This window comes from Pelodiscus sinensis, chromosome 7 (assembly GCF_052426305.1).
Source record: "Pelodiscus sinensis isolate ZL-2025 chromosome 7, ASM5242630v1, whole genome shotgun sequence".
Classification (NCBI taxonomy): domain Eukaryota; kingdom Metazoa; phylum Chordata; order Testudines; family Trionychidae; genus Pelodiscus; species Pelodiscus sinensis.
Window position 1 is genome coordinate 2,315,542 of NC_143058.1, and position 103,880 is coordinate 2,419,421.

Below are 103,880 nucleotides of genomic sequence, written 5' to 3' on the forward strand. Positions count from 1 at the left end.
GTGCAGGAGCATATGACCTATGAGGAGAGTGTGACCTAGTGTGGGTACCTGGCTGGTTTCTAGGCTTGGGTTGTGAGTGACCTCCACTGGCGGCTGCCTGCAGCACAGCCCAGCAGGGCAGGGGATGAGTCATTATGCAAGGGGGCTCCGAACCTGTCTGACCAGTGATCTCCCAGGGAGCGGAACAATGGGAAGAAGGGGAGTGGAGCCCTGGCTGGGGGCAGGCCTGGAAGTGAGGGAGTTTGGTTTCTGTCTGGGAGCATGGAGGAGACAGCCTAGGGAAAGGGGCTGGAATTTAGGGTCCCAGTCTCCCCCATCTCAAGGGGGGTTGAGGCATCCTAGGCCTGCCCTGGAACCAGATTCCATCCGTGCTGTGCTGTATCCTGGAGAAGCAATAAACTCCCCTGTTCTACTGGCTGGTGGAGTCTGTTCGTGCCACTACGGGGGTGCAGGAGACGGGAAAACCCCAACGTGCGCTACAGAGAGGCTGAGGGATTTGTGCTTATTTAGTCTGCAGAAGCGAAGAGTGAGGGGAGATTTGAGAGCAGCCTTCAGCTTCCTGAACGGAGGTTCCAAAGAGGCTGGAGAGAGGCTGTTCTTGGGGGGGCAGAACAAGGAGCAATGGGCTCAAGTTATCGTGGGGGCAGGGTCTAAGTTGGAGATTAGGAAAAACTCTTTCCCTAGGCGGGTGGGGAAGCCCTGGGATGGGTTCCCTAGGGAGGGGTGGAGTCTCCATCCCTAGAGGTGTTTAAGTCCCAGCTGGACCAAGCCCTGGCCGGGTTGATTGAGTCGGGGTTGGCCCTGCCTTAGGCAGGGAGCTGGACTCCCTGACTCCTGAGGTCTCTGCCCACCCGGGGATTCTAGGATTCAGTTCAGTGCTAGAGCTGAAATGAACCACCACTGGGTGCCTGCAAGATTGGGCCCTATGGGCGGGGGGGGGGGTGCTCTCCCTGACTCCCCCCAGGGGTAACCTTGAGCAAGCTCTGTGCCTCATTCCCCTCCCCCCCAGGGCCATGGGGATGCTGACCCCTAGGCACTGCAGAGTTCAAGCAACCTGCTTGCAGAGGGCCCGGGGAGAGCGGGGTCCAGGAGAAGCCAATGACACAACACGGTAGAGGCAGGGGCTGTGGGTGCTGGCGCAGCCACAAAGACACTCAAACCCATCACACACAGCCCCATAGCCACACAGATACCCACACGCATCACACACAGCCCCATAGCCACACAGACACCCACACACAGCCCCATAGCCACACAGACACTCACACCCATCACACACAGCCCCATAGCCACACAGACACCCACACCCATCACACACAGCCCCATAGCCACACAGACACCCACACCCATCACACACAGCCCCATAGCCACACTCACACCCACACCCATCACACACAGCCCCATAGCCACACAGACACCCACACCCATCACACACAGCCCCATAGCCACACAGACACCCACACCCATCACACACAGCCCCATAGCCACACTCACACCCACACCCATCACACACAGCCCCATAGCCACACAGACACCCACACCCATCACACACAGCCCCAGAGCCACACAGACACCCACACCCATCACACACAGCCCCATAGCCACACTCACACCCACACCCATCACACACAGCCCCATAGCCACACAGACACCCACACCCATCACACACAGCCCCATAGCCACACAGACACCCACACCCATCACACACAGCCCCATAGCCACACAGACACCCACACCCATCACACACAGCCCCATAGCCACACAGACACCCGCACCCATCACACACAGCCCCATAGCCACACTCACACCCTCACCCATCACACACAGCCCCATAGCCACACAGACACCCGCACCCATCACACACAGCCCCATAGCCACACAGACACCCACACCCATCACACACAGCCCCATAGCCACACAGACACCCACACCCATCACACACAGCCCCAGAGCCACACAGACACCCACACCCATCACACACAGCCCCATAGCCACACTCACACCCACACCCATCACACACAGCCCCATAGCCACACAGACACCCACACCCATCACACACAGCCCCATAGCCACACAGACACCCACACCCATCACACACAGCCCCATAGCCACACAGACACCCACACCCATCACACACAGCCCCATAGCCACACAGACACCCGCACCCATCACACACAGCCCCATAGCCACACAGACACCCGCACCCATCACACACAGCCCCATAGCCACACAGACACCCACACCCATCACACACAGCCCCATAGCCACACAGATACCCACACCCATCACACACAGCCCCATAGCCACACAGACACCCGCACCCATCACACACAGCCCCATAGCCACACTCACACCCACACCCATCACCCACAGCCCCATAGCCACACAGACACCCACACCCATCACACACAGCCCCATAGCCACACTCACACCCACACCCATCACACACAGCCCCATAGCCACACAGACACCCACACCCATCACACACAGTCCCATAGCCACACAGACACCCACACCCATCACACACAGCCCCATAGCCACACAGACACCCACACCCATCACACACAGCCCCATAGCCACACTCACACCCACACCCATCACCCACAGCCCCATAGCCACACAGACACCCGCACCCATCACACACAGCCCCATAGCCACACTCACACCCACACCCATCACCCACAGCCCCATAGCCACACAGACACCCACACCCATCACACACAGCCCCATAGCCACACTCACACCCACACCCATCACACACAGCCCCATAGCCACACAGACACCCACACCCATCACACACAGCCCCATAGCCACACAGACACCCACACCCATCACACACAGTCCCATAGCCACACAGACACCCACACCCATCACACACAGCCCCATAGCCACACAGACACCCGCACCCATCACACACAGCCCCATAGCCACACAGATACCCACACCCATCACACACAGACCCATAGCCACACAGACACTCACACCCATCACACACAACCCCATAGCCACACAGACACCCACACCCATTACACACAGCCCCATAGCCACACAGACACCCACACCCATCACACACAGCCCCATAGCCACACAGACACCCACACCCATCACACACAGCCCCATAGCCACACAAACACTCACACCCATCACACACAGCCCCATGGCCACACACACCCATCACACACAGCTCCATGGCCACACAGATACCCACACCCATCACACACAGCCCCATAGCCACACAGACACCCACACCCTAGACACAGCCCTATAACCACACACAGACACCCACACCCATCACACACAGCACCATAGCCACACAGACACTCACACCCCACACACACAGTGCCATAGACACACAGACACCCACACCACACCCATCACACACATCCCCATAGCCACACACAGACACCCACACCCCAGACACAGCCCCATAGCCACACAGACACCCACACCCCACACACACAGTGCCATAGACACACAGACACCCACACCACACCCATCACACACAGCCCCATAGCCACACACAGACACCCACACCCCAGACACAGCCCCATAGCCACACAGACACCCACACCCCACACACACAGTGCCATAGACACACAGACACCCACACCACACCCATCACACACAGCCCCATAGCCACACACAGACACCCACACCCCAGACACAGCCCCATAGCCACACAGACACCCACACCCCACACACACAGTGCCATAGACACACAGACACCCACACCACACCCATCACACACAGCCCCATAGCCACACACAGACACCCACACCCCAGACACAGCCCCATAGCCACACAGACACCCACACCCCACACACACAGTGCCATAGACACACAGACACCCACACCACACCCATCACACACAGCCCCATAGCCTCACAGACACCCGCACCTCTGACACAGTCCCTCTCTCCCCCTCCCCCCACAACCCGCATGGAGATGAAGCAGACGCCGGCAGATTTTCAGGACCCTGCGGAGTGGTCCCCCTGGTGCCAGCACCCGGGGCTCCACCTCAGTTCGTGTCCCTTCCACCCGCAAGCTGCCCTCTAGAAGGGGAGCGCGTGAGCGGCCGCTGTGCTGAGCGACTGCTCATGACGGGAGGGGGTAGCCTCCCCCATTACATGTCCGTGAATCCCCGGCCTGGCCTGGCCCAGCCCGGCCCCATCCCGCTCCCCGGCAGCTGCACATTGTGTGGGCACAGCCAGGGCAGCTCGTGGCGTTAAAACAATGGGCTGAATTATGAGCCAGACTAGGTCATCTGCCAACCAGGAGGCTTTTAGGGTATTAACCAGTTAAGTTATTCCCATGTGCTACTTACCAGTCCCTCGCCATCGTATCTGGGCACCCTCAGTGTCTCTACTCCCAGTGTCCCTGGGAGCAGGACAAGGCCGCAACCGCCATTGTACAGAGGGGAAACTGAGGCACAGGGCGACTCATCCATGGTCGCACAGGGGGTCTGAGGCAGACTTGGACCAGAGCTCCCAAGTCCCAGGCCTGCTCAGATGGGTTCTCCGGGGCCTTTGGCAGTGCTTGCTCACAAGACACTGGATCTTAGTAGCTTCTTAGAGAGAAGCCCGCCAGGGTGGCAGGAAGCTGCAGAGCCCACCCTGCCGCCCTGGGAGGTGATGGTCTGGAGTCTGCACCTGGCTCCTTGTGTGCACATGGGCACAGCCTGTCCTGTCTCGTGCCTCAGTTTCCCCAACTGCATCGCTGGAGCTACGGACACAGAGCCCCAGTGGGAAGTGCTTTGGGAGCGTTCTTGGTCCCCAGCGGGCGGGGCAGGGGTCAGGGATGGGGCTGGCATGGCACAGAAAGGCCTGGGGCCATGTCCCATGGCAGGGGGTGGCCGTGGGCCCCGCCGTGAAGAACAGAGCTCAGGCGGGCGGGTGCACTCGCGGCTCACTCCGTCTCCCTGGGGCCCTGGCTGCACGTCACACGCCCCGGCTGCGTAGGAGGCATCGGCTAGGGACGGCAGCCAAGTCCGCCTGGGGCGGGGAGATACAATCAGGTTTGCTTTGGGCTGGCGGCAAACAGCCACGTAGAGCAGTGGCAGGGACAAGGGGGGAGGGGCTCTCTCCCTCCTCCCCCGGGTGTCTGGGACAGAAAGAAGAGAGGGGCCTGCCACCACCCCACCCAGGCCCAGCTCTTCCTGACCAAGGGGGGGCCAGGAGGAAGGTCTGGCTGGGAGCAGAGCTGGCAAGAGCAGGCCCTGGCTGGCAGCCTCTGGCTCCCCCAGGCCTCTTTGCAGCTGGCCCAAGTGACAGGGAAACTGAGCAGACTGGCAGCCTTTGCCGGCCTGGGACACCATCCTCCCCCCTATGCTGGGGCTCAGGCAGCACGGAGCAGGCAGCCACCCCATTCCAATGCAGGGGCTCCCAAGAGCCAGGCCAGAGTGAGGAGTAGGCCAGAACCAGGAGTCTGGTGGGATGGGGACGAAGGGAAACTGAGGCTGGCTGGGCGAGGACCCTGGGATGTGAACTGGGGGGCAGGCTGGGCCTGGCTGGGCAGCCAGACAGCTGGGGTGGAGAGGGAGCCAGGGAGGGAAATGGTGGGTCTGGGAGCCAGTTGGCAGGGGATGGGGGAACTGGTGGGGGGCGAGGAGGTGGGAGCCTGGAGCAGTGGATTCACAGATTCCTGGACCACTGTGATCCCCAGGTCTGGCTTTGTTCCTGTTTGAGCTAGAGCGGATCTTACTGGGCCTAGCAACCAGGTGGGGGTTGGGCGGGGGAGGGGGGCATCTGACAAGCTGGAGTGTATGGACAGAATGGGAACTGGCTGGGCAGAGATAGGGCAGGATGTGAGGTTGAGGGGTGGAGACAGGGTCTGGGACAAGGCCTGGCTGGGCGAGGAGAGTGGGACCCAGAGCCAGGAGAGACAGGACAGGGGCAGGGCAGGCTGCAGGGGACGGGGTAGAAAGGGTGAAGTTTGGAGGGTCTGTGTTCCCTACAGCACTTCCCCTCCAGAGCCTGGCCTGGAGCCAGGATGCCTGAGTCTCACCATTCGGGCAAAGCATGTGGTCTCCCCCCCTCCCTGTTCACCTAGGATAACAGCCTACTGCTGCTGTCTGTTCCGCCCTTAGTGCAGGTGGCAGAGGTGCAGGGAAGGCTGAGGCTTCCTACCCGGCTGATGACCCCAGGGGTCGTACGAGGCCACCTACAGGAATTTCCAGCTTTGTGTGCAGACCCTGCAGTTAATTGACAGCTCTCACCCTGATCCTTCCGAGGGGGCCTGCCTCTCGGACCTGCCTGGGAAATTCCAGCCCATGGCGTCGCAAGCTGGGATGGCCAGCTCCACACAGCTGCTGTTCACCCTTCTCCGAAGCCCTGGGCACTGGCAGGGCAGGGCAGGGCCGGGGAGACTGCACGGCGCATGGTGCAGGGTTTGCCGTCTGGCGCCAGAGCTCTGGGCTGGCCCGTATTTGAGCCCTCGCCGATTCCATCCCCTTCCTACCTCGCTAGGGGAGCTGCTTGTCCCCAGGCTGCTGTCGCTGGTCCATTTCCGCTGGGCCTAGCCCTGCTGCTGCCTCAGTCTCCCCTTTTCTGTTTCCAGCGGGGGGGAGGGGCAGGGCCCCCGGATTTCCACACAGTCTCTCCTGGGCTCCAGCCAGTGGCTCCCTAGAACCTGCTGGGGCCCGTTCAGTACAATTCACTCCCCTGCTTTGTTCATGATCCGAGGGGAACTTACCCAGCGCAGGCCCAGCGATCCAGGCTAAGGGGCGGGGCTCCAGATCGGAAGCCCCGCCCTCCGTCACCATGACACAGGGATCTCTGCCTGAGTCTGCACCTGCCTGGCCCAATAGCTCAGCCTGGAGCCAGCTGCACCAGGGCCGGGAGCTCCACAGCCTGTCAGTGCCCCCCTCGGTAGCTGCCCCGGGACCGCTCCTGTGTGTGGAGAAATCCAAAGCCCCCACCCCAGGTGCCCCCTCCACAGCGTCACCCCCACCTGCCGGGTCCAGCAGCGCAAAGGGTGCGGTGAAATGGAAACCTGGGGGCAGCGAAATAACCGGGACCGGGGGCCCTGGTCTGACCGTCCTATTGGGGCGCCCTCCTGCCTTAACCCCTTCCTGCCCATGCTCCCTGCACTCACTCCAGCCGACCCTCCATCCGCCTCTAGCTGCTGGACCCCGCTTGGCTGCTGAGTCTGTTATAGCCATTGGCCCCCTCAGGCCTGGGGCTTATGAGCTTGGACTCGCCGGTTCGATTCCCACAGGCTCTGTGTTGGAGGCTGCCGCCTCCGGGGATGGTTCTGGGGCCTTTGGCTGTGGAGGCTGCGCGTCTCCCTCAGGGGCTGGCAGGCTTCTTCCAGCCACTTGGGAGCTGCCCCAGCCCGGGATCTGCGCCTCCGGCAGGAAGCCAGCGGCTGTCGCAGCTTGGCACACACGCCGCCGCCCTGGGCCCCCGCGCAGCAAGTTCGCAACCCGACGCCACGGTGACGGGCACCTGAGCGAGACGAGCAAGGGAAGCGGCGACGTGGGTCAGGCTCCTCGGCGCCCTCTTGTGGCTGGATCACGCAGGTGCGTGTGCTCCGGCTCCAGCCTGCGCGGGGGCCGCCCTGCCCCGTGTCTCTGCTGCGCTCCCGGGAGACGTGGCCCGGGCCAGCTGAGTCACCAGCCCCCCTCTCCCGGCACAGACCCCCCACGCGGCCCGGCGAGCTCGCCTGGTTCCCAGCCACGCCCCACTGACTCATTCTGCATCTGCCCCTCCGGTCCACGCTGGCAGGCTCTGGGGGACAGCCGGGCAGCTCCCCGCTCCCCATCATAGGGCCTCCGGCCCGCAACCCGGGAACTGGGGGGGGGGCAGGGTTCGCAAACTCCTCGCCCCCGCCCCTCGGCTCCACGCGCGACCCCGAGCAGGCGCGCCAGTTGCGGGGAGCAGCCGCTAGAGGGAGCCGTGAGCCGGGGCTGTACTCGGCCAGTAGCGCCCGTCTCCCTGGTTCCAAGCGCAGGCGCCGCCCAGAACCTGGCGCCCCCGGGGCCTTTCCCAGACTTGCTGAATTCGGTGGCAAAGGCCCCTCAGCTCCCGCCTTGCCCCAGAGCAGGATGGACCCCTGCCGCCCTGCCCCCCCCCCCTTTGGCCAGCCTCGTGGGCGGGGGGAGGAGGCCGCACGCCCGTCCCCATGCTGCCCTCTGCCCTCTGAGCTAAACGAGCGCTGCTCCGCCCAAACGGCAATCCGGGGCAGGAGTGTCCGTCCGTCCGCTGACAGGGGCCCGGCCCGGCTCCCTCCTTCCAGCCCGTCGCCATTCCTAGTGCTCCACGCGGGACCCCGCTGCCTCAGGCCTGGTCCTGAGCTCCAGGGAGCAGTGCGAAGGAAGCAGAGCCCGGTTCCTGAATCCCCTTCCCTCTGCCCTGGCTGCATGCTATTGTTGTGAGTGAGGCAGCACAGTCTAGTGGTTGGAGCAGCGAGGTGTGGGAGGAAGCATTCCTGCGTTCTCGGCCAGCTCTGATAGACGCGTGGGATCTGAAGGGGGGGGTTGTGGGAGGGGGGTCAGGACTCCTAGGTCCCTGGCCTGGTTGTGGGAGGGCAGTGAGTCAGAAGCTGCGGGGTCTACTCCTGGTTCTGCTGCGTGGCCGTGGGCGAGGTGCCATGCCTCAGTTTCCCCATCTGTGGAGCGGGAGTTGACCCAGGTTTGAGCTGTGTGCAGAGCAGGGCTGCGGGACTCTGCCTCTGGCCTGAGGGGACAATCTGCGGTCCTGGGTCTCTTGCCTTGACTCCCACCCGCTAGCGGGACAGGTGCCCAGCCGCAGACCAGCCCTGGCTGGCATCCTGCGGAGGGGGTTGTTATCTGGACCCCTGGCGTCCCCGGCTGGGTCCCGCCCCTGCCCAAACCCAGCCCTGGGAGCGATTCTGCTCTGGCCCCAGGGCTGAGGGCTCCGCGCCGCTTCTGTCCTGGAGCCGGAGCAAGGGCACCATGTGCACGGGGGCGGGACCAGGCTCGCTCCGCCTTGGCCGGCCCCGCTGGGCCGGAGCGGAGGCTGCTCGGGTGGGTCCGGTCCAGCCGCACGCCAGCGGCGGTGTTATGGCGCCACCTGGTGGCCCAGCGCTGCCAGGCGAGCCGCGGGAGCAAACCCACCCGCCAGTTCTCCCACCTGCCTGGCACCCGTGCCAACGCCAGCGCCAAGTTTTATGAGACAAATGCAAAGTGCTCCGCTGAGGAAGGAACAATCCGTGTCACACACACAGAAGGGAAGTGACTGTCTAGGCAGGAGTCCTGCAGAAAGGGATCGAGGGGTCAGAGTGGCCCACAAGCTGAAGATGAGTCAGCAGGGTGGCACTCTTGCAAAAAAAGGCAACATGACTCTGGGCTGCATGAAGAGGAATGTGGAGAGCAAGACTCGAGGGCTGCGTCTAGCCTGGCATGATTTTCTGGAAATGCTTTTAACGGAAAAGTTTTCGGTTAAAAGCATTTTCGAAACAGAGCGTCGAGATTGGCACGGACACTTTTCCGCAAAAGCACTTTATGCAGAAAAGCGTCCGTGCCAATCTAGAGGCGCTTTTGCATAAAAAAGCTCCAATCGCCATTTTCGCCATCGGGGCTTTTTTGCGGAAAACAAATCTGAGCTGTCTACACTGGCCCTTTTGCGCAAAAGTTTTGCACAAAAGGGACTTTTGCCCGAACAGGAGCAGCATAGTATTTCTGCAAAAAGCACTGATTTCTTACAGTAGGAAGTCAGAGCTTTTGCGGAAATTCAAGCGGCCAGTGTAGACAGCTGGCAAGTTTTTCCGGAAAAGCGGCTGATTTTCCGGAAAAACTGGCCAGTCTAGACACAGCCGAGAAGTCGTTCTTCTGCTCTGCACTGATTAGGCCTCAGCTAGAACATTGTGTCCAGTTCTGGGCACCACAGTTCAAGACAGATGTTGACAAATTGGAGAGCGTTCAGAAAAGAGCAACAAAAATGATTACAGGTCTAGAAACCTCCTCTGAAGGAAGACTGAAAGCATTGGGCTTGTTTAGTTTGGAAAAGAGCAGACTGCACAGGGACATGAGAGCAGTTTTCAGGTATCTAAAAGGGTGTTACAAGGAGGAGGGAGAAAAATGGTTCCCCTTGGCCTCTGAGGATAGGACAAGCAGCAATGGGCTTAAACTGCAGCAGGGGAGGTTTAGGTTGGACATTAGGAAAAACTTCCTGCCTGTCAGGGGGTGAAACACAGGAATAAGTTGCCCAGGGGGGTTGTGGAATCCCCATCTCTGGAGATATTGAAGAGCAGGTTGGACACACACCTGTCAGGGGCGATCTAGACAGTGCTTGGTCCCTGGAGGGCAGGGGACTGGACTCGTCCTCTCAACGTCCCTGCCAGTTCTAGGATTCATTGTGTGACTGTAGCACCTAGCAGCCCCACTCACGGAGCAGAGTCCCCTCTCCCCCCCATAGGGGGTGAACAAACCCAGAACAAAGAGCTTCCAGGCTAAGTGTAGGACAAGAGGCCAGAGGGATAAAGGCAGAGGAGCTGGCCTAGGGCCACAGGTCCACTGCTCACTCTGGATCCCTTGTTGACCTTGGTCATTGTGACATGGGGGGGCTGTCTGCTCTGTAACCTGGGGTTCCCTCACATTCCCACGGACTCCCCCACATGTGGATTGGCCCAGCCACCCAGTCCCAGAGTGGGCAGATAACAAGGCTCTTCCCAGGGGGAGAGACAAAGGGAGGGAGGTGGAGACGGCACCTGGCTGGGGGGACAGTCTTGTCTGGAAAACACGGAGAGAAGAGACTAAGCTGAGGACTGGGGGTTGAGAGGCCGGTGGACCCCTCCCCCAAGGGTCTGAGGCATCCTGGCCCTGACTCCTGTAGCCACCTCACGTCTGTGCTGGGCTGTGTCCCGGAGAAGCAATAAACCCGCAGGCAACATCTAGACACAGCCTCTCTGTTCTTCTGGCTGCTGGAGTCACATATTGCTTCTATGGGGGTGCAGGATCGGGGGGTCCCTGACATGCCATCACAGTCATATTTAACCAGTCCCTTGTTGACTCTCTTTCTTCTGTCCAGGCAGGAGGTAACATACATTTGTGTCGCTTAGTCTGCCTAGAGAGCACCCCAAACCCTTGCCCCCTCCCATTGGGTAGCTGGTAGAGGGAAACTGAGGCACACAATGGCTTCAGAAAACCATCGCAGGAAAGTCTCACTTTGTCACAGGGTGCAGAAGGAAACAGAGACAGGCTGGGTTGGCAGGCCAGGCAATGGACTTGTGGTGGCGTGATGTGGACATAAGGAGTCAGGGGCTGGCAGCCCTAGACCCCTTGGGGTCCCTGAACTCTCAGTACTCAGCGTAGTCTCTTCTCTTCATGTTTTCCCAGCCAAAAAACTGCCCAGCTCCCAGTCCCTGCCCCCAGCCAGGTGCCGTCTTCACCTCCCTTCCTTTGTCTCTTCCCCTGGGAAGAGCCTTGTTATCTGCTCAGGCTGGGATGAGGTGTCTGGGCCAATCCACATGTGGGTGAGTCAGTGGGAATCACACAGCCCAGCATAAGCCCTGGGTTACAGAGCAGACAGCCCCCCACTACGGCACAGGGCTCAGCAGAGCAGCTCCAGGCTGGATGGACACCTGTCCCCCGGGGGGCTGGACACCACAGGGAATGCTTGGCAGAATCAGGTGTTGGGGTGTGCCTATCACTAACCCATCCAAAGAAAGTAAGGCCTGCAGAAGCCCAGAGGGAGCTTGTGTTGTCAGAGACTGATGTAGTCGGGGGAGGTGACACAGCAGGATAGACAAGACTTCCTCACACTAAAGGCAGGTAGCAATGAGGTTCCTCACAGCTCTGGGGACCCAGGGAAAGCATCACACAGTGAAATATATTAGAAGCTAGAAACTGTAGAAAATTGATAAGGGAAGCAAAAGAGCACAAGGACTCATCTCTGGCTATTGGCATTGACAATAAGGAAGGCATTTTTAAAATTACGTTAGGAACAGAAAGAATTCTAACAATTATATTCATAGACAGTGGGTGAGCCTAGGGCTGGGGGACACCAGCCTCAGCCCTGCCCCTTCTGTCCAAAGCCCCACCCCTGCTGCCCAAGACCTCTGTGGGAGCCAAGCTCTCCCCCACACTGTAGAGGCAGACTACACCCATCCCCCACTGTGAGGCACATTTCATGGGGAGGGAAGGCGGCTTTCCCAGCCCTTGAGTGCAGGAAGCTCCCAGCCCCAAACTTCCCAGCTCCAGGAGGGCTTGTGGCGTGGCCCCAGCTTTGGTGGGGCAGAAGCCCAGCAGCCCCTGGGGACAGAGGGAACCATGCTGAATCAGGGGCAGGACTGGGGACAGAGCGTGGACAGGGCCAGCCAGGCACTTTGCCTTCCCCTGCCTCTAATACCCGCCGCCCATGAGCTATAAGTCTCTGGCCCTCTGGAAACGACAGCGCTGCCAGGACGAGTACAGAAAAGGCTGGCGTGGTCCTGAAGACGGGAAAGGGCCAGGTGTTCACCTCACATGACGATGCTAAATTTGTCCTGTTCCAACAGTAACTAAGAAGGATGCTAAACAGCAGCTGCTAACGTTAGACATTAAGGCAAGGGCCCGTCTCTCCCTTGCCAGCCTCCACCTCTCCTCTGGCCAACTGGGCCTCAGGGAAAGCACCCCCCAGGCAGGCAGGCAGGCAATCTTCCTCTGAGCAGAGGGTTAGGCTTGTTGGCGTACCCAGCATAGGGACTCCAGCCTCTTCTCCTGGGGCTGCTCACTCCCCTGCTGTCTCTGACTTAGTAGCCAGATGCGGGGGGGGGGGGGGGGTGTCTCTCACCCCCCCCTTCTTCTCCCAACAGGGGAGGGTTTAAAAAGGTCTCAGGCAGCCCTGAAGTGGAATCAGCTGATCCTAGTTGGTGCCAGGTTTCCCTCGCTCAGCTGATCCCACTCCGCCTGAGACAAGCCCTTTTCAGCGGATCCTGATTGACCTGCAGTAACCCATTTCTAGTTAATAGGGGAGTGGGCCTTTCCCCCTCCATTGCCGCCCTCTGGCCCGACTTTATCGCAACACCTTTCAGTCAGGAGGTCCAGATGATGGGCATCCAAAGAGTTTCTAAAGAGCTGGCCAAGGAGCTTGCTGGACTGTTACCGCTGATTTTTAATAAGTCTTGGCGCACTGGAGCAATTACAGAGGACTGGCAGAAAACTAGTTGTGACGTAGTGTTGGGACCTTGCTGGGGCTGTGGGCGACCTCTGCTGTCTGTAGCACAACCCAGCAGGGCAGGGGGTGAGTCATTATGCAAAGGGGGCTCCAAACCTGTCTGACCAGTTACCCCCCAGGGAGAGAAACAAAGGAAGGTGGAATGCTGCCCTTGGCTAGGGGCAGGGCTGGAAGACAGTTGGTTAGTCTCTGTCTGGTATCATGGAGGAAGCAGCCTAGGCAACAGGCTGGGATTTAGGAGCCGAGACTCCTCCATCTCAAGGGGGGCTGAGGCATCCTAGGCCTGCCCTGGAACCAGATTCCATCTGTGCTGGGCTGTATCCTGGAGAAGCAATAAACTCCCCCTGTTCTACTGGCTGGTGGAGTCTGTTCCTGCCATTACGGGGGTGCAGGAGGTGGGGGAACCCCAATGCGCCGTCACACTAGTGTTGCACCAATATTTACCTTTGACAAGGCCCCTCACCAAAGGCTCTTAAGCAAAGTAAACTGCGGTGGGACAAGTGGTGAAAAGACAGGAAACGAAGGGCAGGTACAAACGGTCAGTTTTCCGAGAGGAGAGAGGTAACTAGTGGCGTCCCTCAAGGGTCCGTCCTGGGACCCACCCTATTCGTTTTACTTGTTAATGATCTAGGAAAAGGGGCAAACAGCGAGGTGGCAACATTTGCAGCTGTTGTAAAATGGCTCAGGATAGTTCAGTGCCAGGCAGACTGTGAAGAGCTTCCCAAGTGGGTGACCTGGCAACAACGTGGCAGATGTAATTGGATGTTGATAAATGCAAAGAAATGCCCATTGGAAATCATCATCCCAATTTGACCTACAGACCAACCAGCGGACTTACCCGGCACTGCCTGCATCCTTCAGGGCAGGGCCTTGGGGATGGGGTGGTGATGCAGGAGACTAGGGGCTGTGGGTGTGTTCCCTCCGCTAGCACCCCCCCACTCACCCACAGCCTGTTCTCTCCCTGCCTCCAGTGCTGCAGCCAAGGGCTGGGGGGGGGGAAGGGTCTGGAGTAGGGGGGCTAGTTACTGGTGTGCGGGAAGGCAAGATGGCAGAGTCCAGCCTTGCTGGCCGCTCCCTTGGTGGGGCGGCTGCCCCCAGTGGCCACTCTTATATCGCATCCCTCCAAACAGCAGCCCCTCCCTTTGCATGTTATGGAAAACAGTCCTTTTCCCGGGGCTTCCGGTTCTCCTGGCACAACCAAGCCCTGGCCTTGTTTTATGTTAGGAGAAGAAAAAAACTGTACACCAAATTTGGTAGTCCTAGCTCATACTGTTTAGAACGAGTTCTTGAACAAATGGACTCGCAGACAGACACACAGAGGCTACGTCTAGACTGGCATGATTTTCCGCAAATGCTTTTAATGGAAAAGTTTTTAACGGAAAAGAGCGTCTAGATTGGCACGGACGCTTTGCCACAAAAGCACTTTTTGCGGAAAAGCGTGCCTGCCAATCTAGACGCGGTTTTGTGCAAGAAAGCCCCAATCGCCATTTTCACCATCGTGGCTTTTTTGCACAAAACAGTTTTCAGCTGTCTACACTGGCCCTTTTGCGCAAAAGCATTTCCAGAAAAGGGCTTTTGCCCGAACAGGAGCAGCATAGTATTTGTGCAAGAAGCACTGATTTCAGACAGTAGGAAGTCAGTGCTTTTGTGCAAAATCAAGAGGCCAGTGTAGACAGCTGGCAAGTTTTTCCGCAAAAGCAAATGCTTTTGCAGAAAAACTTGCCTCTCTAGACACAGCCAGACAGACTAACAGGATAGATAGATAGATAGATAGATAGATAGATAGATAGATAGATAGATAGATAGATAGATAGATAGGCTACATGTAGACTAATTTGTTGAGCCCTGCATATTTGTATGCATAAGCTAATTTCATACAATAGGGGGGCTCCAATCACACCGCTGTCTTACAAGTCTCTGGAGTGCATCCTTTGTTAGGATGAGGCATGAGTCTTTCCAGGCTCAGGTCACAGCAAAGATGCTCCTGAAGCAGTGAGCTGGAGTGAAGACAAATGGAGGAACCTCCAGGGCCCTCTATCCCCTTGCCCACGTGGCAGGCATCCCATCGTTCTCCTGCGTGAAGGCACCTCCCCAGATGGAGTGTGTCACATGCGCAAGTCACTTGTCCATGCCTGGCTCAATCCTGTTTTAGGCAGCAGCCATGGCTCACATGCTGGTCTGAATGTTCACAGCAAAGTCCCACCGGTGCGGATTGGCCCCACTTAAGGTGCATCGTCAGTCAAGCGCTGCCATTCATTGGACTAGCTGCTCTTCCACAGCAGGTGAACAACATGCAGGGTTTTCATGTTTCTTGTGATTCTTTTTCCTTTTCAGCCAATAAAAAGATCCTAGTGGTTCCGTGTGCCCAGGGCCGCAAGCACAGGGGAAAGGGGGAGTCACCAGGCTGGGTTATTCTATTATCCCAGAGGCAGGGGTTCTGGAACAGAGAGAACGTGGCCCCCTCAATTTTTACTTGCCATAAGGGTGAGCAACAGAGGGAGGGAGCAGAGAGAGGTGAGCAGGGTGTGTAGTTTTGGGAGGACAGAGTGGTGTGGAAGCAGGGTCTGGAGGGGAAGGAGCAAGGCAGGGATTTGGGGAGAAGAGGCAATATGGGGGCAGGGCCTTGGTGGGGAAGGATGGCACAGGGCAGGGCTTTGGGGCGAAGGGACAGTGTGAGGGCGGAGCCTTGGAGAGAAGGGGCGTGGCCTCAGCAACAAGGGCAGTATGGTGTGTTCGGTCACAGAGATCCCCTTGCGACTGTCACTCAAGGGGCTGATCATAGCACTGAGCCCGCCTACCTGCCCTCTGGGGTGCCCCACCACCCTGTCCTGCTGAGCCAGAAGCCCTACTCTCCCCCAGCCCAGAGTTGGGGTCACAAGGCAGAGCCACACAGACACTGAGATCAGCTCAGCTCTAGGAAGGCTCAGGTCACAGGGACTTAACCCAGCACCCGGGTGCACAGCTCCAGTGGGACTGGAACCCCAGATAAATCCATCTCACCCTGCATGAAACGTATACAGAGTGAGCTCATAAGCTGCTGCCTTCCCCCCCGGTGCTACTTATTTACACTGGGTTTATGAATAAACAAACGTGATTGAATTCAGTATTTAAAAAGTCAGATTTAAATGCTTGCAAGTGATAGCAGACACATCAAAGCAAGTCACTAAGCAAAAGAAAAGAAAACACCTGCTGAGCCTGATCCACTAAGAGAAGTGATTACAAATCATAATTTTCCCCCCTCATTCTTATTGCAGGTAAAGGCCTTCTCAGGCCAGAGATGTCTTTGCTGCAGCTCTCCTCCTCCCCCATCATTAGAGATTTTTTGTTTCCAGGTATTTTCAGGCATGGAGCAGTCTGAAGCCAGCTGGAGATATTGTTTACTCCCCTTTCCTTGTACAGAATATCCCTAGGGTGGGAAACTGTTATCCAATGCCCCACACCCCTGTGGAAAAGTACAAAATTCAGGATGGATTCCAGCCCCAGGTGCCATGGTCACATGTCTTTGTAGGACCAACCAGAGTCCTGGCTTACAGGAAAAACAAGACTAGACTATTCTCAGATCATTGTCCCAAATAATCAGCCATTAAGTGCCACTAATTGGCCCTCACTTCGTAAGTCTAGGTCAGTAAACAGGTTTATGCTTCATATTTCTAGCTTCAAATGCAGGAAGGCTGCATGCACACAGAAAATATACACAGTCTGGGGATGACAAGCTCTCCAGTGTTAGGCTGCAGGAGATATTTTGCATAAAGCGTATTTGAGTTAAGCATATTTCCATAATGAATGAGGTTCAACATGACAGACAGCATGAGGGCGGGGCCTAGGGGAGAAGGGGCGGGGCCTAGATGAGAAAGGAGGTGCAGGGTTGGAGCCACAGTTTAGGCACCTGGCCCCCCCCACACACACACTTAAGGTGCTTTCACAGTGCGGCGTAGTGGGGGGCTGTCTGCTCTGTGACCCGGGTCCCCCTGCGCTGCGATGGGAGATTCTCACTGACTCTCCCAAATGTGGATTAACCCAGACACCCAGGCTCAGCCCCCCAGGGAGAGACAAAGGGAGGAAGGTGGAGACCAGCAACTGGCTGGGGGGCAGGGCTGGAGGAGAGTTTTAGTTTCTGTCTGGTATCATGGAGGAAGCAGCCTAAGCAAGGGGCTGGGATTTAGGGGCCCAGGCTCCCCCATCTCAAGGGGGGCTGAGGCATCCTAGGCCTGCCCTGGAACCAGATTCCATCTGTGCTGGGCTGTATCCTGGAGAAGCCATAAACTCCCTCTGTTCTACTGGCTGGCGGAGTCTGTTCGTGCCACTACGGGGGTGCAGGAGGCAGGGGAACCCCAATGCGCCGTCACACACAGCTCCTGCCCAGCTCCTGCCCAGATGGGCATCCAGGGTAAGAGACGGGGGTTCAGGCCAGCGTCTGACCCCATAGGCAGAGGGAGCCTGGCTGGAGGGTTACAGATAGACAGACAGGTGGCTGTTCAGGGGCCCGTCAGCTGTCAGTCGGATTTTATAGGGTCACCCTGGGATGTCCGAGGACCTGGGATGAAGCAAGGGCCAGTGGTGCAGAGCCTGGCCCTGTGCATTCCTGCTCTGGCCCTCCTTGGAGCTCATTTCGGAAGCTGATTTCTCAGTCCATGTGTGCTAGGCGGGCTGTGTGAAATCAGCGAGTCCAGGGCGAAATGGGGCAGCCTGTCTGTTTGCAAAAACCCAAGTCACTCCTGGCATCTAATATGGCAACATACCCATTGCATAGAGCTGGAAGGGACCTTGAGAGCCAGCGAGTCCAGTCTGCTGCTCTCAGGGCAGGACCACGCACCATCCCTGACAGATTTGCCCCACATCCCTCAGTGGCCCCCTCAAGGGCTAAACTCACAACCCTGGGTTTAGCAGGCCAATGCTCAAACCACTGAGCTATCTCTAGCCTTCCACGTGCATCAGGTGGCTCCCACAGGGCACTCGGTGCCAGGGATGCTCTGCCAGACGGGGACAAAGGTCCCTAACCTGAGCTGCCTGATAAGGGCAGTTAACGATCAACGCGCGTGTAAACAGGGCAGGGAGTTGCACTTGCAGAGAGGCGAGGCGAGGAGGGCCGGGCACGCTGGGAAGGCTGCCAGGGGAGACATGAGCTGCATGCCTGGGCTGGCTGGCAGTCGGGTAGGAGCTGCGGTCTGGCAGTGGCAGTCCCGCACCAGTGTGGGGGTGGGGGTGGGGGTGGGAAATCCCCCCCACGATATCACAGCTCCAACCCTGCAGCCCTGGGTGCTCCCACCCCTAAGCCAAGCCAATCCTCTCCAGGGCAGGCAGGCTCGTTAGTGGCATCTTGAGGACTAGCCCTTTTCTTTTCTCACAGCCAAGCTTTCGCCTTTCGCCAGCTGCCACCCACTCACTCGCTGCCACCCACTCACTCGGTCTGTCAGCTGCAGCAAGGGAAAGAAGCCAATGGTCGGGGTACAGAGATGGGAGTGTCACCTCCATGCCAGTTCCAGTTCCATTAGGGTGGATGTGGGGGAGAGGGCCAGCCAGCTCCTGTCTCCATCACCTCCCCCCCCCCCCCCCCAGACTAGTGGAGGATTCTGCACCCTTCACCAGGCCCCACCTGCTCCATTCTTCCCCAGGGGCGGCAGAGGCTGCAGCCAGGGACATGCCTTCACCTGCCCCAGAGAACAGCTTTGTGGGCAAGTCACCTCTTCAGCGATCATACCACTACGGGGGGGGCACTTTCATGTGGCCTTGCACAAGCCTGAGGCAGCAGCAGCAGCAGAGAACAGACCCACATTGCCTGACACCAGCAGGCCTCCCCCACAGCAGAATTACCAACAGCAGACAAGAGAGCCACTCCGAATACAGCCAGGCATGAGTTATTGCACTGCAGTGCACGGCAGCCGGCCTCTCTCCTAGAGCTGGAAGGGACCTTGAGAGGCCATCAAGTCCGGTCCTCTGCCCTCACAGCAGGACAGATTTGCCCCCATCCCTAAATGGCTCCCTCAAGGATCAAGCTCACAACACTGGGCTTAGCAGGCCAATGCTCAAACCACTGAGCTATCTCCTGCCACAGCTGTTTTCAGAGAACTCTCCCCGATGACTCCGAGGCTATGTCTACACTCGCGGCTTCTTGCACAAGAACACGGCCACCGTGCCACGTGCGAGCTGTGCTTTTGCACAACAGCGCCCATGGCCATGTGGATGTTCTCTTGCGCAAGAAAACTCCGACGGCCATGTAGCCAGACACAAAAACCCCATCTTGTTTTCCCCCCCCCAGAGAGCAAGAGAAAGGCAGTCAGCCTTTGATGCCCTGGGAACACAGGTTTGCTGCCTGTCCCTGACTCTACCATAAACAGAAACCAGACAGTAAATGGGCTAGCTGACGACCCGGGGCCTCCCGTCGCCCTGATGGCTAGTACCAGTAATTGACACGCCTGCACTGTCCCAGGAGAGGAATCTTTGCCCATCACATACCAGAGGTGCCCATTGTCTGCATTTTTCCCAGGTGTAAATTATGCTTTGCACCCTTCGTGGGAAACTTGGTGTTCAAAGCCATTTTTCCTAATTGGCCACTTGAAACCAGGAAGAAGCCTACATGACCCAAGGGGTATAAAAGAGGTTCAGCCGCCCACCCCATTTGAGCTCCAATCATCTATACCTGCTGGCAGGTATTGATTGTCTCCCGAGGTCTGTGGGACGCCCAACCTCGCCCTACTTCTTCCCGAGGGATTGAGAGAAAGACGCTGGCCACGCCAAGTCTGGAACGCAGGGGTGAGAATATATACCTGCTATGTGTATTTTGCATGCATTTAATAAGAGCTCAGAGAACCAAAAGGGTTTCATGGTACCTGTAAGTAACTTCTTAGTGTAATTTCCTTTGTAGTGGCTGTGTTATCTATAACACAGCAGTAGCATTTAACAACTAAGTTTACCCTGTAACAATAAATAGTAACTGTTTAAGCTTTAACCTGACTCCTTCAGTTGCTGTAACAGAACCAAGCACAATTTAAAAGAACTTCAGCCGGTCATAAGGGACTCACTGCCCTGACCGTCGGCTGACAGAATTGGCGTAGTCGGCAGGATTGTGCTACTGGTTCACATACAGCAACATGAAGCCTGTCATGATAGACATGGATTTTAGTGGTATAGAGAAAGGGTTTGCCCAGGAAGGTTGGGGCAACCCAAAATGGGATAGAAAAACATTAGAAAAGGATTGGGGAAATTCTGAGGAGTTGTGGGTACAGTTCTGTAAGTATAGAACTGCCTGCAAGCTAAAGAATGGGACAAAGCCTGAGTCTGTGGAAAGGAGCCACTTTCCATTTAGCAAGGAAAACAGGATCAGGCCCAGACAAGCAGGCAGAAATGGAAAACAGGATCAGGCCCAGACAAGCAGGCAGGTAACAGATAAGATTGAAAGCCTTGTGGTAGAACTGAGAAAAAAGGCAGTAAGTACTAGAAATCTAAACCCTTAAGCATACTTACAAGAGTAATATCTGAAACAAGGCCAGTTTTTATTTTAGAGATAAGAAAGTGTTTTAAGAAAAGAGAATCAGAGAATTTAAACTCTGCAGAGAATGGAGAGCAAATGCAGTTGTGCAAATGCTAAAATGGTGTAGATAGAAAACTGTGGTTTCTTTACAGTCATTCTGAAGGAAAAAATGGGCCCTTTTTCCAAAGGAATGTCTGTAAATAATCCAGGCAAATTTGATTCAAATCTGTACATTTGATTAGAGAGACTGCTAAAAGAACTCTAAAGGGAGGGGGTTCTATTGGAACTGAACTACCCCATTGAATAAAAAGGGAATGTAATTGTTGTACAGCTATGTAAAAATAGTGTAAGAAAGGTTCAGAGAGAATGTATGTGTATCTGTGTGTAGATATATATATATAGTGTAAATAATATGAAGTTTTAAGGTCCAGTAATCTTGTTTGTTTGTAGGTTTAAAACAAATTGGTTTGGTTTACTTTTAGTCCAAGTTGTTTAATGAAAGTACAGGAAAACTGTAAGCATAAAGAAAGAGTTACACTATATGCAAAGTTTAATGTGGCTAAGTAGTGTTGTAAACAAAGATTGCACATTTTCCTGTAAACTATAGAATGAGTAAAAAAAAAAACTGCAAACAGACTAAAATGCTGTGAAAGCTCCAGGAGCCACACCAGGTTGTGATTTCCTTTGTGGTGCAAATGCCCTAGCTGGCAGCACAAAGAAGCTTTGCAGGTAATAGCTAAGTTTGATTAGCAAACTACCTAATATCAGAAAGTTCAAATTGTAGCCCTCCAGAAAAAAAGAAAGAAAGAAAGAAATAGGAGGTTGGGTATACTAGGAAAAGTTTAAATGTAAGCAGTCTTTTAAGAAGGCAGAGAGAAGACTAAAAAATTGGCATTTGTAAAAGATGTTACCCCTTTTGAACAAAATCTTGCAAAGGTTTGGGCATAGCCCTTGGTCTGATCAAGTGTTAATTGCTATCCATACAATTTCAGACCTAGAAGACAAATTGACTAACTTTGTGGATATGTAAACCCTCAACTTCAAAGGAGAGGGAAACAGCTGCAGCTTTTGTCTTCTATGGAAAACCCTGTAATGAGGTGTTCTTCAAAATTGTCTGAATATAAGAATACAAATATGAAACTGGAAAAATGTAAAAGCCTCTGCTGCAAAAGTGGAGAGGTAGAAATGCATGTCCCTCAGTACCCAGACAGAGCTAGATTCCCTTAAGGATGGGTGCTGAGAGTTAAAGCAGCTCTCAGATTTATTTATTTTTTTGTTTTTCTTCCCTCAGGAATATGTTTAAGAAAAGAACCAGGAGGTATGAGGCTTAGTAAACAAGCTCACCCTCCTTACCAAATTAATAGTAGACAAACATGTGTCATTGTAAAAAGTAATTTAGCAGGAATTAGGATGGACCATAAGAAGGGGAAGGCAAAAAGTTTGGAGCCCTATAGGCATAGTTGAAGGAATAAGGCAGACATTGGAAAGTTACTAGGAATGAGACATTTTCTTTGAAAGGACAAAGCAAGTGATTTGAGGGAATGTGAAGATAAAAGGTGGACTCCGTGGGAGTGTGGAAAAAATTAAGCAATGGTAATAATATGTGAAGGGAAAACTTGTTTTAAAAATGACACCTTGTTTCTTTGCAGCCTCTTCCTTAAGCACTGTGCAAACCATCTATGCAAAGAAACAATCAAATGTAAACATTTTGTCTATGGACACCTTTGTTAAATCTGCAAAGGAAAATTAAGGATTCTACTAAAACTTAAATGGTTAACTGCATAAAGGAATGAGCTCTATATATTGTAACTATTTTGTGGATTTCAAATTAACTAGTTTATTTTGTTTTGGATAATGTCCTCTTGCTTAAAATTGCAAACAGACAAGGCACAAATTAGTTAGTGCTTGTGTTGGGCATTCAACTCTTAAGGACATTTAACTTTCTAGAAACCAAATTATTAGTTTAGAAATTCAAGCTTTGAAACTTAACTGGGTTTTTTTTCAAGGCTGACTTGATAACACTTTTGGCTTCAAAGGAAAGTGGACAGAGAAGGCTGCTGCTGTCTCAGCAGACTTATACTAACTCCTGTGCTATATGGGCTGGAGCCACCCAGTGGATAAATAACTGGGAAATAGGAAAGCCGGTTTGGAGATTGGAATATTGGAAATGGATATACCAGCATGCAACCCCACATGCCTTAAGCATAAGTCATGTGTCCAAAAGAATAATACTCTAGCTGCACAGCTAAATAACCTAGCAGATGCAGCAGTACAAATTTTTGCTGTCCAGGTGGATTGGGAACGCCTGTACATTTGGCTACATGAAACCTTGGGACACACAGAAAGTGATGAGCTGGTGCGGCAGGCACATGCCAGGGGGTGGCCTATCACCCACAAACAAGCCAAAGATCTGGTACAAGCTTGCACCGTATGTGCTGAACTCAAGGAAACATATAACAGAAGGGCAATGATTTGCCAGGCTAAGAGATGGAAAAATGCTATGGGCAACGTGGCAAGTAGATTATATTGGTCCACCGCCCAGCAGTAAGCAAGGGTGGGAGTATGTTTTAACTGGAGTAGAAATTGTTTCAAGAATTGGTTTTGCTTACCCAACCCGATGGACAACAGGGTTGTCTACGATCATGGGACTAAACCACTTAATAGCTCTTGTCCCAACACCCCAGTTTGGGAACACAAACCCATGTACTGCACTCCTATAAAGGAAAAGGAGTCTGGACAACTGCAGATGCTGGGCTAACACCAATAACTATTACTGAGGCTTGGATTGTATCCAAGACCTGCAAACCTTATGTTTTATTACAGGAAACTGAGGCAATAGCCCTAAACAGTGCTCCAGTGGGACGGATCCCTCCCAATGCTGGTGTGGATCCGGGAAACCACCATGAACTTTTTGTATATATACACCGCTTGCTGTTGTGCTTGCAACCACTGTTGTTAGTTACAGACTATTGAAATAAGACATGGTACTCCAACTCGCCATGGTCTTCTTCCTCATCCCAACTGCTACTGCTGTACCAGAACACCTTACTTGACTCCTCTACTGGACTGGGAATCGAGTTTGTCCCTCTCAGCCCAAATGACTGGTGAAACAAAGTGACATCTTCCGATGGGGACCGGTATGGTTCGATGACAGCGACTACCGCAATCCTCTAAATAACTCTGGGGGGAGGTTAAGGGGGGAGGCAAGGGAAGTGGCAACAAATGGTATGGGATAAGACATGCTGTAACTAAAAATGTAAAGCCTCATGGCTAGATTGTCTAGCCCAACACCTAGGACTTTCGTTAACTCCCTTCCTTCACTCTATTGTAAATACTATATTAACCATTTTACTTGTTGTAATTGCTTGCTGCATGCTTCTATGTATTGTCAGGCGTTTTGTGTACACTGCTACCTCCTCTGCACAAATCTGGTATATGGCGTTGGGAAGCGATCCTAATCAATCCCTTGATCCAAATTATCTGATCAGACCCTGCTGATAGGGCGATTTTAGCTTCCTCCAAGGAGGGCAAAGGGTGCTGGCATCACCGCCATCTTGCGTTCTGGGACATAGTGAGGCGTGTCAAGGGGGTGGAATGTAGCCAGACACAAAAACCCCATCTTGTTTTTCCACGAGCCCCATCTTGTTTCCCCCCCCCCCCCCAGAGAGCAAGAGAAAGGCAGTCAGCCTTTGATGCCCTGGGAACACAGGTTTGCTGCCTGTCCCTGACTCTACCATAAACAGAAACCAGACAGTAAATGGGCTAGCTGACGACCCGGGGCCTCCCGTCGCCCTGATGGCTAGTACCAGTAATTGACACGCCTGCACTGTCCCAGGAGAGGAATCTTCGCCCATCACATACCAGAGGTGCCCATTGTCTGCATTTTTCCCAGGTGTAAATTATGCTTTGCACCCTTCGTGGGAAACTTGGTGTTCAAAGCCATTTTTCCTAATTGGCCACTTGAAACCAGGAAGAAGCCTACATGACCCAAGGGGTATAAAAGGGGTTCAGCCGCCCACCCCATTTGAGCTCCAATCATCTATACCTGCTGGCAGGTATTGATTGTCTCCCGAGGTCTGTGGGACGCCCAACCTCGCCCTACTTCTTCCCGAGGGATTGAGAGAAAGACGCTGGCCACGCCAAGTCTGGAACGCAGGGGTGAGAATATATACCTGCTATGTGTATTTTGCATGCATTTAATAAGAGCTCAGAGAACCAAAAGGGTTTCATGGTACCTGTAAGTAACTTCTTAGTGTAATTTCCTTTGTAGTGGCTGTGTTATCTGTAACACAGCAGTAGCATTTAACAACTAAGTTTACCCTGTAACAATAAATAGTAACTGTTTAAGCTTTAACCTGACTCCTTCAGTTGCTGTAACAGAACCAAGCACAATTTAAAAGAACTTCAGCCGGTCATAAGGGACTCACTGCCCTGACCGTCGGCTGACAGGCCATTTTAGCCATCGGGCTTTCTTGCGCACGAAATCCCTGCCAAGCGTCCACACTGCCCTCTTGCACAAGAGCTTACACCTGTCAAAAAAGAGCGTAGCTCTTGTGCAAGGAGCCCTCTCTCACCACGCCGTCCTGTCAATTTCCTTGTGCAAGAGCAGGCGGGCAGTGTGGACGCGCTGCGGATTCTTGCACAAGAAGCCGCGAGTGTAGACACAGCCCAAGATCTTGTAGCTCCAGTTACTGAAGAACATCAGTCCCCCTCACATTGTAGGCATAGCTGGGATTATTTTTTCCCAGGGTGCATGTTTACATTTAGCCACATTACATTTCATTTGCCATTTTGTTGCCCAATCACTTTGCTTGGTGGGATCTCTCTGAAGCTCTTCACAATCTGCTTGGGTCAGGACTATCTGCAAACGTTGCCACCTCCCTGTTTACCCCAGTCTCCAGCTCATTTCCAAAGTACAGACCGTGGGACTTCAGTGGTTGCAAGCAAAACCAGCACGTTACAGACTGTCCCGGGGCAGATGCCACCACCCCGGCTCCTCCTGCCGTTAGCGCAGGTATCAGCTCACATCTGCCCCCTGGGCAACTCCTTCTGGCTAGTGTCTCAAGGGGTCAATTCCAGACCTGCATCCTCTTCAGACCACCCCCCAGCAGTGCCGCTCCACTGTCTCAGCCCCCTTCCTGGGATGGGGGGAGGAAGAGAGGTTATCACTCCCTGCTCTCAGGAGTCCTCCCCATGCTGTACCCACCTGACCCACAGCCAGTCTTCACTGCCATCTGAAATGGCCCCTCATCATTGGCAAGGGAGCTGATACTTTTGCCTATCCCAGCCTTCGCACCGAGGCCTTGCTGCAGGCCCCGCAGCTTCCCTGACAGCCAGGTCCCCCCTGCTCCCCCACAAGACTGGATCCCTTTTGCCTCCAGGAGCCCTTATTTATACAGCCCCCAGCTGGGCCCTACTGGGCAGTATCAGCCTCAGCTGTGGGCTTTGCAGGGCTGGGTTTTACCCATAAAGGGCCAGTGCGGGGCAGACGCTCAGCCCCACAGACTTCAAATAGAAGGACCTCGTAGCTAGGAGCAATACACTAAAGCTTGTTGCAAACTACCCTAAAACTGTTCGGAAGGCTACGTCTACACTGGCAAGATTTTGCGCAAATACTTTTAACACAAGAGTTTTTGCGTTAAAGTATTTGTGCAAGGGAGCGTCTGCACTGGCATGTGCCTTTGCACAAGAGCATCCGTGCCAGTGTAGACGCTCTCTTGCGCAAGAAAGCTCCGATGGTCATTTTAGCCATAGGGCTTTCTTGCGCAAGAAATTCATGTTGCCTGGCTTTGGGCTTTTGCGCAAAATCATGCCAATGTAGACACAGCCTTCTCGTTTCTGGCAAACCGGCAGGTCAGAGACGCTCTCTGAGCAGAGTTAGCGGAGGAAGTGGCTTCCGCCGACGGAAGCTCATGCTACTACTTATGTTTTTGTTAGTCTCTCAGGCCCCCCACCACTCCAGCGGGTCGTGACACTACCAGCGAAAAGCCACATGAGGAATGTGGTCCAAAGCATCTCCGAGTTGTGCACGGTTGTGTACATCAGACAATTTCCTATGGGGGGAGGCGGGTCTGTCACAACATGCTAGCAGAAGACTGGGCATGGTGAGGTGACAGGCCCATGGCTACCCCACGATTCAGTGGCAGAGCCGGAACTGAGCCCAGGTCTCCCAGCTCTATGGTTTAGCCGTCCCAGGGGCCTTGGAAGCCCATGCAGGCCATCAAGGGAACGCTCCATTCACTGACACAAGGGAGGGGGGTCCCCTGCAGCGCGGGCAGCACAGACGCCCCCTGCCCCTGCGCATTGCCATGGCCTTGGGAGTCAGGCCACATTATCGCTGCCGGGGGAGCCGGAACCGGCCCTGAACCTCAAGGCCTCACAGAGCTGGAATAAGCCATCGCCAGGCTGCCTACTGCCGGGCTGGCACGGCCCCGAGCCCAGCTCCCGGCCAGGCACCGGGCAAAGGGGTGGAGAAATCCCTGTAATATTATATTTTCTATTAAGATCTTGTCCTTTTCGATCTATCTTTGTTCAGTGTTTGTATAGAATCTCTGGAACATTTCTCCTAGAACTTTGTATTAAGATATTGTAGCCAGACAGACTAACCCCCATATCATCCATCTTATTTGCCTTCCTGAAGCATACAGGACAGAAAAGGAGCAATAAAATCAGCATAGTCTATGCTGGCTCATCTGATCCTGAGAAGCTGAAACATAGATATGAGGAGAGATCAGGATATGCGAGGCTGCCACCGGCTGGCACCTATGTTGATTCGAACACACACACAGTCCCTGGAAAAGAAATTTCCCACTGAGAAAAGAATCCCCAGTAATTCCAATTTAGTTATCTCTCTTACAAGTGTAAATTAAGTTCACAACTCCCTTGTAAGAACTGGTCTCACAAAAGACAGACCAGCCCCATTTGACATGACAGATAAGAAAGAGAAATACGTGACCCCATGAGTATAAAAGATGGGCCCAGCACACACTCACTTTGAGTGTCATTCTACCCTCTACCTGCTGGTCGGGTTCGGTGTTTGACCTCCCGAGGTTCTATGGGGACGCCCACATCGTATTTTCGTCTTTCCTAGGAATTGAGGGACCGGCCCTGGCCTGACATGCTGGAGTCAAGAGGCACAGAAGGGGGTAAAAATTGTACCTGGATGTGGTCCTCTGTCTTAAGTGTACACATAGAAAGAGTAAGCTGTTACTTGGTACCATTATTTCTATTTTTCTATCTTTATCTTCTTTGTAACCATTTTTAAGATCTATATTTTGCTAACAGTTAAGAAACAGAACAATAGCCATTGCAACCATATGATTTATAAGCTTCCTCAATAAACCTGTAACTGTTTAAGTTTTAACCTGACTTCTTCAGTTGCTGTAACAGAACCAAGCACAATTTAAAAAAACTTCAGCCGGTCTTAAGGAACAGATATAGGGAGGTGGAGAAATCCCTGTAATATTATATTTTCTATTAAGATCTTGTCCTTTTCGATCTATCTTTGTTCAGTGTTCGTATAGAATCTCTGGAACATTTATCCTAGAACTTTGTATTAAGAGATCTAGACCTTGTAAGAAAAAATGTCTTTTGAGCTCTCCCCTTTCCTTGATGGTCCTGTTGGAATGAATGAGGTGTGAATGGGGACTGAAAGGGGAGCACCTCCAGCAGCAGTTGCCAGGGTGGAGAAAGTCTGGGAGCCAGACCCAAGACAATCCCTGCAAAGTGAGCTCATGAAGAAGACTGGACAGACAGACGCCTTGGGAGTCCAGCAGCAAGTGCCTGCCCTTGGAGGAACTCTCTCTGAAGCAGCATTAAGAAAGGCGAGGTCATGACTAATTGGCTGCATGAGAGGGGTAAATAGGAGGCATCTTGCAGAGGGATCCTGGGTTTTCGTCTTGTCTACATGGGGGCATCGATCCGGATCGGCAGAAGCCCGGCTCCACCCCTCCCCCATCTAACTCACCTAGCCGGTGCAGTTAGGGGGAGCAACTTTTGGTAACAACAAGACGGCGTGTGCGTGTGCGTGTGCGTGTGTGTCATGTGTCATATGATAAGTGTGGATTGATCTATGGATGGTCAATACATGTGGCCTGTTGTCTTCTCCCCCTGAAAAAGATCCCGGGTGCTTCTTTTAAGCACAACAAAGGGGTGTCAGATGCTCCCAGTCCTGGAATGTGCGTGGCCCAGAGCGGGTGAAGGGCACCCCACGGCGCTGGGCAAGGGGAGCAGGCAGGGCACTGGTGGGGAGAGGCTTATGGGGAGAGGCTGGGGGTGGGGACCATTCCCAGCAGGGACTCTGCTCTGGGCAGCTTGAGCCCCCCCCCCCCCAGCCAGATCCCGTCTTCCTCACCCCCTCCAAATCCCCCCCCCGCCTCGCTGCCCCCCCCCCCAGCTGTTCCCTCCCGCCCCACCTCTTCCTCTGCCAGCCCCGGGTGCCGGCTCCGCCCCGGGCCGCCTCGCTGGGCTCCGCAGAGGGGCGATGGCGGGGCCGGGTGGCGGGCGCCGCGCTGCGGGGCTCCCCCTGCGCCGCTGGCTGCAGCCTCTGGCTGGGGCCCAGCGTCTCGAGCCGGCCCGGAGGGACCGAACCAGCGCGGCCGGGGCCGCCGCCGCGACGCAGGGCGAAGGGCGGCTCAAGGGCCCCGAGGAGCTGCCGGGGCCGGGGCTGCTCCGCTCCGTCTACTGGCTCTTCCTGCGCGGCTACCTGCTGCACACGCACCAGCTGCAGGTGCGGCCCGGGCTGGGGGCTGGGCGGGGGGCACTGGGTGGGGCGCAGGGCACGGGCTGGGGGCTGGGGGCTGGGCGGGGGGCACTGGGTGGGGCGGCAGGGCGCGGGCTGGGAGTGGGGTACACGGTGGGGGGGCAGGGCACGGGCTGGGAGTGGGGTACACGGTGGGGGGCAGGGCGCGGGCTGGGAGTGGGGTACACGGTGGGGCGGCAGGGCACGGGCTGGGAGTGGGGTACACGGTGGGGCGGCAGGGCACGGGCTGGGAGTGGGGTACACGGTGGGGCGGCAGGGCACGGGCTGGGAGTGGGGTACACGGTGGGGTGGCAGGGCACGGGCTGGGAGTGGGGTACACGGTGGGGTGGCAGGGCACGGGCTGGGGGCTGGGCGGGGGGCACTGGGTGGGGCGGCAGGGCACGGGCTGGGGGCTGGGCGGGGGGCACTCGGTGGGGCGGCAGGGCACGGGCTGGGGGCTGGGCGGGGGGCACTGGGTGGGGCGGCAGGGCACGGGCTGGGGGCTGGGCGGGGGGCACTGGGTGGGGCGGCAGGGCACGGGCTGGGGGCTGGGTGGGGGGCACTGGGTGGGGCGCAGGGCACGGGCTGGGGGCTGGGCGGGGGGCACTGGGTGGGGCGCAGGGCACGGGCTGGGGGCTGGGCGGGGGGCACTGGGTGGGGCGGCAGGGCACGGGCTGGGGGCTGGGCGGGGGGCACTGGGTGGGGCGCAGGGCACGGGCTGGGGGCTGGGCGGGGGGCACTCGGTGGGGCGGCAGGGCGCGGGCTGGGAGCTGGGAGTGGGGTACACGGTGGGGCGGCAGGGCACGGGCTGGGAGTGGGGTACACGGTGGGGTGGCAGGGCACGGGCTGGGAGTGGGGTACACGGTGGGGTGCAGGGCACGGGCTGGGAGCTGGGAGTGGGGTACACGGTGGGGGGGGCAGGGCACGGGCTGGGAGTGGGGTACACGGTGGGGTGCAGGGCACGGGCTGGGAGCTGGGAGTGGGGTACACGGTGGGGCGGCAGGGCACGGGCTGGGAGTGGGGTACACGGTGGGGGGGCAGGGCACGGGCTGGGAGTGGGGTACACGGTGGGGGGCAGGGCGCGGGCTGGGAGTGGGGTACACGGTGGGGGGGCAGGGCGCGGGCTGGGAGTGGGGTACACGGTGGGGGGGCAGGGCGCGGGCTGGGAGTGGGGTACACGGTGGGGCGGCAGGGCGCGGGCTGGGAGTGGGGTACACGGTGGGGGGGCAGGGCGCGGGCTGGGAGTGGGGTACATGGTGGGGCGGCAGGGCGCGGGCTGGGAGTGGGGTACACGGTGGGGCGGCAGGGCGCGGGCTGGGAGTGGGGTACACGGTGGGGGGGCAGGGCGCGGGCTGGGAGTGGGGTACACGGTGGGGGGGCAGGGCTCGGGCTGGGAGTGGGGTACACGGTGGGGCGGCAGGGCACGGGCTGGGAGTGGGGTACACAGTGGGGCGGCAGGGCACGGGCTGGGAGTGGGGTACACGGTGGGGCGGCAGGGCGCGGGCTGGGAGTGGGGTACACGGTGGGGCGGCAGGGCGCGGGCTGGGAGTGGGGTACACGGTGGGGGGGCAGGGCGCGGGCTGGGAGTGGGGTACACGGTGGGGGGGCAGGGCTCGGGCTGGGAGTGGGGTACACGGTGGGGCGGCAGGGCACGGGCTGGGAGTGGGGTACACAGTGGGGCGGCAGGGCACGGGCTGGGAGTGGGGTACACGGTGGGGCGGCAGGGCGCGGGCTGGGAGTGGGGTACACGGTGGGGCGGCAGGGCGCGGGCTGGGAGTGGGGTACACGGTGGGGGGGCAGGGCGCGGGCTGGGAGTGGGGTACACGGTGGGGCGGCAGGGCGCGGGCTGGGAGTGGGGTACACGGCGGGGCGGCAGGGCGCACATTGTTGGGAGGCTGGGCCCAGACCTAGCCGGGCACCAAGGACTGTCCCAACCCTCCCCACTCCCTGAGCCCCGAGCCATCTCCACCAGCCTAGCATGGCCCGAGCAAAGCAGGTGCGACTCTCCTGCGGTTACAGGACGAGAGAGCAAGAGCCTCAGGGGCCAGGCTGGTCTTGTCACTAGCCGCAGGCGCAGAAGGGGCCCAGGTTGTGCAGTGACGGGGGCAGGTGACACTGAGGACTTGGCCGCAGGAGCAGAGGGGCGGGAGCCCCACGTGCAAGGGGGGGCAGTGGTGGGGTCCCGGCGGTTGGTGGGTCGGACTTGGTCACACACCTGGGAACACAGCGCAGGCCAGACACCCAGGCTGGGGGCCCTGGAGAAGGTTTGGGGGCAGGATGGCTCCTCAGCTGATCATGACCCCCAGCGCAGCCGGAGGGGTTTGTGTGACCTTGGCCTGTGTGAGCAGGGGGTCTTGCGGAGGAGCAGAGAAGAGATTTGGCCTGTGGACCAGGCACTGTGCCACCGCTGCTGGCAGGGTTGCCAACCGTCAGTACGCTTACGGACAGTCTGTAAAAAATTAGCCGAAATTGGACATGTCCGTCAAGTCTGTAAAAAAATGTAGGTGTCTGTAAATTTCATAAAAGTGCAATAAAATTTCAAAAAGCAGCAATTCAAATTTCAAAAAGCAGCGATTAAATTTCTTCTGTGCTGCTTCAGCCAGTTTGCTGCGGAAATTGGATATTTTAGTTGTTTATTTAGCTCAATAGTTGAGGTGATATAACATGAATCACATGATCCAGGACCATGACTAACTAAATTAGTGAGTTAAATAGCATATTGTTCCTGTGATGTATGAATAACAACGATTGGTTTTCACTTTGGGCCATTTATGTCGTCTTAATATAATCTAAAAATTATGTCCGTAAACAATTTGTCCGTAAATTTTTCCCATTTTGTCCGTAAATGAAATTTCTGAGGGTTGGCATCCCTGGCGGCTGGGTTACAAAACTCGGTGATTATGCAACGAAATGGCAGATGAATTGTAATGTTGATAAATGCAAAGTAACGCACGTTGGAAAAAGCCATCCCAGCTCTACCTACAATATGATGGGGACTAATTTAGCTACAACAACTCGAGAGAGAGAGCTCTTAGAGTCACTGTGGAGAGTTCTCTGAAAACACCCCTCCGTGTGCAGCGGCAGTGAAAAAAGCAAAGAGCATGTTGGGAATCATTAAAAAGGGTTGGAGAATAAGACAGAGAATATCTTATTGCCTCTGTATAAGTTCATGGTACGCCCACAGCTTGAATACTGCATCCAGATGTGGTCGCCTTATCTCAAAAAAGATCTCTTGGCATTGGAAAAAGTTCAGAAAAGGGCAACAAAAATAATGAGGGGTTCCCATGTGAAGAGAGATTAAAAAGGACTGGGACTTTTCATCTTAGAAAAGAGGCGACTGAAGGGGGAATATGCTAGAGGTCTATAAAATCATGCCTGGTGTGGAGACAGTGAATAAAGAAGAGTTAGTTACTTCTTCTCATTACACAAGAACTAGGGGGCACCAAATGAAATGAACAGGCAGCAGGTTTAAAACAAACCCAAGGAAGTTTTTCTTCACCCAGTGCACAGTTAACCTGTGGAACTCCTCGCCAGAGGATGTGGTGAAGACCAGGACTTTAACAGGGTTCCAAAAAGAGCTAGATAAATTCCCACGGAGATTAGGTCAGGATGGGCAGGGAGGGTGTCCCTGACCTCTGTTTGTCAGGGGCTGGGAATGGGTGACAGGGAGGGATCATGTGACGATTCCCTGTTGTGTTCCCTCCCTAAAGGGCTCCTGGCAGATCCTGTGGGCAGACAGGATCGTGGGCTGGATGGACCTTTGGTCTGACCCAGTCTGGCCGTTCTTATGTTCTTATGATCCTGCCCCCAAGCCTGGTGCCCACCGTTCCACGAGGTTGATAAACTGGAGCGGGGTCAGATCTCTGTACCCCAGGGGTACCCCAGGTGAGAACCACTGATCTAGTGTATCCCCCGCCAACTCACAGGGAGTGGGGGTACGTCTACACTACAGCGCTAGTTCGAACTAACTTAGTTCGAATTAGTTAATTCGAACTAAGCTAGTTCGAACTAGCGCATCTAGAACTAAAAACTAGTTCGAACTAGCGTTTTGCTAGTTCGAACTAGCGCGTCCACACTGATTGGACGCAGGGGGGCATTTAAGGGCAGCTGAAACCGGTTCTGGCAGGGCATCAGGTCAGCAGTTGCTTTGTGTGGCTGCTGTCTGAGGCTATCTGAGGCTCGTGCTTAAAGGGACCCCCCCTGGACAGCCGGTTCTCAGCTTTTCCTGCTTGCTTGCCAACCTCGCCGAGGGACAGCAAAGCGTCGGTCTCTGTGCCCGTCTGTGTCGGTGCTTCCCTTCGGGGGGGCCGCCGCAGGTGGCAACATGGAGCCACGGCTCGCCCTGCACCTTCTGGTGCACGTTCTGGACTTGCTACTGCAAGCCTGCCAGCAATGGCTCGAGGCTGCCTGGCACCACCTGGGGAACGTCAGCCCCCTGCCTCTCCGCCTGGCCGCCCTGGGGGCCGTGGAGGAGCCGCGGCGGCGCCCCGGCACCGGCGTGCCCCGCCGCATCTGGCGTCTGGACACCAGCAGCGACTGGTGGGACCGCATCGTCCTGGAGCGCTGGGACGACCGACAGTGGACCCAGAACTTTAGGATGAGGAGGGACACCTTCCTGGAGCTCTGCGAGTGGCTCGCCCCTGCCCTGCAAAGAAGGGACACTCGCATGAGGCCCGCCATCCCCCTCCAGAAGCGGGTGGCCATCGCCCTCTGGAAGCTCTCCACGCCGGACAGCTACCGATCCGTCGGGAACCAGTTCGGCGTGGGGAGATCCACTGTCGGAGCAGTGCTCATGCAGGTACGGCGCTCGTCGGCCACCGAGCCGGGGGGGAGGGGGGCTGCGAGGAGGGGATGGGCCGCCCCAGGGACAAGGGGGGGGGCGGGAGGAGGCGAAAGCGCCCCGCACCGGAGGGGTCGGGCTGTCCCGGCCGTACTACACGCCGCCAGGGGGGTTGCTTCCGGGAGTGGGGCGCGGGGCACTGCCAGGGCAGGAATGCTCCCAGCCACCCGGGCGCCCCACTGATTGACGCTTTGCTGTGTCTCTCTCCGCAGGTGGTCAAGGCCATCAACCGGGTGCTGCTCCGCAGGGTGGTCCGCCTCGCCGACCCGGATGCCGTCATCCGGGGATTCGGCGCCCTCGGCTTCCCCAACTGCGGGGGGGCCATCGACGGGACGCACATCCCCATCCGTGCCCCGGAACACCAGGCGTCCCGGTACGTGAACCGCAAGGGGTACTTCTCCGTCATCCTGCAGGCCGTGTGTGACCACCGGGGACAGTTGACGGACATAAATGTGGGCTGGTCCGGCAAAGCACACGACGCCCGGGTGTACCGGAACTCCTCCGTGTGCCAGCGGCTGCAGGACGGGACCTTCTTCCCCGACCGCCACATCAGGGTCGGGGACGTGGACATGCCCGTCTGCCTGGTGGGGGATGCCGCCTACCCACTGCAGCCCTGGCTCATGAAGCCCTACACGGGGCACCTCAATCCCTCCCGCCAGGCCTTCAATAACAGGCTGAGCAGGGCCCGCATCGTGGTGGAGGGGGCCTTCGGGCGACTGAAAGCCCGCTTTCGATGCCTCCTCACCCGTCTGGACCTGGCCGAGCACAACATCCCTCCCGTGGTGGCGGCATGTTGTGTGCTCCACAATTTGTGTGAGCGGAAGGGGGAGGCTTTCTTGCCAGCCTGGATGGCTGAGGCTGACCGCATGGCTGGACACTACGGTCAGCCCCGCACCGCCGCCGTCCGGGAAGCCCAGCGGGGGGCCATCCGGATCCGGGAAGCCCTGCGGGACAGCTTCCAGGTGGAGGAGGAGGAGGACTGACCTCTCCCTGCATGCCCCACCGGGGCCTTCTTCCACCCTACCCCCCCCCTTCCCCTTTCCCCTCCCTATCTACTGTACAATAAAGACACCTGTTTTTCCAACAAAAACGTCTGTTTATTTCAGAGAACTGGGGTGGGGGAGGGAGGAATGAAGGTGGGAGAAGGGAGGGGGAAACCTGGGACGAGGGAGCTGGAAGGGGAGGGGAGGGAAGGGAGGAAGGGAAAGGAAAGCTCAGGGGTAGGAGTCTGGGTGCCTCTCCCGTCTCGCCACACTGCGGGTCCGGGGGCGTCGGTGGGGAATGGTTGTGGAGGGGGGGGCAGAGAGGACAGGGGGTGTGGAGGAAGCAGGAGCGGAAGCAGGAGCGGAAGCAGGAGGAGCAGGAGGAGCAGGGGGAGCAGGGGGAGCAAGAGGGGGAGCAGGGGGAGCAAGAGGGGGAGCAAGAGGGGGAGCAGGGGGAGGAGGAAATGGAAAGCGGTCTAGCAGGCTCTGGAGGTGGCCTCGCAGGGCACGGCCCTGCTCCTCCAGGGCCTCCAGACTCCTCTGGCGCAGCCTGAGGTCCTCCTGGACCCAGTGGTCCTGGAGACGGAGCTGTCGGTCCAGGAACCGGAGATGCCGCCTCTGGTAGTCCTCCTGGTTCCTGGCTGTCCTGCTTGCCCGGGCGCGGGCGGCTGCTGCAGGCGGTGTGGTGCGCCCTGCAGTCCCCGGTGCTGCAGCTGTGGTGCAAGAAGACCAGCGGTCAATTACCCCAGGGGCCCAGGTGTGTGAAACCCAGCTCCCCTCTGCAAGGCCAGGGCCCCTGCAGGATCCCCAGCTGCTGCTCCGTAGTGGGCAAGGCCCAGGCGCACGGTCCCGGGGCTCCCTCTCGCCCCAGCCCCCCGTACACATAAGGGGAACACGAGGGTACTCACAGGTGGACGCCTCCCCGGCCTCTGATGATGCAGGCGAGCGGCTCTGTGGGGTGCCTCGGGGGTCCCGGGTCCTGGGAAGGCTGGCGGCAGGCTCCTGGCTCTCAGAGCCCTCTTCCTCCTCCTCGGTGTCCAGGAGCGGTCCCTCTGCCCCGGGGTCAATCACGTCCCGGGGGGCAGGGACGGCATGAGGCCCCAGGATGCGGTCCAGGGCATGGAAGTGGGGGCAGGCCTCCGGGTCAGCCCCTGGCAGGCAGGCCCGGGAGTAGGACTGCCGCAAGTCTTTAATCTTGCAGCGCACCTGCTCCCGGCTGCGCTGGTGGCCCCTGGCGGCCAGGCTGGCAGCCATGCGTCCATAGACGGCCGCGTTCCGGTGGCTAGTGCGGAGATCGTGGACATTTGAGGCTTCCCCCCAAACCTCGATGAGGTCCACGATCTCCGCACTTGACCAGGCGGGCGCCCGCCTTTTGCGCCCCCGGGCAGGCTCCCGGGAGCCGCCAGGCTGGTCGTGGGGAGCAGTGGAGGGCTGGGAGCCCTCGGATGGCTGGCTCATGGTGTGGCAGGTGCAGGCTGTGCAGGCACGGGTGCTGGCAGCCTTGCAACTGGCACAAAGTGAGTAGCCAGCCCGTGGCCCTTTAAGGGCTCCGGGGCCGGGAGGGGGGCAATAGAGTTTCCCTGGTGTTGGCCAGAGTGGCCACCAGGGAAACCTGGGAAGCCTTAGCCTCCCACTAGTTCGAACTAAAGGGCTACACAGCCCTTAGTTCGAACTAGCTAGTTCGAACTAGGCGTTAGTCCTCGTAAAATGAGGTTTACCTAGTTCGAACTAAGCGCTCCGTTAGTTCGAATTAAGTTCGAACTAACGGAGCGCTAGTGTAGCGCATAGGAAAGTTAGTTCGAACTAACGTCCGTTAGTTCGAACTAACTTTCTAGTGTAGACATACCCTGGGAGAGAGCAAGCTTGAAACAGGGATGCTCTTTTCAGACGCTTTCAAAACTCAGTAGCACTCGAGAAGGTCCAAAGCTGAACTCCAGCTTAACAACGTTTCTTGCCTGGGGATTTCCTGAGTTCTGTTTTGTTGAAGAGCAGCCACCTTAGGTTACAGGGTGGGGTGAGCCACTGGTCTGACCCAGCTCCCAACAGTGGCTGGTGCCAGATGCTCCAGGGCAAATTCTCAGAGCAGAACAATCATCGAGTGATCTGTCCCATTGTCGGGCACTCGGGGGCGCAGGGATCCGTGGAGCGTGCAGTTGCACGTCTGAGCAGCTTGGCTCCTACCCAGTGCCGGACCTGTCCGCCGGGAATTTACCTAGTTCTTTTTTAACCCAGTTACAGTTTTGTCCTTCAACACCTCCCATAGCAAAGGCAGGAGCCCGTAAGAAGCTGGGGGCGTTTCCCTGTGATTACAGCTGACGAGAGAAAGAGATAAATTAGCTACTCAGCAATAAGAATCTAGCAGAGACCTTGATATGTTTGGCCATCCCACTTGTTTTGTTGAGAGCAAGTGACATCCTGAGCCCACACAAACTGTAATGAGCAGACTCAGGGTTTACACAGCCTCCCTCCTGCGTGCCTTTCAGCCAAGCACATATCCGCCTTGTCACTTGTCAGGCAAAATAATCCCACTTCCCAGCAGGCTGACTGCACTGAGGTTGCTAGGTTGCTTTTCAAGTTGGGGTGAATGGGGAAATTCCTTGGAACAGGGCATCGGAGAACAGGGCAGCAAAAATGAGGAGAAGTTTGGAACGGCTGCCCTGTGAGGAAAGATGAATAGAAGAGGGACGTTTCAGCTTGGAAAAGAGGAGACTGAGGTCCCTTCCAGTCCTATGATTCTATGAGGGGGGATAGGAGAGAGGTCTATAAACTCAGCACTGATGTGGCGAAAGCGAGTGAGGAAAAGTGATGGACTCGTTCCCATAACGCACGATCTAGGGGGCGCCAAAAGAAATAAACAGGCAGCAGGTTCAAAACAAACGGAAGGAAGTTTTACTTCACGCGGTGCATTGTTAACCTGTGGAACTCCTTGCCAGAGGATTCGAAGTCCAAGACTGTAACAGGGTTGAAAAAAGAGCCAGATAAGTTTATGGAGGGCAGGTCCATCAATGACTGTTAGCCAGGACGGGTAGGGATGGTGCCCCTGGCCTCTGTTTGTCAGAAGCTGGGAATGGGTGACAGGAGACGGATCATGTGATGATTCCCTGTTCTGTTCCCTCCCTCTGGAGCACCTGGCACTGGCCACTGTGGCAGACAGGACACTAGGCTGGATGGACCTTTGCTCTGACCCAGTCTGGCTGTTTTGTAGGCTTGAGAGAGGGTGATTCTGTCAGTGAAATGGACACATCCAGCGCTGCACGTCCTTGCTCGCAGCAGGAAGCCGATAGACGTGTGTGTGGGTGAGAACCACTCCCAGCAGGAGCGTGGCCCCGTGTGCCTCGCTGTGTCTGCGTCCAGCCTGCGGGGAACGGAACGAGGTCGCTACACCGGCAGGCAAACCCCCCGATGGCGAGCAGGGAGGGGAAGCGTGATGGCGAACGGCCAACTCGTGCGCACGCCTGTCGGCCGGTGACCTTGCTCCTTTCGCTCCTGCAGTGGTTGTTCTGTGCCTCTGCAGGGGGCCATCGCGCCCGCTCCCTAGACAAAGGCCCCGGCGGGAGCGTAGCCCGAGAGGGGAGCCTGGGAGAGGTTGGATTTTGCAACCTTGGTGTGTCCTGATGCAGCAGCTGCAAGAGGCCGTGAGGCCTGGCTCAGGAGGGAATAGCCGTGGCCTCATCTGCGCCTGCAGGGTCCCGCTCGCATGTTTCCGAATAAGGCTCCGGGCCCCTGCAAACTCATCAGCTGAGGGGAAAAGGCCTTTTAGTTTGGCTTTGCCCGGGGCTGTGTAATGTGCTTTTGCCCAGCGTCGGCCTTGACCCCGTAGCAGACTCCTGAGGGCTCGGAGGGCTGTGTGCTTAAGGTTGGACCCTCGATTGTGAAATTGGCGGGGACCGGGGGACAGATCAAAGGTACGTAGGGCCTTGACCTCCACTGAACCCGATGTTTCCCAGCATCGGTCTCAGCCGTAATGGCCTGTAATGCGACAGGGGCATTGTCTGGCTGGCTCACACCGAGATCTGGGCCCCGTCTCTGACAGCGTCCAGAGCAAAGTGCCCGAACCCCAGAGACAACTTTGGAACGTCCTGCCCGGACGGGCGTTCCGGGTGGTGAACGGTCCTTGTGTCCGATCTGCCTCCTCTCTCTGTTCGCTGCTCCGGGCGCCTCTGTCCCGCCTCCCCCTCCAGCTGCCCTCCCCCAAGGGGCTCAGCCTCGCTCTGCGGGTGGGAACCTCGTCGTCCGTCCATTTCGCCCGTTGGCTCTGCTCTGTCTCTTCCCGCTGTTCCTTTCAGAGCGGTGCTGCCCGCCGGAGCCAGGGGAGGCGGCGCTGCTGAGTTAGCTAAAGGCAGCAGAGTCCCCAGAAATATTCTCCAGTCCTGTCCTTACGCAGCTGAAAATCGTGGTGGCTTGTTTTTTTTTCTTTTCCGGCGGCTGCGCTTTCAGCCCAGATCTCCCCTGTCGACAGTGACGCCCGGGCCCCTTTGTCAGGCTGATACGGTCAGTTTCGGGAAGCGTGAGAGTAGATTTGCAAAACCAGCGAGGAGTCCGGCAGCGCCGTAACGACGGACATTGGTGTTTTGTGGAAGCGTTGTGGGTAGTTTACATCCCCCCCTCCCCCCGCAGGTGCTTGACTTTGCGCTAATGTCACCAGGTGACACAACAACAGTAGCACAAAGTCAAGCACCTGCACGGGGGACAGAAACCACAACCCTTTCTTGTCACAGGCAGAGAGCCGCCAGAGAGCAGCGGGCCCGGCTTGGCGCTGCACCCGGGGAGATTTCTTTCAGCCAGTTTGCTGGGTAGACCTGGGATTCCCCCAATCACCCCGAGAGCCTTTCTCAAATATAGGCAGAGCGTTTGCTACTCGCCCGTTCTGCGCGCCCGGGGCTGTTGGTAGCGAGATTGTGGGGGTTTGCTAGCCGTTCAGCCCCTCTGACCTACAGCTCCTGGGTGTGGTGACAGGGCGTGCCTCTTAAATGAGGTGACTAAGGAGGGCATAGGAGAGAGGTCTATAAAATCCTGATGGGTCTGGAGAAAGTGAAGAAGGAAACGTGAGGGACTTGTTCCCTTAACATAAGAACTAGGGGTCACCCGATGAAATGAACAGGCAGCAGGTTTAAAACAAACCCAAGGAAGTTTTTCTTCACGCAGCGCACAGTCAACCTGTGGAACTCCTCGCCGGAGGATGTTGTGAAGACCAGGATTTTACCAGGGTTCTAAAAAGAACTAGATACATTCACAGAGGTTAGGTCCATTGGTGGCTGTTAGCCAGGCATGGTGTCCCTGGCCTCTGTTTGTCAGAGGCTGGGAATGGATGACGGGAGGGATCACGTGACGATTCCCTGTTGTGTTCAATCCCTCTGGGGCACCCTGCTGTGGGCAGACAGGACACTGGGCTGGATGGGGCTTTGCTCCGACCCCGTCTGGCGGTTCTTAGACACTTTACACCAGCCCCCTGTGTCCTGTCACCTCAGCCAGTGCGAGCCCCCGGGCATTACCAGGGAAAACCAGAGTCAGGGTGGGACTCCGCCAGTACCCACCTTGGTGGATTCTGATGCTTTCGTTGGTCCCATAAAGTTGAGATGTGCCCTGCCCCCAAACCTCCTGGGCGGGGGAGTAGCCCCATGCACGGGGACCTTGAGGCCGCAGGGGGGTGGGTTCTGGCTGGGTGCTGGACTGGGCAGGCAAAGCCAGGGTGCCGCACTGCTCCCGGGCCCCCGGCGGTCCAAGGCTACCCGCCGTCATGCCTTGCAGGTGCTGTTCCGGAAGCTCTACGGCCCCATGTGGAAATCCACCTTTGGGATGTACAAGAACGTCAACGTGGGGAGCCCAGAGCTCCTGGAGCAGCTGCTGAGGCAGGAGGGGAAGTACCCCATGAGGAGTGACATGGCCCTGTGGAAGGAGCACCGGGACACCCGGCAGCTGCCCTACGGCCCCTTCACTGAGTGAGTCCTGCAGCCCCGGCGTGAGCCGTCCCGAGGGCGCGCCCCGGCTCTCGCAGCCAGGCAGGGCTGGATCCCTGAGCAGCCAGTGCCGCCCATGGCCTGCCGTATGCGGGAGGCAGGGCCACATGCCAGGTGTGTCCGGAGAGCGACGGGCAGGGGGAGTGGGTCATCGACCCATTGACTCTCAGAGCACTGGGACTGGCAGGAACCTTGCGAGGCCAGCGAGTCCAGTCCCCTGCCCTTGCAGCAGGACCCAGCACCATCTAGACCATCCCTGACAGGCGTCTATCCAGCCTGCTCTTCAATATCTCCAGGGATGGAGACTCCACGACCTCCCCGGGCAACTTATCCCAGGGTTTACCCCGACAGGCAGGAAGTTTTCCCTAATGTCCAACCTCAACCTCCCATGCTGCGATTTTCACCCATTGCTTCTTGTTCTATCCTCAGAGGCCAAGGGGAACAATTTTTCTCCTTCCTCCTTGTGACACCCTTTTAGATACCTGAAAACTGCTCTCCTGTCCCCGCTCAGCCTGCTCTTTTCCAAACTAAACAAGCCCAATTCTTTCAGTCTTCCCTCCTAGCTCATGTTCTCTAGACCTTTCATCTTTCTTGTTGCTCTTTTCTGGACCCTCTCCAATTTCTCCACCTCTTTCCTGAGATGCGGTGCCCAGAACTGGACACAACACTGCAACTGAGGCCTGATCAGCACAGAGCAGAGCGGAAGAATGACTTCTGTGTCTTGCTCACAGCACTCCTGTTCATGCAGCCCACACCATGTTGGCTTTGTTCAATAGCATCACACTGCTGACTCATCTTTAGCTTGTGGGCCACTCTGACCCCTAGATGCCTTTCTGCAGGGCTCCTGCCTAGACAGTCACTTCCCTTCTGTGCGTGTGACACGGATTGTTCCTTCCTAAAGTCAGAGCTTCCTGGTTTTCCCCACATGTGTCCTTCCCTGGGAGAACTCCGGCTGGCGGGTTCTGTGTCCATCCGGAGGCGGGTGAGGGTTGAGATTAGGGAACCGGACGCAGGTCAGGAACAGGAACCCTTGTGGAAAACCCACCGGGCCCATGTCACTCGGTTTCCATGTGTGCGGAGAAGCTGAGCTCCGGTGTCTTTCAGAAGAGGGGGGCTTAGTTCTGGGGGGCCCGCGGCGCGCTGTCCCGGGCACCGAAGGGCAGGGCCCATCCCCTCCCCATGCGGAAAGGTGGGTGTTGGAGCCGTTTTGTGGCTGGTCAGGCAGCTGGGAATTTGGGAGCCGACAGCTGGGCAGAGGGCGAGGGGACCGTGGCAATGGGGCTGCTTTGGGTGAAATTCTCATGGCAGATCCTTGCCAGGGCTGAGGCCTGGTGCCCGTGCGTGAGCGAAACTCTTTGGCCTGGTGCTGCTGTGGGGGTCAGAGCCTGGGGCAGGGCGGGATCCTGCCAGGGCCAGAGAGAGTCAGGCGGGTGTTACGGGCAGCAGGCGGGTGGAGGGTTGACACGGGGTTTGCCCGCATGGCGGGCAGTGCCAGCTGCTTCCCCGGAAAGAGCAAGAGCCCTTCTGCCCCAGTGGGCACCTTGGGAGTAACCAGCCCGCAGGGTGCCCAACCTACGCCCCGGAGCAGGGGGCTTTAGCGCCCTGGCCCAGCTGACCCCATCGCCCGGCGTTGCGGGGGCACCCGACATGGTCTATGTGGCCGCAGGCAGCACCTGCCAGCAGTGCCTAGGGGTGGGGGCTGGTACCTCCATTTGGCCATTGCGGGGGGCAGGCAGTGGGCGCGGCTGGAATTGTGGAGGGGGGGAGGGGAGGGGGAATCCCAGTGTTTCGGGGGAGTTCCCTGCCAGTCCCAGCATGCGGGGGGGGGGGCGGCTCGGCATCCCTCCCCCAGCTGCCCCTTGGCGTGGGCGGGAGCTGAGCCCTCTGCCTGTGCCAGGGAAGGGGAACGCTGGTACCGCCTGCGGCAGATTCTCAACCAGCGGATGCTGAAGCCGTCGGAGGCCGTGCTGTACGCGGGGGCCATCGGCGAGGTGGTGACGGACCTGGTGGCGCGGCTGCAGGCGGAGCGGGCGGCGAGCCCCTCGGGGGTCTCGGTGGGGGACGTGGCCAACCTGCTCTACAGATTCGCCCTGGAGGGTAGGTGGCAAGGGGGCGGCGTGGGGGGAGGGGTGGGGCTCTGGGGTCCCCGCGGACCTGCTGCAGCCTTGTGCTGCTTCCCTGGAGCCCTCCCCGGCCTGTGCCTCTTGCCCCGTACCAGCCCCTCTGCTCTCCTCCGCGCCAGGCATCTCCTACATCCTCTTTGAGACCCGCATCGGGTGCCTGGAGCCGGAGATCCCCGCCGAGACGCGGCGTTTCATCGACGCCATCGGCCTCATGCTGAAGAACTCCATCTACGCCACCGTCCTGCCTCAGTGGAGCCGGGAGCTGCTGCCCTTCTGGAACCGCTACCTGAGCTGCTGGGACACCATCTTCGCCTTCGGTCTGTGCCCGGCACCCTGCAACCAGGCCCCAGCTTGCAGCCCTCCCCCTCTGCGCAGGGCCCTGGCAGACCCCCCGGCCTGGCCCTGCCCACTCCCGGCAGACTCTCTGCCCAGAGACGGGGGCCAGGCCCTTGGAGGAGCCCGGCCCGGGACACGTTTCTAGAGGAAGAACCGCACGTTGCTCGGCACAGAGAGTGCAGGGGGCTGGAGGGGAAATCGTTTGGTCCCGTGGATCAGCCTGCGGCAGAGCAGCTGGTTTTCAGGGGGCCCAGGATGGGGGTTGCCAGGTGTCTGGTGTTCGCCCCGACTGTCCGTTACTCGGGTCCCCCCGCCAGTTAAAAAAAACTGCCGGGCCATTTAAAGGCGCAGCACCTTTTTTTTTTCTCTCAACAGAATTTTTTCCCAGTGTGGTTTTTTGGGGGAGGGGAGGGGGGGTGTTCGGTATTTTTTGTTAAACCATCTGGCAACCCTACTCAGGATCCGCGTTTCCCCCCCCACCCTTAATTGAGACACCCCCGGCTGCCCCGGGCCAGCTGCTGGTCTCAGGGGCTCGGGCCAGGGGCTGTTCAGGGTTCTGGGCTCTTGGCCCCGGGGGGTGGAAGGGTCTGTGGGTCCGGGGGGAGTTGCTAACATGGAACTTTTGGCCGGGAGGGGTCCCAGGCAGCTGGAGTCAATCCTGCTGCCTCGGGGTCTCTGCTCCCTTCCCCCCCCCCCCCCCCCCCGGGCCCACTGGCTGCTGAGATCCCAGTCAGCTACATGGCAGGACAGTCCGCACAGGGAGACTGACCTGCTCTATGCCTCATGGCCCAGGCCCCCCGCCCCCTCCCGGTCTGCCCTGGGGGGCAACAAGGAGCCACTCCACCCCAGGCAGCTATGGCTGGGGGTGCTGGAAACATGCCCTGGCCATGGTGCCTTCCCAGCCTGGCCCCTCCAGTGCCCCTTCGGGGGTTGAAATCTCCCAGCCGGCCCCTGCAATGAATTCATGCCCCCCCCATCTCTAAGGTCTCCGGCTATAGCCCGGGGCTGGCCTGTAGCCACCCTGACCCACCTCATCTCTCGATGCCCCCAAGCCAGCTCCCCCTGGGCCAGCCCTCACCCGCCTGGACTCTCTGGCCCTGCAGGCAAGAAGCTGATTGACAAGAGGACGGAGGAGCTGGAGGGGCAGCTGGAGCGGGGGGAGCAGGTGTCGGGCTACCTGAGCTACCTGCTGGCCAGCGGCAGGCTGACGCCGGAGGAGGTGTACGGCAGCGTGGCCGAGCTGCTGCTGGCCGGCGTGGACACGGTAGGGAGGCCTGGCCAAACGGCACCGGGCTCCTGCCACCTCCCGGCCCTGGCGGGTCAGGCTGGGGGCTGTTTGCGGAGGAGCTGCTCGGGGAGGGGAGGGCTTCCTAGGGCAGCTGGGGAGAGGGGGGCTCTGGAAAGGCGCAACTCACTCGCCACGAGCTCAGTGCCTGTCGGGCCTCGTGGGGAGGGCAGCAGGCCAGCCTGGATTCCACTCTTGGCTTGCCACAGCTGAGTCGTGGCCCCCTCTGGGCCTCAGTTTCCCCTCCCAGCCTTTGTTTGTCTGGTCTGTTTCGATGGGGAGATCTGTGGGCAGGGACTGGCCCAATGGGCCCCCCTCCATGGGGGTCTGGGCAGTCACAGCCTGCTCCTGCTTTCCCTCCCTGAGACCTGGCTTGTGTCCATGTGGCTCCCTCACCCTGCTCTGCTGTCACCCCCCAGACGTCCAACACCCTGTCCTGGGCTCTCTACCACCTGGCCCGGGACCCAGCGATCCAGGCCTCCTTGCACCAGGAGGTGGAGAGCGTCGTGCCCAGAGAGCGGGTCCCCAGCGCTGAGGATCTGGCCAAGATGCCCTTGCTGAGGGCCGTGATCAAGGAGACGCTCAGGTACAGCCCCGGCCCGGTCGGGCTACTGAGAGAGGCCCCCCATGGCGGGCCGCCCGCCCCAGCTGGATGGCATCTTGGGTGGGACCATGCCCCGGATGGGAGGGCTCCGTCAGTGTCGTGCACTCACTAACCTCCCCTTGGCCCCCTCCCCAGCCACGCCCCAGGGCCACGGCTCTGCACCCGGTGCCAGTCGGAACCCGGGACCAACCAGTCCACCAGGGTATGTGCCAGGCCGGCGTGGCAGCCAGGGCACTGGCTCCAGCCCAGCAGCCGGTCTCTGCTCTCCCTGCCTGTCTCCAGCGGGGCCCCGGAGCTCATGGCCCCGCCCTGCCAGGGGCAACACAGAGGGGCAAACGGTGCAGCTGGCCAGGCGCCCGGGCGCTGGGAAACGGCAGCGCCACCCGCCTGGCACGTTTGTGACGGGTCCCCAGCCTCTCGCGCCTCCGCCAAGCAGCCTGTGCCCAGGGTACCCGCGGGGCTGGCAGAGCAGCAGCCGGCCGGAGGGGCCCAGAGGCGGTCTGGGGTTTTGCCTCGCCAGCAGCCCCCTTTTCTCCTCCCTCCCTCGTGCCCCTCTCGCCTCCCTGCCGCAGGCTGTACCCCGTGGTCCCCACCAACGCCAGGGTCATCGTGGAGAAGGACATCGCCATCGGCGGCTATCGCTTCCCGAAGGACGTGAGTGGGGGTCCCTGGTCTGCCCCCCCCCCCCGCCGGGTCAGACTGGCCAGGGACCCGGCTGCCCTGGCGACAGGTCCCTGGACGGGGCTGGAGGAACTAATGTCCCATGTGAAGGCAGCACAAAAGCTGCTCCCCATTGGGCACAGCAGATAACTGCTTGGAAGGGGACAAGCCTAAAGCAGGGGGTGGGGGGAGCCCAAGGGCGGGCTGGCAGGGGCTGCAGGGCAGGAGTGAGGGGCACTGGCAGGGCTGGAGGGGGGCAGCGCTGGGGGCAGGGGCTGCAGGTCGGGAGTGAGGGGCACCGGCAGGGCTGGGGGGGCAGCGCTGGGGGCAGGGGCTGCAGGTCAGGAGTGGGGGGCACTGGCAGGGCTGGGGGGGCAGCGCTGGGGGCAGGGGCTGCAGGTCGGGAGTGGGGGGCACTGGCAGGGCTGGGGGGGCAGCGCTGGGGGCAGGGGCTGCAGGTCGGGAGTGGGGGGCACTGGCAGGGCTGGGGGGGGCAGCGCTGGGGGCAGGGGGTGCAGGTCGGGAGTGAGGGGCACCGGCAGGGCTGGGGGGGCAGCGCTGGGGGTAGGGGCTGCAGGTCGGGAGTGAGGGGCACCGGCAGGGCTGGGGGGGCAGCGCTGGGGGTAGGGGCTGCAGGTCGGGAGTGAGGGGCACTGGCAGGGCTGGGGGGGGGGCAGCGCTGGGGGCAGGGGCTGCAGGTCGGGAGTGAGGGGCACTGGCAGGGCTGGGGGGGGGCAGCGCTGGGGGCAGGGGCTGCAGGTCGGGAGTGAGGGGCACTGGCAGGGCTGCGGGGGGGGGGGGGGGCAGGACTGCCTGGCTCCCATCAAGGGCTGCTGGCAATTAAGCACGTGCCAGGCATAGACCCCCCCCCCCAGGGCTGGGGGGGCAGCGCTGGGGGTAGGGCTGCAGGTCGGGAGTGAGGGGCACCGGCAGGGCTGGGGGGGCAGCGCTGGGGGTAGGGCTGCAGGTCGGGAGTGAGGGGCACCGGCAGGGCTGGGGGGGCAGCGCTGGGGGTAGGGGCTGCAGGTCGGGAGTGAGGGGCACCGGCAGGGCTGGGGGGGCAGCGCTGGGGGTAGGGGCTGCAGGTCAGGAGTGAGGGGCACCGGCAGGGCTGGGGGGGGCAGCGCTGGGGGCAGGGGCTGCAGGTCGGGAATGAGGGGCACCGGCAGCGCTGGGGGGGGGCAGCGCTGGGGGTAGGGGCTGCAGGTCGGGAGTGAGGGGCACCGGCAGGGCTGGGGGGCAGCGGCTGCAGGTCGGGAGAGAGGGGCACCGGCAGGGCTGGGGGGGCAGCGCTGGGGGTAGGGCTGCAGGTCGGGAGTGAGGGGCACCGGCAGGGCTGGGGGGGCAGCGCTGGGGGTAGGGCTGCAGGTCGGGAGTGAGGGGCACCGGCAGGGCTGGGGGGGCAGCGCTGGGGGTAGGGCTGCAGGTCGGGAGTGAGGGGCACCGGCAGGGCTGGGGGGGCAGCGCTGGGGGTAGGGGCTGCAGGTCGGGAGTGAGGGGCACCGGCAGGGCTGGGGGGGCAGTGCTGGGGGCAGGGGCTGCAGGTCGGGAGTGGGGGGCACCGGCAGGGCTGCGGGGGGGGGGCAGCGCTGGGGGTAGGGCTGCAGGTCGGGAGTGGGGGGCACTGGCAGGGCTGGGGGGGCAGCGCTGGGGGCAGGGGCTGCAGGTCAGGAGTGAGGGGCACCGGCAGGGCTGGGGGGGGCAGCGCTGGGGGCAGGGGCTGCAGGTCGGGAATGAGGGGCACTGGCAGGGCTGCGGGGGGGGGGGGGGGCAGGACTGCCTGGCTCCCATCAAGGGCTGCTGGCAATTAAGCACGTGCCAGGCATAGACCCCCCCCCCCCGGGCTGGTCCCCGGTGGTTGCTAGGCGGCGCGGTGCGTTGCCGGGCGCCCGGGTTGCCGTGGGGACGTTTCTCACCATCTTGTGTCCGGCTGCCCAGACGCTCTTCGTGCTGGCTCACTACGCGATGGCGCACGACGCGACCAGCTTCCCGGAGCCCGAGCGCTTCCTGCCCCAGCGCTGGCTCCGGGGCCACGGCTCTTCCCACCACCCCTTCAGCTCCATCCCCTTCGGCTACGGGGTCCGGGGCTGCCTGGGCCGCCGCATTGCTGAGCTGGAGATGCACCTGGCTCTGGCCAGGGTGAGTGGGGCCCGTGGGGCCGGCGGGCGGAGGGGGCGTGGCCAGGCTGGAGCTAGAGGTGCCCAGCCCCCGAGCAATGAAGCCGTGGGGCGTGTGGCCCCCCTGGTCTCAGGGACACCCTCTGCCTGGGGGGGTTGGGCCCCTCCCCCTGCTGGGACTGAACCCCACCGAATGCCCCCTTCCCGGCACCAGGGGGGCTGGTGGCAGGGCCACGGGGGAGAACGCGCCCGAGGGAGAGGGGCTGGAGAGAGCCTGGGGAGGGGGCTCGGGCCATGGACGCGACCAGGCGTCTCCTCCCCACAGATCAGCCAGACGTTCGAGCTGCGCCCGGAGCCCAACAGCAAGGAGGTGACGCCCCTCTCCCGCATCGTCCTGGTGCCCAACCGGCCCATCAACCTGCAGTTCCTTGCCCGGCAGCCGGCCCCCTGAGCGCACCCGCCCCACAGCACCGTCGGCATCCGCCCCACAGCGGCATCTGCCCCACGGCGTCGTCAGCATCCGCCCCACAGCGCCGTCGGCATCCGCCCCACAGCGGCATCTGCCCCACGGCGTCGTCAGCATCCGCCCCACAGCGCCGTCGGCATCCGCCCCACAGCGGCATCTGCCCCACGGCGCCGTCGGCATCCGCCCTACAGCGGCATCTGCCCCACGGCGTCGTCAGCATCCGCCCCACAGCGCCGTCGGCATCCGCCCCACAGCGGCATCTGCCCCACGGCGTCGTCAGCATCCGCCCCACAGCGCCGTCGGCATCCGCTCTACAGCGGCATCTGCCCCACGGCGTCGTCAGCATCCGCCCCACAGCGCCGTCGGCATCCGCCCTACAGCGGCATCTGCCCCACGGCGCCGTCGGCATCCGCCCTACAGCGGCATCCGCCCCACGGCGCCCGCCCCTCGCCAGGCCAGAGAGGCTCGATGGCTCTGCCCCACCTCGCCGCTGGGCCCGGTGAAGGCAGCAGCCCCATGGAACCAGGGCAGGGATCCGGCTGGCAGGGCCGAGCAGCAGCCGTGGGGTGTCCGTTTAGCTGGGAGACGGGCCATGCCCCGGGCGGGGCAGGGGTCTGGCTGATGCCCGCAGCAGTGACCGTACCCGCTGGGTCCCCATGTGCTCAGACAGCTGGGGGGCTCCTGTCTCCTTTGGAGGAGCCTGCTGGGGGGCCCAGGCCCTGACGCATTTCTGTCCCCTGGCCCCCCCACACCAATTGTGGTTCATTCATTTCCAGCCCCCCAGGCCTGTGCTGCCTAGCAGGGCCCTTTGGCCAGCTAGAGCTCGCGCCCAGAGGCTGGCACCCGGCCTGGGCGTCGCTCCAGCTCCCAGGGAGGGGCCCCATGTAACCGTGGAAGCTCAGATCTCCCCCTGGGCTGCCCAGGCTGGGCACAGGGAGGGGCTGTGGGGTCTGCCCCAGGCAGAAGCCCCAACGTGTCCCTGCACCCCCCCAACACACACACACCCCTTTGGCTCCTGGGTTCCTGCCCAGCGCTGGCTCTGCCTCATGTTCCCCCCTGGACTTGGGCCCTGGGGCTGGCTGCAGAGCAGGGGCCGGCTAGGCCCAAGTGCGGGGACCAGGGTGGCGGCTGGGCAGCCGGCACGGCCCGGGGAGCAGGGCGCCGGTAGCCCTGCCGGGCACTCGAGGGTGCAGAGTGCTCTGGGGAGGTGCCCCGGGGCGGGTTCCCGGGGCAGCACTGGGGATGCCAGCCTGGGGCGTGCGAGGGAGGCGCTCTCACACACTCAGCAGGAGGCGCACGGCCACAGGCAGCCAGGAATCAGAACCAGCCACCCGGCTCCCCCCCCGCCAATCACCAGCCGGGGCCAGGGTTCATGGGCTACCCTACAATAACACACCAGGGGGCAAAGGTCAGTGTCCAAGCAGTGTGAGCGCCTCGGCCCCCGCGCAGGGGGGCGCGACCACCCGCTGGCAGCAGGGGGTCCCAGCCCTGGCAAGGGGAGCACGCAGGGTCGTGGCCCACACCCGGCGGGAGCAGGCGGGGCGAGCAGTCTGGCTTGCGAAGGAGCTGGGGGGCGGGGAGGGGCTGGACTCTGCAGGCATGTCCCATGCCACGGGGCCAGGCGCTAAGCCGAGGTGCAGCTCCGGGGCTCCGGCCGGCCGCTCGGGTTTCCCGTGTCCTGCTGCTCTTCCGCTCCCAGCGGGGCGGCCCGGGCGCCCAGACGGACGTGGCAGCGACACATCCCGGCGCCGTCAGAGCGAGTGCCGGTTGAGGCCTGCAGAAAGCGGGGTGGGGAGTTAACAGGATGCAGCAGCTTCCCCCCCTGCTTCTGGGGCCCCCGCCCCCAGGGTGGCACGGCTCCAGGCACCCGCTGCAGGCCCAGCATGCCATGCCCTGGCTGGGGCGGGTAGCGTGGGACCTGCAGCTCCCCGGGCTGGCCACCACCTCCTCCCCACGGCTGGCTGCACAGCCCGTGCACCCCCTGGCCGCCTGGAGGGCCGAGCCCAGACCCGCCCGCTGCGCAGAGCGGGAGCTGCCGGCTCCAGACGCAGGGAGGCCAGGGACCGGCTCCAGCCCAGGCGGTGGGAGCGTCCGGCTCTGGGCGGGCAGAGGGCTGTCAGGCAGGAATAGCTCCCACCCAGGCCGGCTGCAGCCAGGTTAGAACCAGGCCCCAAGCCGCCCTCCCCCGCCTGCCTGGGCTACCCCCGCAGCATCCATCCTGCCCCAGAGCGCAGGCGACTGGCTGAAGGGGGGCAGCTGTGAGCAAAGGCCACCAGGGCACAAAGCGGCAGCCAGGCGCATGCCACGGGAAAGGCCCCGTTTCTCCGGCCCTGGTCTCTCTGGCCAAGCAGCCGTCTAGGAGCTGCTGGCAGGGGCATGCAGCCCACCCGACCACACGCACACCCCCGTGCCCAGCAAGGCTGGGGGGGCCCTGGGACCTGGCCACACTGGGGGGAGGGGGGGCACATGACCCAGGTGGCCCTGCATGCCAGGTGAGCTCTGCACCCGCCCTGGCCAAATGTGCCAGCCAAGCTGAGTCTGAACACGCACGCAGGAAGCCCCGGCGATGCCCCCAGCAGCCGGACAGCCTGCCCGCTCCCCGCCTTAGTAACTTACCAGCCCTGCTTCCTTTGCAGTAACTTCCACCCCCCCCCTACTTAATAAACCCACGTGTGTCTGATCCAGCTGGGGGAGTCATTGCAGGGGGGGCTGTGTGCGTCTCCTGGCTACAGGGAGCAAACTCCGGGAGCTTCCCGTGTGGACAGCGCTGGGGTGGAGCACGCTGCGTCATGGGGGCTTGGTCCCATGGGGGCTGTGCTGGGGGCCAGTCCCTGCAGCTGCACCATCTGTGTTCCCCTGCTGGGGGTGGTTTCCCCAGCTCTGGCCTTGGCTGGGGAGACGGAGGGCGCCCGAGGGCCGGCAGGTGGGCTCAGGGGTCTGAGGGGCGCACCGGCTGGCAGTCTCCAGGGGATCTGGGACCCAGCCAGGCACATGCATCTCCCAGTGGCAGGCACAGAGGAAAGCCGGGTGACAGGGCCGCGGGGGGAGCTGCTCTGGGCATACCCCCCCCAGCCGGCGGCTGCGGTTTGCTCGTGCGGCCGGAGGGGGCGCCGCTGTGCCGAGAGCGGAGGCGGCTGGCCGGAGACCGGCTGCGGGCAGCGATACAGACCTGGAGCGCAGCCGGCCCGCGGGGTGGCGAGGCAGGGCGGGAGGCCGAGGGCTGAGCCTACCTGAGCCGGAGGAAATGGAGGGGACGGATGGAGAAAGGACGGAGCGTCGCGGGCTAAGAGCTAAGAGCATCGATACCTGCGGGCGTCAGCACCAGGGCCTGCAGGATGTCGGAGAGGGACAGGATCCCCCGCGGGAAGTTCTGCTCGTCCACCAGAACCAGGCGATGGACCTGCCGGCCCAGCGAGACCCGTCAGCCTCCGGCCAGCCGGGGTGGGGCACAGCCCAGTGGGAGAGGGGTCAGAGGAGACAGGATATATGCAGGGAAGGGGGTCAGCCAGTGGCGGGTTGGAGGGGAGATTTGGGGGCTGGTTGGAGGGGGGATTTGGGGTCAGTGGAGGAGTCAGAGGGGGTATTTGGGGATCAATTGGTGGGGGGCTCGGGGTATTTGGGGGTCAGGGGAATTTGGGAGACAGTTGGAGCAGGACTTTGGGGGTCGGTCAGTGGGGGGTCGGTCAGAGGGGGTTTGGGGGTCAGTCAGTGGGGGTCAGAAGGGGGATTTGGGGGTCAGTCGGTCAGTGGGGAGGTCAGAGGGGGATTTGGGGGTCGGTCAGAGGGGGATTTGGGGGTCGGTCAGAGGGGGATTTGGGGGTCAGTCGGTCGGTGGGGGGTCAGATGGGGATTTGGGGGTCAGTTGGTCAGTGGGGGGGTCAGAAGGGGGATTTGGGGGTCAGTCAGTGGGGGTCAGAAGGGGGATTTGGGGGTCAGTCGGTCGGTGGGGGTCAGATGGGGATTTGGGGGTCGGTCGGTCAGTGGTGGGTCAGAGGGATTTGGGGGTCGGTCAGTGGGGGTCAGAAGGGGGATTTGGGGGTCGGTCGGTCGGTGGGGGGTCAGAGGGGGATTTGGGGGTCGGTCGGTGGGGGTGTCCAGGGGAGGGGGCTGGGTCTGCGGGGTATAGGGCAGTGCTGGCGTCCGGGCGAGGGAAGCGAGTCTGGAGATGGCCAACCGCGCGCAGGGCCAGGCGGGCGCCCAGCTGGGACCTGGCCCAACCCCCCTACCTGCTCCTTTGCGATGCGGTCGATGACGGTGCCCAGCGTCTCGTGGGGGCGGCAGGTGAGCACCCCCTCCAGGCAGAGCGAGCGCCGCGCCAGCGCCTCCCGCACACTCATGTCCAGGTGGTTGTAGGTTTTCTGGGCAGCCAGGTGCTGGGGGGACGGCCGGCCGCAGTCAGGGGCCCGGCAAGGCACTGGAGACCCCGGTGTGGGTCGGGGTCAGCCCCACTGTCCTGCTGCCCCACAATCCCTCCCCCAGCCCGAGCGAGGGGACTCGGCTTCGCTTCCCCCCCAAGCTCTGTGCTGTGAATCAGCCGCCACGTCCCACCCCAGAGGTGGCTGCGCTGGGGGCGGGGGGATCCCTGCCCAAGAAGGCGCGAGGCAGAGGGCAGCAGTGACCCACGGTGGGCGGGGAGGGACGTGCCCCCCTGCCCAGAGCCCAGCGAGCCAGCCCCAGCGGCAATACTCACAATGACGTCGAAGCGGGAGTACAGGCCCACCACCTGCCCTGGAAGGAGACAGAGAGCGGGGGTTACCGGGGGGGGGGGCAGGGGGGGGCAGGGTTTGCAATGGGGGGTGGCCCCCAAGGCCCCTGGGCCCGACAGCCGGTCGAGGAGCGAGCCAGGGGCCTGCACAGCGGGGGTTCAACATGCCACGGGTGGAAGATCTGGGGGGAGCGGGACAGGGCCCCCGGGCCTGCCTACCGGCTGCGTTGACCACGGGCAGCGCCGACACCCGGCGGTCGACGAAGATCTCCAGGGCCGTGTAGACGGGCGCGGTCTCCAGCACCATGGCCACGTCCCGGAAGGTGCCCACGCCCAGCTCCTGGATGGTCCTCTGCAGGCAGCTCGGCTTGGGCAGCGTGGCCCCCTGGCAGGCAAAGGGCAGCGATTGGGGCAGCTCCCGGGCAGGGCTGGGGATTGCACTGACAGCGCCCTGGGCTGTGAGCCCCACAGGGGGACGCTGCCCCCCGCCCCCACCCTGCACACTGCTGGGCCCAGCCTCCCTTGAGTCAAGCCAAGGGCAAAGGCCTGCAGACCCCTCCAGCAGTGGTACGTGGCAGCAAGCGGGCCCTGCACGCTACCTGCACGCACGCATCTCCCGTACACCCCTGCACGCTACCTGCACGCACACACCTGCCGTACACCCCTGCACGCTACCTGCACGCACGCATCTCCCGTACACCCCTGCACGCTACCTGCACGCATGCAACCTCTGCACGCACGCATCTCCCGTACACCCCTGCACGCTACCTGCACGCACACATCTCCCGTACACCCCTGCACGCTACCTGCACGCACGCATCTCCCGTACACCCCTGCACGCTACCTGCACGCACGCATCTCCCGTACACCCCTGCACGCTACCTGCACGCACGCATCTCCCGTACACCCCTGCACGCTACCTGCACGCACACATCTCCCGTACACCCCTGCACGCTACCTGCACGCACACATCTCCCGTACACCCCTGCACGCTACCTGCACGCATGCAACCTCTGCACGCACGCATCTCCCGTACACCCCTGCACGCTACCTGCACGCACGCATCTCCCGTACACCCCTGCACGCTACCTGCACGCATGCAACCTCTGCACGCACGCATCTGCCGTACACCCCTGCACGCTACCTGCACGCACGCATCTCCCGTAGACCCCCGCGCGCTACCTGCATGCACGCAACCCCTGCATGCACACAACTCGTGCGCACCCCCTGCACACTCCCTTTTGCATGCACACATCTTCCTGGATACAAGCCCCCTTCAGGTGCACTACAAAGGCCTGCAGGTGGCACGTGGGGGCGTGTGAATGCGCCTGCCACCCGCCCCCTCCCAGTACCCCCTACCCAAACGCAGGCACCTCTGCCCCCGGGCTGCGCACAGACCGACCCACGGCCACCCCTCGCCCCCCGCCCTGGCAGATACACTCCTCCTCCCCCACTCCTCACGCAGACGGGCCTCACCGTCCCCCCATGCCTCCCCACCTGCTGGAGCGGGCCCATGGGCCCTGCAAATTCCCTGCTGGTGCCACCCTCCCCTCCCCCGCAGGGTGGTGCTGGGGCACTGCCCCTCCCCTCCCCCACTCACGAAGATGTGCAGGAACTTGAGGATGCGCTTGTGGGTCAAGATGTGCAGCACGTTGCCGGAGCCCGGCTCGATCACCGGCAGCCGGTGGATCTTGTTCTTGATCAGGAAGTAGACAGCGTCGAAGAGGCTGGGGAAACCGAGGCAGGGGTGGGGGTAGGGAACATTGGACAGGAATGTCCCCTCCCTAGGGCGCAGGGCACGCTGGAGTAACACCTAGGATGGGGGGCTCAGGAGTTCCCCTCCCCCGTCGCCCTGGCCTCCTGCCCTAGAGCCAACCAGTGCTGGGTTGTGCCCATGGCTGGCCCGCAGCTCAGCTCAGCCCTGGCTGCCGACGTGGGGGCCCAGACACCTGGGTTCTGTCTTGGCCTCGCCCCTCATCTTCCAACCGCCCCCCCAGCTCATGCAGGGCCTCCCCCACCAGGGGCTGCAGCAGTAGGCTCCATCTAGGACAGCAAGTGTCTCAGCTTGGCCAGAGACAGCCCCCCCAGTGCTCCCCCCACAGGGCTGGGGGTTACCTGTCATTGGGGGAGATGGAGACCAAGGGCTTCAGACAGCCGTGCAGATAAACCTCTGGAAAGGAAGCAGAGGGGAGGAGCTGGGGATTGGGGGCCCTGGAGGTCCAGTGGGAGGAGCTGGGGATTGGGGGCCCTGGAGGGCCAGTGGGAGGAGCTGGGGGGCAGAGGCGCTGGGGGGCAGAGGGAGGAGCTGGGGGTCGGGGCACTGGGGGGCCCAGAGGGAGGAGCTGGAGGTCGGAGGCGCTGGGGGGCAGAGGGAGGAGCTGGGGGACAGAGGGAGGCGCTGGGGGTCGGGGTGCTGGGAGGCAGAGGGAGGAGCTGGGGGGCAGAGGTGCTGGGGGGCAGAGGGAGGAGCTGGGGGTCGGGGCACTGGGGGGCCAAGAGGGAGAAGCTGGAGGTTGGAGGCGCTGGGGGGCAGAGGGAGGAGCTGGGGGCAGAGGGGGGCAGAGGGGGGCAGAGGGAGGAGCTGGGGGTCGGAGGCACTGAGGGGCAGAGGGGAGGCGCTGGGGGTCGGGGTGCTGGGGGGCAGAGGGAGGAGCTGGGGGTCAGGGGCGCTGGGGGGCAGAGGGAGGAGCTGGAGGTCGGAGGCGCTGGGGGGCAGAGGGAGGAGCTGGGGGTCGGGGTGCTGGGGGGCAGAGGGAGGAGCTGGGGGGTCAGGGGCGCTGGGGGGCAGAGGGAGGAGCTGGGGGTTGGGGTGCTGGGGGGTCAGGGTGCTGGGGGGCAGAGGGAGGAGCTGGGGGTCAGGGTGCTGGGGGGCAGAGGGAGGAGCTGGGGACAGAGGGGATGACCCCTAGCGCTGAGCCGGTTCAGTGTCTGTGTTGCTCTGCAGGGGGGCGGTGACCCCAACTCAGGCCTTTGCTGCTGGGGAGACCAGAGGATCTGGCCCAGCAGGCGGGGGGGGGGGGGAGCCCCAGGGAGCAGGAAGGGGGCGTCCCACAACCCCAAGGGGATGCCTGTGACCTATCCCATCCCTGGCCCCCCACTACGCCCCCTTCCCTGCCCCCACTGCAAGCCCTGGGCGCCCCCTGTGGTGCAGTGGGGGGGGGCTGTCCGCTCGCTGGGCGCTAGCCATGGGCTGTGGGCGCCCCCTACTGGCCTGTGTCAGTAGCGCTGCCCGGGGGGGGGTCGCCTCGGAGCTCCAGCCTGCAGACCGTGGCCGGGCTCTCCCCTGAACACAGGAAGGGGGGCTACCGGGGAGGGGGGCTCAGTGGCTCTGGGAGCGGCACAGTCGTGGCTGGGAAGACGTGAGGAGACTGAGCTGAGTACTGAGGGTTCGGGGCCCGTGCACCCCACCCCGCGGGGTCTAGGGCGGCCAGCCCCCGACTGCTGCACCCGCATCCCGTCTGGGCCGGGCTGTATCCCGGGGAAGCAAGAACCCCCGTTGGACCGGCTGGTGGAGTCCCATCTGGCTGCAGACGGGGTGCAGGGTGGGGGGTCCCCGATGCGCGTCGCACCCCCTTACCTCTCCAGGTCTCAATTTTATGCTCCTCCAGCTCGTAGATCTGCACCTGTAGCGCAGGAAAGGGGGTGAGCCGGGGGCCCTGCAGGGAGGGGCATGTTGGGGGCAGGTTTAGGGGGTGCTGGGAGCTGCCTTTGACGGCGCGAAGCCCCAGGGGCCCATCGGGGTGACCCCACAGCCCCCCAGGCGCCTGATGGGCATTGGAGCCCCGCCGGCTCGGCTGGCATCGTGCACCACGCCGGGCGCCCAAATCCCAGAGGCACGGCGCCCAAATCCCAGAGGCACGGCGCCCAAATCCCAGAGGCACGGCGCCCGCAGGGACGTCTCTGGGGCCTGCCGGAGCGGCTCGTCCTGCTCCCATCTATCCCTGTGGCCGGCTCTGCCCAGGGGCGCTCTCCCCGGGCCCCAGCAGGAACTGATCAGTGCCCCCTCCCGCCCCACAAGCAGCGGCTGCCGGTCAAGCCGGTCCCGAGCCCCTCCCCGCCTGCTGGGGGGGGATGCGTGGGGGGAGCTGCCCCCAGGATGGCAGGGCCCCCAGGCAGCTCACCAGCGGGGACCGGTAGTAGCGCTGCAGGATGTTGATGAAATCTGTGATGGTCAGCATGCCTGCAGGGAGAGACAGGCCAGGTCGGGGGGGGCAGCTGGTGGGGGGCACCGGGGCCACTCCCCAGTGGCTGATTCACAGCCCCACAGGGCACACACCGGCCGGGCAGCGGCACCCACAGCCCGCCCCAGAGCCCCACGGGGGGCCACCCACCCCCGCCCGGCCGGCCCCTGGCACAGTCACCATGTGGCCTGTTTGCAGAGACAGACCCAGGGCCCGGGTGCAGCCCACAAGGGGTGAACGAAGCCAGCAGAGAGGGGCAAGGGAACTGGGCAGGAGCGAACCAGCGCCCTGCCAGCGGGGCCCTGGAGCACAAAGGGCTGAGCCACACTGGGAATCCGGGGGCAGCAGCCTCCCATTGGCTGCTGTGCCCCCCCCACACACTCACCCACAAAGCACTGCCGCTCGCTGTCCCAGAGCGGGGCGGCCCGCACCCCATTGGCCACCAGCGCCAGGAAGGCCTTCTTCATCTGCAAGCCAAGCAGAGGGGCATGAGACCCTGGGGGAACAGGGCCGGCCCCGCCCTGTCTCAGGGGGCTGCAGCACTGCTCCCCAGGCCCCCAGCCCCAGCGCCCAGGGCAGCCCTGCAGGGCGGGGCCGCCCCTCGCCTCTCACCTGCAGCGTGGTGTCGAAGACCAGCAGCTTGGAGCTGGTGGGGATGGCCGCGTAGCAGCTGTGATCCTGCAGGAAACGCATGTAGGTCTCGGCCTCGGGGCCCTGGAACACGGCGTCCGGGCACAGCGCCGGCAGCTCGGCGAGCACAGGGGGGCTCCTGGCATCCGAGTCCACAGCCTCAGCATCAGAGCCAACCTGCTGGGCATCGGAGCCCTCGCTGGGGCCCATCACCCTGGCGTCGGAGCCTGTATCCTTGGTACGGGAGCCCTTGCTAGGGCCCATCACCCTGGCCTCGGAGCCTGTATCCTTGGTACGGGAGCCCTTGCTAGGGCCCATCATCCTGGCCTCGGAGCCTGTATCCTTGGTACGGGAGCCCTTGCTAGGGCCCATCACCCTGGCCTCGGAGCCTGTATCCTTGGTATGGGAGCCCTTGCTAGGGCCCATCACCCTGGCCTCGGAGCCTGTATCCTTGGTATGGGAGCCCTTGCTAGGGCCCATCACCCTGGCCTCGGAGCCTGTATCCTTGGTACGGGAGCCCTTGCTAGGGCCCATCACCCTGGCCTCGGAGCCTGTATCCTTGGTACGGGAGCCCTTGCTAGGGCCCATCACCCTGGCCTCGGAGCCTGTATCCTTGGTACGGGAGCCCTCGCTGGGGCCCATCACCCCGACCTTGGAGCCTGTATCCTTGGTACGGGAGCCCTTGCTAGGGCCCATCACCCTGGCCTCGGAGCCTGTATCCTTGGTACGGGAGCCCTTGCTAGGGCCCATCACCCTGGCCTCGGAGCCTGTATCCTTGGTACGGGAGCCCATCACCGTGGCATCTGCACCTGTTTCTCTGGCACTGGAGCCTGCCTCGCTGGCGTCAGCACCTGCCTCCGCGCTCTCTGGGTCCAGGCAGGAACCTAGTGGGATGAGGTCGCTGTGATGTGACGCCGGAACATCGCTGGGCGCTAGGCTTGGGCTGGGGGTGACCCCTACTGGCCTGCGTCTGTAACACTGCCCGGGGGGGTCGCCTGAGGAACCTCAGGTCACTAGACAGTGACCCCCGGTTGGTACCTGTCGAGGGGGGGCTGGACACAGGGGGGTGGTTTGGAGAAGAGTCACTTTGGCTGGAGCACACGTGGAGAGAAGGCACCAAGCGGAGCGCGGGGAGTCCAGGGCCGGGGCACCCCTCCCCCAAGGGGCCTGAGGCTGCCTGGCCCTGACTCCTGTTCTACTGGCTGGCGGAGTCTCATCTCGCCGCTTCGGGGGTGCAGAATCGGGGGCTCCCCTGGCATCTTGCTTTGCCCAGCCCATTCCGGTCCCAAAGCCCCATGAATGGCCAAGCCACGGGCTGCAGGCGCCAGGGCCCCCAACCCGGAGATCTCAGCTTGGGGACTGACAACCCAGGGGTGTGTCTGGGGCTCAGGGCAGACTCTGCCCCCCCGGCTGGGTCAGGAAGGGTCGGCCCCCAGGAAGAGCGGGGGGAGGAGTTGGTGGGAAAGGCACGTCGGGCTCCGGTGCCTGTGATCAGCCGTGTCCAGCAGGGAGAGCCGGGACTGGGGGGAGGGGCTGTGGGCTGGGAGTAAGGGGCATCAGCAGAGCTTATGGGGCTGACGAGTGAGGCATTTGCTGCACAGATGAGCGAAGCTGCCCCCCTCCCACCCCCTACTCACCTACTTCATGTGAGAAGAGACCCGTGGCCAGCGGCTGCACCTGGGGGGGGGGGGGGAGAGAGAAATCCATGGGGATGCAGGCAGAAACAAGAACCGGCCCATGTGTCTCCAGGACCCCAGTGCCTACAGGCCCTGCTAGGCAGCCCTGCTCTCCCGCCCATCACCAGGGCATCAGGGCCTGGCATCGGCCAACTCCAGAAGGGAGCAGGCCAAGCAGGGCGGCCCCAAACCAGCGGTTTCTCTGCAACTAGCTCCATCCACTCCCTCCCCGGGTCAGGCCCCGCTCCCAGCCTGCATGCCCAGGCTCTGCGCCACCCCCAGCTCAGGGCACCCAGGGCTCTGCCTCTGGGGCCGAATTACCCACCGGGATCTGCCAATGCCTGGAGCCGCCCATCTGGAATGGCAGGAGAGCTGGGCCTGGAGGTGCCAGTCTGGGCCACGCTGCCCATAGGGCTGAGGGGGCAGCGGGGCGTTGGGGTCACACGCTTGCTGGGCACCATGCCCAGGGCTCCTACAGCAGGATGGGCTGCCCTGGCTGGCTGGGGGGGACGGGGGCAGGGGTGGCGGGGCAGATGGGGTGAAGATGAGGGTGGAGAGGGCTGAGAGGCGGCAGGGGACAGCCAGGAAGGGGGTGGGGCGGCTGCAGTGGGGCAGGCCATGGGGCACGCGGGAGGGTGAGAAGCTGGGAGGAGACAAGGTTCCAGTGATCAAGGCCTGGCCCAGAGTGGGGGCAGGGCAGAGGAGTTTGCTGAGGGGGCAGCACGGGGGGGGGAGGGAAATGGGTCTGAGCAGCTCAGGGGCTGGAATGGACACGCCCCCCCCATAGGCACTCCTCTTGGGAGTGGGGGGTGCCCAGTTCCCCCCCTCCCGGCAGTGCTCAAAGCCACGTCCAGCCCCACTGCCCCCAAACCCCCGTCGCCCTCACACAGCTGGGCCCGGAAAGCAGCCCCCGAGAGACACTGGAGGCCTCAAGGGGCTGCCCCAGGGTAGCTGCCAATGCCCCTGGGGTAGATTCATGGCCCCACCCCAACCCCTGAGAACTGAGGGGGGGAGATCACAGCCCCCCTAGAGACAGACACCCACCACCACCACAGAGACACCCCCATAGCCTTAGAAACACCCCCAGAGACACCCCCAGACACACCCAACAGAGACTGTGTGTGTGTGAGAGAGAGAGACCCTACGATAACAAGACAGTGAGTGTGAGAGACCCTACACAGTGTGCAGCAGCGGTCAAAAAGGCAAATAGGATGCTAGGAATTATTAAGAAAGGGATAGAAAATAAGACCCAGAATAACTTACTGCCCCTGTATAAAACTATGGTACGCCCACATCTGGAATACTGTGTACAGATGTGGTCTCCTCACCTCAAGAAAGGTTTTTTGGCCTTGGAAAGGGTTCAGAAAAGGGCAACTAAAATGATTAGGGGTTTGGAACAGGTCCCATATGAGGAGAGGTGAAAGCGACTGGGACTTTTCAGTTTGGAAAAGAGGAGACCGAGGGGGGATATGATAGAGGTCTATAAAATCATGAGTGGTGTGGAGAGGGCGAATAAAGAAAAGTTATTTATTAGTTCCTATAATAGAAGAACAAGAGGACACCAAATGAAATTAATGGGTAGCAGGTTTAAAACTAATAAAAGAAAGTTCTTCTTCACACAGCAACCTGTGGAACTCCTTGCCAGAGGAGGCTGTGAAGGCTAGGACTATAACAGAGTTTAAAGAGAAGCTAGATAAATTCATGGAGGTTAGGTCCATAAAAGGCTATTAGAAATGGTGTCCCTGGCCTCTGTTTGTCAGAGGCTGGAGAGGGATGGCAGGAGACAAATCGCTTGATCATTGTCTTCGATCCACCCCCTCTGGGGCACCTGGTGCTGGCCACTGTCGGCAGACAGGATACTGGGCTAGATGGACCTTTGGTCTGACCCAGCCTGGCTGTTCTTCTGTTCTAATAACAAACTAGCACGCCAGGCTCCGTAGCCAGAAAGAGCCCAAATCCAGCTCCCGCCAACAAGCAACCCTACAATAACAATAACTCTCGAATACCACATTTTACAAACCTCTCCCCTCTGATCCCACCTTGGAATACCAAAAGAAACTACACTGTCTCCTTACAAGCCTCCCCACAGCTACTCGGGAACAAATCCACACAGAAACACCTGACCCCCGACCAGGATTGTTCTATCTGCTTCCCAAGATCCATAAACCTGGGCACCCCGGACGTCCCATCTGTGATGTAGTGGGGGTACTTGCTGGGCTGTGGTGACCTCTGCTGTCTGGAGCAAGACCCAGCAAGGAAAACCTCACTATGCAAAGGTAATGCCAAACTTGTTGAACCAGACACCCCCCATGGAGAGGAACAAAGGAAGGTGGAATGCTGCCCTGGCTGGGGGACAGGGCTGGAAGGGTGTGGGTTAGTTGCTGTCTGTGAGCATGGAGGAGAGCCTAGGGAAAGGGGCTGGAGTTTAGGGGCCCAGTCTCCCCCATCTCAAGGGGGCCTGAGGCATCCTAGCCCAGCTCTGTAACCAGATTCCATCTGTGCTGTGCTGTATCCTGGAGAGGCAATAAACTTCCTCTATTCCACCGGATGCGGTTGTATCGAAGGGCTTGGCTATAGACGATGGATCGTGTGGTGTGTTCTGGATGGGAGCTGGATGCATGTAGGTAACTGTATGAGTCGGTGGGTTTTCTGTAGAGAGTGGTGTCTAATTTTCCATTGTTGATTTGTACGGTGGTGTCCAGGAAGTGGATCTCTCGTGAGAATGGTCCAGGCTGAGGTTGATGGTGGGGTGTAGGTTGTTGAAATCTCTGTGGAATATCTCCAGTGTTTCTTGGCCATGCGTCCAGATCATAAAGATGTCATCGATGTACCGTAGGTAGAGGAGGGGTGAAAGGGGACGGGAGTTGAGGAAACGTTGTTCTAGGTCAGCCATAAAGATGTTAGCATACTGTGGGGCCATGCGTGTACCCATGGCTGTGCCGCTGATCTGGAGGTATAAGTGTGACGGCGCGTTGGGGGTTCCCCGTCTCCTGCACCCCGAAATGGCACAAACAGACTGCACCAGCCAGTGGAATTGAGGGTGGTTTATTGCTCCTCCAGCACAGCGCAGCACAGATGTAATCTGGTCACAGGAACTTGGCTAGGATGCCTCAGGCCCCCTTGAGATGGGGGAGACTGGGCCCCTAAACTCCAGCCCCTTCTCCTAGGCTCTCCTCCATGCCCTCCGACAGCCAGCCACCAACTCACTCACTTCCAGCCCTGCCCCCCAGCCAAGGCAGCATTCCACCTTCCTTTGTTCCTCTCCATGGGGGGTGTCTGGCCACTGGTTTGCATAGTGACTCATCCTGTTTTGCTGGGTCGTGGTACCCACGGCAGCCAGTGGGGGTTCCCCCAGAGCCAGCAGCATAGAAACCAGCCAGGTACCCCCACTACGTCACAGTTCTCCCCCCTCCGAGAGCGAACTGAGCAGGGTCACTCCGCTCGTGACCTAGGGAAGTTCGGGTCCTCTGCGTGGGAACCCGCCCTGGGGACATGGGTGCTCCCCTTGACTCGGGCCGGCCGTGGCGAGGCCCCACATGAATTGGCTTCCCTCTGTCCACTCGCCGCCCCGCTCCAGGGCGACTGGCACAGGCCTGTCCTCGGGGGTCACACCCACCCTTCCACTGGCCTTGATCTCTGGCCAGGGTCTCTCGGGCTGGGGCCATGAGCCCAGCGAGCCTTCTCTGGACAGCCAGGGCGGCTTCCACCCCCGATGCTCCATCCAGGGAGGTCTTCCCCTCCCATAACTCTCTCAGCAAGCCCAGAGGGTCCTCTATCTGGGGTAGAGACCCCCAAGCCGCTTTCCTACTGTCTTGGGCCTTCCCGCCCCTCTGGCAGGAGTCACAGGACCAGCAGTACCGCTGCACGGCTGTAAAGATTCCCGGCCAATAGAAGTGCTGGAGCAGCTTCAGCTGGGTGCTCCGGATCCCCCGGTGGCCCCCAACGGGGACGTCGTGGGCCAAATACAGCAGCTTGAGGCGATACTTTCGGGGGACGACCAGCTGCCGCTCTACCCTCCATGCCCTCGCCTTCCTGGGGGGGAGCCACTCACGGAACAGGAGCCCACGCTCCCGCAGGAATCTCTCCTGGCCACCTCTCCCCCGGGGCTGAGCTGCACGGAGGCCAGCCTGGTCCCTCAGCCTCTGCAAGGAGGGGTCTGCCTGCACCTCAGCCTGGAATTCAGCTGCTGAGGCAGGGATCGGGACCTGTCCCCCACCTCTGCCTAGGTCCGGAGTCCCAGCCTGGCTGGACCCCGTGTCCGCTGGGATGGGACCCTGAGGACGCTGCCAGGAGTCCTTCCCTGGACCCACGTTGTCAGCCCCCCGCTGGCTCTGGCTCCGGGTAGTGACTAGAGCCCGCTGGGATTCATGGGGCCACTCCTCTAGGTCATTCCCCATCAGCACCTCAGTGGGCAAGTGCGGGTGCACCCCCACTTCCTTGAGGCCCTCCTTGGCCCCCCATTTCAGATGCACCCTGGCTACAGGCACCTTAAACGGGGACCCGTCTATGCCCTTCAGGGTCAGCTGCGCGTGGGGTAGTATCCGGTCTGGGGCCACTATGTCGGATCGGGCCAGAGTCACCTCCGCCCCCGTGTCCCAGAAGCCCGTCACCTTCCTACCATCCACCTCCAGGGGTATGAGGCACTCGCTCCGCAGGGGCCGTCCTGCCCCCACCCGGTACACGGAGAAATCCGCCTCCTGAGAATCAGACCTCCCAGGGGAGGTGCACTGAGCATCCTTCCCACCACTCTGAGCTGAGGTTTGCCTGCCGGCCCCTGCCTCTGGGGCAGCCTGCCCTTCCTCCCGCCCCAGCCAGTTAACCCTGGAAAGTCCCCGGTCCTGGGACCTGGTGCACTGAGCCCTCTTGTGGCCTTTTTGCCCACAGCGATGGCAAGTTAGGCTTTGGGCTGTCTCTGTCCAGGCCCTCTCAAAGGCACTGAGGAACCCGTCTATGTCACCCATGTCCTTCAGTTGGGCCACCACGAGCCTCTCCAAGCGTCTGGCAGTCCTGGGACCCTGGGGCCCATCCGCACTTGGCGCAGCCGGTGCCCCGCCGGTTCTCCGCTCTGCCATGGCCAGCTCATGCTGCCGCTGCCTCTCTCGATCTTGGCGCTCCTTCTCTCGGTCCTGGCGCTCCTTCTCTCGGTCCTCTACTTCCAATTCCCTGATCCGCAGCTGGATCTCCAGCCGCCGCAGCTCCGCTGGGCTGGCCCCTGCCCTAGATGGGCTACGGCTTGCAGGCCTCCCGGGAGACGCTGTCTCATCTCTCCGGTGGGTTCCAGCGCTCCTCCCCCTCTCTGAGCCTGACACACTCTCAGGGGGGGTCTGGCTGCTTCCCCTGGGGACAAGATCCTGGCCCTGTGGCTGGTCATTATCTTCCAGCTGGGCAATCAGCTGGGCCTTGGTTGCTTTCTGCACAGGCAAGCCTCTCTCTCTGCACAGCCCCACCAGCTCTGCCTTCAAGAGTCGGGCGTAGGCCATCTGCCCGCTGGGCCCCTCGGTGCAGACTCACCAGTCTAGTGCTGCAGCGCCCCACGATTCCCAGGAACCGCTTCGCTCTGTCTCCAGCACGCCTGGCTCCAGGGCTCTTGCTTCTACTGCGCCTTGTCGCTTGCCGCTGGAAGCTCCATCCACGGGGTGCAGTGCATCCCACTCCTGACACCAGCGTGACGGCGCGTTGGGGGTTCCCCGTCTCCTGCACCCCGAAATGGCACAAACAGACTGCACCAGCCAGTGGAATTGAGGGTGGTTTATTGCTCCTCCAGCACAGCGCAGCACAGATGTAATCTGGTCACAGGAACTTGGCTAGGATGCCTCAGGCCCCCTTGAGATGGGGGAGACTGGGCCCCTAAACTCCAGCCCCTTCTCCTAGGCTCTCCTCCATGCCCTCCGACAGCCAGCCACCAACTCACTCACTTCCAGCCCTGCCCCCCAGCCAAGGCAGCATTCCACCTTCCTTTGTTCCTCTCCATGGGGGGTGTCTGGCCACTGGTTTGCATAGTGACTCATCCTGTTTTGCTGGGTCGTGGTACCCACGGCAGCCAGTGGGGGTTCCCCCAGAGCCAGCAGCATAGAAACCAGCCAGGTACCCCCACTACGTCACAATAAGTTGTTCTCAAACTGGAAATAATTGTGGGTGAGAACAAAGTTACACAGGTCTGCTATCAGGTTGGCAGTGGTGTCCTCTGGGATAGTGTTTCTAATTGCTTGTAATCCGTCTTCATGTGGGATGTTGGTATATAGAGCTTCTACATCCATGGTGACACTACTGACTTCCTAAGGAAACTACAAAACATCGATAACCTCCCCAATAATACCATCCTTGCCACCATGGATGTAGAAGCTCTATATACCAACATCCCACTGACAGAGACAACCGCATCTGCTCTAATCCCACTGACAGAGACCAGAAGCTTCAGGATCTCTACCAAGCATTTATAAACCTCAACTACCCACCCGGAGAAATAAAAAAGCAAATTGAAAGAGCCAGACGAATACCTAGAAACCATCTACTTCAAGACAGACCCAAGAAAACCAACAATAGAACACCACTTGTCATCACCTACAGCTCCCAACTTAAACCTGTCCAACACATTATCAATAAACTACAGCCTATACTGGAACAGGATACCATACTCAAAGAGGCTCTGGGAGACAGACCCATAGTCTCCTATAGACAACCACCTAACCTCAAGATGATTCTTACCAACAACCACAGGACATACCACACTAATACCAACCCTGGTACCTTCCCTTGCAACAAACCCCGTTGCCAGCTTTGTCCACATATTCACTCTGCTGATACCATTATTGGACCTAACCAAGTGAGTTATAAGATCAAGAACACATATTCCTGTGCATCCAGAAATATAATCTATGCTATCATGTGCCGAAAGTGTCCGTCTGCTATGTACATTGGACAAACGTCTCAGACACTTCGCCAAAGGATTAATGCCCACAAAACAGATATCAGACAGGATCACAAAGAGAAAACAGTTTCTTGCCACTTTAACCAGAAAGGACACTCTCTAAATGACTTAGCCACCTGCATTCTGCTACAAAGACCTTTTACATCTGCACTTGAAAGGGAATCCTCTGAACTGTCATTCATGTTAAAATTCGACACTCTCCGAGAAGGAATGAACAAACACTCAAACTATCTTACCCATTACCAAGATAGCTTCCCCAATTATCACCTCTAATACCATTAGCTCACAAACATCCCACTCTCCCTACCTCTAATATCATCAATTCACAGACACTTACCTTCCTTCCCCCTCCCCCCCACCGCATCCCCCTCCTGTTCTGCAATGTGATTTGTCCTTTTCATATTTGTTCTTTTTTTAATTGTATCCTTTGGTATCTATGGTTGTGACTATTTTCTTCCACTATTTGATCTGAGGAAGTGGGTCTGGCCCACGAAAGCTCATCATCTAATAAACCATCTTGCTAGTCTTTACAGTGCTACATTGTCCTGTATTTTGCTTCAGCTCCCCCAGACTAACCCGGCTCCATCTCTATCACTATTTTACAATAACAAAGCAGCCTGGCAGCCCGCTCCTGCTCGCCACTCTGCGATCCCAAACCAGCCTGCCCCCTCCCCCCCAGCTCAGGCCCCCGCGCAGCGCGCCGCGGCCGGACAACCCTACAATAACACGGCGCCCGGCGCGCCCCGGCAGGGCGCAGGCGGGGTCAGGTTCCTGCCGGCTGCGCTTTCGTCCCAGGGCTGCGGGACGGAGCCGAGACGGGCTGGCAGCCGGCCCCGCAGAGCGGGCGGGGGGCGCAGTTTGGGACAGGGAGCGGCCCGTGCTCGCCCCGCGGCGGCGGCAGGGCCCCAGGCAGCCCCCTGCCGAGCTCTGCACCGGCCCCCGGCTCGCTCCCTACCTGCGGCCCCGCCGGGGCTGGGCGCTGCTCCATGCCGCCCCGCGCAGCGCCGCGCTGCTATTCTGGGCCTGCCTCGGCCCGGCCCCGCGACTGGTGCCAGGCTGGCGCCCGCACAGCTGGGACGGGAGCAGCCTGCCCGGCGCTCGGCGGAGACTCTCTGGAGCCGGCCGGGCGCGGGCACCTGTCGGGGCGGCCCCGCTCCGGAGCTGACGGGCACGGGGAGCCGCCTGAAATAGACACCGGCCCCTGGCCCAGGCGCGGGAGCGGCCGCCGGGAACGGGGCGGGCTGGGGACGCACGGGGCTGGCGCTGGGCCCGCGGGCGGACGGACGGGGCCAAGGGCCGGGAAGGGGCGCGCCTCCAGCACAGCTGGTCCCGCACCGGGACTGCGGCTGCCGCTTCCCCCGCACGCTCGCTCTTCGCGCCCCGGCTTTCCCCGGCCTGGCACGGGCTGGGGGAGCGCGAAGGGGTCTCGCCCCAAGGGCGGTGGGTCCAGTGGCAGATACACCCTGTCCCGCTCCTCTGTGGGGCCCAATGGGTCAGGCAGCGCACGTGGGTCTGGGGATAGATGGAGGCGGGGGGGTGTGTACTGGGCTGTGGTTGTGGGGAGGGGAGTAGTTATAGGGTCGCAGGGGGGTGCTGGGTTGTTATGGTGGGGGGGCCACGTGAGCTGTTATTGTACGGTCGCAGGGGGTGCTGGGTTGTTATTGTAGGGTCGCGGGGGGGGGGGGGGGGTGCTGGGTTATTGTTGGGGCCATATGAGCTGGGTTGTTATTGTAGGGTCGCAGGGGGTGCTGGGTTGTTATTGTAGGGTCGCGGGGGGGTGCTGCGTTATTGTGGGGGCCATATCAGCTGGGCTGTTATTGTAGGGTCGCTGGGGGTGCCGGGTTGTTATTGTAGGGTCGCAGGGGGTGCAGGATTATTGTGGGGGCCATATGAGCTGGGTTGTTATTGTAGGGTCGCAGGGGGTGCAGGGTTATTATTGTGGGGGGCCGTGAGCTGGGTTGTTATCGTAGTGTTGCTCGGGAGAGACCAGCTTCCCGGGGTGGGGGGGAAGGTCAGGCCGGACCCGCAGGGCCGCTGCCCTGGCGCCCGGTGCCACGCTCCCGCCGTGCCGCACGCCTGGCTCCCAGCGGCCGCCCACTGAGCATGGCTGCCTGGCCCCGGCCGGCCCTGCTCCCCTCACGCACTGCCGCTGCTGCTGGGGATGCCGCAGGCGTGACTCACGCTCCTAACAGGGAACCCAGCCTCCCCCCGCACAGCCCGACACCTGCTAGGGCGCCCCGCACGGGCCGGCTGGGCCCGGCTGCAGGGAGCGCTGGGCCCGGCGCGATTACCCCCTCCCGGACCGGCACATCCCTGGCCAGAGCGCCCGGCCCGGCTCCCAGCACGGCCCCCGTCGCCCCAGGGCACGAGCCTGGGCGGATCGAGATCTTCCAGCTCCGCCCTGCTGCTCAGCGCAGCGGGGCGCCCGGCCCGGCCCCGGGAGGGGAGAGGGGAAGCGCAGGGCTGCGGGCAGGGCTCTGATTCTACCCTTGTGCGGAACCGCTGCTCTGCGTGCCCCGAGGGGAGTGCACCTCCCGTGGAAACACTTGCTCTGCGCGCTCTGCGCTCAGCGGGGCGGCGCCTGGGGCTCTCCAAGCGCCCGGCTCGCAGGGGACAGGGGTGCGGGTGCAACCGGGGGAGGGGCCCGGGGCCCGCGTTCCCCAGCTCGTGTGCCCGAGAGACGCGCCCGCCTCGCTCCTGCAGGGAACCTTCCCTCCCGGGCTCCGCTTGGCGAGGCGCGCCGGCTATTTTTGGAAGGCTCCAAACACCCTGAACGTGGCGGGCCGGAGGCCGCCGTGTCCGCGCCTGGGCTGGCGGGGAGGCCCGGCCCCAAGGCTGCAAACCGGGCGAGTGTCCCGGGGCAGGGACGGGAACCGCAGGGCGCGGCCGCTCCCGGCTACACGCGCCTCTACCCCAGCGACGCGCCCTAGCTGCTGCCCGCGTGCAGGGAGCAGCTGGTGGGGGGCGGGGCACCTCCTTCTAGCGTCAGGAGGCAGTGAGGGCTAGTGGGTAGGGCCCCGGCCAGCTGGCTCCTGTTCCAGATGGGGGGGGGGGGAGATCGGGCTAAACCCCTTTGGCTGCTGGGCCCAAGGGCGGATTGGGGTTTGGCGGGGCCCCGGCCGGGAAAGGGGAGCAGAGGGCAGAGGGGAACACAGGGGATGGGACTGCCAAGGGAGCTGCACCCACATATTACACCCCCCCCCCCGCACAGGTTCACCCCGCTCTGCAGCAGCAGGGCACATGGAGCCTTGGTGCAAGCAAGCCTAGCCCAGGAGCCCCGCTCCGCTGGCAGGGGAGGGCTCCCATGGGGGGCGGGCAGGGCTCTAAGGCAGCAGAGGCCAGGTCAGGGCTGCATTGCTAAGGGTGCGGTGCCACCTGCACCCAGCCGGGATGCTGATGTAACTGCCCCGGGGGGGATCTGAACCTGGGACCTCTAGCCCCTTAGGCTGTGTCTACACTGGCCCCTTGAATTGCCACAAAAGCACTGGCCATCTCCTGTAAAATCGGCAGGGCTTTTCCGGAAAAACTCTGCTGCTCCCGGTCGGGCAAAAGTCCTTTTCCGGAAAACTGGTCCAGAAAAGGGCCAGTGTAGACAGCACAGGACTGTTTTCCGCAAAAAAGCCCCGATGGCGAAAATGACGATTGGGGATTTTTTGCGGAAAAGTGTGTCTACACTGGCACGGACGCTTTTCCGGGAAAGTGCTTCCAGAAAGGCATCCTGCCAACGTAGACGCGCTTTTTCCGGAAATACTTGTAATGGAAAACTGTTCCGTTTTAAGCATTTCCGGAGAAGGGGGCCAGTGCAGACGTAGCCGCAGTGTAGGAGGCTCTAGAGCTGGCGCCAGAAGGCTGCGGGCGCCCTCGTTCTCCCATAGCAGTGACCCAGACGCGGTGCGGGGGTCCCACTGGGCTCCTGGGCCCTTCCCACGGCTCCCCCCACAAACGGCCCGGAGCCAAGCGGGAAAAGCGCTGCCTGGGGGCCCAGGGGATTTCCAGCAGCTTTAGGACCTGCCAGAGGGCACTACCCAGGGGCTGCTCCGCTGGAAGCACCGTGCCCCCCCCTGCTGGGATGGGAGAGTTCAACATGGCAATGCCTGGGGGGCAAAGGACCCCCCCGGCTTTCACCCAGCAGCCAGCCTGGGGCTCCCGCAGGCAGGCCGGGGGCTAAGGGGAGCTCCAAGGCCAGTATGGACAGCGCGTGGAGCAGGGGGGAGCTAAGGGGGCCAGGCTGGTGCCAAAGGGCCCACCCACGGCCCCCAGCTGCTGCCAAGGAGACTCACAGCCACAGCTGCAGAGAACTCCACTGGCCACACAGGCTGGGCGGGCGGATCCCGCTGCCGTTGGAACGAAGAGTTTTTCCAGATTTCAGATTCAGGTCCCTCACTTGCAGGGGGCGTAGGAGGAGCCCCCGCAGGTCAGAGCAGGGGGCCAGCTCACCCAGAGCCCTGGCTCCATCAGCAGCCAAGGGCAGGTGCCTGGGAGGGAACGAGATTAACCCCTCCTACCCTGTGGCCCCAGCTTCTGGCCCCCCCAGAGCCCAGCCCTTGCAGGACCTCCAGCCTTCACACTGCCCTCAGCAGGGAGTTCCACAAGTGAACACTGCTGGCTGCAGCAGGGGCTGTACACGCCCTGTGCCAGGCCCCACCTGCTGAGATCCCAGGGGCCTGCAGAGCAACAAGAGCAGTGGCCCTCTCCTGACAGGCAGGGTAAGCCGAGTGGCACGGTGTGGGTGGTGAGCACCAGGAAGGGGTTGCCCCTCCCCTCCCCTGGGCAGAGTCGAGGGGAACACACAGGCCAGGCAGTTTCATTAGTAGGCCTGGGCAGGGAGAGGGGGCCCTTGTGCTGGAGGTGGAACGCTGGGGGTGGTGCCCACCGCACGTAGGGCCAATGGGCTGGGGTGGGCGCTAGGGGCCAGCGACACGGCTCGAGTACACAGCGCTTAAGGCGTCCCCAGCCGAGCCCGCCCGGGGGCCTGGGCTCACAGCACAGCAGAGGCTGCCTCCTCCCTCCACCTGCTCCCTGCTGGCACCCAACAGCTGTCAGGCCTGGGGCGCACAGCTCTGCAGGGGCCACCCGGTATCTGTACCACGTCCAGGCAGCCGCCCGGCCCAGCCCCGCTGGGACAGATGCTGCCCTTGGGGAGCTGGGATAGGCCAAGCTCGGGGGAGCAAAGGGTTAAGTCCTTTCCGCCATGGGGTCACAGCCACCAAGGGCTGCACCTCCCCTCCCAGCCCCACAGCCCAGCCAAGGCTGCACCGGAAAGCACAGAGGGGCCTGTCCTCCTGCCAGGTAAATGCAGACACCCAGCCCTGGGCCGGCTCCCTGCACAGAGCTGCCCCCGCCCTGCCTCATCGCGGGACCAGGGCTGCTCGGGCCCAGCTCCAGCAGGCGCCTCCTGGCAGGGACAGCGGAGTGCGGGAAGACGGGGAGCAAAGGGGTGTGGGGCAGGCTCCCCCCGTGCGCCCCTCGGCTGAGCCGGGGAAAGGAGCAGGAGCCACTGCCCCGGGCCGAGCGCAGGAGCCACACAGCGCAGCGAGAGCAGCAGAGGGTGTGAAACTTTAATCCAGCTCCTTGGAAAAGGCAGCTAAAAAGCTCTGGCGAGAAGGTGGCGCCTCCCAGCGGGGCCCTGGGCAGCTGCAGCCCTGGTGCCCGAGCGAAGGCGGCCCCGCGGGGCACTTGAACGCAGGCCAGGGCCGCCAGGCTCTCGCGCCAGCCACGCCGAGGCACGAGGCTGAGCAGGGAACAGCGGCAAGAGACCGTCTGCGCCACTCACGGCAGGAGACAAGATCCAAGCCGAGCCGGCTCCCTGCACCGACAGCGCCTGCTTCCTAAGCCCAAGGGACCTCCCTGGCGGGCCGGGGCACAGACGAGGCGGTTTGCTGGGCATTAAAAGACACGGTCTGCTCCTTCCAGAGGAGACAAGGCCCTACGCGGCTCCTGGCCAGGCTACCAGAGCGGGGGGCAGTAGCCCACGCTGGCTAGCCCGCACCGTACAAAAGCAAGGGATTCCCCGCCGCCGTGGCAGGCGCCTGGCCCTTGGCAGCCCACCCTGCCAGCAGCCCTTCCTCGGGCGAAGGAAGCACCTGGCGCCCCCCGGCTGCCGTGGCGGGAGCTTTCCTTTGCTGTAAGAAGGATCCGAGGAGCATCTAACACTTTGGCCAAGCACGGACCCCTCCCCCAGGCCCGTCTGGCCAGCGTGCGCCCGCGCCCCCCGCTTGGCCTCCAGCGCAGCCTCTGAGGTAGGTGTGTGCGCCCCCCCGGCGGGGCGGGGGGCAGTGGCTCGCGGTCACATGACCAGGCTGGCATCAGGCAGGCGGCTCGGCGGGAGGACGGGCTTCTTGCTGGCGCTGCTGTACTGGATCAGAGGTAAAGTCTGGGGGCGGGCGCTGGGCTCCAGGCACTTGGCGGCCTCCTCGGCCTCTCGCGGAAGGAGAAGTCGGCTGCAGGAGAAGGGCAGCGAGCGCTCAGGCGCAGCTTTGGGGCGCGCCCGGCTGGCTGCGGCGGGAAGAGGCAGGACGGTGGGTCACGGCGAGTGCCCCCGCACACGTGGCCCGGGCCCCTGCCACGCCCACTCCGGGAGTCGCGGCCGCATCAGCCTGGCTCCTGTGGGCGGGCAGTCGCGCTCCGTTCCCACGTCCCCTCCCCTCCCCTCCCCGCGCACTCACCCGAGTCGGCCTGATTCCAGCTTGCAGCAGCCGTTCTGATGGGCCTTTGGGACGAGGGGGGGCCTTGGCAGCGACCACTGGGGACAAGAGAGGCCGTGAGGGCGGCGCGCAGGCTCCGGACTTGGCCACAACTCTGGCTCACGTCGGGGCCGTGCGGTGCCCCGGCTGACGTGCCCAACGGCCTGGCAGGGCACCGGCCCCCTCCACAGCCCGAAGAGAACGGGCAGCGAGACGGGAGACAGGAAACCAGAGGAGGCTCTGGGGGAGATGGGGGCTTCCCCCCAGGCCCCCCAAGGCACAGGCAGGGCCCGAGGCCAGCAGCCTGGGGACAGCGGGGTCCAGGGAGACACTCACCACCTGGGCCAAGTCCATCGCTGCCCCGCTGAGATACCCTTTGTGACACCAGCTGCGCAGCACATCCAAGCCTAGGGAAGGAGGCAGGCGGTGAGCCCGGGCCGGACAGACTCCGCCCCCTGCTCCCCGGCCACACCCACAAGCAGCAGCACGGCTGGCTGCTCCCCGTGGCTGGCAGAGCCCAGACGGGAGGCGGGCGACGGCCCCGCAACACCAGCTCCCGGGGGTGGGCTGCCCGCCCTGACGGAGGGGACCTGGCCGGCGGCTACCAAGAGTGGCCACAAGCCCACTCAGGCCCCCAAGCCCAGCTGATCTGCTCCCAGGCCCAGTGACGCTGGGATGCAGCAGCAGGGCCGGGCCACTGCCGAGTTCCTTGGGGGGACGCTGCCAGGCCCACCCCCGGGCCATCTCCAGGGGCAAGAGCTGCCCCCTCGACCGTCCCGCCCCCCAAGGCTCCTTCCACCTGCCTGGTGACACCGAGCAGCGACAGCCCGGCGGGGACCCGCCCCCCATCACGCAGGCAAGGGGCTCAGCCAGCGTCAGGCCCTTCTCAGCGGCCAGGCGCTGCTGCAAGACACGGGCTGCTTGGCTCATCTCCCCCCCCCCCCCAGTACATTGCTCCCCCGTCGGCTCCCGCGCAGCCAGAGACCCACCCGGGGACTCAGCCCCGCCCCCCCGTCGGCTCCCGCGCAGCCAGAGACCCACCCAGGGACTCAGCCCCCCCCCCCCCGTCGGCTCCCGCGCAGCCAGAGACCCACCCGGGGACTCAGCCCCCCCCCCCCCGTCGGCTCCCGCGCAGCCAGAGACCCACCCGGGGACTCAGCCCCGCCCCCCCGTCGGCTCCCGCGCAGCCAGAGACCCACCCGGGGACTCAGCCCCCCCCCCCCCCGTCGGCTCCCGCGCAGCCAGAGACCCACCCGGGGACTCAGCCCCGCCCCCCCCCCCCCCCCGTCGGCTCCCGCGCAGCCAGAGACCCACCCGGGGACTCAGCCCCCCCCCCCCCCCCGTCGGCTCCCGCGCAGCCAGAGACCCACCCGGGGACTCAGCCCCGCCCCCCCCGTCGGCTCCCGCGCAGCCAGAGACCCACCCGGGGACTCAGCCCCGCCCCCCCCCCCCCCCGTCGGCTCCCGCACAGCCAGAGACCCACCCGGGGACTCAGCCCCCCCCCCCCCCCGTCGGCTCCCGCGCAGCCAGAGACCCACCCGGGGACTCAGCCCCCCCCCTCCTCTGTCGGCTCCCGCGCAGCCAGAGACCCACCCGGGGACTCAGCCCCCTCCTCTGTCGGCTCCCGCGCAGCCAGAGACCCACCCGGGGACTCAGCCCCCCCCCTGTCGGCTCCCGCGCAGCCAGAGACCCACCCGGGGACTCAGCCCCCCTGTCGGCTCCTGCATGACCAGACACCCCAGATACCTGCCCGCAAAGGAGAACGGACCCAATGCACCTGGGCCCAGCCCACAACCAAGGACCCAACGCTCTGAGGGTGGAGCTGCCGCCGCGCTCAGAACCGGTTACTACCAAGTCACCCAGCCACGGAGATACACCAGGGCCTGCAGGGAGCCATCTGCACCATGCAGCAAGCACAGATCTGCCAGGGCACCAAAATCTCACAGGCCGGAGGGTGCCGATTTCCTGATTCCAGCCCTGCTGGCCGGCGGGACCAGGCCTGTCCCTGCCCTCTCCGGGTCGCCTGGCCACGGGGCAGAGCTTCCTGCCCTGGGTGCCTGGCCGGTTACCTCGGGGCCGGTTCAGGTAGTACTTGAGCTCCCACTGGGCGGTGAGGATGTTGAAGTAGCGCGGCTGCTCGAAGAAGCGCAGGTAGCGCATGGAGAGGCGGGTGGGGAACACCCGCTCAAACTGCCCCCGCCGAGCAAACTCGTCCTCTGTCTCCACCAGCACCCGCACGTCGGCCGGGGTCAGGGTGTCCAGGATGGAGGAGTAGAAATCCTGCAGCAAGAGCGCCTCCGCATCACGAGCCCCCCCGGCACTGCCCCGCGCTCCACAGAGTCTCGCCCCAGGATCAGAGTGCACGGAGTGCAGGCGCCCCTCGGGCTGCAGGCAGATATGGAGGGGGAAACTGAGGCACGGTGGTGCCCTGCAGAATCCCAAAAGAGGCGCGGCAGAGCTGGGAACAGAGCCCGGCCCCAGCGGACAGGAGACCCACCAGGAGCCCAGCCCACGGTGCCACAGGCGGAGCAGAGGGAGCGAGGGGCAGCCATGCCCGAGGCCCCGCCATGCCAAGGCAGTGACCACCCGAGATACCCCCAGATGATCCTGGCCAGCGACTCGCTCCCCATACTGCAGAGGGAAAAATCCCTCACCCCACCACATACAGGGATCAGCTGCCCCTCCCTGCCCAAAGCCCCGAGCGGAGGATTTCGAAGCCTCCCAGCATGCAGTGGGCCCCACCGAGCACGCGGCAGGGGGTCGAGATGCAGGGACGTGCCGCAGTGCTGGCAGGGGGGCTCACACCTGGTCAGGCAGCATGTGGGCCAAGTAATAAGCTCGCTTCATCTTCTCGGCCGAGAGCTGCTCCGGGGACGAGCTGGGCCTCTCCTTCGTGGCGCTGCTTACGCTGAAGAGAGGAGGGGCAGCGAGTGAGCTTGGCCGCGGCCGGCTCCCACCACCAACGGGGGTACCACGCGGCCTCCCACGGCAGCCCCCACCGCCCACCCGCCCAGGCCGGCTGCCCACGCGGAGACACCGCAGCTTTGGGGCCCACGCAGGGCAGGAAGCCACGAGCCACGTCCCAGCCACCGAAGCAGCAGGGAGCCCTGGGGAGAAAGGCAGCTGCTAGTGCTGGGCGGCAACTTAAGACAGGGGCTCCGCTGGGGCCTGGGGCCCAGCCCCTCCCCTTGGGCACTGCTTCCGGGCCAGCAGAGGGGCCCAGCCCCCCACGGGTCACACCGGTGCCAGAGGGGCCCAGCCACCTGCCTGGTCACACCGGTGCCGGGGGACGGCCCAGCCCGCCCGGCCGGACAGGTGCGCGTGGCTGGGGGAGTGAGCAGCGAAGCAGGTGACCCGCGGCTCAGCCCGCCCGAAACGCCGGGAGCTGCTCTGACCGGCTGTTACCGGCAGGGGCATGAACGTTTCCGGGGGGCTGATGCCAAGTGCTGCGGCAGGCGGGGACGCGAATCCGTAACCGTTACCCAGTAAGTCTCCCCTTAACAGGCGGGGGCTGCTCCAGCCCAGCTGGGACGAGCCCCCTCCCCCTGCCCTGCCCTGCAATCTGTCGACCTGCCTCACCGCTCAACCAACGAACGGGGGTGCTACCTGCCCAGGCTGAACCCCCAACAGCCCCCGGCCAGCAAGACACTGGACTGGCCCCGGCGGGGGGGCACGCGAGCCGGCCTCGCAAAGCAGCTGGCAGCAAGGCGAGCCGGAGCTGAAGCCAGCTGAGCAGCCCCCCTTGGCTGGTCACAGCCGTCACGCGGGGAGGGGGCGGAGCCACTGGTAGCATCCCGACGCCTCTCTCAAGACAAGCGGCTCCCAGCCCCCGCAGCAGATCTGCGCGCGGCCGGGCCCACCGGGGGCACAGGAAGCGGGACAGCCCCAGTGAGCAGCCCCCCACAGGCTGGCGGCTGCACGTTCCCAAGGGCAGGCAGAAGCTGCTGGGAGCCGAGTGCTCTGGGGCCTGTGCACACTTGTAACCTCTCCCCCAGACGCGCGGCAGGACCATCTCCCCCACTTCCCGTCCCCGCTCCACCCGCACGAGGAAACGTCCTGTGGGGACCTCACGGTCGGCCCGTCCCCCAAGGGGGGCAGATCAGCCCCGATGCCCCTCCCAGCACGGACTCCGGTAGCAGAGCCCAGGGCGGCTACACAGGCGGGTTGAACCTGCCAAGGCGCCAGCAGGCCCCCAAGGGTTTCCAGGCTGCCCAATGGCCGGAGCTGACGCACTGCAGGCCGCCCCCGGACTAGACCCCACGGCCCACAGATCAGCCCGGGGGCGCCAGCTTCGTAACATTTAATAACGGGACACTCCAAGAGGAGTGCCAGACTGGCCCCGCCCCTTCCCCTGAAGCCCCGCCCCTGCTCCCGAAGCAGGGACAGGCCTGCAGAGCCGGCTGGGAGCGCCAGATGCCCCATGCAGGAGGTGGCGGGCCTGGCTTGGGAGGGGCTGGTGCAGGCGCCGGCGCCTCCCCACCTGCAATAACCAGCAGCTCTGCCCCAGCACGGCCAGGCCCCTTCCTGAGCGGGCAGCCCAGGTCGGCTTGCTTAGCGGGACTCAGACGGCGGGGGGTTAGCCCCGGGCAGCCCCCACACGGCCGAACGTGCCTGCGCCGCTGCAGGGACGGGCCGATGGGGGCTGCGGGGGGGCAGCAGCGGCCCCCAGGGGCTAACCCGGTGGAACCGTGGCCGGTTTACGGCCCTCCCCTGGCTTAGAGCCGTCACGGCGGGGGAGTGCCTGGAGGGGCCGCAGATGGGCAGGGCCAGTCGGCCGGCCAGGCCCTGACCTGGTGGAGGAGCTGCTGGCGCTGCCCGTGCCGGACGCCACCTCGTCCCCGCTGGGCAGGACGAAGCCGGCCAGGTTGAGCAGGTCCCGGATCATCTGGCCCTTGATGCTCACGTCCAGCGGCGAGTTGGAGTGGAGGCTGGGAGGGAACAGAAGGGAGCTGGCTGAGACCCAGCACCCCCACCCCCGGAGGGGCAGGGCTCGGGGGCAGCTATGCTGGAGGCCAGGGCCCTCTCCTGGGCAGCCTCCCTGCCCGGACAAAGCCCTGGGAGAGGCCGGGCAGCGCTCCCGACCCCGGCAGCTTCTGCCTCCCTGCTGGGGACGCCGCCATGGGGGAGGCCCGGTGCCCTGGACCCAACAGCCCCCCAGTCCTGCCCCCACGTGGGACCGCGACACCCCGACCCACGCAGGCCTACGGCTGCTCCTCCGACCCACGCTGCCGCGGCCCACGGCTGCTCTGTGCCAGCCTGGGGCAAGGCAGTGGCTGCCTTGGAGAGGCCGCACGGGGAGGCCAGAGCACTCCCCGGTACCAATTGGCGGGGCCAGGGTCCCCAGAGCTAGGAGCGGGCAGCCCACTGGCCCTCTGGCAAGGAAGCTGCTCGGGCGGGAGAAGGGTCTGGCGGGCGACAGGGCCGGGCCCCGCCTACCTGGGGGAGATGTTCACTTCCAGGATCCAGGGCTTGAGGTTCTCGTCCAGCATGACGTCGAAGCCGAAGAGCTCGTGGCAGCAGGACGGGCGCCGCACGTACATCTTCAGCAGGCTGTTCACGTAGGGCTCCGACCTGACGGGGGAGCAGGCGCGGGTTCGCACGCGAAGGCCCCGGAGCCGGATGCTCACGGCTGCTGCGCTTTGCTCTCCAGGCTTCCAACGCCCTCGCCGGGAGCACGGTGAACGCCCGGCCTGCCCGGCGGGTCCCACGTGACCCCGCGGAGCTGAGCCGCCGGGAGCCCCTCCAGGCCAGGCTGGGAGGCTCCGCTTTCCAAGCAAGACCCCTGCCCCAGAGACGCCGGGCAGAGGATGGACGCGCTCACAGGACACCAGGGACACGCGGGTGTCTCTGCTCGGGGCGTGGGGGGAGGAGACCACACGCCCACCCCAGGGCTGGGCTGGGAGCCGGGATCCTGGCAGTGGGTCCTGCCCCTCGCCAGACGCCCCGATCTGTGGCTGGCCGGAGGGAGGGTTACGGTGAGAAAGCCAAGAGACGGGGCCGGGACTCACGCAATGATGGTTTTGATAACGATGTCCTTGATCTTCTCCCAGATGGCCTCGCTGTTCACCCCCTTTTGGCTCAGGTAGCTCCAAAGTGCCTTCAGCGCCCTGCGCGGCCAGAGAGCACAGAGGTCATGGGCGCTGCACTGCCCCCCAGCCTTCCCGTCCGCCAGCCCCAGCCCCTCGGGGCAAGGGGGGCTGGGCGCTGCCCCAGGGAAGAGGGGCCAGGGCCCGGCACCGTCCCAGAAACGATCCGTGCCGGGACCGCCGGACTGCGCCCCTCCCCTTCCCGCAGGCAGCTGCCCTCAGACTCCGGCTCTCGCGGGACGCCGCAGAAGAGCCGCCTGTACCCGCATGTAGTGGGACGCCCCTGCTGGAGCCCCCCACCCCCGCCATGCTCGTTCCCCAGGCGGGTACCAGGAGAGACGCTCCTGAGCCGAAGCTGCTTCGGCAGCCTGGCGGGGGAGGGAAGAGCAGCCGGGGAGGCTCCCCCCCCCCCCACAGGGCAGGAGGCAGATCTGGGCAGCCGGACGCTCAGCCGGTGCCCTCAGACTGTGGCTGCCGGGCCCATTGGTGGCACACGGAGCACCACGGAGGTACAGCCCCAGGACACAGCACCGCACCCCACAGTGCCCGCAGCCGGACGGGAGCAGGAGAGCCCCCAACAGAGCCACCAGCCAGAGCTGCCCCTCTGCCCCACTCGGGGGCAGCCCTGGCCAGCGGCCATTAGAAAGCTGCCCTGGGCAGCCAGCGGTGCCCACTCGCAGAGGAACACCGAGCCGCCCCCGCGCCGGGAGAGGGGGCTGGACACGTCGTGCTTAACAATTGTGATGCACAAGCCAGTTCCCATGGCCCGGCCCGACTCCGCCCCACCTGCTCCCTTCGCTCTGCATGCCTGGCGTGTGGCGGGGTGGTTCACCATGGCAGGGCTGCCCACACGCCAGCAAGGCGCAAGCAGCCGGCAGGTGGGTCTCTGTTGGGCCGGCTCCGGAGCCGGTGGGGCCCAGCACAACGCCCGGTTCCAGGGAGAGGCAGAGGGTGCCCGCATGAAAGCTCTTTCTACAGCGTCAACGGCGCCGTGCGGGAGGCTTCGCAGAGCAGGGGGCTGCTGGGGGGTGGAGGGGAAGGAGGAGGTGTCTTTTAGCGAGACGTGCGGCCGATGCGATCTAGGGGGCTGCTGGGGGGTGGAGGGGAAGGAGGAGGTGTCTTTTAGCGAGACGTGTGGCCGATGCAATCTACGGGGCTGGTGGGGGGTGGAGGGGAAGGAGGAGGTGTCTTTTAGCGAGACGTGTGGCCGATGCGATCTAGGGGGCTGGTGGGGGGTGGAGGGGAAGGAGGAGGTGTCTTTTAGCGAGACGTGCGGCCGATGCGATCTAGGGGGCTGCTGGGGGGTGGAGGGGAAGGAGGAGGTGTCTTTTAGCGAGACGTGTGGCCGATGCAATCTACGGGGCTGGTGGGGGGTGGAGGGGAAGGAGGAGGTGTCTTTTAGCGAGACGTGTGGCCGATGCGATCTAGGGGGCTGGTGGGGGGTGGAGGGGAAGGAGGAGGTGTCTTTTAGCGAGACGTGCGGCCGATGCGATCTAGGGGGCTGCTGGGGGGTGGAGGTTGGAAGGAGGAGGTGTCTTTTAGCGAGACGTGCGGCCGATGCGATCTAGAGGGCTGCTGGGGGGTGGAGGGGAAGGAGGAGGTGTCTTTTAGCGAGACGTGCGGCCGATGCGATCTAGGGGGCTGCTGGGGGGTGGAGGGGAAGGAGGAGGTGTCTTTTAGCGAGACGTGCGGCCGATGCGATCTAGGGGGCTGGTGGGGGGTGGAGGTTGGAAGGAGGAGGTCTCTTTTAGCGAGACGTGCGGCCGATGCGATCTAGAGGGCTGCTGGGGGGTGGAGGGGAAGGAGGAGGTGTCTTTTAGCGAGACGTGCGGCCGATGCGATCTAGAGGGCTGCTGGGGGGTGGAGGGGAAGGAGGAGGTGTCTTTTAGCGAGACGTGCGGCCGATGCGATCTAGAGGGCTGCTGGGGGGTGGAGGGGAAGGAGGAGGTGTCTTTTAGCGAGACGTGCGGCCGATGCGATCTACGGGGCTGGTGGGGGGTGGAGGGGAAGGAGGAGGTGTCTTTTAGCGAGACGTGCGGCCGATGCGATCTAGGGGGCTGCTGGGGGGTGGAGGGGGAAGGAGGAGGTGTCTTTTAGCGGGACGTGCGGCCGATGCGATCTAGGGGGCTGCTGGGGGGTGGAGGGGGAAGGAGGAGGTCTCTTTTAGCGAGACGTGCGGCCGATGCGATCTACGGGGCTGGTGGGGGGTGGAGGGGAAGGAGGAGGTGTCTTTTAGCGAGACGTGCGGCCGATGCGATCTAGGGGGCTGCTGGGGGGTGGAGGGGGAAGGAGGAGGTGTCTTTTAGCGGGACGTGCGGCCGATGCGATCTAGGGGGCTGCTGGGGGGTGGAGGGGGAAGGAGGAGGTCTCTTTTAGCGAGACGTGCGGCCGATGCGATCTAGGGGGCTGCTGGGGGGTGGAGGGGGAAGGAGGAGGTGTCTTTTAGCGGGACGTGCGGCCGATGCGATCTAGGGGGCTGCTGGGGGGTGGAGGGGGAAGGAGGAGGTCTCTTTTAGCGAGACGTGCGGCCGATGCGATCTAGGGGGCTGCTGGGGGGTGGAGGGGGAAGGAGGAGGTGTCTTTTAGCAGGACGTGCGGCCGATGCGATCTAGGGGGCTGGTGGGGGGTGGAGGGGAAGGAGGAGGTGTCTTTTAGCAGGACGTGCGGCCGATGCGATCTAGGGGGCTGCTGGGGGGTGGAGGGGGAAGGAGGAGGTGTCTTTTAGCGAGACGTGCGGCCGATGCGATCTAGGGGGCTGCTGGGGGGTGGAGGGGGAAGGAGGAGGTGTCTTTTAGTGGGACGTGCGGCCGATCTAGGGGGCTGAGCACAGAGCCGACTCAGGAGGCCTGGAGTCTATTCCCAGCTTCATCTGTGCCCGCCCCAGCCGTGGCCAAGCTGCTTGTCCTGGCTCAGTTTCCCCCGGGAGGCGGCAGAACAGCTAGCAGCAGCGAGCCCCGAGCACGAGGCCGAGGGTCGCGAAAGGAAGCCGCCCCGCCTGGCCCCGGCCCGCTGCCCTTACCACTTGTGCCCCTGGCAGGCTGTCTCGTCCCCGTTGGACCTGTACTCCGTGTTCTTCTTGTTCACGCTGTAGTTGGTCAGGTGCATGAACTTGTTGCTGAGGCTCTTCATGGAAGAGGAATACCTGGGCCGGGGTAGGCAATTGGAGGGGGGTCAGGCGTGGCCACGGGGTGCGGGGCTGGCAGATCCATTCCACGCCTGTTCCCCGGCCGGCCTCCCAGGAACGTGCCAACCGGTAGGCGTGCCCACCACCCACGGGCTCCGCACCGGGCACCGGAGCGGCCTCAAGCAGCCATCGTGGTCATGCTGCTGTGCATGGGCAGCCGGCGTCCCCCTCCCGCTCTGCCCCGCTGGGGGGCAGCCAGCAAACTGCGAGCGCCGTGTGTATCTGCTGAGCCCCTCCGCCACCCAGCCCCCGCCGCTCCCCCGGGCCCTACTTGCAGCTGGCGAAGCGCACTAATCCGTCTCTGAACAAGTAGATCCTGAGGGGGTTGTAGCAAGTGACGTAAACATAAATCCTCAGGTCGAACTTGCTCCCGCTGATGAGGTAGGGCTTGTGCAAGTACCTGCAAAGGAGAACGAGGCGGGTGGGCGGGAGAAGCGCCTGCCCTGAGCATCGCTGGCATGGAAAAGGCCTGGCCCAGCCCAGTGTTAGCCCGGGGAATCCCAAAGACTCCTTTAAGCGCTTAGACACAGAGCCTCGGCTGGCGGGCACAGGCCCCAGAATCGCTGCCCTCCCCGTGCAGCCAGAGGACTGAGCTTTGCCTCCCAGAGACCCAGCCGCACCCCTTTCCAGCCTGGGCCCCATCTGGCACCAAGCTGCCTTGAAACGAGCCCCGCTGCCCGGGGGTTCTTGCTCAGGGAGCAGGCGGCCGGGCCGTGACTCGCACAAGGCATTTGGGGGTCCAGGGGCTCAGAGATCCACACTCAGAGACACCACGGACACAGAGCCTTTTCCCAGGGAGCCTGCTGGGTGGCCAGCAAGAGGCAGGGTCCCAGGTTGGTTCTCTGGAAACCCCCGTCCTGTGAAAAATGCCACAGGGCTGCGTTTTCTTCCCACTCTGGGGCAGAACATTTTGCAAAACCAGGAAGGTTTTTGCTGGAACGACTTTCCGCTTCCCAGTCTGCCCCAGCCCAGCCTCAAGGGGAAGGGTTGCCAGTGAGTGTGCTGGAGGAGGCTCGTTTTGGAGTGGTCTGCCTGCCGCATTCACAGCTTCCCTGGCTGCCGTGGAAAGCTACCAGACGTGTTGCACCGAGGGGGAGCTGCCGCTGGAGCATCTGCCTGACGGACGGTCAGAGGCTGGTGTTGGGAGAACTGATTTCAGTGCATGCCACAAACAAGTTCACGCAGAGGACACTTTCCTCCCAGTATCGCTCCAAAGGGAACCGTGCCCCTGCGCCCCTGTTCTCTGGCGATGACTATGGGGCAGGAGGACACAGCTCCAATCAGGGCGTTAACTCAGCAAGGATAAAGGGATCCGGAGCTATGTGAGATGCTCGTGTCCCCCGGGGAGCAGTAATCTGCTCCGAAGTATCTGGCCGCAGCCAGGACAAGAGGGCGGAAGTAGATTCAAATCCGTTTTACTCCTGGCGCCACTGCGCACGTGCAGCATTCACGTCCCTCTGAAGAAAACCTTCTCTGGCGCAGCTCTGCAGTTCCGCCCCCGCCCACCAGAGGCTGCTGTGGCACCGGAACAGAGAGCAGCCAGCTGGCCGTCCTGCAGCGCCGGGGGCGGGGGACAGACAGGGCTGCTGGGGGTCAGACTGGATGAGGGTCCAGGAGGCAGCAGGATGACAGCACTGAGCCAGGGCTGAATGGGGGGAGGGCAGTGGGGCCACATGGGGACCTGGGGCTGCAGAGAAACAGAGGCAGGGCAGATGTGCCAGGCTGAGTGGGAGAGGCGAGGGGTAAGCCAGGCTCTGCATGGGAGAGGAGAGGAGAGGCTTCCCAACTCCCTGAAACCTCCCACCCCCAACACCCTCCAGGCTCCCCCGCTGCCCCGACTGCCCAGCCTTTGCGCTGCTTCTGAGGGGCGGGAAGTACGGCCCTGCAGCGCAGCGTACATGAAGCACCGCTCGGAGCTCTGCATTCACGCACCTATAGGGTCTATACCCCGACTCCTCCCGCCGCCCGCGTTGTTACCAACTGGCCGGGGCACGTGGCAATTCATTACCGCGCACGGACGCTGGCCTCGTCCGGCTGCCTCGCTGACAAAGGCCCTGCGCAGTGGCCCCCGGGCGCGGAGCCGTGTTCCGTCCCGCGCCAGGGGCCGACTCACCTCTGCACCAGCAGCGGCCTCCTCTTGGGCAGCTGGCTCCATTTGTGGATGACCTGGATGCCGATGCCTCTGGCAGATGCCGGCTGGGAACACACACAAGGGGCATCAGCGTCTCCGGCGGCGGCGGCCGGCGGGGGAGCCGCTTGGCCCCGCGGGGTTCTTACCGGCTTCACGATCCACTTCTGGCGGCTGCCGCTCTCCTCCCAGGCCTTCCTCAGCAGCTTGATGTCCTGGGGCAGGATGAAGGACTGGGGGAAGAAGTTAAACTCCTTCTTCCCAAAGCGCGTCTGCATCTTGGACAGGTTGCGCCACAGACGGTCCTTCCTCCCGATTTGAAAGGAGCCAGGGAAGTGGTTTAGCTGGGAGAGCCAGGCAGCGGCAGTGAGGAGGTGGCCTGGAGTCGTGCCCCTCCCCAAAGCTCCCAGCTGTTCCTCTCTCCCCCTGCAGGGAGGGGGCAGGCCACATCACGTGCCTGAGCATTCTGGAGAGGCACGTGGCCCCGCAGGTCCCTGCCCCCTACGTCGCCCCGACCTACGGCACCTCTGCAGCCCCAGGTTCAGCCATGAGTCCGAAGTGAGGCTGGAGACTCCCCCATGTGGTGCCCCCACACCGTCCCCCTCTGCCCTCTGCCAAGCGCCGGCCACAGGGGCCTCGGAGCACAGCTGGGAGGGAGCTCCTGGCAGCATTCGCCCGCAGGACTCACCCTTCCCCCCCGGCAGAGCAGCTCCCGTCCCGGCGGGAGTCGGGGCGTGGTCTCCACGTGGCACTGGCAGGGCCGGGGGACCCAGGAAGCAGGCGCTGGCCCACACCGAGCCCGGCGCTCTCCTACCTTCTGATGCTCCTTGATGGCGCGGAAGCCAGGGGACTTCATGTGATGGCCCCAGCAGCCCAACCAGTCGCTGTTCTCTGAAGGAGAGGAGACGGGGCCAAGCTCTCCACCAGCCCAGATTCCACTTCAGCAAGGGTCCCCCCCAGCCCGAGGGCCAGGCGCGAGGGGCCGGGACGCTGCAGCAGGGCCCAGGCATGCTACTGACACCCCCGGCTGCAACAAGCCAACGAGGACCCAGCTTTGCTGGGGGGCTGCTTTCCCTGGGAAGCTACCGTGGGTGCAGAGCAGACTGCGCCTCCCATCTGCAAAGCCCCCCCCATTGCTGAATTCCCGCCCCCGCAGCCCGGGGATGCAGACCAGTGGGGAAACTGAGGCAGGGGGTCAGTGTCCTGCCCTAAGCTAACAGGAAGCAGTGGGAGAATAGAGAGTTTCTTAGTTCCTGACCCTAGTCTATACAACAGCCTCTTTGCCTGCATCTCGCTCTACTCTCTGCGGCTGGGGGGGGGGGGGGGGTGCCCAGGCCAGCAGGACCCGTCAGGGACAGGGGGCCTAATGAGCTAAGGTGGCTTCCCACCTCCCTGCCATCTCAGACCTGCCCAGCTCCTCGACTGTACGACCTGCAGCCAGCAGCACACCGGGCTCGCGAGCTACAGCCGGACACGCCTGCGTCCCCTGCCTGGCGCAGGGCCGGCAACCCGGCTTTCACTGATGCAGCAGCGGCAGCTACAGGCAGGCTCTGTACAAGCAGCACTGATGCTCCCTGGCTAACAAAGCCCACCCTGTGCGCTACCTGCGCCCCTCAGGTCAAGCAGGAACAACGGGCGATGCCGATCCCAGCCCAGCCCATCGCGCGTTCCACTGCCACCCCGCCCGACTCCCGTCCCCAGCAGCCAACAGGCCCAGCCGCCCCGGGGCGAGACGCCTTCCCCTGCCAGGCCTGGGGGAGCTGGGCAGGGCCACTCACTCTTGCTGACTTTGAAGTGGGACCTGCCGATGGTTTGCTTGACGATGTTGGGGGTGACGGTGCTCATCTTCCAGCGCAGCAACTTCCGCTGCTCCCACGGCAGCTTCTCCACTGGCGGGGGGGGCGGTGGCCGTGTCAGGGAAGAGGAAGCCAGGAGCTAACCTTGCCACAGCCCCCCTTTCCCGGATCCCTTCCCAAGCCCGGGGCCGCTGAGGGAGGAGCGCGCCGGACGCAGCTCGGACAGGCCCAGCGATCCCCGAGACGGGCGCTAGCTGAAGGAAACGGACCCACCCGCCTAGAGACGGGGACCCGCGTGGCCCAGTGCCCTCGGTGCCTCACGCAGGGAAGGCTGCAGACATGTTCACGCCCACTACCGCGTGTGGAACCTTCCACGCAGGCACCGGCTGCCTGTCACCGCGGAGCGCTCCCCACAGCAGCCAGCTGTCCGGCTCAGCTGCCTGGAAGCCAGAAACATCAGCTGGGCAAAGCCAAGCGCGAGCCCCGCAAGGAGAGAGCTGCGCTCCTGGCACCGGCTCGGGATCAGCTGCTGCCCTCTCCTCCCCCACAGATGTTCAAGCCCTGGGGTTATTTTAGCCCTGGGGAAGCGGTCACCAGGAGCTCCAGGGGCTCTTTGTTCGAGGGGGGGTGCTCTTCGTGGGTTACTTGCTCTTTTAGCACAGGACGAGAAGGGAGGCCCAGCTGGCGTATCACCGCTCCACAGCCCCCCACTGCTACGCCCGGTTCCTTCTACCCTGCCTGCTCCGGCACTCGGAGCGGGGCTCAGCCCCAGCTCACCTCTCTCGTCCCGGGTACTGAAGTAGAGGGTCGGAGGCATATTAGGGAACAAACTGCACACGAGAGGGGGTTTGAGGATCCGCTCCGGGGCCTCGAGCGGCTGGGCCAGACACGCGATACAATTCCTGGAAGAAGAAGCGAGGGCGGGTGAGGAGACCGGGCTGGGCAGGACATGAGATGAGGCCCTGACGACAGGGCCAGAGAATCCTAGAAGTGGAAGGGACCTTGCGAGGCATCGAGTCCAGTCCCTGGTCCTCCCGTCTGGATCATCCCTGGCAGGCGTCTGTCCAACCTGCTCCGAAATATCCCCAGGGATGGAGACTCCACAACCCCCCAGGCAACTTATCCCAGTGTGTCACCCCCTGACAGGTGGGAAGCTTTCTCTCATGCACAACCTAAACCTCCCTTGCTGCAGTTTCAGCCCCTTGCTTCTGTCCTGTCCTCAGAGGCCAAGAGGAACAAGTTTTCTCCTTCTTCCTTGTGAGACCCTTTTAGGTACTTGAAAACCGCTCTCCTGTCCCTGCTCAGCCTGCTCTTTTCTAAACTCAACAAGCCCAATTCCTTCAGCCTCCCTTCCTAGCTCGTGCTCTCCAGACCTTTCATCATGTGTGTGGCTCTTCTCTGGCCCCTCTCCCATTTCTCCACATATTTCCTGAGACGCGGTGCCCAGAACTGGACACAACACTGCAACTGAGGCCTGATCAGTGCAGAGCAGAGCGGAAGAACGACTCTGTGTCTCGCTCACAACACTCCTGTTCATGCAGCCCAGACTCATGTTGGCTTTTTTTGAAACAGCGTCACACTGCTGACTCATCTTTAGCTTGTGGTCCCCTCTGACTCCTCGATCCCTTTCTGCAGGGCTCCTGCCTAGCCAGTGGCTTCCCGTTCTGAGAGAGACACGGATTGTTCCTTCCTAAATGGAGCACTTGACATTTGTCCTCATGGAACTTCATCCTGGTGACCTCAGCCCATTTCTCCAGTGTCCAGGCCATTTTGAATTCTGACCCATCCTCCAGAGCACTCGCCACCCCTCCCAGCTCAGGATCAGCTGCAAACTTCCTAAGCGTCCTCTCTATGCCACGTCCACCGCTTCTCCCTTAGCCACCAGGCTCGCTATCCTAGCAAAGGAGGGTCAAGGAGAAACAGGCACCCTGCTCACCCGGCAGCCTCCGGGGAAGCCAAAGCCCAGTACAGCTCCCCAGCAGCCCTCTTCAGTACCAGCCCCCCTGGGACTCGGTGACGTGCCGGGAAAGGATTTCTGACCTGTGGCCAGTCACGACAGGCTGTGCAGAGCAGTTACGGGCTGGCTGATCACCCCGCTGTCCCGCCTGGGAGGAGAAGCTAGGCCCAGAGCCATCTGCAGCCCACCCCTTACAGCTGCCAGCGTGGGGCCAAGCCGCCCCCCATCAGCCCGTTGCCTCTCGTCACTGCCCACAGCTCCAGCAGTGTCCCTGAGCTCACCCCTCAGGCTGCGTGTCTGGGGCAGGCACCCGCCACACAGCCCGGCGGGGGCCAGGCTAGCCGCATACCAGGAGCACGGTCGGAGCAAGCGCTGGTCTCCATGGGCTAGTCACTCCCTGCTGCAGGTGCCAAGGGCCACGCAGGGCCGGGTGGGCGGCTGCTTTGGGGTATTCTGACCACAGGCGCCGGGACCTGGTTTGGAAGCGGTGTGCCGTCTGGTTCAGCAGCTCTCCGACCCCCCTCCCCGCTACACCCGTCACTCCAGCCCCGGCTCAGGCTGGAAAGTGGACCGACATGCCTCCAACTCCTTTGCCAGAGGCCAGGTGCTGGGAGAGCCGTGGCTAAGCCCAGCGGGGGCATGTCCACAGGGGTAACAGAGGGACGGGGGCGAGGGGCAAGCTCGTTCTTCGCCTTGCAGGTGGCCTTGCTCGTTACAGACCAGGCCGTACGGGGACACCGCGCCCTCAGCGCTCAGCAGCGGGTCACAACGCCTTCCGGATCCTCACCCGAAACGGCTCCTCTCTGCCCAGGGGCCGACGGCTGCCTGAGGCTGTGGGCCCCGCTGAGAGTCACTCACCTGGAGATAAGGGCCACGGAGCCGTTGGGCGACAGGCCTGTGACGGAGGAGCTGTCTGACTCGCCTGCAGGAGGGAGGAGAGGAGACCGTGAGATGAGGCCAGGGGGCTCCGGGGATGCTGAGATGAGGGAAAATGAAGGGCCACCGAGGATCTCCCCAGCGAGGGCAGGAGCCCGGCCGGGTGGGAGACCAACGCTCCCCGCCCGCTGCCTCCCGGCCCTGCGCACAGCCAGCCACAGCCCAGCTCCAACTCCCAACGACCAGGCCAAGCGTTCCCCAGGAGCCGCAGAGCACGGCCCGGCCCTGCACGGCCGACACGAGCCCCCGCCCTCAGCCGCTTGGGGAGCGCCCCCGCGCCCGTCGGCACAGCCACACGCACCCTCTTCCTCCTCCTCGTCCTGGCTGCAGCCATCTTCCAGGCCATCCGGGAGCTCCTCTTCTACATCAGCCTCAGGCTCCTCGGGGTCCAGCAGGGGCAGGGTGACGGCCGCACTGGAACCCAAGGAATTCAGGGAAGGGTCATGTCCACCCAGGCAGCCCCACACGAGGCTGGTCGCTGGCCCAGCAGCCCTGGAGCAGGGTCTCTGCCATGCCGGGCGGAGGTATCTGGCACCGCGGCAGGGGAGGTGAGGGCGTGACACCGGGGGGTTTCCGGCTGCCTGGCTCTCGGCTACAGCTACTCCCAGGTTCAGACTTCTGGAGGGGAGGAGCGCCGACAGCCCCTGGGGGAGCCCCGGGATGGTACCCGGGCATGCGGGAGGGCGACGGGCTGTTAGACCCTGTTCTGCGTGACCCACGAGGGTCCCGCTCGCCAACTGCGCCCCGACACCCAGCGCACAGGGGAGATGCTGGGATTACTTACTGCCCTTCGCGCAGGACCCAGCGTGCTGGGGATCCAACTCGATTGCCCCTCCACCCCGCAGCCCTTCCAATCCCTCCCGCTCCGCCGGCCCCTCTCTGGGGAGACCTCGGCTGCAGGCTCCGCTCCCCTGCCCGCCACGTCCCCTCCGCGCTCACATCGGGCCAGAGGCCTCAGCTCCGAGGACACACGTCCGGGAGCGCGACGGCTGCCTCTCCAAGGGGCTGTTTGCGGAGGGACGGCCGAGCGCTGCCCCTGAGATGCGGCTCCGTCACCAGCCTCGCTGTGCGGTGCCTGAGCAGCTGAGCAAAGCGGAGCCCCTGGGACCAAGGCAGGCAAAAGGCCTCCTGTGCACGCAGGAAGCAGAGTGAGCCGGCAGACGCGCTGGGCAACTCCAGGCAGTGCCCCAGGGAAGCCGTGAAGGGAGCGAGGTCCCTTTGATCTGGGATTTCATCAGGACACTGCCAGCTCACCGGTCCTTCCTCGCTCCGCTGCCCTCCCGCAGAGACAGCCCTCAGCAGTGCCGGGCACGGCCCTGTCCTTTCCGCAGGCCCCTTAGCCAGCGCCCAGGAGCCAACCTGAGCAGCACCCTCTGCACCAAAGGGCTAGCTGGTTCAGGTCGGAGTTTCCCCCTCACCAGGGCAGTAATACCGACTCCGTGCTCATTCAGTGACAGCTGGGGAAACTGAGGCACGGGGTGGCGAAGGGACTTGCTCCAAGGTACGCTGAGAGCAGACACAGGCATGCTGGCTGACGCCCTGCCTGGGGCACACGGCCCACGGCAGCACCACTCCCAGGCACCCTCCTGGCTTCGCAAGTATCGCTTCCTGTAAGCGGCCACACGCCGGGGGACTCAGTTCTCAGTAGGGTTGCCAGGTGTCCAGTTTTCACCCGGACTGTCTGTCATTCGGGTTCCCGGTCCGGTAAAAAAACCCAGAAACTACGGAACACGGGAAATGCCCAATATTGCCTGTTTCCCTCGGACGGAAGCCCGGTGGGGACAATTTTCCCCTGCCGTGCAGGTGGGGGCAGAGGAGTGAGGAGCGCGGGGCCATTTAAAGGAGCCGCAGTGCCCTTTTTTGGTTAGTTTGTTTTTGCTCAACAACTTTGGTCTCCCCCACTTTGTTTTTCCTCAACGGAATTTTTGACTGGTGTTTTCTTAGGGGAGGGGGCGTGTTCAGTGGTTTTTGTTAAACCATCTGGCAACCCTAGTTCTCAGGGCGCCCACGAGGGGCTTTTCCCCGTGTACTCACTCTGGGTCCCGTGGGGGAGCGGCCTGCGCCCACGCCGGCTCCTTGCCCAGCTGGATGGTGGACATCTGGGCTGCCACTGCGGAGACGTCGGCGTGGTGGGCAGGCTCGGGTCTCCCCGCCTGGTCCCCGCCGCTCAGGGCCAGGAAGTTGACGGTCCGGCAGGGGGCGCTGGGGCCTGACGCGTCGGAGCTGGAGGCTAAGAGGCGGAAGCTGATTCGCTTGGTGCAGACGGCCCCCTCGGGGCCCGCGAGGCTCAGGTCGCTGCGCAGGCACCGGCTCCCCAGCTCCAGATTCAAGGGGGCGACCGTTTCTTTTGGGCTCAGCTGTGAGAGGAGCTGCTGTCTCCAGCGCCCACTCCTGCGGAAGAGGTTGTACTGGAAGCCCGTGTTCATAAGGCAGGAGCTCTCGATTCTGCGGCCTAAGTCGCTGCAGCTGTTAACCTTCCCGCTCAGCCTTCGCACGGCTTCCGTGAGCCGGATCTCTCGCTCCTTGGCTCTTAAACTCTGCCCCCGGGTCTCGCTGTCCTGCCACAAGGGGCGCTCGGCTCGGAGGGGCTGCACCGGAGACAGGAGAGGCCTGGGGGTGGCTTGCTCCGCTTTATGGCCTTTGCCTCTCCCAGACCTGTTCTCCAGACTGGCGGGGGAGCCATCCCCGGTCCCCCCGCAATGGGACCAAGATATAGCGGGCGAGCGCGAGATGCTCTTCAGTTTCCCGCTCTCCGGGAGCTGCAGCGAAGGCACTTTGGCGCTGTGCGGCCGCAGGAAGGCGTTCTTGTTCAGCACTGGCTTGTACGGGCTGGCGGCGTGTTTCCCTGAGCCAGAAGGAGAGCTCTTCCCCCCTTCCCTGCTGGGCCGGGGCAAGGGCTCCACCGCCGAGGAGGCCATGCTGCAGTCCGAGGTGGCGGCGCAGCCCTGGAGCCCGCTGGCTGGGAGTGGAGGCTGCCGGCCCTCCGGAGCGCTGGACCGGAGGCAGATGGACTCGAGGCGCTGGTAGGGCTTGTGCCTGAAGTACGCGCGCCGATAGAGCAGCGGGCTCCCAGCGGGCTCCAGGAAGGGCTGGGGCGGGCTGGGGTGCACTGCCTCACTGAGGCATCCCGGTGCCGGGTACCAGAAACAGGAGCTCTGGGGCGAGATCCCGGAGAGCACGGGCCTGTGCTCCTGGAACGGACTCACATGCTTTCTGCTCAGCTTCCAGAGGGGCTTCACCTGCTGCTGAGCGAGGAGCCAGGCCCTGCTCCCGGGGGGCCTCCCCGCAGCCGGCCCGGGCAGCTGGAAGTCACTTCGCTGTGGGAGGCCGAGGCTATAGTGCTCCGGGCCTGCCGAGGCCATGGAGAGCCATAGCACAGCGAGCAAGGGCCGACTCAGAACCAGGGCGCAGGCAGCATCACCAGCCTCCTCCTCGGGGTCCTGTCAGCCTGCAGCAAGGACACAGTAAGCAAAAGCCGTCAGCTGCCGCCTGCCCCGCCCAGGCCGGGGGACCGGTGCGCTCAACAGACAGCGATGCAGCATTACAGGGGACGGGCAGGGGGCCCCCACCTTCCTGGTGCCTACACCAGCCCTCCCTGCCTGCGGCCCCTCGACACGGGCATCCCAGCGAGACGCGACCGGCTCCGCTGGGGCGGGCGCTCGGATGGAAGCTGGCGGCGGAAGCTTAGTGGGAAGATGGGGGCGTTCCTGGTGGCAGTTTACAAAGCCAATGCCCAAGAGCGAGTGACCATCCAAAGCAGCATTTCGGTCCCCAGCCAGGTGGAGCTTAAACCCACCCAGGGGCCCTGATCTTCAGCTCTGACGCCCAAACCAGGCTCGCTAAAGCCTCACCTCTCGCTCTGTCCTCCCTTCCCCGCCTCACCTCCCCTGGCACGGCAGCCCGCGGGGGGCAGAGCCAGAGATCCAGCGGAAGAGGGGAACTCGGTCTGCTTTGGGGGCTCACACACTGGGGGCTGCTTACGAAGTAGGTAGGGAGTTAGCCTGTTGGGATCAGGGGATGGGGGGAATCTCAGGAAGCTAAAACACTAGCTGGGCAAGTCGGTGTCCCCCTCGGTGCCCTCTCTAAGCCGGCGTGAAGGAAGTGCCCAGGGAGAGAGGCTGATCACAGGCCCCCACCACAGAACCTGTGGCCAGCCTCGGGGCTGCCCTGCAACGGAAGAGCCAGCCACCTGCCCGTCTGGCGAGGACAGCAATGGCAGAACACGTGATTTCTGAAGCCTCGGCTGCACACCGATCGCAGGCTGAGCGGTGCCTGCTCCCCTCGCCGCTCCGCGCTCTGCCAGCCCCCCGGGCCTGCACCCGCCGGACAGGGCGATTCACGGGTTCCACTGCAAGGCTGGCCCCACACAAACCCACCCGCCCCGCAGCCCTGCCCAGGGCAGAGACGAAGATGCAGGGCAGGAGGCGGCAGGCAGAGCGTCTGTGCTTAGTTCCGAGCTCCCTGGACTTGCCACAGAGCCGAGGGACAAGCTGGTCTCCCCCCAAAGCGGATGGTGCGGGGAACAGCTCGGGGAGGCCTTAGGAACAGCTCTGCCCACCCCACAGCCACGGCCGGGGAGCAGCCCCTTTGCACAGCGACTGCCAGTCACAGAACGGCGCTGCTTGCCGAAGAGCGCAGGCACCTCACAGCCAAGCCTGGGGTCCCCTGCTGCCAGCCCCTGTCCAACACCGTCAGGTTCAGCACTCGCCCCCCGGCTGCAGAGCCCTGCTCTGCCCTGCCCATAAAGAGCCAGCGCCGGAGCCGGGATCCCACGGCAGAGAAGAGCGTGCTCAGCCGGCTCAAGCCTGCTCTCCAAGAGGCACTCGAAGGATGGCAGCCGGGCTTGGGGACGTTAAGACGCGTGCGATGAGTCGGCCGCCCCTCGATCCCGGTGTAACCCCGCTGCGGCTCTGTGCAAGCTCCACGAGTGGCGCGGGTGATGGAGCCAGCCTGTCAGCCACCCGCTAAAAGCTGACTTGGGGAGGGGAGTGTTGCACGCAGCCGACAGCGTTAGCCGGAAGCACCGCCTACCCGGGAGGGTTCCCTCAACGACACTGCTACATCCCTGGTTGGGGGGTGGAAAATCCTCTCCCCCGAGCACCATAGCGAGGCCGGCCCCAGTCCCCATGAGATCGACGTGGGGAGGTGAATTACCTGCCCCAACACGAGACCCCTTCCCAGTGGGCTAGGCAGCGCCTACGCCAAAGCCCTGCATCACCGCAGCTGTGCCGCTACCGCGCTTTCCCGGAGACAGCAGGTGTCTGGCGGGGCAGGAAGCACGCTCCCAGCCGGGGCAGACAAGCTAAGGACAGCGTCCGGCACACCCACCGGGGAGCACGGCCTGGGCCGCGCTCAGCTCCCACGGGCACAAGGGTTCAGAAGCACAACCCCGGCGGACTCTCCCCTTGCGCGTGGTTATCCGTGCCGCGCTCCCCGCGCTGGAGCCGTCCTGCTGGGGCGTGCCGGGTGCTAGTGGGGAGCAGGGTCTGCCCCCCCGTGAGGAGCCGCAAGCGGGGAGCGTGGTACATAGCAGCGCGGGGGCAGCAGCTCCCCCAGTTAAACAAGGCGCGTGCTCCCAGGGGTCACGCCCTCCCCTGCAAACCTGGGCAGAGCCCCTGCACAGACGCACCCTCCTCCACTCCGGGGTCCGGAGGCCTCGTGGCCGCACAGACCCGGCGATGACGCAGGCCAGCAGAACAGCACAGGGCTGCTGCCGGCAGACTCGAGCCGGGTGCACAGAAGGGCGCTGCGCAGTACTGGGTTACCTAGCCTGCACCCCGTAACCAGGGATGAGGCATCCCGATTAGTCAGCTAACCCGTTTCATGCCGGGTTTATCGAACGTTTAACTGGTTAACCGACTAAGTGGGATCCCAGGCAGGGCACTGCTCCAGCTGCCGGGGGCTGGCTGCCGGCTCCACGTCCTAGCCACCAGCCGTGGGGGGGTTTGTCTCGAATGAGGAAGCCTGTGCCCAAGGCGTCCAGCTGCTGACGAGTTCTCAGAGCTGGTGCCTCTGTCCTGTGCTCTGCTGGTGGCTCTGGAGAGTCCCCAGCCATCACGCCCTGCGAGCCGTGGCTGGCAGGACCCTGGAAATACCAGCCCCTCGGGACTGGGGCTTGCACACATCATCTGTGTCCACCCGGACAACACCATGATTGGACCCATCACAGGTAACAGCCAGGCCCAGCCCGGGTACCCACCTCTGCCATGTGCTGGCGGCCCCCAGCCCTTGGCTTGCTCTTGGGCACAGGGTGCCCGCAAAGCACACCGGGGAGCTGGACGGGTAAATAGGCTGCCAGGTGACAGCTCCAGGCACTCAGCGGGTCGCTGATCCGGAGGCGTCAGCTGGGCTGGCTATGGAACCTGCCTGGCCCCTTCACCCTCTTGCTGTCCCCGGGCCCTTCTGAGGCTAGGGGCTGTGCACACCCCAGGACGGACCCCTCTGATGGACACGTACCACTGGTGGGGCGCAGCACCTGTTGTGGCTGCACAGCCGGTTCCTCTGGGCTGCTCAATGCTGCAAGACCCAGGGTACAAATCCTGCCACGGGCGTTTGCAGGCAACTTCCTGCGGGAGGAGAAGCTGCGACGGCCACTTAGCATCAGGCCCGCTTCTCCTCCAGATCTCAACGGACCTTAACAGGCTGCAGGGAAGGCCGATTGCCTTGCCTCTCACTGACCCCCGGGAGCGGAGAGCACCGCAGGGACAAAGGGAAGGAGCCAGGCACCGAGTGGAAGGCGGCAGCAGACACTGGCCACGTGGGAACCTGCCCCTGCCGCCTTGGCTCACTGCTTAGTGCTAAATGAAGCCTCGGGGGGAGGTGCCTCAGCGCACAGAGCAAGCCGTTAATTAGACAAATGGCCCAGCCACACTCAGGTGGGAGGGAAGGAGAGGGGCTGAGTGGGAGGGCACCCCACAGACTCAGGGGCTCTGGATTCTAGCCTCTGGCAGCCACATGCTGCATTGCTCAGGCGCGCTGGGGGTCCAGGGCCTGGAAGCCGGCCCCCAAGGCATGCCTGTGTTACGAGCAGCTGGCCCAGAGCTAAGGGAGAAGCCGCCGCCGGCGCCCCGCTGGAAGCAGCAGGCAGGCTGTGTGCTGGGAACCAGGAGAGACGCACAGTGACTGGGAGCCAGTCCACACCGCCCAAGCTGGGGAAAGCAAGACGCTGTAGCTGCCTGCGACCCCCGCCCCGCGCCTGACAGCAGCTCCCTCTCTGGCTGCTTCACCGCGACCCGGGCTGGGATCAGACACGTGGGCAGAAACGCTCGCACGCCCAGAGCTACCCCGTCCGAGAGGGGCAATCAGCTGCCCCCAAAGGCCCTGGAGCATCGACCCACAAGCACGCCATCTAGCTCGGGGGGGGTCAAATCACCGAGGAGCCTGTCACGTTACTGGATTCTAAGGGGAGCAGCCAGATGGCTGCTGCACCCATGGGGGGGGGTGTTTGCCCCAAAGTGCACACACGAGGTGTCACATGAAAGCTTCTGTTCTACTCATTCTGTTTGTGCTACTCGTGTACTCGTACAATGTCTGCGTGGGGAGCTAGAAACACGCACTCTGTGGCCGCTGGAAGGTTCTGTGTCTGAGGCAGAGCAACGGGCAAAGAACGTTCAGCCAGTGGCTGTGCTATTAGCAGGGCTCCCAGACACTAGATCTCGAAGTGCCAGACACACCTGAGGAAGGTCTGGAGACCTGCAAGCCAGCCAGGATAATGGGACACAACGGACCATGTGACCTGCAGTGACCTGCTCTGGCCAGGAAGATGCCGGGAGAGGCACATAAGTGCCACGTGGCGCCCTCCTTCTTGGTCTTCAGCTCAGCTCCTGATCCCAGATGCAGCCTTGCAGGGAACCACGAGCCAGGAAGAACCGTGGACCCGTCCCGACATAGGATGTAACCAGAGACTTAAGATAGCAGTTTGTAACATCTCTGCTAGAGCCTGCGCTGAGGACTGGGAGAGTCGATGCATGTAACGTACTATCCTTTAACAACCTCACTCTCCTGCTTTTCTTTCTTTTACTAATAAACCTTTAGATGGTAGATTCTAAAGGAGTGGCCCAGTGTGATCTTGTGGGTAAGATCCAGAGTGTAAATTGACCTGGGACCTGTGGCTGGTTTCTTGGGACCGGGAGGATCCATTTGGGGTAGGTGAGATCAGGTCCTATAACCCCTCACCCGTGTGTTAGGACTGGGGCTGACTGGGGCACAGGGAGAGCTGGGGTGTCCGACGGGTTTTGCTCGTGAGGCTCCTGGCTGGCCAGACTGGCAGGTGAAGCGCTCGGTGGGACTGGTCTGTGGCCTGTTTGGAAGGTCTCCAGTCAGGGGCTGTGAGGAGCCCCGAGTGAGCAATTCACCCTGGGCGGTGCCCAGACCCGGCCAGGCCCGTCACAGATCCTGACAAACCGGCAGAGTTCAAGGGAGCTGCAGGGAGCTGCAGGGACCAATTGGTGAGGAGCAGAATCAGTTTCATCCCAGCAAAGCAACAAGTGCAAGATGGGTGGCCCCTTAGAAGCGGACACATTGCTCAGGGCGTTAGCTTTCAGGGGCCACGGCTCACTTGGGCAGATGTGGCTGAAGTAGGGGCGTGAAAGTTAACCAGTAACCTGTGGGGGTGACGCAGCTCCCCACCTGCTGCGGGCAAGGGGGCTGATCCAGCTCCACAGGGGGCCCGCCCGGCCAGGGGCTGCTCCAGGATCCAGAGCTGCCTCTGTCCACAGAGAGCCCAGGTGCCCTGCAGGCAGGAGCGACTCCGGCGGGGGGTGGGAGCTGGCAGCAATCCCACCCCTAGCACAGGGCTGGAGGTGGGAGTCGCGTGGGCTGAAGCGGTCCCTGTCCGGATCCTGCTTCGTTGGCCACCGTTAGGTTAGCCTGCCGGTTAACTGAGTAACCGGGATTGCGTATCCCTAGGTTGAAGGCCCATAAACAGCGGCTCCAGCCAAGGAAAGCTCACGCCCAATAACCGCGCCACGGGACCCCGCGCTGCTTTCGCCGAGACAGACTAACGGCTCCGCTCCGAAGCCGCGAGACGAAGAGCCCTGCTGACGCCTGCGGGGACGGGAAGTGCTGAACAGCACTGCCAGGTGGCAACGGCGGGGGCGGGCGCTTCTCCGGCATTACCTGCCCATTAGACGGTTACCGTCCTACCTGCTGCATCTTGTCACACTGGGGCGGGAGGCTCCCGGGGGCAGGGCCTGACTCTGCCGCAGCCCGCAGAGCACAGGAGGCAGCGCGATACAAATCGCTCAGGCTGCCCCGGAGGGCACAGGCCACATCAGAGTGAAGGGAAAGGAAGGAGGCTGAGGTGCTGCTGCAGCAATGCCAGGAGCAAGCTCCCAGTCAGCCCGTGGACCATTGCCAACTAGACTGGCCAGCACACTGGTGGCGGTGCCACGTGCTGGATGACCTAACAGGGCTACTATGAGTCATGGCCAGGCTGGCGGCGGCGAGCAGCGCGACACGCCCCTTGTCCCCGGGCTGAGTCACCAGGTCACAGGAAAGCTGCCCAGCAAGGCTCCTCCACCTCAGGCGACTGAGAAGAGGCAGCCAGGTGCTGCTCTGAGGCTCTCCCTAAAGCCGCGGGCTCCGGGGCTGGGGCTGCGTAAGAGCCCAGAGCATGGCGTCTATCCTGCAGGGGCCGATGCCAGCACGCCCCCTTACTAGGCTTCACACTTACTGGAGGCACAGATTTAGAGGCCAGAAGGGAACACGTGGTCACCCAGTCTGCCCTGCAAACACAGGCCATGGGCCACTCCCCGCAGTTCCGGCAGCAGCCCAGCAACATGGACTCCGGCCACTCCAGCATTAGAGCCCCCCGCAGAAGGCCCACAATGTCCCTCGAGGTGGCTGTGCCAAGGCCTGACTCAGCGTCCTGTCAGACTCCTTCCCAGGATGCAGCCGGACTGTTCCCTGTTCACTTCATCCCCCGTGTCGCTCAGTGGGCTGGAGAGGTCGGTAGGGACAGAGCCCATGTTAGCATAGCCCCCTAGCGAGCACACACCAGGGGGTTTCTGGCAGTGTGCTACCACCGCCCCCCTGAACCACTTCACTGCAGGAACAGGCGCTTTGTGGAGATCACGGTGGCCACACGGAGCCTTCTGAGTCAGAGAAGTGGTTTCTCACACCCGACCGATGCAGCTACACCTACTCCACGGCTAGGTCTACGCTGCCTACGTCAGGTCAGCTTACAGCCACCCCAATAATTCCTGCCATGGCTGATGCCCACCCTGCCCTCCCGCCAGTGGTGCACATCCGCAGAAGGACCGCTTCCACTGACCGAAAAGGGGCACCGTGGGGGGCGCGCTCAGCTCCCTGCTCCCAGCTGGCAGTCCTCACCTGCAGCAAGGAGACACGCACCTGCAGTCCGGTGCGGCTGGCTCCCGGGGGGGAAGCAGCCAAGGGCAGGAGCAGGGGTGGAGGCCCAACTCAGAGTGGAGCCCAGGCAGCGTCCTGGCTTTCTTGCCCATTTCATGGCTCCTCTAGCAGAACCGTGAAATCAACAAGACGCCCAACAGCCAAAGTAAGCCAGTGTCACCCTAGACACGCCCGCAAGAGCCCTGCTCCTCCCCTTGGTGTAAGCACCATCTCTAAGAGTGGAAAGCAGATCCAGAGGCTCCTGCTCCTGCCCCCCGCCCGGTGTGGGGACTGCGGCTGCCACTGGCTCCCAACCCCGGGTGGAGCAGCCCCTGCCTGAGGGCAACCTAGGCCTGTGGCAGACAAAGGCTGATCTGAACCCTGTCCATGGTGGATGCCCTGGGGGCTGGAGCAGCCCCTGTTCCAGCCCCCACCGGTTATGGGTCAACCACCCACATCCCCAGGCAAAACGATTAACCGGTTAAATGATCACACTCAACTGGTTAACCGTTTTATAAGCGGGTTCAAAAAAAGAGCGAGATCAATTCCTGGAGGTCAGGTCCATCAGTGGTTGTTAGCCAGGCTAGACAAGGAGGGTGACCCTGGCCTGTGTGTGTGTCAGGGGCTGGGAATGGGCGACGGGAGGGATCACATGATGACTCCCTGCTCTGTTCCCTCCCTCAGGGGCACCCGGCCTTGGCCGCTGTGGGAAGACAGGACCTGGGCTAGAAGGACCATGGATATGACCCAGCCTGGCCGCTCTGACGTGCTTACATGCTGCTGCCTGTCCTGACTGGGTGCGGCTGGCAGCGCTAGGGGCGGGATAACCACTGAGCACACTGGTCCGCCTTCTGCTTCCCAGTAACACCCTGAGTGCCCAGGCGAAGGGCAGTGATACGAGCACCCCTAGCTGGGCATGCGGGAGCCTGGAGTCATGGGACAAAACCCCGGGGGGGTGGGCACGAAGCAGACACGGGGCAGGTTCCGGGGGGGGGGGGGGCAGATTCCGGGAGGGGGCAGGTCCCGGGGGGGGGGGCAGGCAGAGGGGCAGGTCCCGGAGGGGGCATGGCGGGGGGGGCAGGTCCCGGGGGGGGGGGGCCGAGGCAGACACGAGGCAGGTCCTGGGGGGGGCAGGTCCCTGGGGGGTCGCGAGGCAGACACGGGGCAGGTCCCGGGGGGGGGGGTGAGGCAGACACGGGGGGGCGCTCAGAGGCCGCGGGGGGGGGCAGGTCCCAGGGGGGGCGCAAGGCAGGTGGGGGGGGGGGTGAGGCAGACACGGGGGGGCGCTCAGAGGCCGCGGGGGGGGGCAGGTCCCGGGGGGGCGCGAGGCAGACACGAGGCAGGTCCCGGGGGGGGGCAGGTCCCGGGGGGGGGCAGGCCCGGGGGGGGGCACCCGGGGGGGGGCAGGTTCCGGGGGGGGCAGGTCACCAGGGGGGGGGGCGCGAGGCAGACACGGGGCAGGTCCGGGGGGGGGGCAGGTCCCTGGGGGGGGCAGAGGGGCAGGTCCCGGGGGCAGGTCCCGGGGGGGGGGGGCAGGTCCCGGGGGGGGGCGGGGCAGACACGAGGGCCGGGGGGGGGGCAGGTCCCGGGGGGGGGGGGGGGCAGACGGGGCAGGGGGGGGGGCAGGTCCGGGGGGGGCAGAGGCAGACACGGGGCAGGGCCCGGGGGGGGCAGGACCCGGGGCAGGGCCCGGGGGGGCAGGTCGGGGGGGGCGGGGGGGCGAGGCAGACACGGGGCAGGTCCGGGGGGGGGCGGGGGGGGGGCGGGGGCAGGTCCCGGGGGGGGCAGGGGGGGGGGAGGCAGACACGGGCAGGTCCTGGGGGGGCAGGTCCCTGGGGGGGGGGGCAGACATGGGGGGGGCAGGTCCCTGGGGGGGCGAGGCAGACACGGGGCAGGTCCTGGGGGGGGGGCCCTGGGGCAGGCACACGGGGGGCAGGTCCCGGGGGGGGGGGGGGGGGGGCAGACATGGGGCAGGTCCCTGGGGGGGGGGCAGACACGGGGCAGGTCCCGGGGGGGGCAGGGGGGCAGACACGGGGGGGGGGGGGGCAGGGGGGGGCGCTCAGAGGCCGCGGGGGGGGGCAGGTCCGGGGGGGGCGCGAGGCAGACACGGGGGGGCGGGGGGGGCAGGCCCGGGGGGGGCAGGCCCGGGGGGGCGCCCAGAGGCCGCGGGGGGGGGCAGGTCCCGGGGGGGCGCTCAGAGGCCGCGGGGGGCGCAGGACACGTGGGGGGCGGAGCCGGGGGCGGGGCGCTCGGACTCACCGGCTCGGCGGGGCGGGCGGCCCGGGCCCCTCCCGGCTTCTTCCTGCCGCCGCGGGCTCCCCGCGCGCCGGGCGCCGAACCGCCCGCCGTTACCATAGAGATCCGGGGCGGGGCCGGAACACCACGCGCTCCCGGCGCCGAGACTGCAGCTCCCAGCGTGCCCCGCGCCCGAACTACAGCTCCCAGCGTGCCCCGCGCCGCGAGACACTCTGCGCCCAGCGTGCCCCGCCCCCGTCGAGCCAGGGCTCCTGGGGGCCCGCTGGCAGCGCCGGGCTGCTGAGTCTGGGGAAGAGCAGCCTGGCCGGGGCGTGAGGCAGCTCTCCAGACCCTGGGGGGGGGGGTTCCCCTGGGCCTCTGAGGACGGGACAAGCAGCAAGGGGCTGACACTGCAGCAGGGGAGGTTTAGGTTGGACATTAGGAAACTTCCCACCTGCCAGGGGGTGACACGCTGGGATCAATTGCCCGGGGGGTTGTGGAATCCCCATCCCTGGGGCTGTCTAGGAGCAGGTTGGACCGACGCCTGCCAGAGATGCTCTAGCCCAGCGGTTCCCAGCCTTTTCCAGATGGGGACCCATTCTGACAATTCAGGAAGACTTGGTGACCCAGGGCAATTCAAAACCGGGGAGAAAAAGGGGGGCAGAGCCACCTGGGGAGACAGCTGGGGAGCCTTTGGAAATGTAATGGTGACCCATATTTGGGTCCTGACCCATAGGTTGGGAGACCCTGGTCTAGATGGTGCTTGGTCCTGCCATGAGGGCAGAGGACTGGACTGGATGACTCCTAAGGTCCCTTCCTGTTCTAGTGCTCTGTGATTCTATGCCCATGTGTTGCGGGTGCTGGGGAACTGCTCCAGGTGTGCCAGTTTTGGGCTCAGTGAGCAGGTAGACTCCCACATCTGGGTGGACACTCATAGACTTAACTTGCCCCCAGGCCTGCTGACGTTGGTGGGCGGGGGCAGGACGGGAGTTGCCCCAGGGTCTGCGATTCAAAGGGACCTGGGGCTCCTGGCAGCTGCTGCTACAGTCCCAGGCCCTTTAAATTGCTGCTGGAGCGCTGCTCCAAGTGGCCCTTGAGTGCCGTGAAGGACCCAGCACTGGCTGCCCCAGCCCACCCCTCCTGCCTGTGGCCTCACCTCTGCCATGGCCTCAGAACAAGTCCCCCCCTTGTCCAGGGGCCCGTGGAACCTGTGGCCCCCCTGCTCACCACCAGTTTGCAGGTCAGACTGACAGCACGGGGCATAAGGGAAGAGGTGCCCCACCTCCGATGGGACGATAAAGAGCTCTCTGCTGCTCGGGTGACTGCCTGTTTGCTCACATCCTCTCAAGCACCTGGCGTTGGTGACACTCAGAAGGCAGACCAAAGGTCCATCTAGTCCAATGTCCTCCTGTCTGCCACCAGTGGCCAATGCCAGATGTCCCCCAGACTTGCCTGCTGTCCCGGGCGATTTACATTGCTGGCCCCAGAGAGACGTGTGCAGACCTGTCCCATCCATAGGCCACTGTGACCAGGCTGGCCTGGGAGATGGCAGTGGAGAGGAGCAGGCCTCGTGCATTGCTCTGCTTCTCCGCGACTCCTGCTGCCCCCACCCTGCCAGCCAGACCCTCTGGTAATCTCCAAGGCATGTCCCTCAGTGGGAAGGGGAAGCAACAGGAGACGGCAGAGCAGGGGTGGGAAAAGGCAGTGCGGG

At 62.7% G+C, this 103,880-nt stretch overlaps 4 protein-coding genes across 7 annotated transcripts; 1 reads left to right on the forward strand and 3 right to left on the reverse strand.

The window, feature by feature from the left end:
• The first annotated feature begins 29,033 nt into the window (after positions 1-29,033).
• On the forward strand, positions 29,034-51,374 carry CYP27A1 (cytochrome P450 family 27 subfamily A member 1). 2 transcript variants are annotated; one of them, XM_075932953.2, is made up of 10 exons: positions 29,034-29,311; positions 40,895-41,085; positions 43,001-43,200; positions 43,346-43,543; positions 44,666-44,826; positions 45,267-45,433; positions 46,024-46,105; positions 48,050-48,250; positions 48,554-48,727; positions 48,814-51,374. In XM_075932953.2, the coding sequence occupies exons 1-9, from the start codon at positions 29,066-29,068 to the stop codon at positions 48,677-48,679; spliced, it is 1,572 nt and encodes a 523-aa protein (XP_075789068.1). In that variant the 5' UTR covers positions 29,034-29,065; the 3' UTR covers positions 48,680-48,727; positions 48,814-51,374. The 2 variants fall into 2 exon arrangements, with proteins under 2 accessions (XP_075789068.1, XP_075789067.1); XM_075932952.2 differs by having other exon boundaries at positions 48,554-51,374.
• On the reverse strand, positions 35,378-36,889 carry LOC149524032 (uncharacterized). The gene is made up of 2 exons (XM_089779617.1): positions 36,055-36,889; positions 35,378-35,859 (listed from the first exon to the last, which is right to left on the reverse strand). Exons 1-2 carry the CDS (start codon positions 36,602-36,604, stop codon positions 35,378-35,380), a joined length of 1,032 nt encoding a protein of 343 aa, XP_089635743.1. The 5' UTR covers positions 36,605-36,889.
• Positions 51,375-51,529: 155 nt separating the features above from the next.
• PRKAG3 (protein kinase AMP-activated non-catalytic subunit gamma 3) lies at positions 51,530-68,419 on the reverse strand. The gene is made up of 12 exons (XM_075932954.2): positions 67,770-68,419; positions 59,848-59,887; positions 58,193-59,094; positions 57,966-58,047; positions 57,521-57,579; positions 56,977-57,022; positions 55,515-55,569; positions 55,000-55,126; positions 53,619-53,784; positions 53,385-53,422; positions 52,921-53,067; positions 51,530-52,094 (listed from the first exon to the last, which is right to left on the reverse strand). Exons 1-12 carry the CDS (start codon positions 67,800-67,802, stop codon positions 51,978-51,980), a joined length of 1,812 nt encoding a protein of 603 aa, XP_075789069.2. The 5' UTR covers positions 67,803-68,419; the 3' UTR covers positions 51,530-51,977.
• Positions 68,420-72,358: 3,939 nt separating this feature from the next.
• On the reverse strand, positions 72,359-102,347 carry TTLL4 (tubulin tyrosine ligase like 4). 3 transcript variants are annotated; one of them, XM_075932959.2, is made up of 19 exons: positions 102,194-102,347; positions 91,619-93,032; positions 89,886-89,998; positions 89,507-89,570; positions 87,469-87,593; positions 86,674-86,784; positions 85,710-85,786; positions 85,045-85,239; positions 84,881-84,963; positions 83,039-83,167; positions 82,603-82,725; positions 79,506-79,604; positions 78,934-79,068; positions 78,288-78,425; positions 76,303-76,405; positions 75,567-75,777; positions 73,834-73,904; positions 73,480-73,556; positions 72,359-73,254 (listed from the first exon to the last, which is right to left on the reverse strand). In XM_075932959.2, the coding sequence occupies exons 2-19, from the start codon at positions 92,944-92,946 to the stop codon at positions 73,101-73,103; spliced, it is 3,336 nt and encodes a 1,111-aa protein (XP_075789074.2). In that variant the 5' UTR covers positions 92,947-93,032; positions 102,194-102,347; the 3' UTR covers positions 72,359-73,100. The 3 variants fall into 3 exon arrangements, with proteins under 3 accessions (XP_075789074.2, XP_075789073.2, XP_089635742.1); XM_075932958.2 differs by having other exon boundaries at positions 75,567-75,882; XM_089779616.1 differs by having other exon boundaries at positions 73,171-73,309; positions 75,567-75,882.
• Between the last annotated feature and the right edge of the window lie 1,533 nt (positions 102,348-103,880).

What these genes read in the sequence shown, in the direction of transcription:
- CYP27A1 (XM_075932952.2), top strand. Translation starts at nt 29,066, where the DNA reads ATGGCGGGGCCGGGTGGCGGGCGCCGCGCTGCGGGGCTCCCCCTGCGC. An exon ending in CCCTACGGCCCCTTCACTGA is followed by an intron (nt 41,086 to 43,000) that starts GTGAGTCCTGCA and finishes TGCCTGTGCCAG; the next exon opens with GGAAGGGGAACGCTGGTACC. An exon ending in GTGATCAAGGAGACGCTCAG is followed by an intron (nt 45,434 to 46,023) that starts GTACAGCCCCGG and finishes TCCCTGCCGCAG; the next exon opens with GCTGTACCCCGTGGTCCCCA.
- LOC149524032 (XM_089779617.1), bottom strand. Translation starts at nt 36,604, where the DNA reads ATGAGCCAGCCATCCGAGGGCTCCCAGCCCTCCACTGCTCCCCACGAC. An exon ending in GGCCGGGGAGGCGTCCACCT is followed by an intron (nt 35,860 to 36,054) that starts GTGAGTACCCTC and finishes CTTGCACCACAG; the next exon opens with CTGCAGCACCGGGGACTGCA.
- PRKAG3 (XM_075932954.2), bottom strand. Translation starts at nt 67,802, where the DNA reads ATGGAGCAGCGCCCAGCCCCGGCGGGGCCGCAG. An exon ending in TCCATCTCCCCCAATGACAG is followed by an intron (nt 55,127 to 55,514) that starts GTAACCCCCAGC and finishes CGGTTTCCCCAG; the next exon opens with CCTCTTCGACGCTGTCTACT. An exon ending in ACCGCATCGCAAAGGAGCAG is followed by an intron (nt 52,095 to 52,920) that starts GTAGGGGGGTTG and finishes CTGGGCCGGCAG; the next exon opens with GTCCATCGCCTGGTTCTGGT.
- TTLL4 (XM_075932958.2), bottom strand. Translation starts at nt 92,946, where the DNA reads ATGGCCTCGGCAGGCCCGGAGCACTATAGCCTCGGCCTCCCACAGCGA. An exon ending in AGAAGTGGATCGTGAAGCCG is followed by an intron (nt 84,964 to 85,044) that starts GTAAGAACCCCG and finishes GTGTGTTCCCAG; the next exon opens with CCGGCATCTGCCAGAGGCAT. An exon ending in CGATGGACTTGGCCCAGGTG is followed by an intron (nt 73,557 to 73,833) that starts GTGAGTGTCTCC and finishes TCTTGTCCCCAG; the next exon opens with TGGTCGCTGCCAAGGCCCCC.